Genomic DNA, 104312 nt, shown 5'->3' with positions numbered 1-104312 from the left:
TGAACCTGTGATCGTACTTAAAGATACATATTAAGTGTCTTTGTCATTGGTGCCTCTAATGCTGGCAGTGCCTTTTTCTCCTTCAAATTCTGAAGGATTTAGGTTAGCCTGGCCCATTAAGGTGAAGGGCTGAGAACAAAATCAGAAAAGTTAGAGCCTAGCTAAAGGGTCTTTTTCTATATATACGTAGCTTCTCAAAATGGATGCGTATCTTTCCCTTTTTCCCTCTTTTTCTTATTAATACATTCTTTGCAAAGTGGTCACGCGTGGAACACATTAATAATAAAATAAATCGTAATTACTATGGCAAAAGAATAATTGAGAGGCTCTATATTTTGAATGATGATTTGGCTAGATTTATGTGTTTAGTTTTGCATATAATATTTATATATCATTCTCTCTCTCTCTCTCTCTCCTATATAATTTAGGGTCCATTTGGTTGGAGATTTTAGGATGAATAGAAAATGAGGGAGAAAAAAGTGGAGAGAAAATTATTTTTATAGATGTTTGGTTGGAGAGAAGGGGAGAATGAAATATTGGCGAGGCTTACGTATTTTCTTCTCAGACTCACTAAAATGTTTTCTTCTCAAATTGAAGAGAAAGCTGAAGAGAAAACCATTACAAAAAATTCGAACCAAAAAGCCCCCTGAACTTCAAACCACAAGAGAGCCCTTGTGCAATTGTTTTTTTCCCTTTGGTTTTCTGTTACTCATTTGTTTCATTTTTTTTAATTTATTGTTAATTTCTTTTGGTTTTCTACTTTTTCTTATTTGGTTTTTGTCTTTTTCAGGTACTTCTCACTCTTTCTTTTTAATTTTTTTTTTTCATTTGTTTTGGTTTTCTTTTTTTGGTCCATCTTTTTTTTTTTTTTCCCCTCTCTCTCTCTCTAATTTGGCATGAGAGTAAACTTATATATTTTCCATCCTCTCATTTTTCATCCCAGCCAAACAAAATAGTTTTTCATTCCTCCACTTTTTCATCTCTCCAACCAAACACATATGGGGAAAACTAAATCTTTTCTATCCTTCCATATTTCTATCCTACCACTATTTTTTATCCTCCTACTTTTCCATCTCTCATAACCAAACGAACTCTTAGAGTTCATTGTTCAAGGCCTTCATTTTCCTCTTCCATGCGTGTTGTTTGATTCTTATGGGCTAATCATCATGCAAAGACTACAAATATATAATAATAATGTCCATCGACATTTTCAGTTTTTGTGCTTTTGTTCCTTTATCATGTAATCTCTCTCTCTCTCTCTCTCTCTCTCAAAATTTTTCCATGTCACAATTGGATTGAAAGAGAAAAGGCATGAAGCAATGGCCAAGTAGGTCCATGTTAAGGGAGAGAAAGATTGGGTTTCATTTGCAATCATGTACTTTTATCTTGCAATGGTTCTATCTTCTATGGCACGTGCTAAAAATCCAAATATTTATACTAGTAGACTAAAGTGCTTTGCATGAGTAATAATTATATGCCATGAGTGGCACTTGACACAAGGTCCTTTCTTTCATGGCACGTTAGTAAAACCCTTCTTTCATATAGATCTTAATATCACTCACATTTGGATCCTTGGGTCCTTCACTGAAACCTGTTAGAAACTGGGTTGGTTTACTTTCTTTTTGTGTTGACTCTTTTTGGAAAGAGAATCTTGGTGGCCTGTTTGTCTATGTGTCCCACTAATGAGTCATGGCTTCTCTACAATATAATCTCAATTTATAACCTGCATTGTAGTTATAGTTGTAAACTTGTAATAATTCTATTTTCTGCACTTGGGAAATTCCTATGACTGAAAGTAATAACATTGCTCTCATAAATATTTGTTTGCATCTCTATTGTTATGGCACCTTCTAATGATCCTCTTCTTTCCTCTATTTCTTTTTGTTTGCTCAAATAATGATACGTGGATTGAATAGTGTGGAATAGATAAGAACAAGGGCAGCTCAATCATTAGATCATTTAGGCAATGGCCTAATGCCATAAAATGGAAGGCTGCCCCCTAAAATAGAATATATTATTTCTATTTTTCTTATAGTATTACCAAAAAAATAATAATAATATAAAAAAAATAAGGTCTCTCACTTAGGGGAAAAATATATTCTATTAACTTGTAGTTTTGTCTTGTCTATCTGTCTTACGTGAAATTATATGGTTCTCCTGTCTTATCATGTAAAATTTTAAAATTAAGGACCAAAAATTTAATAAATATAAATTATTTTTAAAATATTATAATTTTTTTCAAATGTTCAACATTTTATGAATACGTTTCACTATGTTTATGGTAGTTTAAGAGTTTAAAAATTTTTAATCATCCTAAAATTTTTCTCTTCTTTTCTCTCAATCAACCAAAAAAAAAAAAAAAAATCAATATTTTCAAGACCAGATCATTATTGAAATACATTGTTCAATAATTGAAGTCCAACATTGCCAAAAGAAACTAACCATCTAAAATATGAAATTTATTTTGATACCAAATGTTTCAATATTTTTAGAATTAAAACTTTTAAGATATGTTCTATAAATATATGAAAATAAACTAATTAGTGTATTAAATTATATAAAAAGGTTGGATTTTTTAAAATTCATGTCTCTCTTATGAAATATTAAGTAAAAATATATTTTATATTTGCTGATGACCCCAAAATGTCTCTAGCTGACCCTTGACTAGGCCTTATTTTTGTGAACCGTGAATTTGAGTGATGTTTGAAAAGAAGTTATTTTAAACTGAATTGAGGCATTCAATTGAAAAGACACCATTTAAAATTTCCAAGTTTCAAAAACTTTTTTTTTTATTTTTATATTTAAAATACTCCACATATGAAAAATCATCATAGAAATGTGACCGCATTAGTATATGTTAATAGGTAAAACTCAAAAAAAATTCTATTATAATTTGAAATTAGAATCCAATTTTGCGTCATGTGTCCAAATTTATGTTGGGATTATACCATAATTATCAACTTAAGTTTGGACCATGTGTCCACTTAAGTTTTTTAATTTTTTTGCCAAGCGAGTTAATGAGTGCAAAATACTAAGAATCTAATATTAATGAACTATAATTAAAAAAAAAAAAAAAAACCCAATCACATATACAATTAACACAACAAAGATTATCACATGTTTTACCTTATTAAAAATTAGAAGAAAAAAAATGATCATAAGTAGTATTAAATTTAGGTAAAAATTTTAATATGTGACTAATTACATTTACTTATAAAAAAATTGACTAATTATTTATATTGTTATGATAAAAATTGTGTTTAATTTTAAATATAACTATATGTATGCATGCATTACATGCTATTTTTTTTTAATAATTTAACTAATTATTTATATTTTTATAATAAAAAGTGTTATTGTCCTTGCAACGAATTTGTTCCTCCTTGCACAAAGCAATTGCGTATCTGCAAGGGAAAAAGAGAACTCAACAGACACTATCTAGAGAGAGGGCTTAAGAGAGCGAGAGAGAAAAATGTAGCAAAATTGTATTTGACTTCCTTGAATATGTTGAGGAGTTTGTAGCTCTATTGATATTGAATTCTCATTATACAACAGTGTATGAAACATATTACACTTGTTAAAAGCATATACTCATATACATCTAAACATTATCAATTGTCACTCAAATCCTTATCATTATTTTGGGTCATGATGGATGGTGAGATTGGCTAGGACTCCTGATTTCTGTTCTTATCTTTATCTCGATAATCTTGTATTGGTTGAGCATTCCCATTGGCAATTGCAAATGAAAAATGTAGGAGAAAAGTACAATCAAGGCACAAAAAGGTGCTGGCAACCGAACTTGTAAAATGTCAGAATTGCAAATTGTTTTGCAATATATTATATTATTTTAGTAGGTAATATATATTATTTTAATGAGTAGAATAGGAAAATAAAAATTGGGATGTTGGGTGTGTTGTAAAATGATATGATATAAGTGATAAAGTAACTTTTTGAGATGGTAAAATAGGATAAGATACAATTTTCCATTGCGAATGCTCTTATCACTGGACTCTTCAAGAGAGCTAAGGTCTGTTTAAATACCGCTTATTACTTAAAACTGAAAACTGAAAACACTGTAGCAAAATAATTTTTAAATGTATGAATAGTGCCATGAGATCCAGTTTTAAAGTTGTTTTTACTGAAAAAAGTATTTGCGGGTCCTCTGAAAGTGCATAGGACCCACTAAAAGAAAGCACCCGTTGAGAAATGTGCAAAACGCACTTTTCAAACTCACACTAATGACCTATTTGGATGAAAGGGGGAAGGAGGGAGAGTGAAAGAGAATAAAGTAGAGTTAGCTAAAAATAAGCTAATTTTGTACTAAATTTACTTTACTCTACTCCCCCTCCCTTCTCCTCAATCCAAACGGACCATAAGTTTTTTACCCAACAAAATTGACAAATATTAAAGGCGAGTACAAAGTAATTAAACTTTTTTTTAATTATCAGAAATATATATATATATATATATATATATTTTTGAAGAATCAGAAAAGTAACTTAAACTTTACTAAAATAGTACTGTATTACTTTTGGTGTGGACCAACAAAGGCTTATGGTGGTGGACCGGTTGTGGTGGGGGGTAGGGCTGTCCACGGGTCGGGTCGGCTCGGGTTTGGGCCTGACTCGAACTCGACCCGACTGGATCGGGTTATAAAAAATTTGACCCGAAACCGACCCAATAATGGATCAGACCCGACGGTTCGGGTCAACAGTTAAACGGGTCGGTTTGGTCGGTTAGGCGGGTTTGGGCCGAAATTGGGCTAAAATTGTGAATTTGCATAATTTTATTTTTAATTCAACTTTTGACAGGCCTTTTGGGCCCAAATTAATGGGCTTATTACTTTTAACAAAGATTTATATCATTTAATCATATATATATATATATATATATATCAAATGGGCCTTTTTTGACCTCCTTTATTTCAAATTGGCCCATTACACAACTTTGAAACCTTTGGGTCTCTAGCCCTTCAGTCCAAATTTAATTTTCTAGCTCACATCTAATGACAAAAAAATACAGTAAGTATATAACAACACAACCTGAGTAATTGCAATTTGCAAGCACATAAAAAACACATGATATTACTTTCTAACCACCTGTTAAAACTTCACAATACAAAGAAAATTTTCCAAAATGCCTATAACATTATAGGACTGGGCAGCAAAAGCACAAGAGGAGGCCCAAAATTTTATAGGCATTAACATGTAAACCCCTATTAAAACTTCTCACAATACAAAGAAAATTTTTCAAAATGCCTATAACATTATAGGACCTGGGCAGCAAAAGCACAAGAGGAGGCCCAAAATTTTATAGGCATTAACATGTAAACCCCCTGTTAAAACTTCACAATACATAACTTACATGTAAACCTGGACAGCCTATTAAACCTACCAAGTTGTGCCAATCACTCATACATGTAAGTTATGTAACACAACTAACACAAGCCAGCAAACAAATTCTGACAAATAATTCAATCACAGCCACACCACAAGTATGGCAACAAACCAGCAAACAAATTTTAACAAATAATTCAATCACAACCACATCACAAGTGTGGTAACAAAAGATAATAAGAGCATCTCTTGCAATATTTCCATAGAGTTAAAGAAGGCAGAAAGTGTGTAAAGCAGTAGCTAGCTATAATTAGTTACAAACTTCCAAAAAATAGCTTTTCTAAAACATTTAAAGAGCAACTACTATATAGAGTTTAGTCCATGACTTATAGAAAAGAAAGCCTATTAAACTTAATAAGTTTTCTTTCCTATAAGCAAGAGTTAATTTATCAATTATCAGTTAGAAAAGCACTGTCCAAAAAAACTTCCAAATTGCATCCAAAAATCTGCCTCCTATACAAAATGTGTGTCCTTCCTCCTACAAGAAAATGGGCAAAAAGATATTTATCAATAAAAAATATAAGGACAAGACCAACAAATACAGAATAGTTATAACAAAAAACAATAGAGAAAGCAGAACCAAACTCAATATAAGGGCAGAAACTTACCCAGTTTTTGATTAGTCATCAATGTTGATTGAGATACCTTTGCTTGAGCTTGAACTTCCACCACCTCTTGCTGCTTGACGTATAACTAGAAAAGAGAAAGAAATGAAGACTATTAGATTAAATTTCATTTGCATAAGACACATTTAATAACACTTAATAGACAAAGTTTGGAAGTTAACATATTACCTAAATCATGCAATTCATCTTCCAAGACCTCTACCTCATCTTTTGATTTGCGAAAAGAAATTGGAACCAAGGCTTGAAGCCAGTCTTGTGCACAAACCAGATTTTGAACCATAAGTGGGGAGAGTGAACTCCGAAATGGATCAAGTATGCGTCCTCCGGTACTAAACGCTGACTCAGATGCAACAGTAGAAACAGGTACAGCCAGCACATCCCTAGCTAATTTGGACAGCACTTGATATCTATCTGAATTGGCCTTCCACCACCCTAATATCTCAAATTTCACATCCCCTCTTCTACTTTCACAATTTTCAGCCAAATATTTGTCAATCTCATTGCTACACCCTATGGACTGCTCAGCCTCCAAAAACCGTTCAAACCTAGAATTAACCATCACATATGGATCACTACAACCTATTGACTCACCTTCTATGTGTGTCCTCTCCCTCTCACTTGCTACTTGTACATTTGATGAATCAACACGAGAATAAAAATCATACAACTTGACCAAGGCACCCCTCACCAAATCAACCATCACATCAGCCACTTCATTTCCATAAATTTCAGAAAAACAGAACTTCAAAAACCTCAACTTCTTTCTTGGATCAAGAATCACAGCCACATACAAGAGATGATTCATTTTATCCCCTTTCCCCCAATACTTATCAAACTTAGATTCCATTTTAGTTGCCATGTTTTTCAAGAGGTGGTTTTGTGATTTACTTAAATTGGAAATATTCTCTTGAATGACAAACATCTCATCAAAAAAGGTGTTGGCAGTAACATACAAAGAACCTGAAAACTTTTTTGTGGCATTGTAAAAAAGCTTCAAAAACCCCACAAATATCCTACAATTTTGAAAATCAATACTACTAGGAGATCCCATACCACCACTATTCTCCTTGTTCATAAAGTATGAAGAATAACTATCATCCTCAAAGTCCATACGTATGAACACTTTTTCAAATTTTTGTGCGGTTTCTAACATGAGATAGGTAGAGTTCCACCTAGTTGGTACATCTAGACAAAGAAGAGACTTAGACTCAATACCTAATCTCTCCACAAAACCCACAAAAGTTTGATGCCTATTTGGTGAGGACTTCACATACCTCACAGCTTCACGCACCTTTGCAATGGATGCATCAATTTCTCTCATACCATCCCCCACAATCAAATTTAGGATATGTGCACAACACCTCATGTGTAAGAACTCATGTTCTAAAACAGTCCCCTCCCAATCTTTAGTTACATTCTCCAAAAACTTAATAGTGGCACCATTTGAGCTAGCATTGTCCACTGTTAAAGTGAATATGCCATTAATACCCCACTCACGCAAACACAACTCAATCTTTCTACCTATAGTCTCTCCCTTATGGTCATCAACTTGACAAAAATTCAAAATTCTCTTATGTAACTTCCAATCATCATCAATAAAATGACTTGTAAGGGACATATAACACAGATTTTGAATACTCGTCCATGTGTCCGTAGTAAGACACACCCTACGACCCTTCAAAGCCCCCCTTAGTTTCTCTCTCTCAACACCATAAATGCTAATCACATCCCTAGCTATAGTTTGACGAGATGGGATATCCCTAATTCGCAACTTAGGTTGTAAGGTTGTTGCATATCTTTGAAACCCAGACCCTTCAACAAACCTAAAAGGCAACTCATCTATTATAACCATTTCAGCAAGTGCCTTTCTAGAAGCCTCAACATTAAAGGCTGTCGGTACAAGCTGAAACCCTTCCTCCCCATCCATTTTAGGTTCAAACATTAAGGTTTGTTGCCCACTAAGTATCTTTCTATTAGGGTTTTTAACACAGATTGGTGTATGATTCAACAAATTAGCAGTACCATGCCCCTTACTATCAGCTAGATAAGTTTTTTGACAGTAATTACAAACAGCCTTAAAATGACCATCACCAATATCTACTTTTTCAAAATGGTTCCAGGCAATAGACTTTTTCCTATTAGTACAGACATTGCCTTTACCTTTAGGTGGAAGTGGGGGAACCTCACCATGGGCAGTAGGTACAGCTTGGGCAGCTTGGGCAACAGGTTCAGTTGTTGTGGCAGTAGGTGTTGCTTGGGAAGGGGATGCATCACTTGAGGGTTCCATAACCTATAAACATCAAATTTATAGATTAGCAAACAACCATAAAAGTAACACACAAACAATAACAAGAAGTTAAAAGAGAAAGAAAGGATACCTCAAAGAACTCTCAGCTATCAGGGATTTAACCTTGAAAAGGAAGCAAAAAGCCTAGGATTTCAACTCCTGTATAAAATTAACATTTCAAAATTTTAAGTTAAGAAAGCAAAATGAATCAAACCAAACGAGTAATAAAATACAATCACATAAGAAAATAAGAATGTGGATTTCATCTTTTTAAAATAGAGGCTCATCTTCTTCTTTTTATACAGTGAAGATGCAAGTACATTGATCATAGAAAACGAAACAAAACAAAGAATAAAACAGGCAGATAAGAAAATAAAAATGTGTTTGGATTTCATCTTGTTAAAATAGGGGTTCATATTCTTTTTTTACAATGAAGATATAAGTATATTGATCATTAAAAAAAAAAACAAACAAGGAATAAAATAGGGCAAATACAAATCACACTCAGAGCACTACCATAATGAGTCAAAGCAAGAAAATGATAAACCCAGGGAGCACTAACAAATCACACACAGAGCACTAACAAAATGATAAACCCAGATTGGGCAAAAAAAGAGGAAATAACACATATTTGCCGAATGAAAATAACACTCAGTAGCAGATCACAACATTAAAGAACGCATATTTGTACAAGGTGAAATGAAAATTAGATTCCTTATGCATTTAACAATCTAATTGCAAACAAGAGTTTCAATGCAATTAAGTAGCAGATCACAACATTAACAAATAAAATAAAATAAAGCTTAGCAATTTCTAGCATCAATGAAGAACGGATTATACCATACAAACTACAAAGGACTGAAAATCATCAAGCTTTCCAAAATTTTATTTGCCGAATCACAAACACAAAATATAGAAAAATACAGATCACAACATTAACAAATAAAATAAAATAAAGCTTAGCAATTTCTAGCATCAATGAAGAACGGATTATACCATACAAACTACAAAGGACTGAAAATCATCAAGCTTTCCTCTTTATTTGCCGAATCACAAACACAAAATACAGAAAAAGAGGGATGAAATAGGAAGGAAGAAACTTTACCTGATCTGAGACTAGGAAGCCGAGTCTGAGAGGCTGAGTGTTAAGGAGTAAAGGGATTTGTTTGTTTCAAAATAAAAATAAGAGATTTTGAAATCACTAGAGACTAGAGAGACTAGAGAGCAGAGAGAACGTAGAACACTCGGGAAAAGTCCAATTTATAAGAGAGAGATATGAGGGAAAATCTGATTTTGATTTTGATTTTGAGAAGTGTAGCCAAGTTGAGTCTGGAAACCCTAAACTATGATTCATGAACAGAGGCATGGGAAAGATCAAATCTGAGTTTGATTTGAAGGGTAGCCGACTAGCCATTTGGGGCTGGACCGGCTGGTAGAGAGAGATAGAGAGAGAGAGAGAGAGTGAAGCCTGAAGAGAACTAGAGGAAAGTGAAGATGGAAGAGAGTTAGTGAGAAGGCCGAAGACTAGAGAAGAGTGAAGAGACTTGGAGAGTGAGAGAGAGAAGGCCGGACTCTGAAGTAGTGAAGTGTTAGTGAAGAATGAAGGGATTTTAGATTTTTAGTTCCAATTTTAGGCTTTTAGTTTTAGGCTTTTGAGACTTTACAGAGAGAGAGAGAAGGCCGGACTGAAGAATGAACTCAATGAAGGGAAAGTTTAGGTTTTTAGAGTTTTAGTTCCAATTTTAGGCTTTTGAGTTGAGACTTATTAGAGTTTAGTTTGAATTTTTTAGCCGTTCTGAAGACTTAGTTACTTTGGGCAGCTGGGGTGATTTGATGTTTACTTTTTGAGTGGAAAGATTTTTGAGTGGAAAGAAATTTGTGGTGCACAGCCAGCACAGGTGCCGTGTGGTTCTCAATGTGGCAGAAACAAGTCCAACAACAGTGTCCAGTCTTGTCTCAGTCCACTGACTCCTCAGCTCAGTTCACGTGATGCCCTTGGATCAGATTTTTTTTTTTTTCTTTTAAAACTTCGGTCGGGTCGGTTTGTACGGGTTTTTAAACCCTTAACCCGCAACCCGAACCGAATATTCGGGTTTTCTGAGAGAGGGAACCGAACCCGACCTGCCAAGAGCTTCAGGCCGACCCGTTGGGCTTCGGGTCGGTCGGATTCGGGCGGTTTGAACGGGTCCTGAACCCGTTGGACAGCCCTAGTGGGGGGGATGCGAAAGGTTTATTCATTTTATTTATATAACAAAAATAAATAAATAAAAGACGTAAACTTAGCATAAAAAAAAAAAAAAAAAGACGTAGAATCATGGTTGAATTAAATAATTGAACACGTGTCACGTTTTTATATATAGCGTGGGTTAGGGAGAGGGTTATAGAAGACTATAAAAGGATTCTATTGTTCTCTGGGTTCTCTTCCTCCACAAGCAAACCCTCACTCCACTCGCTCGGATCATTGCAACGTAGGTAGTAGAGAATAGAGGCAGGGTTGCAATGGCTTGGCGTGGGTAGGTTTCGGATTGTGTTTATTTGATTGATTCAACATCGCTTCAAAACTCATAACTCCTCTTCCCTTCTCTCATTCTCACTTTCACTCTCACTCTCACTCTCACTCGTTTTTTTTTTTGGGTCCAATATATGAATTTTGAATTCTTATTTTTCTGTAGAATCTTTAAAATTTTCTCGACAATCGCTTCTGGTAAGAACAATCTCACGGAGGAGAAGATGGATTTCGAAGAGGATGATGAAGAAGGTGAAGAGGTAATGGTTTTTTTTTTTTTTTTTTTTTTTTTTTTCACCTTAAATTTTAAGCCCAAACTCAGAGGCTGAGACTAAAGAATTTATCATTTGTAGCCAAAATCTGCTTTTTAGTGTATTGTAGTAAGATTGATCATATATTCACATTTAAATTATAAGGCAAAACACTTTTTTGAGGGCCGGTTACATGTTTATCTTGCTAACCTACACTAGCAAGCTTACAATTACCTACACTGGCAAGCTTATATAAGATGATTGCATGATTGGTGATTGATCTTATTGCAGAGCGGTCTCCGTGCTTAGTTTAGAATTGCATTATCCTACTGAAAAATGTATAAATAAATTAATAAAAACTGGAACTGCATATCTCCACTTCAAACTGGAATTTCCTGTGCCTTGAATCTTAAGTTCTTCGGGTTTTCCGTTGAACAATTATCTGACCATAAATAAATATGTGGCTGTACAGTTCTATTATGCTTCTTGTATCATTAACTACTAAACTTATTTTCAGGGGCATCGCCAAACCTTTGCTGGTGCTATTCCAGGAAAGATGGTGCAGTGCCTAAAAACTGTCAGAACAGCACATTTTTATCAAATTAATAATAACTTATTATATAATTTATATTTATAAGTTATATCAATTGAATAAAAAAATATTAAATAAATAAGAATAGTAACACACTTAGGAGTAGGGCTGGGGCCTAGGAGTAAGTGTGAAACTAAGAAAAACAATACTCCAGTAATAAAATTTTGCTTTTGAAGTGTATGGTTTTTTAAATATGCACGCTGTCACTCTCTTGGAATTAGAGTAAAATGTAAAGGATTTCTTAGACTTGCAAATGTGTAGTGCATTTATCAAAATACTTGATCGGATATAGAGAAAAACTAAAAAAACATAAATACAAATCCAACATAGAGAAAAACTAAGGATCATGTTTAAACTTATTACAATTGGTTTAACAAAAAATTTAAAGTTAGGGTTTTCAAATTTTTATTGTAGGGGTCAAAAAAAATTATATATTATTATTATTATTATTTTTTTTTTTTAAGGACCAGGTCAGGGGGTTCATTTGAACCCCCTAGGTTGGTCTTGGAGCTGCCCTTGAGAACAGCTAAACTTATGGGAACAGCTATCCCTCTTGTACAAATTGGTGGTGTCGACAAGGTAAATAGATGGCTAATTGGTTTGATTAATCTCAGATCTGAGTTATATTGTTTTTTGGAAGAATGAAGATATATAAAAAGAATGTAATCTACATATTGATAGCATGCTGGTGTATTCCTGCCCTGCACGCTGATTGTTTTAATATCTCCAATTTAATAATGGGTTCTGCTTTATTGGCATCTCATCATGCACAAAGTGCATATGAGTTTTGGAGGAAAGGGTTCGAGTTGCAGAGTTAGTAGCATGTTGTAATTATTTCTCAAAAAAAAAAAAAAAAAAAGGGGGGTTCCGCTTTATTTTCAACTCTAGCAGAAATTGTTTGATTAGAAATTTTATTTTTGTAATAATTGATTTTTTCTTTGGTTTCTATGCAGTTTGATTTTATGCAAATTGATTAAATTTCTCCTTTAGAATTAAGCAAGCTTTTTGGTTGCAGGTTTTGGCCTTACCACTTCCACATTTACCATTTTTCCAGGATTCCACAGTCCAGTTCAAGTTAAGGTATGGCAGGCTTCTTAATTAAGAATAAGTTGCTCTTTGAATCCTTGTTTTAGTTTCCTGGTATATCTCATATTCTAGTGAGGTCCATTTTCTAAGCTGCTGTTGTTGCAAGTTCATAAAACTTGATTGTACATCATCTGAAGCTTATAATAGATGTTTTCTCTGACTTGTATATAATTGTATCAAATTTTTCGATAGAAAAGGGACTTACAAGTTGGAACTGTTGGTTCTCTAATGCATTTAATTCCATACATGCAGGATCCTAAATTATTAGCAGCTTTGCAAGAAAGCTATGCACGGCATGCCCCATATGTTGGAGCTTTTCTTGTTAAAGATGAGCCAGGGACTGATCCTAGTTTAGTATCTGGTTCTGAAGCAGAGAAAAACATATATGATTTAAAAGGAAAAGAGTTATTGAATTGTCTTTATGAAGTTGGTATACATGCTAAGGTAACTTGTTGGTTGGAATTTTTAGAAGGTTAGATTTATTCACCTGAAATATATGTATTAGAAAAACCTATATCCGTGATTATTCTGTTTAAAATTTATTTTAATGTACCAGATTTTAGGTATCCGAGGAGACTGAGTGGCCCTTGATGCACTTGGACAACTTCGAATCATGGAGATGGTGAGTACGAAGGAACGATAGTCACTACAAATTTCTATGTTGATGCCTCAGACGCTTTTACAGAAATTTTAATGAGCTGATGAAAACATTTCAAGTCTTGGATGAAGTCACCCTGTCATCCATATGATTATTATTTTTTTAATATATAGTTATATCCTTAAGCTTTTCTTTCTGTTTTTGTTTTTGTTGGTATAATATCTGAATATTTTCTGAACTTCTCCAAAAAAAGAGGGGGGGGGGGGGGGAATGGTGCCTACCAATCACCTCAAGTGGGAGCCTTGTGTACTATGTATGACCTTTTATGTGAATGTGTTCTGAACTGAATAATATATTATCTTTTGTACAGGTTGACAAGGAACCTCTTACTGTAAAAGTTGGTCATCTCAAGGCAAGCTGTCTATATTATGTATTTTTTCCCAATGGAATGATCATTTGTAGGGGTTAAAAGTTTAATTCACATTTTTATCTTTCATTTTAGTGGAATATATTCTATATTGCAGGATAAACCATATAACAAGGATGATGATGATGTCATAAAGGCAACATCATTTGAGGTTAAATCTACCCTAAGAGATGTTCTCAATACTCGTTCCTTTTTGAAAGGCATTTATACTCAGGTTTTTTCCTTATTTTCTGGTTTGGCTCTAAGGGTCCTTTTTTACGTTGTATGCTTATAAGCTTCACCATTGATCTTTTCCTTTAATGACTGTAAGAAAGGTTGTATTTATTATCAATTTGTACTGTTTATCATAGTTCCATACAGTTGTATTGTTACATTTTGCTCCTATGGCTTCTCTTCTTCTTTTCCATCCAAATGCTGCTATTTTTGGCTCCTAGGCTATGGTGCCTTTTGCTTTATTCCCTCAGTGGCTTTAAAATTCCAAAATTTTGATCAAATCCAACCTTTGTAATAACTCTATTGCCAGTCTACATATAAAGGAAGAAGGAAGAAATGGAAGAGGAAGGGGAAAATGTAGGTAAAGTATGGGTAAGTTTGGTGGAGGGTTAATGTTTTATTTACTAAAATGATAAAATCGCATTGGCAATCCTGGATTTGATTAAAAAATGAAAAAGGACAAAATCATCTCTCTCACCCTCTCTGATAAAATAGTTGAAAACTGTAACCTCCATTAAATATGATAATTCAAATTTTTTCTATCTAATATAATCTTTAATGCTTAAACTATTTCCTATAGCGCTTCTCTATTTTAGCATCTAGAAAAAAGCACTTGTGGAGGCTGTAAGTGACTTTAACCAAGTGAGGATATAATCATCCTCCCTCCTCAGTGCAGTCTAACAATGTTGCATTTCAAGTATACAATCCTGAAAGCCACAAAACTCATCTACTTTCATCAGCTTGCATAACAATGTAGCTAATAAGTAATGACAAAAACCAACAAATATATCTTCTACAGTGCTAGTTGTCCTTCTTTAAGTAATCACTTCCTCGATTGATATTTTGGTTGAACTTTCTATGCTTCTTAAGACCTGCTGATTATGTTCTCATGGTCTTTTACCCTAACATAAAAGGAGGTGGAGGATGAGGTTGAGATTTCAATCCCTTCCGGTGAAGGGCTCTTATATATATAGAGAGAGAGTTGCATGACACTACCAATTATGTCCACTTTGCAGCAGAGTCTACCATTTATGCTCTGTCAAAGAACATGTAATGAAAGACTAATAGTATCCTCATTTGCTAGAGCTTAAGGATTAAAAAAGAAGATATGGGGCCTACCACCTACCTAGTTTGTATAAAGCAACTTTATTATAATAATTGTACATATCAATTATATTTGCTTTTGACCTATCAAAAAAGAAAAAGAAAAAAGACTATATTTGCTTTTGCTATCAATGTAACAACCTTTAAATTTGTTTGTTTGTTTTTGTTTTTTTGTTTTTGTGTGTGTGTGTGTGTGTGTGTGTGTGTTAAGTAATGGAATTTTTTCCCAAATCATTAAAAAGAGACACCCAAGTATACAAGAAGGATACATCTGGGGACCAAAATCAATCAAATACACAAATCATTAAGAACTGTTTTTGCTCCTGATTCCCGATTTTGGTTGCTTTTAGGGGTTTTTACAGGACCAAATTGGTGCTCGATGCCTGGTTGAACCAATTCAATTGGCCAGTCCGGTCTGGTTTTTAAACTATGCAAAATACTAGCATCCATCAAATCAAAATATTAAGTTTTTTATTTTGATGTATTTGTATTGACTTTATTCCATGCCAAATTTACATTTAATTATGTTATTTTGATGCATTTTCTGGGGGGATTACGTGTACTTTAGTTATGGTATTTGAGCCCTAGTCAAAGATAGTTTAAACTGTTGAGGGTAGGGTTGCGACCTGCTTGCAACCTGTCCTCTACAAAGCTTGCCCGCGAAGCTGCCCCCTGTCTTAAGAAAGGGGGAGTTTAGTTTGATGTTGCAACTTACTTGATAACAAGATTCTGGCTCCTTATTCTTACATGTAGCCAGCTCATTTGTTACCAACACACACCCTTCCACTCTATACCAATAATCTCCAGAAACTAGAGAAAAACCCTAGAAGAGAAGATTGAGAGTGATTGTGAGAGCTTATTTACTGTGCTCATCCTTTCTAGAGAGAGAACCCATAGCTTTTCTCTTCTTTCACTCTCACCATGTTTACATCTTTGAGAGGAGATTCTTACCTTCAGTGCCTCTATCATATATAAGTGTTAGGGTGTTGTTGGTAGTTGGGAATCTTTGGAGGTGCAAGCCACAAATCCAAGTTTCACTTAGTGGCTAGTGGTGGGATGCTCAACTGGGATTGCTCTTTAGAAGAAAGGGCTTGGTGAAGTTGGATGTTAGCAGGAGTTTGGAGGGCTCAAGTACTTAGGGAGATTCAGGCTTGGAGGGTCTACTTCAAACTTGTACTACATCTGTTCTATAGTGGATTTCCAACCGGTAGAGTTGGCAGAGAGGTTTTTCATCGGGGGCTCTAGTTTCCGCTTTGATAACATGTCACAGTGTTATCTGAGGTTTGCACCTTTCATTTTCCGCACTATATATTGCTTTATTGCTTTATATTGTTTATTTTCATCCTTGGATTGTGAAATTGGTTAATGACTTATATTGGGCCTTATTGTTAGTTAGGAGTAAAAGTGATTAAGCCCTAAAATTGGGTTTATAGGGGTCTATATATTTGCTAGGTTGAGTTAGCATTAGTTTCAATAAGCCTTTAATTCTGTTGTAGAAGCTGAATGATTTGCTTTCTGCTTTTAACTCAATCAGTTCCATATTGAATTGATTATTGCTTCTAAATAACTGAAGTAAAATAAAGCTCTGATTTTATTGGCTCCATTTGTGGGCCATCTGTCATGATCTTCAAAGGCTAATACTTGTATGATGGAGAAAGATCCCCCTCTCCCCTTCTTTTTCTTTGTTTTGGCCAAGAATGTGCTGTGTCTTAGTAATATTTTTGCAACGACTGATGTAGCCTGATACTGTTATATGTAAACATCTTTGCATATTGATATAATTTGTCACTGCAGTTTATAGTCAATTCTATCACATTGCTTTGATAATTTGGATGTCCTAACTTCTCCCTTTTCTGTTCAAAATCTGCAGTATATTGATAATTCTGAGTTTCCAAGGTTAGCGGATCTTGGAGCTGTGATATCTGGTGCGAAAAATTTACAGTGCCAGCAAGTGCTTGAAGAGCTAGATGTATGTTGAAATTGACACATTTTAGTTTTAGTTACTGATCTTGAAGTGTCTGGTCTTAAAACATAGTATATTTTGGAAACATTCCCAAACAGGTGTTTGTACATTGCAGAAGATGTGAACATCCAGCCTTTTGCTTTCTAGCATCCATAAAACATGTGCTTTTAAATCCTTGAATTTGATATTGCTTCATCCAAACTTCTTTTGTAACTCTATGTTATTTGCTCATTCAGGCGTATAAATGTTTAAAACTTACGCTTGAATTATTGAAGAAATCTATGGAAATCAGCAAGATTCAGGTACTTAATTCCATTTTTTATTAATTGCTAATGTATATTAGAATCAATTGAAAAAGAAATCAAAGAAAAGATTAGTGGTGAGCAGTGCCGCTAATTGTTGAATGAACAATTTAAGGTCATAAAGAAGGTATTTTGCCCCGCTATCATATGTCTATACATGTACGTGTATTTATCTTAGTTCTTATTTTAGTCACATTGCCGCATCTTTAGAGATTTTTAATTTTCTCCTTTTGAATCTTGGTCCACCTTCTAATTTTCCTGGCTTGTCTTGATGCCGGAATTGGTTTTGGAGACAGATGCCAGAACAGCACTTTCTGGTTAGTTCTTTTTTTCTATTTTTTGGAGTAGTAAGCAGTTTGTTTACCAATCCAAAAGGAACACTTGTTAACTTAGACAGAATGTCCACTGGGAACTGAAAGCTATATGTTCAAGGCTTGGCATGGTTAGTTCCGTTAGGAAGTCTTTGTAGAAAATGAAGGTCGTACTTTGTTCTAGTCAGATGATTTTAACTCCTTATCTGAATCAGGAGCTATATCTGTGCAATATTTTAATGAGAAGTGCTATGTTGATCAATTTTGTAATTGTTTATTTCATCATTTTGGATAGCAGCAAAATTTAGGGAGAGGCTTGAAGGAAACAGGGATCAGATCCCACTTCATGTTTTGCAACTTATAAACAAAGAGCTTTCAAAGCTGCAGCAGTTTGAAGCCAGTTCAATTGAATTTAATGAAACTCATAACTATCTAGATTGGTTGACTGCTCTTCCCTGGGGAATTTATTGGTTTGTTGACTTGCTAAAATTAGTTGTCATTTAACTTTTAATGAATAATAATCCTTAAAATGCTTTTGAGATTTCAAAGTTTCCTAACGTTTTTTGTACTGCCTTCTAAAACAGATTTTATTATAATATGAGAATAAATGTTAATTCTATTTTTCATTACCAAATGCAGTGATGAGAACTTTGATGTCTTTCGGGTAAAAAAAATTCTTGATGAAGACCATTATGGCTTAGCTGATGTGAAGGAAAGAATATTGGAATTCATAGCTGTTGGAAAACACAGAGGAATTACACGAGGTTGGTATAGATTTCTTCTCTTATGATTGTTTCTAGAACTTACCTCTCTAAAAAATGATTGTTTCTAGATCTTAATGTAAGAGTTTTAAGTGTCTCCCTATTGCCGCCAATGAGTTATATAGCTCAAATGGCACTTTCTCCTCGCAAATAATGGTTTTTGTGTCCTTTTTATAACCTCATATATTCAGCAAACATATGATACTTCATACTTCTCATAATGTAATGGTCATTTTCAAAATAATACAAAATGTTTGTGGTGGGATTACTTTCTCGGCTTTTGTTTGTGGTTCAAGCATGGTTTTAAAAACCGGACTGGACCAAGCAGTTCGACTAGGAACGAGACACTAATCCAGCTCGGTAAATTACATAAAAAAGCAAGAATAACTGGAAACCGCCAATTCAACCGGGAACTGGGACGGCTCAACTGGTTATGATCTGGTTCCCTTAAAACATCAACTCTACAACATTTTGGCCAAAATGGTGGCGTTTTCTGCGTCGTTTGGGTCAATAAATCGGTGCCCTCTCTCTCTATCTCTTCTCTGTAAGCTGCAACTAATTAAGGGCAACCAAAAAATGTGTTCTCAAGGCTGATTGGCATGGGAATTGGGACTAAATGCATGACAGCCATGGTGAGAGAGTAAATGAGAAAATTGAAGACAAACCAACAGGTGAGGATAAAAATAAATGAAGTTTTAAAAAATTATTGGCATGGGAATTGGAACTAAACATATGGCAGCCATTTTGGCTTTGGTTTTGGCCTCTTCTTTTTATATTGATTGGTAAAGAAATACAAACCTATAATATATTTATTAAAAAAAAACCATTTGTATATTAACTTTTAACTTTTAAGTCACTAGCATCTAATTTAACACCATTTTATTTTAGAATTAATATCTGCAATAAAAACATATCAATCATATTAAGTTGAAGGGAACTCCAATTAAATTATTTAATTTTAATTATGTTGTAAAATGATAAAAGAAATAAATGTCATCGTATTGTTATTATTTTTGTAATATTAATTTCTTACCCATTTTATATAAGCTATGAAATGTCATTTAAAATTGTTTATATTTGTTTGGATATATTTAATAAATAATATGATGAGCCACTACTTATTTTTATAATTTTAAAATTATTAATTAAATTATTTATGATGTCACCGGTTTGACTACTGATCCAACTAGGGTTGGACCAAAGAACTGAGAACCACTCCCTTTTTCAGTTCGTGCACAAGTCCGGTTTTTAAAACCATGGGTTCGAGGGTGACTTATTGTGTGAATAGAGCCAAGAAAAAAAAGAAGAAAGAAATTACCTTGTTTTGATGTGTTAGGTCAATCCTAGGCATAAGATGTTCTTTTCATAAGGCTCATTGCTTTGTCATTCCTGCTCCATTTCTTAAGTATCAATTACACTACATTCTACAGATTGGCTGGTAGCTTTCCTTTATTTTCAGATACTGATGTGTAATTTTGCACTTCGTCATTTTAAGGTTGTGACTGTGTGTTGCATATTTCTGTAAATTGAAGTAGTATATCAAAACTGATATTTTTTTCTAATGCATCATAGGAAAAATATTATGTTTCTCTGGCCCACCTGGGTTAGGCAAAAAAAGCTTAGTTTGTTCAATTGCACGTGCCTTGAATCGTAAGTTTTTCTGGATCACTGTTGGAGGATTAACTAATATTGCCGAAATCAAGGTAATTAAACATTTTATTTATACTGAGACAAAAATAAATATGTGGCTGTACTGTGCTATTATGCTTGTTGTATCATTAACTCCTAAACTTATTTTCAGGGGCATTTCCGAATCAATGTTAGCTCTATGCCAGGAAAGATGGTGCAGTGCCTAAAAACTGTGGGAACAGCTAACCCTCTTGTTTTAATTGATGGGGTCGACAAGGTAAATTGATGGGCAATTGGCTTGATTAATCTCAGATCAAAGCTATTTTGTTTTCAGGCTTCCTTTTATAGTACAGTATGACTAGTTTTTGACATGTTTGTTGGCACATGGATGGTCTATTATGATAACAATCGGATTCTTCTTTTATTTTTATGAAAGTCTGTTTGCAACAATATATTTTTTGCCCCCTTCGATAAATAATGGAATGGTTTTAATCTACAAATTTCTTTGTTTATGGCAGTTGGGAAGACAGCATGCTCGTGATCTAACAAGTGCAGTGTTGGATCTTCTTGATCCTGAGCAAAATGCTAAATTCGTAGATAACTTTTTCTTTTTTCCAATTGACCTATCAAAGGTTAGTCATTGTGGTGATGTGGAGACTATAGAGGTTGTATTTCTGCAAGACTTGTCTTCTAACTAGATGTTCTTTGTTATTTTACTAAATTGGTACTATCGTTCTTAAATGGACGTGGATGCACGAGTATGTGGTGGCTGTATTATTGAAGTTTCTGATTTTGTTTTTCTCTACCTTAGTGTGAAATGAAGAGCGTGTCTTATACAGCATGCACAACATCGTAGCTTTATACAATTTACAATGTGCATGCGACAAATGAATTGAGTGAGGAGTAGATGAGTGAACTTGTAAATTTGTGACATGTTAAGGAGTGACCTGCTCTTTGTTGTACATTTGTTATATGTGTAACAAGAGGACCCCATGAAGGGGAATGCGGGGTCACTTAGTGTTGTTAAAAGCGCGCTTAAGTGTAGAGCGCAGAGCCCTTGGGGCTTTTTCCCTCTAAAGTGAAGCGCCCTCATAAAAGTGCGCTTTAAGCGCGCTTTTTTGAGGTTTTTGTAATTTTTTTTTTTTTAAGTCCTGATTTGATTTTTAGCCATTAGATCTAAATATGTTTTATATAAGCCATTGATTTAATATATAAAAACTAATACTGTGGTGTGCTACCACACACTTAAGCTTATTTCTTTAGATATTTTTGAACTTTTAACCACAACCACACAAACAAACACTAAATCAGACACTCACAAAAATAACATTACTTAACATTCTAGTATTTTTTTAGCCTTTGCCTTCTTGGTTCTATACTCCTATTTTGATTCAACCATATTTTGTAATCATGGCCATCAAATATCATGGTTGCATATATTTTGTAAAGCACAATAGAATTATATAAATGTTATATAAAATGTTTTATTGTAATTTATATGATTAATTGATCACTTGATTGTTGTATTGATCATTAATAGTTTTTTTATTTTATTATATTTTTTTTTAAATGTGTGCTTCAGATCGATTAGGCGTGTGCTTGCGCTTTGCGCCTAGGCTCCAGGAGGCCTTTGTGCTTAAGTGCGCTCAGTGCTTTTAACAACATTGGGGTCAGAACTTCGAATTCCCCTTTCATCTTCCGTTGGGGCCAAATTTTACTAATCCAAAACAAGACATTTTCTTCTTGAGCTTACCATAATGTTTTCTTCCCATATTGGGGGGAAAACTGAAGAAAAAATCATTACAAAAAAGCCCCCTTGGCATAGTTCAATCCACCCTATGCAATATATCTTTTCTTTTTCTTTTTTTTTTTGTCTTTTTTTTTTTTACTCATTTGTTTCATTTTTTTCCTTTAATTTGTTACTTTAATTTTATTTTTATCTAATAAGGACATGAGAGTAAATTTATTTTTTTACAAATTACATTTTTCATCCTCTCATTTTTTTTTTCAATTAAATAAAAGAGTTTTTTTATCCTTCCACTTTTCCATTCTTCTAATCAAACATATATGGAGAAAACTAAATTTTATCTATTCTCTCACTTTTTCATCTTCTTCAATCAAATGGATCCTTAGAGTTCATCATTGTTCAAGGCCTTCATTTTCCTCTACCATGCGTGTCATTTGATCCTTATGGGCTAATCATCATCGAAAGACTACAAATATATAATAGTAATGTCCAACATTTTGAGATTTTGTGCTTTTGTCCCTTTATCATGTAATCTCTATCTCAAAAATCTTCCCTGTCACAATTGGATTGAAAGAGAAAAAGCATGAAGCAATTGCCAAGTAGGTCCATGTTACAGGAGAGAAAGATCGGGTTTCATTTGCAATCATTTACTTTTATCATTTATAAAAATAAAGGCAGAGACACTTGCAATGGTTCTGTCTTCTGTGGCACGTGCTAAAAATTTAATCTTTGTACTAGTAGACTAAATTTCTTTGCATGAGTACTAATTATATGCCATGAGTGGCACTTGACAAGTTCCTTTCTTTCATATAGATGTTCTTAGTATCACTCACATTTGGATCCTTGGGTCCTTCACTGAAACCTGTTAGAAAGTGGGTTGGTTACTTTCTTTTGGTGTTGACTTTTTTGGAAAGAGAATCTTTGTGGCTTGTGTTTGTATGTGTCACACTAATGGAGACTAGACCTGGAAGGATAAGTGTTGTGAAAATAAACCTATTTATGCAATATTAAAAGAAAGAAGAAAAATAGACATAAAGAATTATGTGGTTCGGCAATATGCCTACGTCCACAAGTAGCGATAGAGGAAATTCCATTATAAAACAAGAAGATTACAAATTTACAATAGTAGCATAGAAGCACTCTCACAAATCCCAAGCCCCAAATACACCCTTGACTCTCTCACACAAATAGTAGAGCACCCTATTGTATTTTCACTAGTCTTTTAGTACCACTCTTTCTCACACAATTACACTGCTTACTAAATAAAAGAGAACCTATGCATATATATATATATACTAGTATAGGTCACTACTACAAATCATAAACCAAGTAGGACTTGATTTTCTAGTGTATGTCATACACAACCAAAGTAAAGTTCTATTACTACTAGGATTATGCAAACCTACTTTGACCAAATACATGCTACGGACTTAACAAATTTGCACCTTGGCTTGAATTTGGTCAAGCCCCATGAGCTGACACCTTTGTCGACACCACCATAGCCCCTTAAGACTATCACAAACTACAAACACCAATCAAGTCCAAGCAATGCTTGAACTTGTCCGTTGGAACTGGATTCATCGTCATATCACCTACATTCTCCAATGTGTGAACATTCTCAAGAAAAGTTTCTTTTGTAACAATTAACTCCCTTATCTTGTGGAACCTCACAAAATGATAAACTAGATGTTTTGCCAAATAAATGACACTATGACTATCACAATGCAATTGAACTCTACCTTAGTTCAAACCAAGCTCTTTGACTATCCCTTTCAACCACGGCGCTTCCTTTGCAACTTCATTTGCAGCAATGTATTCAGTTTTAGTAATAAACATGGCTATTACAAATTATTATCTAGATCTCCAATAGACAGGCCGCATGACAATGTGAGAATATAACTTGTAGTCGGCTTACACCCTGTTACCTTGCAAACAAGATTCCATGTTTCAAAGAACCTTTCAAGTATTTGAATATCCACTTCACTACATTCCAGTGCTCTATATTAGGGTTCACCATGTACCTGTTGAAATTACTCACTGCAAACGCCAAATCCAGCTTAGTGCAAACCATTGCATATATCAAATACCCAATAGCACTTGCATCTAGGATCTTTAACATGTCTTAAAGTTTCATTTCAAACTCATTGTGCAGCAAAAACTTTTGTCTGTCAACCTCACACATGCTCTTAGCAGCAATTAACATATCATCTTTCTTTCTGAACACCTACTTACAACCTATCGATTTCTTTCCCTTTGGATGTTTTGACAACTTTAAGTCTTGTTCTTATTCAAGGATTTCATATCCTTCACCATAGCTTCCTTCCACTTGTCCCTTTCAGAGCTATCAATTGCTTCATGAAATGTGGAAGGACCATTGTTACTGATTAGTAAACAATAAGAAGTAAGATCCTCGAAACCATACCTGACTGGTGGTCTTTTGTTGTGTTTAGGTCTATCTGATATTGTATTGTGATGTTCTTAATCACAAATGTAAGGTTCCTTTTTGAGCTGAGACACCACTTCATCTAGCTCTACTTGTATGACTAATTTACCGCTGTCACTACTACTTCCTACTACCTGAGATTCCTCTTCCTTTCTGAAAGCTTTTATCATTGATTTTTCTACAAATACCGCATATATGCTTATCACCACTTTTTTTGCAACTAGATTCCAAAGCTTGTACCCTTTCGCCCCTTTCTAAAACCCAAGAAAGATGTCTTGTAAAAATTGACCCATCGGCCAAGTCAATTTCTATGGATTAGATCCCAAAGCTTGTAATTTTTTTTTTGTCTTGTCTAGAATGAAGAGGATTCTTTCTCAATTCATTATTGGTTATTGTTTTTTACCTATCAAATGATAAGGTATAATTCAATAGTTATAATGGGGTTAGGATATTTGAAAATGTCTCAATTGAAACACTAAGAAGTATTAGTTGAGAAAAAAGACTATTGGCAATGTAATCAAAATTTATCATCTTAATAAATTATAAATAAATAAATAATTGTTTTTTTTTCTAAAATATTAAATGTTAATAGTACTATTAAAAAAACGCATTATCAATTATATTACATAAAGCTTGTAAGAAGATTCGGTAACTATGTAATTATAATGGGCTTAATTAAGAGAATGAAAAATAAGTAAATGATGGGACAAAATTATCATTTGCTTGACAAAAGTTATCATTTGCAAGGGCCGAAGTGTGGAAGCTATGGCCTATGGGGCAGAGAGAATGCCCAAACCGTAGGAATGATGACATTGTGAGGTCTGTGAGGTAAGGACAGTAGGTACCGAGGGAGTGGAGACTGGAGAGTGAAGCCCAGAGCTGTGTGCTGGCAGGCCTACCAGGTGAAAGACAATTTTTCTTTTTCTTTTTTTTGGTGGGGTCCATGCAATTTTAGCTTCTTGCAATATCCATATGCCTAAAATATTATAACAAGTTAATACAAAAAATATTCGAGTACGGTAAAAATCGAATAATAATATTACTATTGAAAATTGATAATATATTGATTTTTACAAATTTACAATTGAAATTTGTTTATATTGTAACTTATTTTAACATACTAATATTTGGTCAACCATATACAAACTATAACTTATTAGATGTTCTTGGATTAGGGGGATTTTAGCATTTTACCCTTATTTTTTAAAAAATTTAGCAATATGTCCCTGTTTTGAAACTATTTAGGTTTATGCTCCTGTGTTGAAACTTGATTGGTTTAAAATCGAGTTATGCCAAATGAAACTTAGAAAAAAAAAAAAAAATTTGCATGGAACTCGAGTTCCATACCTATAGCTGCGTTTAGGTCATCCTATAGTGGCATTTTAAATGGAACTCGAGCTCCACGAACTTGAGTTCCATGCAAGTTTTTTTATTTATTTTTTATTTTTTTAATTTAATTTTGATTGCCCCATACCTATAGTTGTGTTTAGGTCATCCTATAGTGGCGTTTTAAATGGAACTCGAGCTACACAAACTTGAGTTCCATGCAATTTTTATTTTTATTTTTTTATTTTATTTTATTTTTTTTAAGTTTGATCGCGCCATACCTATAGCTGCGTTTAGGGAGTCCTATAGTGGAGTTTTAAATGGAACTCGAGCTCTATGAACTCGAGTTCCATGTTTTTTTTTTTTTTTTTTTTTTAAGTTTGATCGCCCCATACTCGATTTTCTACGAATTGAGTTTTACATTGAAATTTGATCTTGAGAAAATCGAGTTTCAAAACAAGGGCACGGACTTAAAAAATTTCAAAATAGGGACATATTGCTAAATTTAAAAAAAAATAAAGGTAAAATGCTAGAATCCCCCTTGGATCATTGCATACCCTGCCTTCAACCTCACATAATTTTCCTTCGATTAATCCTCTTGGAGTACTATATCCATTACCATTCCACTGCCATATGTGTGTACTTTAATGGTATAACACATACACCAGTGATTTCTATTTTCACATTGCCAGAATATATAGCCATTGATGTACCTTGCACTAACATGGATCTCATTGTTGCTAGCATAAGCAACTCCATCCATGTCATCGATAAACAAGCTCACAGCCTCCATATGAAATCTGTGGCAGAAATCAAAGTTTGCTTATTGTATTCAGACACAATTTCATTGTTGAATCGAACTCCACCAGGAGTGTTCCCAGCATTTTTGGTGACAACATATTCAATGCATGGATTCCACGCATGGCGATTGGCTACAACAAAAACTACTTAAACTACTTATATATATGACACTCCATATTAAAGTTTAAAATTTTATATTATAAATTAACGAATTAGTTCAATTTGCAAATTGCATTGCCAATTGCAAATTTTACCAAATAAGTAAAACAATTTTCCCAAATAGGTAAAACAATTTTATCTAGAATTGATAAATCAAAGGGTAAAAGGCAAAACTTACCCTCTAAGTTTCTTCAGATTTCATTTCAGTTCTCTAATTTTGCTTTTATTCATTTCAGTCTTCTAACTTTCAAGTTTATTCAATTAAGGCTTTTCCATCAACTTTGGTTATATGTTGTGGTTAATTTTTCAATTTTATAAATTTCTCTTCAAATTTTAAAAAAAAAAAAAATTCAATTAATGATTGAAAATATTTTCCAGATTTATTTATTTATTTATTTATTTTAATAAAAGTTAACGGAAATGCCTTAATTGAATAAATCTGAAACTTAGAGGACTAAAATGAACAAAACCAAAGTTAAAGGACTAAAATGAAATCTGAAGAAAGTTAGAGGGTCAGTTTTACATTTTAACCTAAAACAAACCATCCTATACTTTTCAATCTCAAGGTTTGGCGTGCACACACAAAAATTCCTCTTCTTAATTAACTATGTAATAAAATCATGTATTTTTTAATAAATTAAATGAATAATTTACTTAATTATATGATAACCAAAATGATGTCAACATAACTTATATATTTTTGATTAAATTGATTAAATTATTTCGTACGGGGTATTCTGTCAATGTCCCCGTTTTAAATAAAATAAATCCCTATATTATATATATATATATATATATATATTTTTTTTTTTAAAAAAAAAAAAAAAAAAAATTAGGGGGCCAATCCTACAGACAAATGCAGCAGCCTATTTCTAACAAATTCTCCCTCTCTTTAGCCTCTCTGCTATCTTTGTGGGACCCACTCTTCTGTAATTCGCTCGTCTTCTACCTATTGTAAATGAGCTGACACCCTTTCCTACTCTTCACACTCCATTCCTCTCCTCGCTCATAAAATTAAAAAAAAAAAAAAAAAAAAAAAAAAAAAAAAAAAAAACAAAAACAAAACCTCTCACTAAAAAAAAACCTCTCTACCTCCATTCCTCACTCAAAAGCTCAATGGAGGCATGGGTTGGAGTGGGTTAGTTGATTTATTTGAGCATTACTCTTCTTCCATATTCTCTTTTCTCTCTCTCTCTAACCCGTTTTCTTATCTGTTTTAGGGCTTTTGAAACGTTTTCGACATTGAAGAGCTCCAGGAGGGAGGAGAGGTGTATTGATGGGGAAAAAAGCCAAAGAAGAAATGAGCTTCAGCAAAGCCAAACAGAGAGGAATGGTGTGGGTTTGAGCGATGCACAAGTACAACCTAGAAAGCATGGGTGTGGCTCTAGGACCGCCGCACCCACACCGGACACTCGGCGACATGCCGATTCGCACTCGACACAACGATTCACGTTCTTATATATATATATATATATATATATATATCATAGGGATCCCATGGAGGATCGTAGTCACAATTGTGCTCATGATACTTGGCATATTTATTACAAAAACCACAGTATAGGATAGGTTCATAAACTGCCTGCTGTAGAACTAATTGTCTGGGCTCAATGTAATCAATCCTTTTAGTATGGAGGGCTTCGGAGTATGGCCTGGTGGTGCTGAGATTCTGCCAGTATTTCCAACAAAATGGTAATTCTACCATAGCTCACTGGTGACCTCTATAATCTCATTATTGAAGTAACCTCTCTAGCAATTTGCAAGAGCTTTGGGATCTTCATTATGGAGATAAGAAACAAATTTTGGGTAAGAAACAAAGACAGGAAAAAGAAGATAACTGGGAAGTAAATGATTAGCTTAAACAGGTAATCACAAGATAATGAACAGAACGAATGAACGGGAGGCTCAGCCTACCACCAAAAGAAAGAACAGTAAACACTGACTAAGATGAAGTAGTAGATGAAGAATGCAACATATGGGAGTGGAAGTGCTATCAGAAAATAGATGTAAAACAAAATAATGTTTGTTAGAGATAACATACTTCAAAGTAATGTATAATCACAAAATAATGGATAACTATGGCGGTATAACCTGCCAACTTGATTGTATTTCAAAATAATTACAGTAACTTACAAACACTTACTATCGGCCACAAACTTGGCTCTGATACCAAAGGGGGTAAGCTACTAACAAAGGGTGCCGTATATATACATATATATTTTCTCGATTTGTGCCAATTCGGGCCGATTCGTGCCAACTCCGGCCGAGTCGCGTTGGTTTGAGCCAATTCAGGTTGAGTAGCGCTAGTTCAGCGTCGATTTAAACTGAGTCGCGCCGATAAAATCACATATTTTTTAATAGATTAAATGAATAATTTACTTAATTATATGATGACCTAAATGATGTCAACATAACTTATATATTTCTGATTAAATTATTTCGTACCATTTCTTGGCTATTCTCTCGATGTCCAAGTATTTATTTGAAGACTTTATGTGTAATCCACGTTTTAACAAAAATAAATCCCTATATTATATAATTTTTTTTTAATTAGGGGGCCATTGCAATAGACAAACGCAGCAGCCCATTTCTAACAAATTCTCTCTCTCTGCAGTCTCTCTTCGCTATCTTTGTGGGACGCACTCTTCTGAAATTCGCTCATCTTCTACCTATTGTAATTGAGTTGAGACCCTTTCCTACTCTTCACACTCCATTCCTCTCCTCACTCATAAAATTATTAAAAAAAAAAAAGAATCTCACCCAAAAAACACCTCTCTCCCTCCATTCCTCACTCAGAAGCTCATCGAAGGCATGGGTTGGAGTGGGTTAGTTGATTTATTTGAGCATTACTCTTCTTCCATATTCTCTTTTTTCTATCTCTCTCTCTCACTCTAACATGTTTTCTTATTTGTTTTAGGACTTTTGAAACGTTTTCGACGTTGAAGAGCTCCAGGTGGGAGGAGAGGTGTAATGATGGTGAAAAAAGCAAAACAAGAAATGAGCTTCAGCAAAGCCAAATAGAGAGGAATGGTGTGTGTTCGAGTGATGCAAAAGTACAACCTAGAAAGCATGAGTGTGGCTCCAGGGCCGTTGCACCCACACCGGACACTCGGCGACAGGCTGATTCGCACTCGGCAAATTGATTCGCTTTTTTTTTTTTTTTTTTTTTTTTTTTTTTTTTTTCATTTCAAGATTTGCACTCATTCGGGCTGTTTTGTGCTGATTCCGGCCGAGTTGCATTGGATTGGGCCAATTTAGGCCGAGTCGCACTAGTTCAGCGTCGATTTAGGCCAAGTCGCGTTGATAAAAACACATATTTTTTAATAGATTAAATGAATAATTTACTTAACTATATGATGACCTAAATGATGTCAACATAACTTATATATTTCTGATTAAATTATTTCATACCCTTTCTTGGCTATTCTCTTGATGTCCAAGTATTTATCTGAAGACTTTATGTGTAATCCCTGTTTTAACAAAAATAAATCCTTATATTATATACTTTTTTTTTTAATTAGGGGGCCACTGCTACACACAAACGCAGCAGCTCATTTCTAAGAAATTCTCTCTCTCTCTTTAGTCTCTCTCCGCTATCTTTGTGGAACCCACTCTTCTGAAATTCGCTCGTCTTCTTCCTATTGAAATTGAGCTGACACCCTTTCCTACTCTTCACACTCCATTCCTCTCCTCACTCATAAAATTAAAAAAAAAAAAAACATAAACAGAACCTCTCACTAAAAAAAAACCTCTCTCCCTCCATTCCTCACTCAAAAGCTCACTGGAGGCATGGGTTAGAGTGGGTTAATTGATTTATTAGAGCATTACTCTTCTTCTATATTCTCTTTTCTCTCTCTCTCTCTCTCTTTCTCACTCTAACCTGTTTTCTTATCTGTTTTTTAGGGCTTTTGAAACGTTTTCGACATTGAAGAGCTCCAGGAGGGAGGAGAGGTGTATTGATGTTGAAAAAAGCCAAACAAGAAATTAGCTTCAGCATAGCCAAACAGAGAGGAATGGTGTGGGATCGAGCGATGCTAAGTACAACCTAGAAAGCATGGGTGTGGCTTTAGGGCCGCTGCACCCACACCGGACACTCAGCAACACGTTGATTCGCACTCGACACACTGATTCACATTCTTTTTTTTTCGTTTCCCAATTTGTGCGAATTCGGGACGTTTCATGCCAATTCCGATTGAGGCACGTTGGTTTGGTCCAATTCAGGCCGAGTCGCACCAATTCAGCGTCGATTTAGGCCGAGTCGTGCTGATAAAATCACATATTTTTTAATAGATTAAATGAATAATTTACTTAATTATGTGATGACCTAAATGATGTCTACATAACTTATATATTTCTGATTAAATTATTCCATACCCTTTCTTGGCTATTCTCTTAATGTCCAAGTATTTATCTGGAGACTTTATGTGTAATCCCCGTTTTAACAACAATAAATCCCTATATTATATACTTTTTATTTTATTTTATTTTATTTTTATAATTAGGGGGCCACTGCTACACACAAATGCAGCAGCCCATTTTTAAGAAATTCTCTCTCTCTTCAGTCTCTATCCGCTATCTTTGTGGGACCCACTCTTTTGAAATTCGCTCGTCTTCTACCTATTGTAATTGAGCTGACACCCTTTCCTACTCTTCACACTCCATTCCTCTCCTCGCTCATAATTTTTTTTTTTTTTTTTTAAAAAGAACCTCTCACTCAAAATAAACCTCTCTTCCTCCATTCCTCACTCAAAAGCTCATTGGAGGAATGGGTTGGAGTGGGTTAATTGATTTATTAGAGCATTACTCTTCATCCATATTCTCTTTTCTCTCTCTCTCTCTCACTCTAACCTGTTTTCTTATCTGTTTTAGGGCTTTTGAAACGTTTTCGACATTGAAGAGCTCCAGGAGGGAGGAGAGGTGTATTGATGTTGAAAAAAACCAAACAAGAAATTAGCTTCAGCAAAGCCAAACAGAGAGGAATGGTGTGGGATCGAGCGATGCACATGTACAACCTAGAAAGCATGGGTGTGGCTCTAGGGCCGCTGCACCCACACCGGACACTCAGCGACATGTCGATTCACACTCGACACACTGATTCACATTCTTTTTTTTCGTTTCCCAATTTGTGCGAATTCGGGCCATTTCGTGCCAATTCCGGTTGAGTTGCGTTGGTTTAGTCCAATTCAGGCCGAGTCGCGCCAGTTCAGCGTTAATTTAGGCCAAGTCACGCTGGTAAAATCACATATTTTGTAATAGATTAAATGAATAATTTACTTAATTATGTGATGACCTAAATGATGTCAACAAAACTTATATATTTCTGATTAAATTATTTCATACCCTTTCTTGGCTATTCTCTCGTTGTCCAAGTATTTATCTGAAGACTTTATGTGTAATCCACGTTTTAACAAAAATAAATCCCTATATTATATACTTTTTTTTTTATTAAGGGGCCACTCCTACAGACAAACGCAGCAGCCCATTTCTAATAAATTCTCTCTCTCTTCAGTCTCTATTCACTATCTTTGTAGGACCCATTCTTTTGAAATTCGCTCATCTTCTATCTATAGTAATTGAGCTGACACCCTTTCCTAGACTTCACACTCCATTCCTCTCCTCACTCGTAAAATTAAAAAAAAAAAAAAAAAAAAAAAAAAAAAACCTCACTAAAAAAAAAAAACACTCTCCGTCCATTCCTCACTTAAAAGCTCATTGGAGGCATGGGTTGGAGTGGGTTAGTGGATTTATTTGAGCATTACTCTTTTTCCATATTCTCTTCTTTCTCTCTCTCTCTCTCTAACTAGTTTTCTTATCTGTTTTAGGGCTTTTGAAACGTTTACGACATTAAAGAACTCCAGAAGGGAGGAGAGGTGTATTGATGGTGAAAAATGTCAAACAAGAAATGAGCTTCAGCAAAGCCAAATAGAGAGGAATGGTGTGGGTTCGGGCGATGCACAAGTACAACCTAGAAAGCATGGGTGTGGCTCCAGGGTTGCCGCACCCACACCGGACACTCGGCGACACGTTGATTCGCACTCGACACACTGATTCACGTTCTATTTTTTTTTTTTTTTAATTTTTTTTTCCATTTCCCAATTTGTGCCAATTCGGGCTGTTTTGTGCCAATTCCGGCTGAGTCGTGTTCGTTTGGTCCAATTCTTGCCGAGTCGCACCTGTTCAGAATCGATTTAGGTCGAGTCGCGCTGATAAAATCACATATTTTTTAATAGATTAAATGAATAATTTACTTAATTATTTGATGACCTAAATGATGTCAACATAACTTATATATTTATGATTAAATTATTTCATACCCTTTCTTGGCTATTCTCTTGATGTCCAAGTATTTATTTGAAGACTTTATGTGTAATCCCCATTTTAACAAAAATAAATCCCTAAATTATATGCCTTTTTTTTTTTTAATTAGGGGGCCTGCTACACACAAATGCAGCAGCCCATTTCTAAGAAATTCTCTCTCTCTTCAGTCTCTCTCTGCTATCTTTGTGGGACCACTCTTCTGAAATTCGCTCGTCTTCTTCCTATTGTAATTGAGCTGACACCATTTCCTACTCTTCACACTCCATTCCTCTCCTCACTCATAAAATGAACCAAAAAAAAAAAAAAAACTCTCTCCCTCCATTGCTCACTCAAAAGCTCATCAGTGGCATGGGTTGGAGTGGGTTAGTTGATTTATTTGGGCATTACTCTTCTTCCATATTCTCTCTCTCTCTCTCTCTCTAACCTGTTTTCTTATCTATTTTAGGGCTTTTGAAACGTTTTTGACATTGAAGAGCTCCATGTGGGAGGAGAGGTGTATTGATGGGGAATAAAGCCAAACAAGAAATGAGCTTCAGCAAAGCCAAATGTAGAGGAATGGTGTGGGTTTGAGCGTTGCATAAGTACAACCTTGAAAGCATGGGTGTAGCTCCAGGGCCGCCGCACCCACACCGGACAGTTGGCGACACGCCGATTTGCACTCAACACTTCGATTCACGTTCTTTTTTTTTTTTTTTTTCCCGTTCCATTTGACCTCCCACCTGATGCAATGCCAATTAACCTCCCAGCTGATCAACCTTCGGATTCAAGGTATCAAAGAAATTAGGGATCTTTTGGAACTAGGTATCAATAAAAGATATATTGCATTTTGAATTTAGTAGGGTTGAACTTTAATTTTTTTTGTTGTTGTTGTTGTTGTTGGTGTTGTAGAAAGTTGTGTTCTAACCTGAATATGTTTTTATACTATATGGAATTCTTTCTTTTTTGGGGTCAATATCTGGCTTTGATTACGAGAAAGCTTTGCAATCCCCTACTGCTAGCACACCTGGAAAGTTTTAAGGATACCTTTACTTTTATAGTGAATAATGTGAAAAGGTTCAATATGAAGGACCAAAAAATTTGATAGTAACTATGGGAGGTTTTGCAAGTCCCACGTATTTTTTTATGTTTACCTGTTAAATTGCACTTTGTGACTCTTTCTACTGTGGTTAAATACCTTTGAAGGTAGATTCATCTTTGATTCACTTTGTTTAATCGTTGCAAACCTTTTGCAATCTCTTCCCAGGATCTGGCAGATACCAAGACGATCTAGGAAAGTGAAGCAACTAAGACTATTGAGAAAGTTGTGGTGGACACATCAAACCTAGCTGATTTTGTTGGAAGACCGATTTTTCCTCCTGAGCGCTTCTACAATCAGACTCCAGTTGGAGTAGTTATGGGTCTTGCATGGACTGCCACGAGGGGGTCCATCCTATACATAGAGACTAATGCAATTGAGGAAGTAGAGGGGAAAGGGGATCTCATTCTCATAGGCCAACTTGGAGATGTTATGAAAGAAAGTGCTTAGATCACTCATGCAGTTGCAAGATCAATATTGCTTAATATAGATCCTGATAATCATTATTTTGCAAATACCAAGCTTCATCTTCATGTTCCTGCAGGCGCCACCCCTAAGGATGGGCCTAGTGCTGGTTGCACCATGATCACATCCTTTCTGTCCCTTGCCATGAGGAAGCTTGTCAAGGAGGATCTAGCAATAACTAGGGAAGTTACTTAAGGGGAAAGATTCTTTCAATTGGTGGGGTAAGATAAAGAAACCACTGCATACATATCATTTCATTTGTCGTTAACTTTCTATCATCCTAAATAAATTCTTTACTCATAAAACTTTTGTTGTTTTAATTACATAATGGTGCATTTCCTTCGCAGTCTCTTAACATTTTACCCAAATGGGAGGGATGTTTATTCTTAAGTTTTAGTCTAGTTGTTTAATTGCATGTATATATTTGGCATAAATCTGATATTCAACGCAAGCATGAATTTTTATTTTTGTGGCTTTCCCAACTTTTCTGAAATCAAATTCAAAGAAAATAATTATTACTTTAAATCATTAAATGGAGTCTTGTGGGTCCACTGGATTTCTGATCATTCTGTGATCCATTACTAGTTGACATGCTGCAGTGTTGTGCACATTTTGGTTAATCTCAACTCATGAAAATTTCATTCCTTGTGGGCTAATCAGGTTATGGCAGCCAGAAGGAATGGAGTAAAGACCATAATACTCCCATTGGCTAACAAGAGGGATTTTGATGAACTGCCACCAAATATGAAAAAAGGCCTTGATGTTCACTTTGTTGATGACTACAGTCAGATATTGGAGCTAGTTTTTAGGGATGACTAGAAGACAGGAAAATGAGTTCGATAGGAATGTCTTTTTGACTAGATGGCCTGGATTAGTATAAGTTTTGTAGATGTAAATTTCAGCTTGTTCAGGCTCTTTTTTGACATCTCTTTTACATCTATTTCAGTAAGGCCTGGATTAGTATAAGTTTTGCAGATGTAAATTTCAGTTTGTTCAGCTCTTTTTTTGACATCTCTTTAACATCTATTTACTTCTTTTCATTCGTGTACATTGGAATCACCCATTTGAAAGAAGTATAATTTTAAAGTGACATTTGTGGCAGCTGAAAAAGAAATAAATTATTGACACTGATTTTTTTTTTTTTTGGAATCAAACTTACACTCCCCCTTTTTTTTTTTTTTTGGGAACATAGCTTGAATGAAAAACATTAGACACCAACTGATGATAAAACATCTGAAGTACTTCTAATTGTTGAACTAGGGGGAATACAACCCCTTTAGCCCAAGTCATCTAGTCCTATTTTGGTGGGGGGACCTCTTTCATTGAGGTTCTTTGTTCCAAGTTAATCCACTCTGAACATTTCTATGTGTAACAATGATTTCACTAGAACTTTCTACTATTCACTTACCAAATATGTTGGTATTTGTTGTCTTTTGTCCAGAATTTTTGTCTTTAGGTCCTGGAAATCCCAACACAAATGAGCTACCATATCATCTGGATTAGTATAATTGTTGCAGATGTAAATTTCAGCTTGTTCAGGCTCCCTTTTTGACATCTCTTTTAACATCTATTTCAGTTTTGGATTGATTCTTTAGCAATCGCTCATCCCTCTTTCTTTGAACCTTGTCGATGATCCTACTTAAAGATACATATTGAGTGTCTTCGTCATTGGTGCTTCTGATGCTGGTGGTACCTTTTTCTCCTTCAAATTCTGAAGGTTTTGGGGTAAGCCTGGCCCATTAAGGTGAAGGGTTGAGAACGAAATCAGAAAAGTTAGCCCAGCCGAAGGGTCATTTTCTATATATAGGTAGCTTCTAAAAATGGATGCATTTTTTTTCCTTTTTCTTTTTCTTATTAATACATTTCTTGCAAAGTGGTCAGTTCACGCGTGGAACTCATTAAAAAAAAAAAAAAAAACTTTTAGTTTTTATTTTAAAATTTTTTATTTTATTTTATTTTTATTTTTATACAAGATAAAAATTCTATTTTAACCTAATTTAAGTGTATATGCATGTAAAGCTCTCTTCTGAAAACTTGAACCCTAACCCTTGCCCCTCATACCCGACAATCATTAAAAAAGAAAATCTTAATTACTATAGCAAAAGAATTTTTGAGAGGCTTTCTAATATTTTGAATGAAGATTTGGCTAGATTTGTGTGTTATTTTCGCATTTACTATTTATATATCACTCTTCCTCTCCTATAACTTAGGGTCCGTTTTGGTTGGGGAGAGATTTTAGGATGAATGAAAAATAGGGAGAAAAATGTGGAGAGAAAATTAATTTTATGAGTATTTGGTTGAAGAGAAGAGGATAATGGAATTGGTGGGGTTTGGGTATTTTCTTTTCAGTCCCACCAAAATGTTTTTTTTTTCCCGAATTGGAGAGAAAATTGAAGAGAAAACCATCACAAAAAATTTGGATCAAGAAGCCCCCTATGCATAGTTGAAACTTAAAACCATGTGAGAGGCCCTATGCAATGTTTCTTTCTTTTTTTTCTCTCTCTCTCTCTCTCTCTTTTTTTTTTTTTTTTTTTTTTTGTCTTTTTCATGTACTTTTAATTCATTTTTTTTCTTCCATTTGTTTTGGTTTCCTTTTTTTGGTTCATTAGTTTTTGTTTCTCTCTAATTTGTTACTTTTATTTTATTTTTATCTAATAAAGGCATGAGAGTAAATTTATTGTTGTGCAAATTGCATTTTTTACCCTTTCATTTTTTTTTTCAACCAAACAAAAGAGTTTGTCATCCATCCACTTTTCCATCCTTTCAACCAAACACATATGAGGGAAAACTAAATCTCTTCTAACCTACCGTTTTTTATTCTTCCACTTTTCCACCTCTCTCAATAAAAATGATTGATAGGGGAATTTTTGTCCATAAAGGTCATCAGCACTTTTTGGTTCATTAGGGTAGATGTCACTCCCAATGGGACCCACAGGCCAAGGACCTGATGGGATAGGTTCCCTACTCAAGGTCGCCAACATCCCAATGGTTCAGTAGCTTGAAGACTTGTCGGGGAGCTAGTGTGCGTGTCCGACGGGTGAGGCACACTTAGCCCTTTGCTCATATACTGACGGGTGGGAGATCATCCCAACGGGAAAGTGGGTATACTGACAGATGGAGGACCATCCTAACAGGTCCATCGACGATTAAACCTAATGGGTCCCACAAGCCCTTACGTGTTCTCTACTCATGTGTCCCTACACGAAAATAACTTACACACCATGTCCAAAGACCCTACTACATGCTCATATCTTCCCCATATGGGAAGAGAAGCCCTAAGATTTTGGAGCCTTAACTTCAAATATTCTCTACAAGAAAAGCCCCTACTTTCAAACACATTCTTGTTCCACCATTGCAGTTGCTGTTGGTAGTTCTTGATTCAATCTTGTGTTGTTTGGTTCCCGTTTGGGTTAGTGGAATCCTAAGCTAGCTTTATGACCTCTCTGCACCCAGGGTCTTGAAGCCACATTGATTCAAAGCGAAAATGAGGCTTCTTTCTCTGCTTCCTTTGCTCATTTGTCGAGTATAGCACCAAAGCACAGTGGTTCGATGCTGCCATGAACTTGTGTTGTACCCTTGCACCCTAAAACATACTTCTCCGTTTTAGGTTGGCCACCATTCTATCTAGTCTAATAAGTGTTCTCTAGTATCCATACCTACCATTGCACCACGTGTGGTTCTACCCTCTGAAGCCCAGGTTTTAAAGATTACAGGCATCAAGAGCATTTTGAAAGGCCAGCATTTGGTCAGCGCTTCTTTCTGCCCACCCACACTTCTCTTCAATATGGGTTATTTTGTTAAAGTCACCGAACACTATCCAGGGTAAGCTCAGCTGTAAGTTGAGACGTTCAAGGAATTTCCAAGATATATGCATCTTTTGTGTATCTAGGTGACCATAGAACCTAGTCGCTCTCCATCTTATGTTTGACATGATATCTGTGACGACCACATCAATTAGGGAATTTTGAGTATGTCTATCCATACATTAGTACCCTCCTTCCATAATAGAGGGAGACCTTTGCTTTTGCCATCATTCAGCACTATGATTCCTTGTGTGTAGTTTAGTTATTTTGAAGTCTAGACACAACTAGAATCTTGGCTTTTGTTTCCACAAGGAAGATCAAATGGGGAAATTCAGCCCTAACCAACTTGGTGAGAGTTAGAATTGACCACAGAATCCTAAGCCCCCAACAGTTCCAAGATATAATACTCATTGAGATGGGTGGGGCTGCATTGCAGCCATCGCCATACTGCCTTCCATATTGAAAATTTTCTTCTCATCCTACCTTTCCACCTTTTTTCCTTTCTTACGTTTCGTTGAGATGAAGTTTGGATCCAATTCTTGTAATGGAGTTGGGCCAGTTCTTTATTTAACCTTTAGAGCTGATTGAAGTTGTTGTTGGGCTTTTGTTTTCTCTTGTCTAGGTGATACGCTTCCAATACCTAGTCATTGGCCCAAGAGGTTCATCAATCCATCCTAAATCAGTATCATAAATCATGGCTGTGGGCCCATCACTATGGTCCCAGGAGGTGTATTGACTTTTTTTGTTTCTAAGGCTTTTTGCGACATATTGATATCGCTTGCTTCTATCTCCTTCATCTTCTCACTTATCTCCATCAGTCGATGTACTTCTTCCTCCACCAAGTCACTTATCTTACCTAAGTTCGAGGAGAGGGGATCCTCAGATTTGACATTGTCTTCTTTTAGCTTGGTACAAGTGACATAGCCATCTGTAGGATCAGGTTCACTGCTCAACGCTAGTCTTTCTGCAAGTCCTAAGTCATTTTGCTCGGTCAAGGTCCCAGGATGGGTCACTGTCACATCAGGCCTGATGGTTTCACCAACCACGCGATTCACGTGTGGTTTACTAATCCTATCTTCCATGTGCGAGTGTTCCTTCCCTTACTGCATCCAGTGATTTTGCTTGAACTCCGATGGACGACTAGGGTGGTCAAAGTTGTTGTTACCATGGTGGTCAGAGTTGTTAAGTACTTGCTTGCCTGGTTCGCCTCTAAGCCACGCCCCATATTGATAGGCAACTTCTCCTTTGCCTCCATTTGGTAAACCACTCTCCTTGCATTCTTTCCCTCCATGGCCAAGCTTTCCACAGATATAACAAAAGTTGGGTAGTCTCTTATACTTGAAGAAAACCCATCGGTGGTCGTCATTTTCAAATCTAATATTTTTTCCTCTGACGATCTTCTTTGTTACGTTAGTAATCTTTACCTTGACCGCAGGTATCTCCCCCATTGGACTCCTTTATCAGGAACATTAACATCCAAGACTTCACCCAGATTACTTCCTATTCGCCACCCAGTTTCTTTCGTTTTGCTTTTGAAAGGTAAATTGAATATCTGGACCTAGAAAGGAGACCATAAGAGTTTGATATCTTTTGGCGACGCCTCACCTTCAAAGTCCTAAAGACCAGGTTCTTTTCATAGCTCTAGGGACACATGTCAAGAACTTTCTACTTATCCCTTTTGTCCTTTAATTCGACTAGGAATAAGTCTTCTACATAAATGCAGCTGCGTTTCACAATGATCTAGCTGCGTTTATGTGAGAAGGGCTATAGCCGCGTTTTAAAAACGTGGCTATAGACCCATTTATGAGATATATATATATATATATATATATTTTTTTTTTTTTAAATATGTCCTAAAGCCATCTTTTCTACAAAATGCAGCTATAAGTCCTGAACCTATGGGTGTGGAAAAACGCGGCTATAGGGCTAAATAATCGCAGCTATACAACAATCTAGAGCCGCATTTTTAGAAATGCAGCTCTAGGTCCCCGCAGGGGCTATAGCCTCACCGTATAAGCCGTGTTTGGAAACGCGACTAAAAAATGCAGCTATAGCCTATAGTTGCGTTTTTATGGGCTATAGCTGCGTTTTTCAAATGTAGCTATAGCCCTCTTTTTTTGTAGTGCTACAAACTACTTGCAAGGAGCAAAAACCAACTTGCTTCCACGTTCAGAGAACGAGAAGCACTATTATATTTTTCTTTGGGTCCTCCACAAATTCACCCTCACTCCACTCTTAAAAAGGCTCAGATCATTACAACGTAATAGAGAATAGAGGCAGGTTGCAATGGCTTGGTGGGGATAGGTTGACGATTGCATTTATTTTATCCAACATCGGTTCATAACTCATAACTCCTCTTCCCTTCTCTCACTTTCACTCTCTCACTTTCACACTTTTTTTTTTCTCGGAAATTACAACTTATTTACCTGTGGTTTGGCCGAAATTTAAGTTGCCTACTTATGGTTTGAAATTTGATACTTTATCCGCTTGAGGTTTGATCAAAATTTAAATTTCCTACCTATGGTTTGAAATTCCATAATAAAAGAAGAAAGTGCTCCTCTAAATCCTTTTTGATCTTGTATTTTTGGAGGAGAAAGACATAAAAGTAGTGCAAAATTACATATTTAGCCATGTTTTTAACAGATATATGTTATAGAGCTCTAACTGAATTGACCTCAAGTGAGTAAAGTATCAAATTTCAAACGAAATGCAAGAAACTTAAATTTGGGGTAAAGCACAAGTGAATAAGTTATAATTTGCCCTTTTCATTTTTTATTTTTCGATTTATAAATTTTGATTTCTTATTTTTCTATAGTATTTTTAAAATTTTCTCGACAATCGCTTCTAGTAAGAAGAATCTCACGGAGGAAAAAATAGATTTCGAAGAGGAAACGGGAGATAAGGTTTTGAATGATGAGGTAGAGCTTGTTGATGAAGAAGAGGACAGTGAAGATGATGATGGAGATGATGACAAAGTTGAAGGAGACGAGGAAGAGGATGATGAAGAAGGTGAAGAGGTAATGGATTTTTTTTCACCTTAATTTTTAAGCTCAAAGTTGTGGGCTCAGAGGCTGAGACTATTTGTAGCCAAAGTCGGCAGTTTATGCTTAGGTGATAAATTTGTATTTTGTACATTTTCTTAGCGAAAAGACTAGTGCTAAATTTCAAGTAGTACTTTAACTATTAGTTTTAATCAAGTATTTTAAATTGTGCTTCAAGTTGGTTCCTTCTTAGTTTGATGGTCACATTAGTATTTTTAGGAATGGTGTCATTCAAGTGTGCTCAAGCAAATCGGTAGGTCCAAGTGGGAGACTTGAATTTAGTTCCGGATTTGTTTCTTTTAGCAATGTGGGGGTAAAAGTCCCAGGCCATTTAGTGTATTGTAGAAAGATTGATTATAGATTCACATTTAAATTATAAGGCAAACACATTTATAAGGGTCGGTTACATGTTTATCATGCTAACCTAGGTCAAAATCTTAAGACAGATAAAACGCTTACAATTGCCTACACTAGCAAGCTTATATAAGATGATTGCATGATTGGTGATTGAGTTTTTTGCAGACTGGTTTCCGTGCATAGTTTGGAATGCATTATCCTACTGAAAAATATATCCCTTAAAACACTTAAGAGCCCGCAACTATGATTTTGACTTTGTCCTCGACAGAGTGAAGCAAAAGCTAACGGGGTGGTAGGCTAACCTCCTGTCATTGGCTGAGAGAACAGTACTCATACAAGCCACATCCTCCACCATCCCAGCGTATGTTATGCAAAATGCCTACCTGCCTAACAAGATTCTTGAAGGTATCAATAGAGTAATAGGAACTTCCTTTGAGGATCCACTGATATAGGGTCAAAAAAATGCATTGGGTAAACTGGAGAAAAGTGACCATGCCTAAAGATTTAGGGGGACTGAGCCTCCAAATGGCTAAAGGTAGGGACACGGCCTTGCTCGCCAAACTCAACTGGAGATTTCATGCAGAAAATGATACTCTTTGGGTTAGGGTCCTCAAGAAGAAATACTGCACCAGCCAAAGAATTAATTTCAAGTACGGGGCCAGGTTGCCCTCCTCTCCCACTAGGAAAGGGTTAAAAAGAGGAAAAGATATTTTTAACAGGGAAGTGAAGTGGATTCCGGGTTAGGGAAGCAACCTGAATTTCTAGTCTGATTGTTGGACTAACCTGGGTCCTATTAGGCATGTCATCCACAGACCCATTCCTCAGGAATTTCTAGATCTTAAGGTAAAGGATTTTACTACACCTTTTGGTTGGGACTGGTCTATTATTCCCTTTGAGTTTCCGCCGAATGTCAAAGCTGAAATCCAAGGAGTCCCTACTCCTATCTTTGCGGGGGGTGGTGACAAACTGGCTTGGAAGCCATCCTCTAAAGGTGCCTTCAACATGAAGAGTGCATATTTGCTAGCTATAAATTCTTCGCAGGCCCTCCCTTTCCCTGAAAGTTGGATTTGGAAGCTTCACATTCTCCCTAGAATCCAAGCTTTTGTTTGGAAGTGTACGCAAGAAAGTATCAAGTCAAGGATTGCCTTGCTGGTAGAGACATAATGATGGACACCGCCTGCCCTTTGTGCCACAGGGAGTTGAAACGATTTCTCATGCGCTTCGGGACTGCTTTATGATCAAAGTCATTTGGTCCCAACTGGGTATTCATGCTTTAAATACCACCTTCTTTACCCAAAACATCAGAGAATGACTCATTGTTAATGGCAACCACTTGAAAAGTCAGCCAAATAAAAGCCCACCATGGAACATCCTATTTCTCTTTCCCATTTGGTTAATCTGGAGACAATGAAACCAGATTGTCTTCAAAAAACTGAAATCCTTTGTTAGAGCATCCACATTAGTGAAGCTACTTTTTTAGCTATTTGGCATCACAAAATGCTACTTCATCTATTTTACCTTTTCACTTTACAAAACATTCTCCATGTGGTTCTATTTTTTTACCTATTCATTTAAATATTATTTTTTTACTATTTCTTTCACACCTCACTTTATTTGTCTCTCCCTCTCTCGTCTGAAATTCTGAAGAACGACAAGCAAACCCAAAAAGCCACCTCATTGCGACCCACAGCCACCTCCATTGTCCACAGGCCACCATTACCACAATCCAAATCCACCAAATTTGCAACAAAATTATCACAAAAACCAACCAAAATCACACATAAAAACAACCAAAATTCAACAAACCCACAAATTTAACAACCTACTACCACCACCACCACAAACCCACCTCAACAACCACCACCCACAACTCTAATTTATAAAATAAAAAAAAAAAAAAAAAAAAAAACACCACCACCTGCCTTGGGTCGTTGGCGGCTTGTGGCTTGTGTCGGTAATAGCTTGGGGCTTGGGTCAATGGCGGCTTGGTGGGCAGGGCTGATGAGTGACGAGGAGTTAGAGGAAGAAAGAAATAAAAAATGAAGGGGGAGAAGAGAAGGGCTGGATTCGGGGAAGAAGAAAGGTGAACTAAAAAGAAAAAATAGAGAAAAAATGGCTAGAGGAAGGAAAAAAAAAATGAAAGGGAGAAGTGTTGGGTTTGGGTTCAGTGAAGAAGAAAGAGAGAGAATATATTAATTTAATAAAAGAAGAGAGAGAAACCAATTAAAACATATATATATATATATATATTTATATATTTTGCCTTTGAATTACAGTACTGCACAACCATCTTTGGCTGTGCACTGTAGCTAAGAAGCCAAATTTTTTTACTATAACTCCACCATTTTAGCTCTACATTTATGATTGGTGGTGCTAAAAAATAGCAATATGGCTTTTTAGCACTAGCAATACTAATGCTCCTATTGAGTATTTGTTCAAGAACATAATCCTATTTGGTCAGTATCTTTTATTTTTAGTATATTTGATCTTTTTAGAATATTTCTATTGGATAAAAACTCTAACCGTCTAACAATGAACAAAAGAGAATAAAAAACAGTCAAAAGAAAGTAAAACCCAAAAAAAAGAAAGAAAAGCATTTGATAAAGTTTAAAGATGCAAGCACAATTTTATATTTATTTCGGTTACTAATTCTTTTGTGGAGTAATACTTATTAAATAAAACATAAGAGCATGTTATGAATATTATAATATATTACTTCATAATCTTTGTATATTTCTCATTTTTAACAATCTTATGTGTAAAATTTTGACAATTTATCATTAGAAATGTTTAAACTACATTTTTTCTTTTTTATTTGAACATGTTAATATTTGATCTAAAATTTTTCCGTGCTTTTTTTTTTTTTTTTTAATATTAATTGGGAATCTTTGGGTTATGGTATAAGAATTATGGATTTTAACTAAATTTCTTAGATCAAATGATAAAGTTTAGGGATATAATTTTTTTTAATGTACTAAATTCATATTTTATAAATTTTATTTTTTAATTTAGATAAAGAGTTGCATATTTTGGGGAACTTATTCAATTCCAAGTGCGTTAACAATTTCAGTTAATTTATAATGGCTTTTTTTTTTTTTAATATGTTCCATAAGTTTTTTTTTCTATGCTTTGTAAATAATAATAATAATTGTACATGACATTTATTTCCTTCATTTTAATAACTGTTAATAAAAAACCAATATCATACTCAGTACATTTTTTGTGCATCGCACGGGTTAGAGACTAGTCTATATCTCTATATATACTAACTTGTGACCTCATGCATATGCATGGATATACTTAAAAGATATATATTAAAATGCATAGTATAATTCTTACATATATAATTTAAATATTATTTATGGTTATTCATTTTTTTTAACTTTTTAAAAAGTCTTGTAAGAATATTATTGGTAGAAACTATAAATTGTCCATTTTTTTTTTATAAAATTTTTATGTTCATTAGTTTTAGACTCTTTGGTTTTTGTATGCAATAACTTACTTGGATGGATATTTATGATGTGGTTCCACATTTGACTCCAAAATTAAGAAATAAAACTTTTTCTAAAATAAATAATTTAGGACACATGACACAAAATTAGACTTCAATTGTAGAATTTAATTGGATTTTCTCTAAGCTTTACATATATATATATATATATATATATATATATATAAAATAATAGGTGAAGCTGAGAGAAACTTAAATTAGAATTCCAAATTAAAGTTTCGATTTTGTGCCATGTGTCTACATCTATGTGAGAACCATATCATAATTATCCTTCTAATTGTTTAATTAGAATCTGAAATTGAAGTTTAATTTTACTCGATGCGGCTAAAAATATGTGTGCCCATTCTCATTAAACTACTTCTGTAGGTCGGTTTGGATTCAGTTTATTATTAAAAACTGAAAATTGAAAACTGAAAGTACTGTAACAAAATAATTTTTAAATGTGTGAATAGTGTCGTGGAGTCCAGTTTTAAAGAAAAATTTGTTGAAATCCGTACTTGCGGATCCCATGAACAATGCATGGGACCCACACACAAAACGCAGCCGTCAACACAAATGCAAACGCATTTGTATCCAAACTAACACTATATGTGCGTTTGGTTAAGATTAAAAATTAAAATTATTTCACTATTCAGCTTATTTTTGTTACTATTCATGGGTTTCAATGCACTTTTGGCACTATTCATGGGCTCCACTGTACTATTTCAACTAACTTTTACTTTTATCTACCGTACTTTCAGCAATAATTTTTTAGTTTTAGCAAAATAAGTGGTATCCATACACACCCTATGTATCGAGTCAAGTGAGTTACTGTGCAAATTAAGTTTTTTCTTGATTTTGTTGTCAAACGTGAAACCCAAAGAGGCTATTTTTAATACCCAATGAAATCACTGGTTTCACAAGAGACGGGAGGGAGACAGTTGTAAGGCACAGTGAAGGAGAGATTGAGGACCACTACCATGTCAGACCATCTCCCACCTTTAACCCAGCCTCTTGCCACCAATATATACTGCCTGAACCACCACTGATACAGGTACCTTTAAAGAATAAAAATTGGTATCAAATATGATTTAGATTTTGTTATTTTTGGTTGATTTTTATTAATTTAGGTATTTGGGTTATTGGTTTTGATTAAGGTTGAATGATGAAGAAAGAAAAGGTATGATCAAAGACGTTTAAAACCCATTTAGCTTAGGGTTGATTGCCATTGAAGGTATTGCCAAGAAACAAGGAATTTTCTTTGCTTAAACGTGGTTCGGTTGTCATCCTATGTGATGTTCTTTTCTTCTTCTGAATTGTATTTAGTTTTTTTTTTTTATTTATTTATTTTTTATCATTTTTTTAATTCCTTTTGATTTTGGTGTCATTTTTTTTCTTCAAATTTTCATATCTATTGGTTTGGGTGTCAATGTTAACTTTCTAATTTAATGAATACTCCAAACTAGGTTGAGTATTGCATGCCAACTATTTGATTTGTATTGCCATTTTCTTATTATAATAATGATTGTTGTTTGGAATGTAAAATTGTATTTTTTTATTTTTCTATTTGTCTACGGGGGACAAGAATGAGGCACTCCATACATATAGAAGAACTCTTGCAAATGTCTATTTCTACCCTCTTGTGTACATGCAGATTTTGTGTTTGGCAGCCAATTGCCAACTTAAAGCATCCATATTATTAAAATATAGAGAGTAGCAACACTGATGTGAAACAACGAAACAAGTTGGCTGCATTGGATTTTGTTCATTGTTTTCTTAAAAAATTATGAAGTGTTATTATATACGGTTATTAATTGTTTAGCTTAGTTTTTGTATTTTACTTTTTGCATTTAATTCCTAAACCACATTCCTCTCCCAAAAAAAAAAAAAAAAAAAAAAAAAAAATCTAAACCACATATTGTTAATTCAATTACATCCCCCCTCAAAAAAAAAAAAAAAAAAAAAAATTACATAAGTTGGATACATCTCATGGAATATTGGATCATGCTCCACTTATTTATTTGGGTGAATTAAAGTGTCCTCTACATGTTTGACTAAATGCTTGGTCATTAGGTCTTGCTAAAGATGTATTGATTTCATAGTGCTTATAGCCTCCAGTCCCACAATTGTTTTTCCAAATTAACTTTCTTACTTGGTCATGTTATGGGCATAGTTCAATTAAGTCAGATCTTATGAAATATGAGGTTGAAGTCTCAATTATTTATCAAGTTCTCTAATGTTATATATGCTGATAGTTGTTTCCCTTATGTTAACTTTTTTGTGATAAAGTGACCAACTCAATTTGACATGTCAAAATCAGATAACAATTTCCATATTTTTTTTAAAATTTTATTATCTATTACTATCATTTTTTTTCTTGGTAAGTTAGTCACACACTCAAAGGGGATTCAAACCCTCAACCTCACCCACCTCCCATACTTATATGGGAATTGGAGGTACCATTTGGTCCAACGGCCATTGGCAATTTCAAGAAAAATTAAATTCATCAGATCATCTGTTGGTTAAAATTAGACCCAAAAACAATGACCAACTACCCAATAAGAATATAGTTAGTACATAAGGTTGGCAGGAAAAGGCAAAGGTGTAGTCAAGTTAAATTTGTAAGGAATGCAACGAAAGGAAAATCTTACAATTTCTTAAAAATTTGGCATGAAAATTATTTCAAATAGCATAAAATCTTAAAAATCATATTTTGTCACTGAATTGCATTCCAACTTACTCTTAAAAGTTGTAAAGAACAAGAACGTGTAGCTCTCTCCCAGAATCAGCAATATCTATAATTGCCTAGTTTTGAAGCCTAAAAAGAGGTTCAAGAACAACTTCACTCACCAAGGTTGCCAAAACACTGTCATTAAATCATCGTTAACCCTGGCCAAATGAAAAATACAACTTCCATTTTCTTTTTCTGCTCCAAAAGTACCCCTATAGCTATAACATAACCATGAGTGTCTAATATAGACACGACACTTACCCACCTCTATTATTGAACAAAACTTTCTACAAGTATGATCAACTAGGGCATATTTAATGGATGTTATGGAACAAAAACTTTAGAAGTATAATAATTAGAGGCCCTACAATGTAACTAACATTCTTCAAAGCAAGAAAGGACTGACTAACATTTTATGAACTAGCCCTGAACTTATCAAACAAGATTTGAAGTAGTCTCTATGCCCAACAAGGTTTTAAAAGATTAGCTAGGAGTACATTCAATTATACTAGATCACTCAACCAGCCAAGTTATTAACAATTACTGCTCCCAAATCATCATTTTCTTAACATCAACATTTACAAAGTAAATGGTTTACCTTTAGTTAAGATACTAGACCAATATTCTTATGGAGATGATGTATAAAATTTATGTTGAGAAAAGAAAAGAACCTCACCATCTACTGTAAGAGGAAGAGCACTTGTTAATCATACATAATCGAGTTTGTTTGTTTGTTTTTTTTTTTTTTTTTTTGGGTGTAATAACAGTAGCAGTAATAATAATCATAACTAAAATAATGATACAAAATATGTTGATAAACATGTAATTATGTAAATGTTGTTGAATCTAAGCATTCAAGTTTTTCTTATAATGGAGAAAGGTGAAATACATAATGGTTTCAACCTAAAATTCTCCACTGTATAATTGATCTCTCAATGAATTATAACATTGCCACTATTTACACAAAAAATAGTTTCAAATACCCATAAGCGGTTACCTATCTTGTTTTGGTTGTCTGCTAAGTAGCAACAAAAAATTTCTAATAATGTTCATATCAATATGCATTTAGCATCCTTTTCTCTTTTTCTCTCTTTTTGGGGGGTGTAGGGGGGTAAGAGAGGATCAAATTCGAGATTGAAAAGTAGAAAGGCTTAGTAACTGCCAAATTCAAGACAAGTTTGATAAATTCCAACTCAATTTGACATGTCAAAATCAGATAACAATTTCCATAATTTTTTAAATTTTATTATCTATTACTATCATTTTTTTTCTTGGTAAGTTAGTCACACACCCAAAGGGGATTCAAACCTCAACCTCACCCACCACCCATACTTATATGAGAATTGGAGGTGCCATTTGGTCCAAAGGCCATTGGCAATTTCAAGAAAAATTAAATTCATCAGATCATCTATTGGTTAAAATCAGACCCAAAAACAGTGACCAACTACCTAACAAGAAAATAGTTAGTACACAAGGTTGGCAAGAAAAGGCAAAGGTGTAGTCAAGTTAAATTTGTAAGGAATGCAACAAAAGGAAAATCTTACAATTTCTTAAAAATTTGGCATGAAAATTATTTCAAATAGCATAAAATCTTAAAAATCATATTTTGTCACTGAATTGCATTCCAACTTACTCTTAAAAGTTGTAAAGAACAAAAATGTGTAGCTCTCTCCTAGAGTTAGCAATATCAATAATTGCCTAGTTTTACAGCTTAAAAAGAGGATCAAGAATAGCTTCACTCACTGACCAAGGTTGCCAAAACATTGTCAATTAAATCATCATTACCCCTGGCTGAATGAAAAATACAACTTCCATTTTCTTTTTCTGCTCCAAAAGTACCCCTACAACTATAACATAACCATGAGTTTATAATATAGACACGACACTTACCCACCTCTATTAATGTTTTTGCAAAATTTTTCATTATTTTAAATTTTTAGTAATTTAGATTGTTCTTAATTATTGAATTGAGGTTTTCACTTAAATTTGATTTCAATTATTGTTTTGGATAGTTTTTGTGGGGCCAAAGAATTTGACAACCCCGGCCCACTTTATGATAAGCTCAAGGCCCACGCCGAGGAGGAAAAATGCCAGAGGACGAATGAAGAAAGCCCAAATAGCCCAAAAACATCGCGGAGGACAACCCTGTTCTCGGCCAACCCAGATCTTAGAAGGGAAAAACAGCACGCCATCAACGATAACCTCTCAGAGCGCCCTAAGAAAAGGGACAAGTATCGTAGGACAGCCGTGGGAGCATGGTGTAGGAACAGTTCAAGGAGAAACTGTCACCTCCGCATTAAATGTCCTCAACTAACGTTCTGGCCGCATTAATGAGGAAATGACCCCTGAACAGTGCGGTCTTGGATGCTGCAACTCATAGAAGGTTTGGGAAAGTGGCTGATGGGACAAACACTCAAGTAGTGACTTGCATAATCAACAAATGTAGGGCCAAGATTGATTGGGAAGGGATATATAATGCGAGAAACCCCCCAGGAAAAAGAGAGAAAAAGGAGAATACGGGAGCAATTCGTAGGATCTTGTAAACCTTTGTAACCTAGCACCGAAGAAAGAAGAAGAACACTAAGTCCCTCGAATGAAATGCCCAAGGACGGACTTTCATACTTTATTCTATGTCCTTATTATTCTATCCATTCACAACTGTGTCTAGTTGTTGTAATCATCACCTAAGACCTAGTTCTTGAACTTACTCTCTATAAATTTATTGTATTGGGCTAGTCAGGCTTGAGTCCACTCATCCAATAGAAGAAGTGCTCAAACCAAGTCCCTACAATTGGTGCCATCTGTGGGAAGAACTTGTGTGTTAGTAAGGGCAACAATCAAGCATGGTAGGATCAGGCTCTCATCAAGCAAGCCCCCATCACCCCGAATCGGTTAGATCCCAACAATAGGGTAACTTTCCTAACCCTAAGCGTGATCGAAATGAAGAGAATGGAAGGTTTTGAGAGGGAAGTGTATACACCACTCAAACCAGCAAAAGTTATTCTCGTTTGGGCAGTCACGTGCTCCAGAGACAAAATAACAACTGGGCCATGCAACTAGAAGAAACTAGGAGTCATGTATCCTAGAAACAGAACGATAAGCAGGCCATGCAGTGAGAGATAGACGATTTGAAGAGAAAGCTGCTCCATGCACAACGAAGGCGATCTCATTCTAGGCCTAACATACCCTCTGATGATGAAAGTGACGATGACTATAGGCAAAGATCGAGAACTCCCCCAAGCGAGACTTTTTCTCACGAAGAAGAGCACTATCGGAGGCGTAAATGTTGAAGCCCATCTCCCAGGGGCTTGGGAAATGATGCCATGAGCAGGGTACTGGATCAACTCTCCAAGTCACCTTTCACACACCACATAGAAGGGGCTACACTTCCTCGACGATTCCAACAGCCAACCTTCATCATTTACAACGGCAAAACAGATTCCGTGGAGCATGTGAGCCAGTTCAACCAAAGGATGGCTGTTCATTCTAAAAACAAGGCGTTGATATGCAAAGTCTTCCCAGCTAACTTGGGACCAGTGGCGATGAGGTGGTTCAATTGGTTAAAGACGAATTCCATAGATTCTTATAGGCAGCTAACCTAAGCTTTTGGCTCCCGTTTCGTTACAAACAGCAGAGCTCCTCGACCTTTGAGTGCTTTATTGTTGTTATCCATGCATGATGAAGAAACTCTAAAGGCCTACTCGGACAGATATTGGGAGACGTATAATGAAATGGACGACAATTTTGACGATGTCACCATCAACACCTTCAAAAATATTCTCCTAGCCGAGCACGGCTTGAGGAAGTCTCTGACTGGCAAGCCTGCCACCAGTATGCGCCAACTGATGGATCGGATCAATAAGTATAAACGAGTGGAGGAAGACCAGTTGCAAGGTAAAGAAAAAGAGAAGGTTATACCTTAGGAGAGGAGGGATTTCAAGTCGGACCGATATAACAGCAACCGCCCGAGGAGAGATTTCATAGGGCAATCTGGAGTAACCAACACACAGACTATCAATACTGTATTCTGAGAACCAGTACATCAGATGTTGGAGAAAATTAAGAACGAGCCATACTTTAAGTGGCCGAATAAGATGGCGAGAGAGTCCACGAGGCGCAATCAGAACTTTTATTGCCAATACCACCAGGACCACGGGCATACCATGGAGAACTGCAGGAACCTCTGGAACTATCTGGATTAGCTGGTCCGAAAAGGAAAGCTGAAACACCTTTTGTATCATCCCAGTAGTCACCAAGGCCAGACCCATCAGGAACCCCAAAGAGATACTGCCCTAAGGCCACCCGTAGGGATGATCAATGTAATCTTGGCCGCGCCAGGAAGAACAAACATGCGCCTTTCACGAGTGTTATCTGTGGCTCGGCGGCCTGCCGAGGAGTCCCAACTAGAGCCGAAGAGGGCTAAAATGAATTTTCATCCAATCTTGAGTTTTTCAGAAGAAGACAAGATCGGAACCATCCAACCCCACGACGATGCGCTGTTGATCACTCTTAGAATCGGGGACTACGATGTGAAAAGAGTAATAGTGGATGGTGGCAGTGGGGCCGAGGTTATGTACCTCGACCTCTACAAGGGGCTGGGGTTAAAATCGAAAGACTTGATGCCCTATAACTCCCCTCTGATGAGTTTCGACGGGAAGCTTGTCATTCCAAAGGGCATGATTAGGTTACCCATCCAGACCGGCCCAGAGATAGTGGAGGTGAACTTTATCGTGGTAGACACCTACTCTCCCTATACAGCCATCGTCGGTAGGCCCTAACTCCATACCTTAGGGGCTGTTGCCTCTCTTTGCATCGGAAGGTGAAATTCCCATCGGGGGACTAGGTTCTCGAAATCCGTGGTTGCCAACCCACAGTAAGGCAGTGTGTGGTGGCTGCCATCTCACATTGGCTCGATGTAGAGTCCTCGGCCTTCGTTGAAAAAGACTTATAGCAATCAAGGGCCCCGGTGACGCCTCCTGATACAGATGCCGAGGAGGTGAAATGCAAAGATCTAGAGGAGGTGGTTATTGGAGATGACCCGGAGAAGTTCTTTCGGGTAGGGGCTCAGCTGCCTCTTCAGGAGAAGGAGGAATTGATTGAATTTCTCAAAAGAAATATTGACGTATTTGCATGGGACACCTGCGATGCTCTCGGGATTGATCCAGCCTTCATCTGTCATCATCTTAATTTCAACCCATCCATCACTCCCAAGAAGTAGTCACCCTGTCGTCCATCAAGAGAGCATGCCGATGTGATTAGGGACGAAGTGGCGAAGTTTAAGCGTGCAGGGGCTACCAAAGAGGTTTTTTTACCTTGAATGGTTGGCCAACACCGTGGTAGTCAAGAAGAAAAGTGGAAAATGACAGGTTTGTGTGGACTTCACGGACTTAAATAAAGCATGCCCAAAAGACCCGTTCCCTATGCCTCAGATAGACCAGCTGGTGGATGTAACGGCAGGCCATCCTCGGATGCGCTTCTTAGATGCCTTTCAAGGCTATCACCAAGTACCATTAGCCTTGGAGGACCAGGAGAAGACAGGCTTCGTGACACCTACTGGGAACTACCACTACAAGGTAATGTCGTTCGGTCTGAAAAACGCAGGGTCCACTTATTAGAGGATGATGACAAGAATGTTCGAGCCGCAATTGGGCAAGAGCATCGAAATCTATGTTGATGATATGGTGGTGAAAAGTAAAGAGGTGTCTGAGCATCTAGGAGACCTCGGCAACACCTTTGATGTTTTAAGAAAGCACAAGCTATGCCTAAATGCTTCCAAATGCTCATTTGACGTGGGATCAGGCAAATTTTTAAGCTACATGGTTACTCATAGGGGAATTGACGTTAACCTTGACCAGATCAAGGCTATTAATGATTTAAAACCACCGCAGAACGCCAAGGAGGTCTAAAAGCTTACTGGAATGATTGCAGCCCTGAATCGATTCATTTCCAGGTCTGCAGATAGATGTAGACCGTTCTATCTCTTAATCAACAAGTGGAAATGATTTAAGTGGTCTGAGGACTGTATTGTGGCCTTCCAGTAACTCAAGGAATACTTGTTTCGGCCACCTATCATGTCCAGTCCTGAGACCGATGAAGTCCTATACGTGTACATTGTTGTGGCCCCTCATGCTGTGAGCTCGGTGCTAATACGGGATGACAATGGCCTTCAAAAGCCAGTCTATTACGTGAGCAAGTCACTGCATGAAGCCGAGGTCAGATACTTACCCCTAGAAAAAGCCATACTGGCTGTGGTCCATGCTACACGAAAGCTTCCCCATTATTTCTAAGCCCACACAGTGGTTGTTCTAACCTAACTACCCTTGAAGTCCGTACTTTGGACCGCTGATTACACTGGAAGGATTGCCATATGAAGCACAATTCTTGGAGTTTTTAACATCAAGTACATGCCTCGGACCTCCATAAAGGGCCAGGTCCTAGCTAACTTGGTGGCCGAATTTGTTGAACCACTAGTAGAAATAACAGCAGAGGAGCGCAACATGGATGGAGTAATCTCTAAGCCGGGACCCCCATGTTGGAAGGTGTACATTGATAGGGCAGCCAATCAAATGGGATTCGGAGTGGGGCTAGTCCTGATATCCCTTGAGAAGACTACCATAAAGAAATCCCTAAGACTTGGGTTCTCGGCCACGTATAATGAAGCCGAATATGAGGCCTTGTTGCAAGGAATGGCCATGGTGCAGAATATAGGAGGAAAGGCAATAGAGGTGTTCTCGGACTCGAGACTAGTAGTGGGCTAGGTAAAGGGAGAATTAGAGGCTAGGGATGCGAGGATGCAAGAGTACTTAAGCCAGGTCAAATGCTTGCAGTCAGACTTCGATCTTTTCAACCTATCACATATCTCCAAAAGTGGAAATACTCATGCAGATTCATTGGCCACGCTTGCTACCTCCTTGGCAGGGAGTCTGCCTCGAACTATTCTTGTCGAGCATTTGGACAGAGCAAATGAGGTTGCAAAAAGCATGGTTCATATCCATGAAGTTAGAACGGGTCCTAACTGGATGGACCCTATAGTGAGGTTCCTCAAAGATGATATCCTGCCCGAGGAAAAGTCAAAGGCTGAAAAAATACGAAGAAAAACTCCTCGGTTCTGGTTGTATGAGGACCACAAACTGTACAAGCGTTCCTATTTTGGGCCATATTTACTGTGCATTCATGTTGAGGCATCATAATTACTGCTTGAAGAGCTGCACGAAAGGATCTGTTGGAGTCACACAGGAGGAAGATCTCTGTCGCACCGAGCCATTACCTAGGGATACTGGTGGCCAGGGATACAGAAGGAGGCCCTAGAATATGCTAAGAAATGTGACCAGTGCCAAAGGTTTGTCTCAAATATTCATCAATCAGAAGGGGTCCTCAACCCTTTGTCCAGTCCATGGCCATTCACCCAGTGGAGCCTGGATATTATAGGCCCTTTCCCCAAGGCAACAGGAAATAGGAGATATCTGTTGGTCGGCATAGATTACTTCACCAAATGGGTCAAAACTGAGCCATTGGCAAACATTAGAGATGTGGATGCTAAAAAATTCATCTGGAGAAACATTGTTATAGATTCGGGGTCCATCGTACCCTCATTTCAGATAATGGACTCCAATTTGAAAGCAAAACCTTCAAAAGATACTGCTGCGAATTGGGGATCACTAATAGGTACTCAACTCCAGCTTATCCTCAAGGAAATGGACAGGCCAAGGCTGTCAACAAGGTCATAGTCAATGGGCTTAAGAAGAGACTGGATAACGCCAAGGGAAGATGGGTAGAAGAGCTGCCGTACGTCTTATGGACTTATCGGACTACACCACGGCGGTCAACAGGGGAAACACCTTTTGTCATGACTTATGGGGCTAAGGCTATTATCCTTCTAGAGGCAAGCTTCCCAACACTGAGGACGAACTCCTTCACCCCAGACAGTAATGACGAACTACTGGGGAAGAACCTAGATCTGATCGATGAATGAAGAGAAAAGACAGTGATCCAACTGGCCTATTACCACCAGAAGCTCAAGCAAGGATATGATGCCAATGTGAAGCTTAGACCGCTAGCACCAGGGGACTTAGTGTTGAGAAAAGTTGTGGGTGCTGCCAAGAAGCCATCCTGGGGAAAGCTTGGACCCAATTGGGAAGGACCATACCGAATTACTTCAGTGGCGGGAAAAGGTGCATACTACTTAGAAGACTTAGATGAAAAAGCTGTACCTAGTCCATGGAATGTAAATAACCTGAGAAGGTATTATTATTAATAAAAACATTTCTCTAATTCAAATTTTAAGTCTATTATGGTTATATGTCTTGTATTTCAGCAACCATCTAAGTATTAGACAAAACTAAGGTCTTGCATGGTTCTCGGACTCAAACTTATGGGGAAACTAGTTATTTCAAGAAAAATCTAAGTACTAGACTGAACCAAGGTCTTGCATGGTCCTTGGACTCAAGCCTATGGGGAAATTAGCTACTTCAAGAAAAATCTAAGTACTAGATAGAATCAAGGTCTTGCTTGGTCCTCGGACTCAAGTCTATGGGGAAACTAACTACTTCAAGAAAAATCTAAGTATTAGACAGAACCAAGGTCATGCATGGTCCTCGGACTCAAACCTATGGGGAAACTAGCTACTTCAAGAAAAATCTAAGTACTAGGTAGAATTTAAAGGTCTAATTTCAAACATGATATGTACATAACCATTCTTGCCCATTAGGATAACCAATTCATGAGACATAAGGTTCACAGTAATAATAATAGCAGTAATAACAATAAACACATAATGTAAAAAAAAAAAAAAAAAAAAAAAAAAACAACAACAACTAATACCAAAGTTGGCTGGGTTGCCTATTTCTTCAACTTTATTTTGACCCCTTCCTTGGGGAGCAGGAATGACCTCAAGACCCTTGGAGCCATCATCCGGGGGAACGGTCTGGAGGGGCTGAACCGAGAGAGTTGGCTCCTCGACAGGAGAGGCTTGAGCATTGGCTATAGACTCTGTAGCCTCCTGGGGCGCTTCAGGATTCAGATCTCTATGTGTTTCTACCGCCCCAAGAAGCTCACCCTCCTCGGCTGGCTTATTAGGAGCGGTTATGGCCAGAGTAGCCTCAGGCCGAGCAGTCTCAGCCTTCTCAAGAGCACTCTCAGCCTCGAAACTGGCAGGGGTAGTTTCAAGGATGGCCGAAGGGTAGTATACATTCTCCACTTTCAACAGATCGGATGAAAACTCAACCCCAGCTTGTTTGAGGGCTTCATTCCAAACTTGGGAGTAGTAGAGCCTGCATACTCCAAGAACTTGAGCCTTGAGAGTAGCTTAGGTCTCAGCCACTCCCAAGTCATAGGCCTCTTCCTCGGCTTTCTCCTTAGAGCTCCCGGCCTCCGTCCTAACGAATTCCGCCTATGCCTTAGCCCTCAAGGTTTCATCCCTGGCCTATTCCGTGACGCTTTTGGCCTCCTCTGCCTCGGACAGTTTCTTCTTTAAATCATTGATCTACTCCTTGGCAATCTTCAACTGGTCCTCGGCTTCGAGTAAGCGCCTCGTCTGGTCCTCGGCTTGTTTTTAAGCGCTAGCTAAGCCTGCTTCAGCGCTATCTCGGGCCCTCGTCATCTCCTTCAGCTTCTCCCTCGCTTTCAAGAGATCGGCCTCGGAGTTTTTGAGGGTCCGTGTAGCGTCCAAGCACTTGTCACACTCAAGCTCTAGGGACCTACTCTGCTTCTTAACGTTCTCTTCTAGCCTATAGGTGGCCTGGACAGCCTGCCAATTGAAATAAGGACACGGTAAGTTGAAAATCAAGGAACAAAAATCAATGGAGTCACAAGTGTTAGAACCCTTACCATGCCCACATACCTCTTAATGCTGAGGAAGACCTCCTACCTCCTCAAATTCCCCAACTCAGCCATATTAGTGGGGAACAACAGGGACCTTTCCAGTGCGTCGACCACATAAGTGCCTTCACCCCCTCGGAAGTCCCTAAAGGAGGAGTTGTACATCAATGGCTCCTTGTGGAGTATTGGGGCAGGAAGCCAGGCCTGGGGCGCGGATTGAGCGGCGACCTCTTTTTCCTGGCCATGGTGCCCAATCTTTAATTGCTTTGAAGCTCAGGGGGCTTCATCTTCCCCCCAAGAGGAGCGAGATTTCCCCCCATCCATGGGTTCCTTGTCTTTGGAAGTCCTCTTCCTTTTTGGATCGGCGGGCTCGGGTTGAGGAGGCAGAGTCGATTGGGGGGGAGGAGGAGGTCTGGATTGAGGAGATGAGGGATGCGATTATGTGGAAGATGACCTGGTCTGAGCAGGCTGAGGCTGAGGTGGAGGAGGAGGAAGTTTGGATTGTGGCTTCCCCGGTTGGCCCTCAATTAGATCGAGCAGGCTGGTTGAAGGTTTTCTCTTAAAACCCATTTCAGATTGAGGAGAAGTCCTTGCTGATAGTAGATCTGCTTCAATCAAATTGAGGTCGCCCAAGTCACCAAAGGGATCCTCGAATAGACTAACTGGGTCAAATACACTAAATTCGTCCTCGGACAGACCCAAATCATCCTCGGCCTCTGCTGCTTGGTGAGATGAAGAAGGGCCTGCCAACAGGATGCCTTCTGGGACAGGAGATCCTTCGGGGAGCAAAAACCCGTGTTCTGCTACGGTCATTTTGTGAAGCCGAGGATCGTTGCCTCTGATCACGTGCTTCGGAGCGGGGAACGATTTCTGGATGGGATCGTACCCTAGGATCTTGTGAGCGGCCCTGACTTGGTTGTCAACTTCATTTACAAAGACCTCCACCTTAAGAATGGTTTCCAAATCTGCCCGGTTGACCAGGTGAAAGTGTCGTTCGAAGGCGTGTGAATTTGTAAAGAGAAAACATATTCATATTAGCAACCGAACAATGTAGATTACGATAGCACAAAAGATTAGCCCTCTCCTACTCTCGATACCCCACCTAGTTCCCCCTCCTCTATTGGGCAATAAAGGCCATCGTGCCACTCCCCAGACACAATGAGGAAGTCCTTATTCAACCCCTTGCTGGACTCAGGGAGGCACTGAATAAGCCGAACCTTATCATCCCTCGTCTTCATGTAATAGGATTTACCCCTTAGGTGTTGGAGGTTGTAGCACCAGTTTACATCATGATGAGTTAACCTTAACCCCATTTTCTCGTTTAAGACATCCACATAACCCAGGATCCTAAATACATTGGCAGTGCACTGGGTGGGAGCTAATCGGAAATGCCTAAGATAATCCCTTATCACCGGTCCCATAGGGATTCTCTTACCACCTTCTATGAAGGCGATTATGGGAATCACTACTTCACCCTCTTGCCTCCTAAAGTGCCACTCCCCTTCTTCACAGTACCTCAAACCTACATTACGGGGTATCCTATAATCAGCGATGAATTTTTCCATCCCTTCTTCAAACTTAACCAACTTCTTTAACTTACCCATCTGTAGAAATGGCTAAAAGACTCAGGGAAGGACGAAAGAAAGAGAGGAGTTAGAGAGAAAAGAAAACTTACAGAAATGAGGAAAAGCTCCTCGGACTGGTTTTTCATGCTGAAAAGAGACGTGAGTTTGGCTGGAGATTTGACTGAACTCAGGATATGTGCACAAGAACTCTTGAGTGCAAAAGTAAGGAGGCAAATCTGTTCAAATGGGTATTTATACCTCCAATTAAAAGTAACTTGCAGGTTTTCCCGCCCATAAAGTTAAAAAAATCTCCACCGTTAGATTACCATCACACCGTTGAACGTGGGAAGCACATAGCCGCCAGAATTTAATGAGGACGTGCTCTGTATACCAAGGCGCCAGGAACGTGCCTTAGACAAGTGAAAAGGCTCTGGCGCTGATGGAGGACAAGACTTGACAAGCCATGATAAAGGCCCGAGGACACCAAAATCCTCTTCTCTGTCCGAGGAGCCGGACAGCAGAATTTTGAGGGGCTATTGTGGGGCCAAAGAATTTGACAACCCTAGCCCACTTTATGATAAGCACAAGGCCCATGCCGAGGAGGAAAAAATGCTAGAGGACGAATGAAGAAAGCCCAAATAGCTCAGAAACATTGCCGAGGACAACCCTGTTCTCGGCTACCCGAGATCTTAGAAGGGAAGAACAGCACGCCATCAACGATAACCTCTCAAAGCGCCCGAAGAAAAGGGACAAGTACCGTAGAACAGCCGTGGGAGCATGGTGTAGGAACAGTTCAAAGAGAAACTGTCACCTCCGCATTAAATGCCCTCAACTAACGTTTTGGCCACATTAATGAGGAAATGACTCCTGAACAGTGCGGTCTTTGTTGCTGCAACTCACAGAAGGTTTGAGAAGGTGGCTGATGGGACAAACACTCAAGTAGTGACCTGCATGATCAACAAATGTAGGGCCAAGATCGACTGGGAAGGGATATATAATGCCAGAAACCCCCTAGGAAAAAGAGAGAAAAAGGAGAATACGAGAGCAATTCGTAGGATCTTGTAAACCTTTGTAACCTAGCACCGAAGAAAGAATAAGAATACTAAGTCCCTCGGATGAAATGCCCAAGGACGAACTTTCATACTTTATTCTATGTCCTTCTTATTCAATCCATTCACAACTGTGTCTGGTTGTTGTAATCCTCACCTAAGACCTAGTTCTTGAACTTACTCTCTATAAATTTATTGTATTGGGCTAGTCGGGCTTGAGTCCACTCATCCAATAGAAGAAGTGCTCGAACCAAGTCCTTACAGTTTTTAATTATTAAATTTAAGGTTTTTCTATTTAAATATATATTGGTGATTAATTGAGCCTTAAAGCTTAATATATATATGTTATTTTTCTTCTTCAAAATACTAAGTATTTTAAAACACACACGGGAAGAGGGGAGAATATCTTAAAGAAACTGATAGTAATGTATATCCAAAAGGGTCTAACTCTTGGATACATAATACAGACTTTATAATACTTCAAAGTAATATATATGCATTTTATAATACCTTAGTTTCACATAATATACATTCATTATATTACTTAAAAGTATAATATTCATTTATTTTTATTATCTATTCTATTATCAAATTTTAAGTAGATTAATAAAAAAAATATATTTATATATGAATTTTGATTAAGCCGTGCATCACATGGGCATAATACTAGTTATTTATATTTTCCTTGTAACAAATTTGTTCCTCCTTGCACAAAGCAATTGCATATCTGCAAGGGAAAAGAAGAACTCAACAGACACTATCTAGAGAGAGGGCTTAAAGAGAGAGAGTGAGAAAAATGGAGCAAAATTGTATTTGACTTCCTCGAATATGTTGAGGAGTTTGTACCTCTATTGATATTGAATTCTCATATTATACAACAGAGTATGAAACATATTACACTTGTTATAAGTATATACTCATATACATCTAAACATTATCAATTGTCACTCAAATCCTTATCATTATTTTGGGTCATGATTGACGGTAAGATTGGCTAGGACTCTTGATTTATGTTCTTATCTTTATCTCGATAATCTTGATGTTGGTTATCATTGGATTTTTCAAGAGAGCTAAGTTTTTTGCCCAACAAAATTGACAAATATTAAAGGGGAGTATAAAGTAATTTAACTTTTAAAAAAAAAAAATTATCAGAAAAGCAAATTTTTTTTTTTTTTTGGAAAAGTTTTTTTTTTTTTTTGGAAAAGGGCCTCAATATCATTTATTAACTCAAATTAGAATCCAGGTACAAGGCTTCAGCAGCTGGTGGAGGATCTTCCTCCATCCAAACAAGCTCATTTGCTACTAGTCTAGCATGTTTAGCCAAAACGTGAGCCACGTTATTTGCACTACGTCGCACACAGCTCACCATTACTGAGTTAAGACCAGCTAACAGACACCAAATATCCTCATAGATCAGACCAAGCTGAGAATAAGTCTCCTGCTGAACCTGAGCAATAGTCTTCATCACAGCAGCATTATCTCCCTCAATAATCAGGTCCGTAAAGCCAATATCTACTGCTACCTCAAGGGCCTTGCGACATGCTAATGCCTCCACCTCTTCACTAACACTAATAGCTCCTCCCTTTGCCGAAATAGCCACCATCACTTGTCCTTTATCATTACGGATAACTGCTCCATAACCCGAACCATTGCCACCTTCAAATATAGCCCCATCAAAGTTCAGTTTGTACTGCAAACACGGCGGAGGCTGCCATGCCTGAGTGACTACACCTGGGCTAGACCCGGTTACAACAAGATGGTCCATAGCATCACAGTACTCTTTAAGATAGTCCATCGCACGCTGGTTTAACCGAGAAGGATGATGAAGGACACCCCCACGTGATACAGCATTTCTTTGTTGCCAAATCTGCCAGCATATAACCCAAAAAAGATCAACTTCTTCTGCCGTTTTCTTCACCATTAACTCCTCTACCAGATGCCTAAAATCATGAAAACCGTCCCACATTTTTGGAAACAAACAACACTCCCTGCCCAGACATCTTGTGCAACCCCACAACCCCATAGAGCATGTAATACTGTCTCCTCATCTCTCTAACAAAAAATGCAAGTTGCATTCTCAATTACTCGTCTACGAAGTAGATTATCAGTGTTGGCAATGCATTCTGACCAGCTCTCCAAGCAAAAACTTTTATTTTGTTTGGAACATTGGCTTTCCATATCTTACTCCGAATTGGGTTTGACACCCTCTGTGACGAACACTCCCCAGTCCTCCAACTCCAGTTGCTTAGCCATGTGATAGCCCGACTTCACCAAATATTTACCATTCATAGTATGGATCTATACAATCAAATCCTGCACCAGTCTCCTACTCAAAGGGATTTTTACTAATAGTATTACTTTTCGTGTGGACCAACAAAGGCTTGTGGTGGTGGACCGTAAATAAAAAATGACGCAAACTTAGCATAAAATAAAAAAAGACGTAGAATTAGGGTTGAATTAAATAATCGAACACGTGTGACGTTTTTATATTTATATATAGTGGGGTAGGGAGAGACTATAAAAGGATTCTATTGTTCTCTGGGTTCTCTTCCTCCACAAGCAAACCCTCACTCCTCTCGCTCGGATCATTGCAACGTAGGTAGTAGAGAATAGAGGCAGGGTTGCAATGGCTTGGCGTGGGTAGGTTTCGGATTGTGTTTATTTGATTGATTCAACATCGCTTCAAAACTCATAACTCCTCTTCCCTTCTCTCATTCTCACTTTCACTCTCACTCTCACTCTCACTCGTTTTTTTTTTTGGGTCCAATATATGAATTTTGAATTCTTATTTTTCTGTAGAATCTTTAAAATTTTCTCGACAATCGCTTCTGGTAAGAACAATCTCCCGGAGGAGAAGATGGATTTTGAAGAGGGAACGGGAGATAGGGTTTTGAATGATGAGGTAGAGCTTGGTGATGAAGAAGGTGAAGAGGTAATGGATTTATTTTTTTTTTCACCTTAAATTTTAAGCCCAAACTCAGAGGCTGAGGCTAAAGAATTTATCATTTGTAGCCAAAATCTGCGGTTTAGTGTATTGTAGAAAGATTGATTATAGATTCACATTTATGAGGGCCGGTTAAATGTTTATCTTGCTAACCTACACTAGTAAGCTTACAATTACCTACACTGGCAAGCTTATATAAGATGATTGCATGATTGGTGATTGATCTTATATTGCAGAGCGGTCTTCGTGCTTAGTTCAGAATGCATTATCCTACTGAAAAATGTATAAATAAATTAATAAAAACTGGAACTGCATATCTCCACCTAAAACTGGAATTTCCTGTGCCTTGAATCTTTAAGTTCTTCCGGTTTTCCGTTGAACAATTATCTGACCGTGCTGACATCAAGAATAAATATGTGGCTGTACAGTTCTATTAGGCTTCTTGTATGAACTACTAAACTTATTTTCAGGGGCATCGCCAAACCTTTGCTGGTGCTATTCCAGGAAAGATGGTGCAGTGCCTAAAAACTGTCAGAACAGCCAGTGGCGTCTCCAGAATTTTTATTTAAGGGGGTCAATAATGGCGAAGTCATGAATTTATCGGCGGGGTAGGCGTGAGTAAAAAATAAAATGGTTTTTTTTTTTTTTTTTTTTTTATTATATGTAACTTTCACATTATATACAACACAACTATATTGTACAATAATTTTAAAAAACTAATTATACATTTTTATCAAATTGATATATCTTATAAATATAAATAATATAATTATATTATTTATATTTATAAGATATATCAATTGAATAAAAAAATATTAAATAAATAAGAATAGTAAGACACTTAGGAGTAGGGCTGGGGCCTAGGAGTAAGTGTGAAACTAAGAAAAATAATACTCCAGTAATAAAATTTTGCTTTTGAAGTGTATAGTTTTTTAAATATGCACGTTGTCACTCTCTTGGAATTAGAGTAAAATGTAAAAGATTTCTTAGACTTGCAAATGTGTAGTGCATTTATCAAAATACTTGATCGGACATAGAGAAAAACTAAAAAAGCATAAATACAAATCCAACATAGAGAAAAACTGAGGGTCATGTTTAAACTTATTGTAATTTGTTTAACAAAAAATTTAAAGTTAGGGTGTTCAAATTTTTATTGTAGGGGTCAAAAAAAATTATATATAATTTTTTTTTTTTTAGGACCAGGTCAGGGGTTTCATTTGAACCCCCTGGGTTGGTCTTGGAGCCGCCCCTGAGAACAGCTAACCCTCTAAAACTTATGGGAACAGCTATCCCTCTTGTACAAATTGGTGGTGTCGACTAGGTAAATAGATGGCTAATTGGTTTGATTAATCTCAGATCTGAGTTATATTGTTTTCTGGAAGAATGAAGATATATAAAGAAGGTAATCTACATATTGATAGCATGCTGGTGTATTCCTGCCCTGCACGCTGATTGTTTTAATATCTCCAATTTAATAATGGGTTCTGCTTTATTGGCATCTCATCATGCCCAAAGTGCATGGGAGTCTTGGTGGAAATGGTTCGAGTTGCAGGGTTAGCAAGGGTTCTGCTTTATTTTCAACTCTAGCAGAAATTGTATGATTAGAAATTTTATTTTTGTATCATTGATTTTTTCTTTGGTTTCTAGGCAGTTTGATTTTATGCAAATTGATTTAATTTCTCCTTTAGAATTAAGCAAGCTATTTTGTTGCAGGTTTTGGCCTTACCACTTCCACATTTACCATTTTTCCCAGGATTCCATAGGCCAGTTCAAGTTAAGGTATGTCAGGCTTCTCTATTAAGAATAAGTTGCTCTTTGAATCCTTGTTTTAGTTTCCTGGTATATCTCGTATTCTAGTGAGGTCCATTTTCTAAGCTGCTGTTGTTGCAATGTTCATAAAACTTGATTGTACATCATCTGAAGCTTATAATAGATGTTTTCTCTGACTTGTATATAATTGTATCAAATTTTTCGATAGAAAAGGGACTTATAAGTTGGAACTGTTGGTTCTCTAATGCATTTAATACCATACATGCAGGATCCTAAATTATTAGCAGCTTTGCAAGAAAGCTATGCACTGCATGCCCCATTTGTTGGGGCTTTTCTTGTTAAAGATGAGCCAGGGACTGATCCTAGTTTAGTATCTGGTTCTAAAGCAGAGAAAAACATATATGATTTAAAAGGAAAAGAGTTATTGAATCGTCTTTATGAAGTTGGTATACATGCTAAGGTAACTTGTTGGTTGGAATTTTTAGAAGGTTAGATTTATTCACCTGAAATATATGTATTAGAAAAACCTATATCTGTGATTATTCTGTTTAAAATTTATTTTAATGTACCAGATTTTAGGTATCCGAGGAGACCGAGTGGTCCTTGTCGCACTTGGACGACTTCGAATCACGGAGATGGTGAGTACGAAGGAACAATAGTCACTACAATTTTCTATGTTGATGGCTCAGACGCTTATACAGAAATTTTAATGAGCTCATGAAAACATTTCAAGTCTTGGATGAAGTCACCCTGTCATCCATATGATTATTATTTTTTTAATATATAATTATATCCTTAAGCTTTTCTTTCTGTTTTTGTTTTTGTTGGTATGATATGGAAGGGTGCCTACCAATCACCTCAAGTGGGAGCCTTGTGCACAATGTACGACCTTTTATGTGAATGTGTTATGAACTGAATAATATATTATCTTTTGTACAGGTTGACAAGGAACCTCTTATTGTAAAAGTTGGTCATCTCAAGGCAAGCTGTCTATATTATGTATTATTTCCCAATGGAATGATCATTTGTAGGGGTTAAAAATTTAATTCACATTTTTATCTTTCATTTTAGTGGAATATATTCTATATTGCAGGATAAACCATATAACAAGGATGATGATGTCATAAAGGCAACATCATTTGAGGTTAAATCTACCCTAAGAGATGTTCTCAATACTCGTCCCTATTTGATACGCATTTGTACTAAGGTTTGTTCCTTATTTTCTGGTTTGGCTTTAAGGGTCCTTTTTTATGTTGTATGCTTATAAGCTTCACCATTGATCTTTTCCTTTAATGACTGTAAGAAAGGTTGTATTTATTATCAATTTGTACTATTTATCGTAGTTCCATACAGTTGCATTGTTACATTTTGCTTCCATGGCTTCTCTTCTTCTTTTCCATCCAAATGCTGCTATTTTTTTTTCTTTTTGGGCTCCAAGGCTATGGTGCCTTTTGCTTTATTCCCTCAGTGGCTTTATAAATTCCAAAATTTTGATCAAATCCAACCTTTGTAATAACTCTATTGCCAGTCTACATATAAAGGAAGAAGGAAGAAATGGAAGAGGATGGGGAAAATGTAGGTAAAGTATGGGTAAGTTTGGTGGAAGGTTAATGATTTTATTTACTAAAATGATAAAATTGCGTTGGCAATCCTGGATTGATTAAAAAAAGAAAAAGGACAAAATCATCTCTCTCACCCTCTTTGATAAAATAGTTGAAATATGATAATCCAAAATTTTTCTATCTAATATAATCTTTAATACTTAAACGATTTCATATAGCGCTTCTCTATTTTAGCATCTAGAAAAAAGCACTTGTGGAGGCTGTACGTGACTTTAACCAAGTGAGGATAGATAATCATCCTCCCTCCTCAATGCAGTCTGACAGTGTTGCATTTCAAGTATACAATCCCGAAAGCCACAAAACTCAATCTACTTTCATCAACTTGCATAACAATGTAGCTAATAAGTAATGACACAAACCAACAAATATATCTTCTACAGTGCTAGTTGTCCTACTTTAAGTAATCACTTCCTCGATTGATATTTTGGTTGAAATTTCTATGCTTCTTAAGACCTGCTGATTATGTTCTCATGGTCTTTTACCCTAACATAAAAGGAGGTGGAGGATGAGGTTGAGATTTCAATCCCTTCCGGTGAACGGCTCATATATATATATAGAGAGAGAGTTGCATGACAGTACCAATTATGTCCACTTTGCAGCAGAATCTACCCTTTATGCTCTGTCAAAGAACATGTTAATTAAAGACTAATTGTATCCTCATTTGCTAGAGCTTAAGGTTTTAAAAAGAAGATATGGGGCCTACCACCTACCTAGTTTGTATAAAGCAACTTTATTATAATAATTATACATATCAATTATATTTGCTTTTGACCTATCAAAAAAAGAAAAAAAAGACTATATTTGCTTTTGCTATCAATGTAACAACCTTTAAATTTGTTTTGTTTTGGGTTTTTTTTTTTTTTTTTTTTTTTTTTTTGTGTGTGTGTGTGTGTTAAGTAATGGAATTTTTTTTCAAATCATTAAAAAGAGACACCCAAGTATACAAGAAGGATACATTTGGGGACCAAAATCAATCAAATACACAAATCATTAAGAACTGTTTTTGCTCTTGAGTCCCGATTTTGGCTGCTTTTAGGGGTTTTTACAGGACCAGATTGGTGCTCAATGCCTGGTTGAACCGATTCAATTGGCTAGTCTGGTCCGGTTTTTAAACCATGCAAATATACAAGCATCCATCAAATCATAAATGTTAAGTTGTTTATTTTGATGCATTTGTATTGGCTTTATTCCGTGCCAAATTTATATTTAATTATGTTATTTTGATGCATTTTCTGGGGGGGTTATGTGTACTTTAGTTATGGTATTTGAGCCCTAGTCAAAGATTGTTGAAGCTGTTGAGGGTGGGGTTGTGAACTGCTTGCAACCTGTCCGCTATAAAGCTTGCCCGCAAAGCTGCCTCATGTCTCAAGAAAGGGGGAGTTTAGTTTGATGTTGCGAGTTACTTGATAACAAGATTCTAGCTCCTTATTCTTACATGTAGCCAGCTCATTTGGTACCAACACACACCCTTCCACTCTATACCAATAATGTCCAGAAACTAGAGAAAAACCCTAGAAGAGAAGATTGAGAGTAATTGTGAGAGCTTATTTATTGTGCTCATCCTTTCTAGAGAGAGAAAACCCATTGTTTAGTGAGAGAACCCATAGCTTTTCTCCTCTTTCACTCTCACCATGTTTAAATCTTTGAGAGGAGATTCTTACCTTCAGTACCGCTATCATATATAAGTGTCAGGGAGTTATTGGTAGTTGGGAATCTTTGGAGGTTCAAGCCACAAATCCAAGTTTCACTTGGTGGCTAGTGGTGGGTTGATCAATTGGGATTGCTCTTTAGAAGAAAGGACTTGGTGAAGTTGGATGTCAGGAGCTTGGAGGGTTTAAGTACATAGGGAGATTTAGGCTTGGAGGGTCTACTTCGAACTTGTACTACATCTGTTCTATAGTGGATTTCCAACCGGTAGGGTTGGCAGAGAGGTTTTTCATCGGGGGCTCTAGTTTCCTCTTTGATAACATGTCTCAGTATTATCTGATGTTTGCACCTTTCATTTTCCACACTATATATTGCTTTATTGCTCTATATTGTTTATTGTCATCCATGGATTGTGAAATTGGTTAATGACTTATATTGGACCTTATTGTTAGTTAGGAGTAAAAGTGATTAAGCCCTAAAATTGGGTTTATAGGGGTCTATATATTTGCTAGGTTGTGTTAGCATTAGTTTCAATAAGCCTTTAAATCTATTGTAGAAGTTGAATGATTTGCTTTCTGCTTTTAACTCAATCAATTCCATATTGAATTGGTAATTGCTTCTAAATAACTGAAGTAAAATAAAGCTCTTATTTTTTTGGCTCCATTTGTGGGTCATTTGTCATGATCTTCAAAAGCTAATACTTGTATGATGGAGAAAGATCCCCCTCCCCCCTTTTTTTTCTTTGTTTTGGCCAAGAATGTGCTGTGTCTTAGTAATATTTTTGCAACAATGACTGATGTAGCCTAATACTGTTATATGTAAACATCTTTGCATATTGATATAATTTGTCACTGCAGTTTTTATTCAATTCTATCACATTGCTTTGATAATTTGGATGTCCTAACTTCTCCCTTTTCTCTTCAAAATCTGCAGTATATTGATAATTCTGAGTTTCCAAGGTTAGCTGATCTTGGAGCTGTGATATCTGGTGCGAAAAATTTACAGTGCCAGCAAGTGCTTGAAGAGCTAGATGTATGTTGAAATTGACACATTTTAGTTTTAGTTACTGATCTTGAAGAGTTTGGTCTTAAAACGGAGTATATTTTGGAAACATTCCCAAACAGGTGTTTGTACATTGCAAAAGATGTGAACATCCAAAACCTTTTGCTTTCTAGCATCCATAAAACATGCGCTTTTAAATCCTTGAATTTGAGATTGCTTCATCCAAACTGCTTTTGTAACTCTATGTTATTTGCTTATTCAGGTGTATAAACGTTTAAAACTTACACTTGAATTATTGAAGAAATCTATGGAAATCAGCAAGATTCGGGTACTTAATTCCATTTTTTATGAATTGCTAATGTATATTAGAATCAATTGCAAAAGAAATTAAAGAAAAGATTAGTGGTGAGCAGCGCCGCTAATTGTTGAATGAACAATTTAAGACCATAAAGAAGGTATTTTGCCCCACTATCATATGTCTATACATATACCTGTATGTATCTTAGTTCTTATTTTAGTCACATTGCCGCATCTTTAGAGATTATTAATTTGCTCTGTTTGAACCTTGGTCCACCTTCTAATTTTCCTGGCTTGTCTTGATGCAGGAACTGGTTTTGGAGACAGATGCCAAAACAGCACTTTCTGGTTAGTTCTGTTTTTCTATTCTTTGGAGTAGTAAGCAGTTTGTTTACCAATCCAAAAGGAATATATGTTAACTTAGATAGAATGTCCACTGGGAACTGAAAACTATATATTCAAGGCTTGGCATGGTTAGTTCTGTTAGGAAGTATTTGTAGAAAATGAAGGTCGTACTTTGTTCTAGTCGGATGATTTTAACTCCTTATCTGAATCAGGAGCTATATCTGTGCAATATTTTAATGAGAAGTGCTATGTTGATCAATTTTGTAATTGTTTTTTTCATCATTTTGAATAGCAGCAAAATTTAGGGAGAGGCTTGAAGGAAACAGGGATCAGATCCCACTTCATGTTTTGCAAGTTATAAACGAAGAGCTTTCAAAGCTGCAGCAGTTTGAAGCCAGTTCAATTGAATTTAATGAAACTCATAACTATCTAGATTGGTTGACTGCTCTTCCCTGGGGAATTTATAGGTTTGTTGACTTGCTAAAATTAGTTGTCATTTAACTTTTAATGAGTAATAATCCTTGAAATGCTTTTGAGATTTCAAAGTTTCCTAACGTTTTTTGTATTGCCTTCTAAAACAGATTTTATTATAATATGAGAATAAATATTAATTCTATTTTTCATTACCAAATGCAGTGATGAGAACTTTGATGTCTTTCGGGCAAAAAAAATTCTTGATGAAGACCATTATGGTTTAGCCGATGTGAAGGAAAGAATATTGGAATTCATAGCTGTTGGAAAACACAGAGGAACTACACGAGGTTGGTATAGATTTCTTCTCTTATGATTGTTTCTAGAACTTACCTATCTAAAAAATGATTGTTTCTAGATCTTAATGTAAGAGTTTTAAGTGTCTCCCTATTGCTGCCAATGAGTTATATAGCTCAAATGGCACGCAAATAATGGTTTTTGTGTCCTTTTTATGACCTCATATATTTAGCAAACATATGATACTTCATACTTCTCATAATGTAATGGTCATTTTCAAAATCATACAAAATGTTAGTGATGGTATTACTTTCTCGTCTTTTATTTGTGGTTCAAGCATGGTTTTAAAAACCAGACTAGACTAAGCGGTTCGACCAGGAACGAGATGCTAATCCAGCTCAGTAAATTACATAAAAAAGCAAGAATAACCGGAAACCGGGATGGCTCAGTCCGTTATGATCCAGTTCCCTTAAAACATCAACACTACACCATTTTGGCCAAAACAGTGGCGTTTTCTACGTCGTTTGGGTCATTAAATCGGTGCCCTCTCTCTCTATCTCTTCTCTGATCTCTTTGAAACTAAGGCCTAAGCCTCTGTAATGGCATGGTTTAGTACCAACTGCCTTGTAAGTTGAGAGAGAGAGAGAGGGTTGTAAGTTTTTGTTTTTGTTTTTTTTTTTTTTGGGGGGGGGGGGGGGGGGTGTGGGGGGAGAACTTGTAAGCTGCAACTAATTAAGGGCAACCAAAAAACGTGTTCTCAAGGCTGATTGGCATGGGAATTGGGACTAAATGCATGACAGCCATGGTGAGAGAGTAAATGAGAAAATTGGAGACAAACCAACAGGTGAGAATAAAAATAATTGAAGGCAATTAAACATGTGAGAGAGAAAATAAATGAAGTTTAAAAAATTATTGGCATGGGAATTGGAACTAAACATATGGCAGCCATTTGGCTTTGGTTTTGGCCTTTTCTTTTTATTTATATCGATTGGTAAAAAAAATACAAACATATGATATTTTTATTAAAATACAAAAATCATTTGTATATTAACTTTTAACTTTTTAGTCACTAGCATCTAATTTAACACCATTTTATTTTAGAATTAATATCTACAAGAAAAACATATCAATCATGTTAAGTTGAAGGGGACTCCAATTAAATTATTTAATTTTAATTACGTTGTAAAATGATAAAAGAAATAAATGTCATCTAATTGTTATTATTTTTGTAATATTAATTTCTTACCCATTTTATATAAGCTATGAAAAGTCATTTAAAATTGTTTATATTTGTTCGGATATATTTAATAAATAATATGATGAGCCACTACTTATTTTTATAATTTTAAAATTATTAATTAAATTATTTATGATGTAACTGGTTTGACTACTGGTCCAACCAGGGTTGGACCCTATGAAGCACGGGTGTGTTTCCGGATTCGGGTGCGGGTGCGGGACTCGGCAATTTTTGAAAAAGTAGAGTGCGGGTGCGGTGATTAAAAAATTATTAAAAATATTTTTATTTATATTTTCTATATATTTTTACTATTAAAATATTCTTAAAAAACACATTATATGTCCTTGATTCACAAAACAAAGAAAGAAGGCAAGAAACACAAAACAAAAAAGAAAACACAAAAGAAGCAACAAATATTCAAAATAAAATTGAGGAAGGACAGATTTAGGATGTTTGGGCCTCTTTCAAAGCCGATTTCAGCTGTTCCAGCATGATTTGAGGCCGATTTCGGCCTATTTCGGTCAGTTTTGGCCACCGGCCGATACGATTCGATTCGGCTGATACGACCTGATTCGGGCTGAATCGGCCCGGTTCGGTGGGAATCAGCCCAAATCGGAGCCGAGTCGGCACAATCCATAAAAAAAAAAAAAAAAAAAAAAAAAAAAAAAAAACACCAACACGCAGACAGTGGCGTCGCTGCGTCAGATGCGGGTGCGGCACCCATTTTTCCACATCCGTGCATCATAGGTTGGACCAAAGAACTGAGAACCACTCCCTTCTTTGGTTCATGCACAAGTCCGGTTTTTAAAACCATGGGTTCAAGGGTGATTTATTGTGTGAATAGAGCCAAGAAAAAAAAAATAGAAATTACCTTGTTTTGATGTGTTAGGTCAATCCTAGGCATAAGATGTTCTTTTCATAAGGCTCATTGCTTTGTCATTCCCACTCCATTTCTTAAGTATCAATTACACTACATTCTACAGATTGGCTGGTAGCTTTCCTTCATTTTCAGATACTGATGTGTAATTTTGCACTTAGTCGTTTTAGGTTGTGAGTGTGTGTTGCATATTTCTGTAAATCGAAGTAGTATATCAAAACTGATATTATTTCTAATGCATCATAGGAGAAATATTATGTTTCTCTGGCCCACCTGGGTTAGGCAAAAAAAACTTAGTTCGTTCAATTGCACGTGCCTTGAATCGTAAGTTTTTCCGGATCTCTGTTGGAGGATTAACTAACATTGCCGAAATCAAGGTAATTAAACATTTTATTTATACTGAGACAAAAATAAATATGTGGCTGTACTGTGCTATTATGCTTGTATCATTAACTCCTAAACTTATTTTTAGGGGCATTTCCGAATCAATGTTAGTTCTATGCCAGGAAAGATGGTGCAGTGCCTAAAAACCGTGGGAACAGCTAACCCTCTTGTTTTAATTGATGGGGTCGACAAGGTAAATTGATGGGCAATTGGCTTGATTAATCTCAGATCAGAGCTATTTTGTTTTCAGGCTTCCTTTTATAGTACAGTATGACTAGTTTTTGACATGTTTGTTAGCACATGGATGGTCTATTATGATAACAATCGGATTCTTCTTTTATTTTTATGAAAGTCTGTTTGCAACAATATATTTTTTTCCCCTTTGATAAATAATGGAATGGTTTTAATCTTCAAATTTCTTTGTTTATGGCAGTTGGGTAGACAGCATGCTCGTGATCTAACAAGTGCAGTGTTGGATCTTCTTGATCTTGAGCAAAATGCTAAATTCGTAGATGACTATTTCTTTTTTCCAATTGACCTATCAAAGGTTAGTCATTGTGGTGATGTGGAGACATTAGAGGTTGTATTTCTGCAAGACTTGTCTTCTAACTAGATGTTCTTTGTTATTTTACTAAATTGGTACTATCCTTCTTACATGAACTTGGACGCACGAGTATGTGGTGGCTGTATTATTGAAGTTTCTGATTTTGTTTTTCTCTACCTAAGTGTGAAATGAAGAGCGTGTCTTATACAGCATGCACAACATTGTAGCTTTATACAATTTATAATGTGCATGCAACAAAGGAATTGAGTGAGGAGTAGATGAGTGAACTTGTAAATTTGTGACATTTTAAGGAGTGACCCTCTCTTTGTTGTACATTTGTTATTTGTGTAACAAGAGGACCTCATGAAGGGGAGGTGGAAGGTCACTACTTTGAATTCCCCTTCCATCTTCCGTTGGGGCCAAATTTTACTAATCCAGAACAAAGTGTTTGACAATAGGCATATGTTGAAACGTGTCTTGTACTACATTTGTTCTTGGCAGGGTATCTCATACATTTTAGAGTGTCCTTTCTTAGCCAAAATAGATTGTGCTGTTAGTCATAATACCTACCTGTATATTTTGAGTTTACTTATCATTTAGATGATGTTGGGGCTGCTGAACATCTTCTTACCTGGTCTAACATTGCAGGTTCTGTTTGTGTGCACAGCAGATGTTGTGGACAATATACCCAAAGATTTCTTGTACAGGATGGAGCTCATTTCTATTGCTGGATATGTTACTGATGAGAAAATGCACATTGCGAGAGACTATTTGGAGAAGAGCACATGTGAAGCATGTGGAATCAAACCCGAAGAGGTGTGTGATCTCTCTCTTTCACTCTGCCCCGCATGCATGCATGTATTCTCATTGGAAAAAATGGAATAGGTATTGGATGTTTGTGTAACTTTCAAATAATAATAATAATAATTATTATTATTATTATAACGATGGAGCACATATGTTTTATTTTATTTTTTATTCTTATTTTTTTCATTAAAAGAGAATATCTTATTTTTTTTCCAGGTTGAAGTGACCGATGCAGCTCTTCTTTGTTTGATTGAAAAATACTGCCATGAAGCAGGAGTTCAAAATCTCCAGAAGCACATAGAAAAGATTTATCACAAGGTTTGTTAAACGCTTCACTTTCTATTATTATTACAAAGTGGGGAACTTTATAATAGTGAGATGACCCTTAAGTGATGATGGCCCATAACAACGTAGGACACATGATTTAAAGACCATGTTTCAATTATTTGTTTTTAAATATCAAACTGGAATGAGCAATATAGCCATAGTGAATCATACTAGCTTGTGTAATTCGAATTCCCCTTCCCCTTCTGTTGCTTAAGCTTTAAGCTTGTGTGGTGCAATTGCATGAGATGCTTGAAATCATACTGGTTCATTTAAATGTATATAGATTGTCTAAAGCTTAAAACTTTCTTCTATGGACTTACAGATAGCTCTCCAATTTGGTAGACAAGGAGTGTCATATGAACCTGCAATAGTTGACAAACCTGGGGAAGCTCTAGTGCGATCTACTGGTGAATCGAGTAAAAAAGTAGGGTTGCACTCTACTTTTTTTTTTTTTTTTTTTTTTTTTTTTTTTTTTTTTTTTTTTTTTTAAATGTAAAAAATGGTGTTCTGACCTGAATCTGTTTTTATCCCATATGGAATAATTTTTTTCCTTTTTGTTTTTGGCTCAATATTTGGAACTCATTACAAGAGAGCTTTGCAAACCCCCTACCTGGGAGACCTAGAAAGTTTTAAGGATATCTGAACTCATATGGTGAATGGTTTTGCAAGTTCGATGTATTTTTTATGTTTACTTGTTAAACTGCACTTTGCGACTCTTTCTACTGTGGTTAAATACCTTTAAGGCTAGATTCATCTTTGATTCACATTGTTCAATCTTTGCAAACCTTTTGCAATCTCTTCCCAGGATGTGGCAAATACCAAGACAATCCAGGAAAGTGAAGCAACTGAGACTATTGAGAAAGTTGTCGTTGACATATCAAACCTAGTTGATTTTGTTGGAGATCCTGTTTTCAATGCTGAGCGCATCTATGATTGGACTCCAGTTGGAGTAGCTATGGGTCTTGCTTGGACTGCCATGGGGGGATCCACCCTGTACATAAAGGCCACTCAAATTGAGCAAGGAGAGGGGAAAGGGACTCTCAGTCTTCCAGGTCAACTTGGAGATGTTATGAAAGGAAGTGCTCAACTCGCTCACATAGTTGCAAGATCAATGTTGTTTAAGAAAGAGCCTGATAACCGTTATTTTGCAAATTCCAAGCTTTATCTTCACGTTCCTAAGAGGGCCACCCCTATGGATGAGCCTAGTGCTGGTTGCACCATGATCACATCCTTGTTGTCCCTTGCCATGAAGAAGCTTGTCAAGAAGGATCTAGCAATCACGGGGGAATTTACTCTATTGGGGAAGATTCTACCAATTGGTTGGGTAAGATAAAGAAACCATTGCATACATATTATTTCATTTGTCGTTAACATTCTGCCATCCTAAATAAATTCTTTACTCACAAAACCTTTTTTGTTTTAATTACATAATGATTCATTTCCTTAGCGGTCTCTTAACATTTTACCCAATGGGAGGGATGTTTATTCTTAAGTTTTAGTCTTTTTTTTTTTTATTTCATGTATATATTTTAGCATAAATCTGATGTTCATGGCAAGCATGAATTTTTGCTTTTGTGGCTTTCCCAACTTTTCTGAATTCAAATTCAAAGAAAATAGCTATTTAAATCATTGAATGGAGACCAGTGGGTCCTCTGGATTTCTGATCATTTTGTGATCCATTACTGGTTGACATGCTGCAATGGTGTGCACATTTTGGTTCATCTCAACTCACGAAACTGTCATTCCTTGTGTACAAAATCAGGTTAAGGAGAAAACTATAGCAGCCAGAAGGAATGGAGTAAAGACCATCATATTCCCTTCGGCTAACAAGAGGGATTTTGATGAACTTGCAATAAATGTGAAAGAAGGCCTTGATGTTCACTTTGTAGATGACTACAATCAGATATTCGATATAGCTTTTGGTGATGACCAGGAGACAGGAAAATAAGCTTTCCATGCCCACCAGCTTATGACTCCCTTTTTTCAAGATTTTGGGCGAGTTCTTTTCGTGACCCAAGCTAAGAACTTCCAAGTTAATCCACTCTGAATATTTCTTTGTGTAACAATGATTTCACAAGAACTTTCTACTATATACTTGCCAAATTTGTTGGTATATGTTGTCTTTTGTCCAGAATTTTTGTCTTTTTAAGTCCTGGAAATCCCCCAACACAAATGAGCTACTGTGTCATCTGGATTAGTTTCAATGTTGCAGATGTAAATTTCAGCTTGTTCTGGTTCCTTTTTTGACATCTCTTTAACATCTATTTTAGTTTTGGATTCTTTCTTTGAACCTCGTCAATGATCGTACTTAAAGTTACATATTGAGTGTCTTTGTCATTGGTGCTTCTGATGCGTAGTGCCTTTTTCTCCTTCAAATTCTGAAGTTTTAGGGATAGCCTGGCCCATTGAGTTGAAGGGCTGAGAACGAAATCAGAAAAGTTGTGCATAGGTAGCTCCTCAAGTTGGATGCATTTTTTTCCCCTTTTTCTTTTTCTTATTAATACATTCTTTGCAAAGTGGTCACGTGTGGAACTCATTAATAATAATAAAACAATCTTAATTACCATAGTTTACCAAAAAAAAAAAATCTTAATTACCATAGCAAAAGAATTATTGAGAGGCTCTTTGATATTTGAATGATAATCTGGCTAGATTTGTGTGTTTATTTTTTCATTTACTATTTATATATTGCTCTCCCCTTTTATAACTTATGGTTCATTTGGTTGGGGAGATTTTAGGATGGATGGAAAATGGGTTAGAAAAAAATAGAGAAAAAATTGATTTTATGAGTATTTTCTCCTTGAGCTTACCACAATGTTTTCTTCCCATATTGGGTGGAAAACTGAAGAAAAAATCATTACAAAAAAGCCCCCTTGGCATAGTTCAATCCACCCTATGCAATGTTTCTTTTCTTTTTCTTTTTTTCTTTTTTGTTTCATTTTTTCCCTTTCGCATTCTACTTTTCTTCTTAGGTTTTTCTTTCTTAGGTACTTGTTATTTTTATTTTTTTCCATTTGTTTTGGTTTTCTTTTTTTTGGTTCATACTTTTTTTTCCCTTTAATTTGTTACTTTAATTTTATTTTTATCTAATAAGGACATGAGAGTAAATTTATTTTTTTACAAATTACATTTTTCATCCTCTTATTTTTCTTTTCAATTAAATATAACAGTTTTTCATCCTTCCACTTTTCTATTCCTCTAATCAAACATATATGAGAAAAATTAAATCTTATCTATCCTCTTACTTTTTCATCTTCTTCGATGAAATGGATCCTTAGAGTTCATCATTGTTCAAGGGCTTCATTTTTCTCTACCATGCATGTTATTTGATCCTTATGGGCTAATCATCATCGAAAGACTACAAATATATAATAGTAATGTCCATCAACATTTTGAGTTTTTGTGCTTTTGTCCCTTTATCATGTAATCTCTATCTCAAAAATTTTCCCTGTCACAATTGGATTGAAAGAGAAAAAGCATGAAGCAATTGCCAAGTAGGTCCATGTAACGGGAGAGAAGGATCGGGTTTCATTTCATTTGCAATCATTTACTTTTATCATTTATAAAAATAAAGGCAGAGACACTTGCAATGGTTCTATATTCTGTGGCACGTGCTAAAAATCCAAATCTTTGTACTAGTAGACTGAATTTCTTTGCATGAGTACTAATTATAAGCCATGAGTGGCACTTGACAAGTTCCGTTCCTTCACATAGATGTTCTTAGTATCACTCACATTTGGATCCTTGGGTCCTTCACTGAAACCTGTTAGAAAGTGGGTTGGTTACTTTCTTTTGGTGTTGACTTTTTTGGAAAGAGAATCTTGGTGGCTTGTGATTGTATGTGTCACACTAATGGAGAGTAGACCTGGAAGGGTAAGTGTTGTAAAAATAAACCTATTTACGCAATATTAAAGAAGAGAGAAGAAAAATAGACACAAAGAATTATGTGGTTTGGCAATAAGCCTACGTCCAATAGAGGAAATTTCACCATAAAACAAGAAGACTACAATCAGGGGCGGTTTGATGCATATGGGGCCTAAATCAAAAACTGATTATCTTGTTTTAGATGCAAAATTACTTCTAATTAACATGAACAATGTAAAATTTTTTCTTATTTTAGAAATTTTATAGACATAAAAAATTTGGCAAAACTTTTCATACTTGTTGATGTGGCAAATTAATAATGGTAAGTAAAAGAGTAATGTTAATGGTGGACATAGATGACAACTATTAAAAGTTTGCTAACTCAGCTATTTTGAAAAATGTTATGAATTTTTTTGTGGATTGCTCTCTATTTATTTTTATGAAGTGCAACATTCACAATATTTTTCACAACAAATGCTAGGTGTTAAGTTGCTTCTTGTTTTCTATTTGAACCCACCAATACAATTATTTTTTTGACATCAATAACAAGTTATAACAACCTGCTACTTAGGATTTGTTGTAAAAGTGTTGTGAAAAATATTGTGGATGTAGCATTTCTCTCTCTTTTTTGTTTGTTTTCATTTGATAAAAAAATATTATTTTATTTATTGATTACAAATAACCAAATTAGTTAAAATTTAAGGGGCTTTTTTTTTACTTGGGGCCTTAGGCAACCGCATCAACTGCATCTAGCATTCAGCCAGCACTGATTACAATAGTAGCATAGAAGCACTCTCACAAGTCCCAAGCCCCAAGCCCCAAATACACCATTGACTCTCTCACACAAATAGTAGAGCACCCTATTGTATTTGCACTAGTCTTTTAGTACCACTCTTTCTCACACAATTACACTGCTTACTAAATAAAAGAGAACCTATGCATATATATACTAGTATAGGTCCGCTACTACAAATCCTAAACCAAGTAGGACTTGGTTTTCTAGTGTATGTCATAAACAACCAAAGTAAAGTTCTATTACTACTAGGACTATGCAAACCTACTTTGACCAAATACATGCTACTGACTTAACAAATTTGCACCTTCGCTTGAACTTGGTCAAGCCTCATGAGCTGACACCTTTGTCGACACCACCATAGCCCTTTAAGACTATCACAAACTACAAACACCAATCAAGTCCAAGCAATACTTGAACTTGTCCATTGGAACTGGCTTCATCGTCATATCACCTACATTCTCCAAAGTGTGTACATTCTCAAGAAAAATTTCTTTTGTAACAATTAACTCCCTTATCTTGTGGAACCTCACAGCAAGATAAACCAGATGTTTTGCCAAATAAATGACATTGTGACTATCACAATGCAATTGAACTCTACCTTGGTTCAAACCAAGCTCTTTGATTATCCCTTTCAACCACGGTGCTTCCTTTGCAACTTCATTTGCAGCAATGTATTCAGCTTCGGTGGTAGACATGGCTATTACAGATTATAATCTGGATCTCCAACAGATAGGCCGCATGATAATGTGAGAATATAACTTGTAGTCAGCTTACACCCTGTTGCCCTGCAAACAAGATTCCATGTTTCAAAGAACCTTTCAAGTATTTGAATATCCAATTCGCTACATTCCAGTGCTCTATATTAGGGTTCACCATATACCTGTTGATATTACTCACTGCAAAAGCCAAATCTAGCTTAGTGCAAACCATTGCATACATCAAATACCCAATAGCACTTGCATCTAGGACCTTTAACATGTCTTAAAGTTTCATTTCAAACTCATTGCGCAGCAAAAACTTTTGTCTGTCAACCTCACACATGCTCTTAGCAGCAATTAACATATCATCTTTCTTTCTGGACACCTACTTACAACCTATCGATTTCTTTCCTTTTGGATGTTTTGACAACTTTAAGTCTTGTTCTTATTCAAGGATTTCATATCCTTCACCATAGCTGCCTTCCACTTGTCCCTTTTAGAGCTATCAATTGCTTCATGAAATGTGGAAGGACCACTGTTACTAATTAGTAAACAATAAGAAACAAGATCCTCAAAACCATACTTGACTGGTGGTCTTTTGTTGTGTTTAGGTCTATCTGATATTGTATTGTGATGTTCTTAATCACAAATGTAAGGTTCCTTTTTGAGCTGAGACTCCACTTCATCTAGCTCCACTTGCATGACTAATTTACCACTGTCACTACTACTTCCTACTACCTGAGATTCCTCTTCCTTTCTGAAAGCTTTTATCATTGACTTTTCAACAAAGATAGCATATCTGCTTATCACAACTTTTTTTGCAACTAGATCCCAAAGCTTGTACCCCTTTGCCCCTTTCTAAAACCCAAGAAAGATGTCTTGTAAAAATTGACCCATCGGCCAGGTCAATTTCTATGGATTAGATCCCAAAGCTTGTAAAATTTTTTTGTCTTGTCTAGAATGAAGAGGGTTCTTTTTCAATTCATTATCGGTTATTGTTTTTTTGTTTTTTATTTTTTACCTATCAAATGATAAGGTATAATTCAATAGTTATAATGGGGTTAGGATATTTGAAAATATCTCAATTGAAACACTAAGAAGTATTAGTTGAGAAATAAGACTATTGGCAATGTAATCAAAATTTATCATCTTAATAAATTATAAATAAATAAATAATTGTGTTTTTTTAAAAAAAAATATTAAAAGTTAATAGTACTATAAAAAAAACGTATTATCAATTATATAACATAAAGCTTTTAAGAAGATTCAACAACTATGTAATTATAACGGGCTTAATTAAGAGAATGAAAAATAAGTAAATGATGGGACAAAATTATCATCTGCTTGACAAAAGTTATCATTTGCAAGGGCCGAAGTGTGGAAGCTATGGCCTATGGCCTATGGGGCAGAGAGAATGCCCAAACCGTAGGAATGATTACATTGTGAGGTCTGTGAGGTAAGGACAGCAGGTAACGAGGGAATGGAGGGTGAAGCCCAGAGCTGTGTGCTGGCAGGCCTACTAGGTGAAAGACAATTTTTTTTTTTTTTTTTTTTTTTTTTATGGGGTCCATGCAATTTTAGCTTCTTGCGTTATCCATTTGCCTAAAATATTATAACAAGTTAATACAAAAATTATTCGAGTGTAGTAAAAATCGAATAATAATATTACTATTGAAAATTGATAATATATTGATTTTTACAATTGAAACTTGTTTATATTGTAACTTATTTTAACATACTAATATTTGGTCAACCATATACATAAACTGTAACTTATTAGATGTTCTTGGATCAGCGCATACCCTGCCTTCAACCTCACATAATTAGCAATTCCTTCGATCAATCCTCTTGGAGTACTTTGTCCATTAACATTCCACTGCCATGTGTGTACTTTCATGGTATAACACATACACCAGTGATTTCTATTTTCACATTGCCAGAATATATAGCCATTGATGTACCTTGCACTAACATGGGTCTCATTGTTGCTAGCATAAGCAACTCCATCCATGTCATCGATAAACAAGATAACAGCCTCCATATGAAATCTGTGGCAGAAATCAAAGTTTGCTTACAGTATTTAGACACAATTTCATTGTGGAATCGAACTCCACCAGGAGTGTTCCCAGCGTTTTTGGTGACAACATGTTCAACTGCATGGATTCCATGTATGGCTACAACAAAAACCTTCCATTATTTTCCTCTTCAAATCATTCAACGTCTTCAACTTATTACGTATTATCATGTAGTAGCATTTGATACCCGGCCCTCTAAATGGGAATCCGTCAATCTCTTTAGGATTGACAAGGAGTCCATCGTAGTATACATTTATATCAATATTTTTCAGAGATTATGAACTTATTAGAGTCAAGTGTAATATATTAGTGACATATTTTATCTCTTTCATTTAACATCAATTGCAAAACCTTTTCTATCTACTCAAAGTACAAAAATTACAACTTGTCACCCCACATTTGCATATACTCACCCCCACATTACATTCAAACACACTCAATCATTATCATTTCATACTCAAACAAATAAAAAAACTAAAGACAAAACTCACCCCCATTACAAAATTTTAAATCATTCTAACAAAAATATAAAGGAAAATATCAAACCAAACAACAACAAAAATAGTCATGATAAAAAGCCTAACAATACAAATATATCTACAATAATTTTTTACTTTTTATAAAAGCATATGCATATTACAAACCCCACATTTGCATATACTCACCCATCACATACAAACACACTCAATCATTATCATTTGTTTCTAAAAAAAAAATCATTAATCATACTCAAACCAAAAAAAACTAAACACACAACTCACCCCATTACAAACCTTCAAATCATTCTATGAAAAATATAAAGAAAAATATCAAACCAAACAAAAAAAATATTCATGATATACCCATAAAAAAACCTAAAAAAGAAAAAGTCACTAGAGAGAGTGTTATAAAAACCTTACCTGACATGAGGATGTGTAAATGAGGGGTGAGTTTGATTTGAAGTTTTTGTAATGGGGGTGAGTTTTGTATGGGAGTGAGAGAGGAAGAGAGAGCTGCTGGGTTTTTTGGAGGAGGAAATGGAGAGAGCTGCTGAGTGAGGATGTGTACATTACTTTTTATTACTTTTTATTAATTTTGAAATACATTACTTTTTATTAAAACTAGTATGTAATTCCGTATATATGCACATGTACACTTAAAAATAATCACAATTACAAATATGATTTAAAACCTAATTGGATTTAGACTCTTTGGTTTTTGCACCCAATAATTTACTTACCACAAAATTTTAAAAATTAGATGGAACATATGGCGAAAAATTAAACTCTAATTAAAATTAAATTTAGAATTTAATTGAGTTTAGACTCTTTGATTTTTGCACCTAATAATTTACTTGACACACAAATTTAAAAATAAGATAAAATACGTGATGCAAAATTAGACTCCAATTTAGAATTTAATTAAATTTTCTCTCAACTTTGGCTATTAATATATATATATATATATTAGTACAAATTGCAAAAAATATATTTAATGAGACCACTTTAAAGAAATTATCACGCGCAATGTGCGGATCTATGACCAATTTCCATTAATCATTCGTCCAATCCATATCATTAACTTTCACCTAAACGACGTCATTTAGAAAGTGAAAAATACTAAAACTAACGAAAAGATTTGACAAAACTAGATAAAAATACTAAATTGAAAACCTTAAATTACTAAATTGAAAAAAATGTTGATGTTTGTAGGTAAAATTTATGATTTAACATGAATGATAATATAAATAGAAGATTTGTTCATTCAAATTGAAGTGCAAGAAGAAATATGATTTGGTACTCTCTGTTGTGAGCAAAACTCAAATTCTAGCATGTTAAAATGGATTTTCATACAGTCTAAAGCTATTTGTTCATTCAAACTGACCTCAAAATGGACTTGAACATGCCATACACGAACAAAAATCAATGATATAATGACATTGAAAACCAATCATGCAAAAAAAAAAAAATCATGCAAACATGAACAGGAATTTCCATGCTTGACATGAAAGTAATACATTTTGTATATGTCATGCTACCAAGCGTGTGGATTGATTGCATAAAAAGAATTGAGTGACATGATTAATTATGGCCTTTCTTTGATACGATTCAATATTAATCATGAAAGAATCATTAATCGTCACCAACCAAAGACCAAGATTAGTCTACTAAAAGAGACTCTTTTTGAATTCCTACCATGACTAAAGATTTTAAGAGTTAAGGAAAAACCCCTAACAAGATCTTTTTAAGACTTTGTGGTGTACTAGAATGAATAATTATAATGGAGCCCTTTAAGATTTTATGCATGAACCTTCAAGATGAGAGAGAGAGAGAGAGAGACCCTACTCATGACTCTTTAAGTGCTTGTTGAATAATTTTAAATTTAAAAACACAAACTAGTTAAAAGAGTAATTTACTATTTTTAAAAGAGTTTCTAACTTTAGGCTTTCAAAATTTTATCAAAATCCTAAAAATTAGGACATTATCTTTATCTCACTTTTAAACATTATTTCACTAAACCTAAAATAAAAAAGAGCCTTGTTAGTCTAGTAATACTAATAAATAATTAGATGAAAGAATCAACTTGTTCATTTTTAAAATTTTAGGGACAAAATCAATTTACCAAGCATGATATGAATGAGTTTATGGACTTTTCATGTGGCCACAAATGCTCAAGTAGCTGACATTTTTACTAAAGCTTTGGGTTTTAGTTCTTTCACAAGACTGTCAGAAAAGCTGGGATTGATAGGTATATTTGTGCCAAGACAATTGAAGGGAAATGCTTCACTTCAAGTCACTGATCTCACAGCTCAAGACTTAAGGGGGAGCATTAAAAGTTAAAGAAATGAACAATAGCAGCACGTGTGAAGTGAAGAAGAAAATAACAGAAAGTGGCAGAGGCATTGCACGTGCCAGTGAAAGAAGAAAGAAGAAATCAGTGACAGCGGTCTAGCATTGACTGAGGGAAACAAGTGTCAAGTATTGATTGGTTGTATTGTTGAAAGTTTGTTAGTTAGTTATTTAGGCGGGAAACTTGGCCTCTGTTTTCAATGTGTATATAGTATAGGTGCTAATTATTTTGTAACTTTTTTTTAATATCAGAAGCTTTTGGTAATCAATAAGATTTTCTACTCTCTTCAAGAATCTCTCTTCTTTACACACATGATGCACCATTATTTACTTCTTTTCATTCGTGTACATTGGAATCACCCATTTGAAAGAAGTATAATTTTAAAGTGACATTTGTGGCAGCTGATTAGCTGAAAAAGAAATAAGTTATTGACACTGATTTTTTTTTTCTTTTTTTTTTTGGGAACATAGCTTGAGTGAAAAACATTAGACACCAACTGATGATAAAACATCTGAAGTACTTCTAATTGTTGAACTAGGGGGAATACAACCCCTTTAGCCCAAGTTATCTATCCTATTTTGGTGGGGGGACCTCTTTCATTGAGGTTCTTTGTTCCAAGTTAATCCACTCTGAACATTTCTTTGTGTAACAATGATTTCACAAGTACTTTCTACTATGCACTTAACAAATTTGTTGGTACTTGTTGTCTTTTGTCCAGAATTTTTGTCTTTAGGTCCTGGAAATCCCCAACACAAATGAGCTACTGTGTCATTTGGATTAGCATAAGTGTTGCGGATGTAAATTTCAGCTTAACATCTATTTCAGTTTTGGATTGATTCTTTAGCAACTGCTCATCCCTCTTTCTTTGAACCTCGTCGATGATCGTACTTAAAGATACATATATTGAGTGTCTTTGTCATTGGTGCTTCTGTTGCCGGTAGTGCCTTTCTCTCCTTCAAATTCTGAAGGTTTTGGGTAAGCCTGGCCCATTAAGGTGAAGGGCTGAGAACGAAAACTTAGAGCTAGGGGTGTGCAACCAATCCACCAACCTGCCAAAACCAACCTGACCCAACCCAACCCGTCGGGTTGGATCGGTTTTTAGGGCTTGGTAGGTTGGGTTGGGTTGGGTTACAAAAATTTTTTTGATAGCGGGTTGGGTTGGGTTTGAGTCATAAAATTTCAAACCCGACTTGACCCACCCATATATTTAATATATATTTAAAATATATTATATAATTAATAATTTTTTTTTAAATAGCTAGCTCTTCCTCCTATTCTATATAAAACCAATATTAATATATATTAGTTCATATATTAATAATATATATTAGTTCATATATTAATGTATAACTGAGTCAGAATATTAGTATGATATATTAATATATATTTTGTTTATCAACTCAGGTGACAGGTATGATCTTTTTTTTTTTTGCTCAATTTAATAACAATAGTAATAAAAAAAAGTTGTCCAACTCATGGGTTCAACCCGACCCATGTAATGGGTTGGGTTAGGTTGAATTTTTTTTAAACCACCATAGTGGATTGGGTAAAAAAATCCCCTCAACCCGATCCATGCACATCCTAGTTAGAGCTCAACTGCAGGGTCTTTTTCTATATATAGGTAGCTTCTCAAAATGGATGCTTTTTTTTTTTTTTTCTCTCTCTCTCTTTTTCTTTTTCTTAGAGCACTAGCATCAAGCTTGCTATGTCAAATGCCATTTTACCAAAACTTACTTTATCAATTTTAACACATCATTTTACAATACGCTATACATTAGATCTTCTATTTTATCATTACATCACATTAAAATAAATAAATAAATAAATTGTACCCTAGCAATTTTACATTACAATTCTACTAGTACAATTTGTTATTTAATTTGAAACACCTCATGCTACAATACAATTGTTATTTAATAGAGAATAAAAAATTGTTATTTAACTATACAACATGCTACAATACAATTGAACTGTAGCAATTATGCTAAAAATGCTAAAACTTTTACCATTTGAAACACCTCATGAACCTTGTTTTTTTGGCGTTTGGTGTGTCAAATGCTAAAATTTAGCATTTGACACACCTAATTTTAGTGCTCTAATACATTCTTTGCAAAGTGGTCATGCATGGAACTCATTAATAACTATATATATATATATATCTCTCTCTCTCTTAATTACTATAGCAAAAGAATTATTGAGAGGCTCTCTGATATTTTGATTGAAGATTTGGCTAGATTTGTGTGTTAATTTTTGCATTTACTATTTAAATATCGCTCTCCCTCTCCTATAACTTAGGGTTTGTTTTGATTGGGGAGATTTTAGGAGGGATAAAAATGGGGGAGAAAAAGTGGAGAGATAATTGATTTTTATGAGTATTTGGTTGGAGAGAAGGGGAGGATGGAATTGGTGGTGCCTAGGTATTTTCTCCCTAGGCCCACTAAAATATTTTCTTCTTGAATTGATGATAAAATTGAAGAGAAAACCATTACAAAAAATTCGGACCAAAAAGCCCCCGTGCATAGTTCAAACCATGTGAAAGCCCCTATACAATGTTTCTTTCTTCTTCTTCTTCTTATTTTTTTTTTTTTTTTTTTTTTTGGTGTCTTTTCTCTTACTCATTTCTTTTTTTTTTTTTTCCTTTGGTTTTCTACTTTTCTTCTTAGTTTGTAGTCATTTTTAGGTACTTTTCATTCATTCAAAAAAATAAATAAAAAATAAAAAATTCATTTGTTTTGGTTTCTTTTTTTGGTTCATCAGTTTTTTGTTGCCCTCTAATTTGTTACTTTATTTTATTTTTATCTAACAAAGGCATGAGAATAAATTTATTTTTGTACAAATTGCATTTTTTATCCTCTCATTTTTCTTCTCAACCAAATAAAATATTTTTTCATTTATTTTCTTTTCTATCCTTTAAACCAAACATATATGAGAGAAATTTCTCTCCTTTCACTTTTCTATCTCTCCCAACTAAACAGACAGTTAGAGTTCATCATTGTTCAGGGCCTTCATTTTCCACTTTCATGCGTGTTATTTGATTTTTAAGGGCTAATCATCAATCAAAGACTACAAATATATAATAATAATGTCCATCAACATTTTCAGTTTTTGTGCTTTTGTCCCTTTATCATGTAATCTCTCTCTCTCAAAAAATATCCCTGTCACAATTGGATTGAAAGAGAAAAAGCATGAAGCAATGGCCAAGTAGGGCCATGTGAGAGAGATTGGGGTTTCATTTGCAATCAAGTACTTTTATCATTTAAAAAACGAAAAGCAGAGAGACTTGCAATGGTTCTATCTTCTATGGCACGTGCTAAAAATCCAAATCTTTGTACTAGTAGACTAAAGTGCTTTGCATGAGTAATAATTATAAGCCATGAGTGGCACTTGACAAGTTCCTTTCTTTCATATAGATCTTCCTAATATCACTCACATTTGGATTCTTGGGCCCTTCACTGAAACCTGTTAGAAAGTGGGTTGGTTTACTTTCTTTTTGTGTTGACTCTTTTTGGAAAGAGAATCTTGGTGGCTTGTGTGTGTATGTGTCCCACTAATGAGTCATGGCTTCTCTACAATATAGTCTCATTTTATAACCTGCATTGTAGTTATAGTTGTAAACAGTAAACTTGTAATAATTCTATTTTCTGCACTTAGGAAATTCCCATGACTGAAAGTAAAAACATTGCTCTCATAAATATTTGTTTGCATCTCAATTGTTATGGCACCTTCTAATGATCCTCTTCTTTCCTCTATTTCCTTTTGTTTGCTCAAACAATGATACGTGGATTGAATAGTGTGGAATACATAAGAACAAAAGCGGCTGAATCATTAGATCATTTAGGCAATGGCCTAATGCCCTAAAATGGAAGGTTGCCCCCTAAAATAGAATATATTATTTCTATTTTTCTTATAGTATTACAAAAATAATAATAACATAAAAAATTTAGTTCTCTCACTTAGGGGGAAAATATTCTATTAACTTGTAGTTTGTCTTGTCTATTTGTCTTACGTGAAATTATATGGTTCTCCTATCTTATCATGTAAAATTTTAAAATTAAGGACCAAAAATTTAATAAATATAAATTATTTTTAAAATGTTATAATTTTTTCAAATGTTCAACATTTTATGAATACGTTTCACTATGTTTGCAAAAGTTTAAGAGTTTAAAATTTTTTAATCATCCAAAAATTTTACTCTTCTTTTCTCTCTCTATCAAAAAAAACATATCAATATTTTCAAGACCGGATCATTATTGAAATACATTGTTCAATCATTGAAGTCCAACGTTGCCAAAAGAAACTAACCATCTAAAATATGAAATTTATTTTGATACTAAATGTTTCAATATTTTTAGAATTAAAAGTTTTAAAATATGTTCATAAATATATGAAAATAAACTAATTAATGTATTAAATTATATAAAAAGGTTGGATTTTTTAAAATTCATGTCTATCTTATAAAATATTAAGTAAAAACATATTTTATATTTGCTTCTCGCCCCAAAATGTCTCTAGTCGACCCTTGACTAGGCCCTATTTTTGTGAACCATGAATTTGAGCGATGTTTGAAAAGAAGTTATTTTAAACTGAATTGAGGCATTCAATTGAAAAGACGCCATTTAAATTTCCAAGTTTTAAAAACTTTTTATTTATATTTAAAATACTCCACATATGAAAAATCATCATAGAAATGTGACCGCATTTTGCACAAAAGGTATTTAATATGCAAATAACGTGGTTAGTATTTCATGATTTTGGCATGGTTATAGTAGTATTAGTATTTTTTTTAAAAAAAAAAAATCAATTGAAGCTAAAGTTGTTATAAAAACAAGTATCAAATTGATAGTTTTTTACAAAGATGTGTTTAATAAGTACCACTATTGGGATATTGGAAGAAACTAAAAATTCTTTATAAAAGTCCTTATTGATATTTTTCTACTAGAAAAATAATATGTCTCTCTAGCCCACCAATGGTGGGCAAAATGAGCATAGGTTGTTCAATTGCCCATGCCTTGAATCACAAGCTATTTTGGATTTCTGTTGGAGTATTATCCGATGTTGATGAAATCAGGGTAATTAAACATTTATTTACAGTTTACACTAACACAAAATTTAAGCGTACAATGAAATTATGATTCTTGTATATGAACTCCTAAACTTATTTTCAGGGGCATCGCGTGCTATGCTAAAGAAAATGATGCAGTGCCTAAAAAATGTGGAACACGTAACCCTCTTGTTTAGATTGATGAGGTTGACAGGGTCAATATATGGCTAGTTTGCTTATTTACTCTCAAATCTAAGTAATTTTGTTTTATTTTGTTTTCCGACTTCCTTTTATAGGACAGTATGACTAGGTTTTTACTTGTTTGTTAGCACATGAATGGTGTATTAGATAGCAATCAAATTCATTTTGTTTTTTCTTTAAAAAAATACGTTAGCAACAGTATACTCCCTCTCTCTCTAAATAATGAAATGGTTTGAATCTTCAAATATGATGTTTTTTATGACAGTTGGGAAGGGGGCATGCTGGTGATTTGGTAAGTGCAATGTTGGAGCTTTTGATCTGAGCAAAATGTTAATTTCCTAGACCACAATCTTAATGTTTCAATCGACCTATTAAAGGTTAGTTATGTTGATGTGTAGACATTTGAGGTTGTATTTCTGCAAGAATTTTATTATAATTAGGTTTTCTATGTTATAATACTAGATTGGTACTATCCTTCTGTTGAGGGCCATTTGTGAGAATCCAGGTGGAAAGAAAGAAAGCCCAATAACAAGGGCAACAAAGAATTGACAAAGCAGACAGCAAAACCATTAGGCCCAAGCAGTAGGAATAATGGATCACAGGCCCAAGAAATAAACAAATGGGTCTTGAAGAGGCAAGTGGGCTCGAAGAAGCCCGGAAAGAGAGAAATAGCATCCCATGGGCAGTGTATGAGATAGAAAAGCGAGAAAGGGCCGCCACAAGCCCAAAGTAATGCAAACTAAGAAAGTAAGAGGTTTATGACAGACCCATAAACCCCAAGGATGAGAATAAGGTTATTGGATCAGGGAAGCCCAATGAAGTTAGTAAAAAGCCCATGGGAATGTAGAATTAGCAAAAGGGCCGAGGAAGCCCAAAGAAAGCAAACAGGCCAAGGATGCCCAAGGGAAAGCCAAAAGGGACATAGGAGCTCATAAATAAAAGCAAACCAGTGGCCATGCCAAGCCACTGAGAGAAAGAATAAATGGCTGGCCTAAAAGAGGCCCAATAGGATTAAGTTATTACAGCAGGAATAACAGAACGACATTGCAAGAAATAAGGGAAACCAAGGAATGGGCCAAAGAAATGTAAGACTCATCATCAAATAAAGCCCAGCTCTTGAGAGGAGCGGGAAAACAAAAAGCAACCCACATAAGAGGTCAAAAAACACGGATGGCGAGCCTCTAAACCATGGCAGACGAATGGGCAGCAGGCAAGTTTTGGACACATATGGAATAAAGGCACGCGCAAGGCCCAAGCACCACCAGCCTATACTCAGCCAATACAGAGCATGGTGAGGTCGGGGGGTCAGAGAATCAGAGGGCATGGTTTGGTGGTGGGGAGAGGGGAAAAATCTATTTTGAAGGTTCCGGCCCAGGCTCTTTCAGGGAGGCGTCTTGTTGGGATGGCTTACTACCCAAAAGAGGCAAGCTGAGTTGGAACCATTAGGTGCATGCCATGAGGGATAGGGAGAGAGAAATAACCCAGACCGTAGCAAGAAAGGGTGTCACGGCAGACTAGCAAACAAAATACTCTTCCTTGTCTGGCGATGGGAGGGCGACACATAGCGGAACAGTGATGGTCGGCCAGTACACCCAAACCAGACAAAGGGAATTAAGGGTTAAAACAGTAAAATCGGGTCACGACAGGCACTATAAAAGGAGGGTCTTGCCGTGAACAGAGAGAAGGGGGGGAACAACGGGAACTTTGATTAAGAAATAGAAAACTTAAAAGAAATAGCAAAGAAAACGAGTGAAAGAAAGAAACAGTGTGAAAATTAGAACGGTAGGCATGTACCGGTAAATTGATCCCTTCTCTCCCTCATAAAATTCGGCCCTCTGTAAAAAACTCAAGAGTATTTACGCAGAAAAACCACTCAGATTCGTTTCCCTCAGGGTGGTTAACCTCTATGGCAGGACTCTTTCCTGAGAGATTGACTGCTTTGAGGAGGAACGTTCTTCCCTTTGTGGCTCTGCTCCTGCGGATTGGATTTCTGGTCGATTTCCTCTAATATTTCGACTAACCCATGCGTATTAACATTTGATGTCCTCTGTTATTTCTTTTTCTCTCCTGCAAAAAGAAAATAATTGGTATTGTTGTTGTAATTGATTTTAAGGGCTATTTGGTCAATTCCCCATTAAGTGGCTAGATATTTTCTATTTATTTTATTGTTATTATGTCTGTCTGCCACAATTTGTCTGAAACAGTTTCGCCTGCCGTGAACATGTCCTTGACAAACTTGGCCTAGTTTGCACACAAGCCGGACCAACTTAAGCTGAAGCTAGGCCGGTCCCAACTCTCTTATCCAGAAAACTTGGACTTAGTGCAGCAGGAAGCAGCCCAACACCACTAGCACAGCCCACCCCTTTACACCTTCTTAATGGACTTGGATGTAAGAGTTTATGGTGGCAGTATTATCAAAGTGTCCAAATTTGTTATTCTCTACCTTATTGTGAAATGAAGAGCGTGTGACAATAGGCCCTCGTGAAGGGGAGGTCACTACTTCGAATTCTCCTTCCCTCTTTCATTGGGACCATTTGGAGAAGAGCACACATGAAGCGTGTGGAATCAAACCTAAAGTCGAAAATAATGGAGCAAGTACTGGATGTTTGTGCAACTTACAAATAATAATGGAGCATGCCCAAAGCCGTGTTAAATGAGTACCACTATTGGGATATTGGAAGAAACTAATAATTCTTTATAAAAGACTTTCCACAAATTGCGTTAATTTGTTCTTGTTTAAGAATTAGAACATAATTTGAAAAGATTAGAATTAGAAAATATTAGAGTTCAATACCTTTTAGTAATCATACTCAAAAAAAAAAAAAAAAAAAAAAAAAAAAAAAAAAAAAAACCTTTTAGTATTAGTTAATGATAGGTTTAAATTATAGATTGTAACCTCTTATTAATTGCTTTAAGTTTTTTTTCATTTCAGTTCTGTAATTTCCATTAATCATTTGTCCAATCCATATCATTAACTTCCACCAAAACCACGTCATTGAGAAAGTGAAAAGTACTTAAACTAATGAAAAGATTTGATGAATCTAGATGAAAATACTAAATTGAAAACCTTAAATTACTAAAAGAGAGTCTTTTTGAATTCCTGAATGATAAATTGATAATATAAATAGAAGATTTGTTCATTTGAATTAAAGTGCAAGAAGAAATGTGATTTGGTACTCTCTGTTCTGAGCAAAACTCAAATTCTAGCATGTTAAAATGGATTTTCATACAGTCTTAAGTTTTTGTTCATTCAAACTGACCTCAAAATGAACTTGAATATGTCACACACGAACAAGAATCAATGATATAACGACAGTGAAAACCAATCATGCAAAGATAAACAGGAATTCCCATGCTTGACATGAAAGTAATACATTTTGTTTATGTCATGCTACCACGCGTGTGGATTGATTGCATAAACAGAATTGAGTGACATGATTAATTATGGCCTTTCATTGATATGATTCAATATTCATCATGAAAGAATCATTAATTGTCACCAATCAAAGACCAAGAGTAGTCTACTACAAGAGACTCTTTTTGAATTCCTACCATGACTAAAGATTTGAAGAGTAAGGAAAAGTCCCTAAGAAAGATCTTTTTAAGACTTTGTGGTGTACTAGGATGACCAATTATAATTGGAGCCCATTAAGATTTAATGCATGACCCTTCAAGATGTGTGTGTGAGAGAAGCATCCAGATTTTCTTGGAGAAAAAACCCTACTCGTGTTTCATGAATGGTCCATATTTAAGGATAATCAATAGAGAATAGAGAAATTACTAAGTGATTAACTTCCAAATTCCATTGACCCTACAAAGATATCATCTTTGGCTTACCTTAAAATATTTATAGGGGAAAACCCACGTGAGTTTTCATGTAATTAATAACTTGAATAATTCAAAATGACACAATGACAATCCAATTGCACACCCTTAAAGACTTAAAGAACCACCCAATAGATGAATGAGATTGAGAGATTAGGGGGGCCATGTTAGGTCATATTTCCACCAAAAAATTGAAAGAGAATGTCGGTCATTGCAAGTCCAATTCAAAGACCATTTTTTTTCTTACTTGTAGCTGTTAGGACATATGTGATTCACATGTTAGGAACATATATCACTATTTTATGTAATTGGCTAATCCTTTGACAAAACGCACTTTACTTGTATTTGGGTAGATCTAGGATGTGTTTAATGCTTCAAGAAACAAGGTTTCAAGTTCAAGTGTTAAAACCATGCAAGTCTATCCAAGAATCAAGTGTGAAAGTGTTGCTCATTAAATCTCGACAGCTAGCTCAACAACTAGCATCTATTGAGGCTTAGAGAGTTGTCTGAATCTCGTGGCTCGACAACTACTCGATAGATAACAGATTTTTCAGTTCTGTTTTCATCCAATCCGTGGGTATATGTTTGGGCTTTCTTTTCTTACAACCCTAAATATATATATATAAGGATTATTTTAAGGACTGTCAAAGGTGACACAAGTTACACACGTGTGAAGCAAAGTTTTGTTCATGCAAATTGTGACCAGAGATAGAATTTGCCCTAGTTCATATCTCTCTTGAAGAAGCTGCTGTGTTTGTACACCGTAGGGTTTTGTAACCAAGGAGCTTCTTGATTTTCATCGTGTGATGAACTGAAAAACTTTGCAGCCAACATCCTTCTCTAGTTGGTGATTGAAGTCGCGTACTGGGATCTGCGCAATTAGTCATGTATTGGGAGACGTGCATTGAAAGGAGAGATTGTCACTGCAGAACAAGTCCAATTGGGTATTGGGATAAGGGTTCAACTGTAGGTTAGTATAAGGTACTGGAATTCCTTTACTTGTAACAACTTGTTTTGATAATAGTGGATTTTCAGGAGTGGTGACCTTGAGAGATTGTCACTACAGAACAAGTCTCATTGGGTATTGGGGTAAAGGTTCAACTATAGGTTGGTATAAGGTATTGAGATTCCTTTACTTGTAACCGCTTGTTTTGATAATAGTGGATTCTCAGGAGTGGTGACCTTGAAATCATCCAGTGGGGTTTTTGCTGTGTAGGTTTTCCCCATTCGAAAACAAATCACCGTGTCAATTTAATTTCCGCTACATACTTAGTTTAATTGGTGATTTGTTTGTGCTACCACGCATCTTACATGTTAATTTGACTAATTAATAAATTTGGCTAATTAATTAATTAATTTATCACAAGGGGTCAATATATTTTTGACCTATTAGTAGCCATCACTATCAAAGTATCTAAGCTTGTGATTGCTTTAATTAAGAGAATGATGATTTGATGACGTGCAATTAGTACTCAAAAGAGGATAATTTTATTTCTCTATTTTATTTTCCTTTCCAATGAAATGAATGCAAAGTATGAAATGAGAGTAGCAATGTGTAACTTTTTTTTCTTTACATTCTGAAATGGTAGTCGCCTAACTACCATTATCCACTTAGCAGCTTTAGCAGCCAACCCATGCATGCTCCAAATCCCACGTGAGACTTTTGACTAAGTAACATGATCCACATCATAATAGAAAATGAACAATCCAGTTAAAATCTTGTACTATAATATATGTATTTGTCTTTATTATCATTTGAGAATTTTTTTTTTTTTTTAAAGGATAATTTATAATTTTAGGCTTTTTGAAATTTGGGATGAATTCAATTTTGAGCCTATAAATTTAAAAAGTTTGAACTTGGTTCTTGAAATTTATAAAAGGTAACAATTTTCCTGGAATTTTTCAATTTCGGTCCCTTAAATTTAGGTTTCGTTTGATTTTAATTAATCTCTTTAATATGTGATTGATTCAATTTAGTTTAAAAAAAAGAGGTGCCTTAGTGTCCATTAGTCATATAATACTAATAACAACATGTTCATCTTTAAAATGTTGTGGACCAAATCAATTTACCAAGCATGATACGAATGAGTTTATGGATATTCGGTTTTTTTTTTTTTTGTCTCATTTAGTCTATTCCAGTCCATTTTAGTCTATTTAATTCACTTTGATATTTTAGTCAATTTCAATTCATTTTGTGAGTTTTAAATAGCGACAATTTCATGAGTTTCTTTATCTATGATATGATGTGATAAATCTTGCACACAAAAAAAAGAAAAAAAAAATTGTCTTGTCTAGAATGACGAGGATTCTTTTTCAATTCATTATCAGTTTTTGTTTTTGCTTATTGTTTTTTTTACCTACCACATGATGAAGTATAATTCAATAGTTACAATGGGGTTAGGATATTTGAAGATGCCTCAATTGAAACACCAAGAAGTATTAGTTGAGAAATAAAATTATTGTCGATGTAATCAAAATTTATTATTTTAATAAATTATAAATAAACAAACAAATAATTGGGTCTTTTTTTCTAAAATATTAAAAGTTAATAGTACTATAAAAACATGTATTATCAATTGTATTACAAAAAGCTTGTAAGGAGATTTGGTAACTTTGTAATTATAATGGGCTTAATTAAGAGAATGAAAAATAAGTAAATGATTGGAACAAAATTATCATTTGCTTACTACCAGGAGTGGTTGGTCTAGTGGTCATGGGCTCATTTCTTAGGGATTGGGAGGTGGAGGCCCCAAGTTCAAATTCCACAATGGGAAGTGCCTAGGAAATTACTCCATATTTTTGCAGGCCCGGGCTTATTAGGTAAAGTGTCACTATGATCACACCCAGGTGAAAGACACCAACTCAGGTCACCCCCCCTCTACCCATTTCTTGTTCATAAAAAAAAAAATTATCATTTGTTTGAGTAAATGGATGGGAATGGTTGCTCATCTAACAATCGCACATACAACAAAATCATCCAAGGGTTACTACAACAGGTCTTGACAATTTGTGATTTCAATGGTCATTGATGTCTATATCTATATTTACAAATTTGATTTTTTTTTCCGGCTAAATGAAAAAAGGGAGTTTCTAGTGTGGACTTATCAACCCCACGCCACGTGACAGTAATGGGTAATACTACGTATATTACTAGGGCCTTGCTGAGGCTATTGCTCGAACCACTCACCATGTAAAGCAATTTGAGGACTCTTACCATCAAGCTATACCCCGCGGTGGTCATTTACAAATTTGATTTATGTAGATGGAAATTGGGTATTGGTATTTGCATTCACATACTTAAGGAGATCTTGGCATGTCAAGCTTTCTGATGCTAAATACTACCACATTTGTTTAATTTGATCAGGCTGCAATGCTCTTTGAATCTATTAGGGGATGAAAAGAGATCATGGCATGCCAGGCTTTTTGATGCTAAATATCATATTTGTTGTGATCGGGCTACATTGCTTTTTGAATCTATTAGGAGATGAAAGTTATTCACTAGCTACTAATGTAGAAGAGGTTAGTGACTACTAAACAAATTTTAAAATGTGAAACCTAATTTTCTAGTGCACAGGTTTAATTAATTTTCCATGAATTTTGTTTTGCAGAAGAAGTCTTGAAAGGCTTGCCTTTTCTGTAAGTGTCAGGAAATTTGTTCTTACTACATTGTATCTTGGAACTAAAACTGAAATTTGTATTCCACACTCTTGTTTCCATTAATTCTCTTCTTCTTCTTTTTTCTTTTTCTTTTTTTCTTTTTTTCTTTTTTTTTCTTTTTTTTATCTTTAATGGCTGAAAGAAAGATGGCTTGTACAAGGTTGTATTATGGAGGATGTTGATTCAGATCTAAGATAACATATTTTTGGGTAAAGGATTTGAAATAACAGTTACATCCCACATGAATAAGTACATAAGCTGCACTAAATCTATTGGAAACAACTAGACCGGATCTTAATTGGAGTTATAGTAGAAAAAAATTACAAAAATTTTAAAGCCCTAGCCTTGGAGTATTTTAATTTTATTCCTAATTTTATTTACAAGTTTAAGCCAAAATGGTTGCCTAATGAGCTGAAGGTCACAGGCAAAGATGCAAGAAGCTAGATCTAAGCAGGCATGCATGGATCTAAAGATGAACATGAATCTAAGCATGGAACATCCAAACATAGCATCACAAGATAAGGGATCTAAGAAAAGGAAAACACAAAAGCATGTAAAAAGGCCAAACAAGCTCTATGCCAAACTCTTTATTGAAATTGAGTGTTTGGATGTGAACCTTGTCCCCAAAAAAAAAAAAAAAAAAAAAAAAGATCCACACCCTACCCAATACACAAAACATAGCATCAAGGCATAAACAATTTATTAAGGCTAAAAAGCACTCAAGCATAGCATGTAATCAAACATCAAACATGTTGCAATGAAATTATCTTAAATAAAGACAAGCAAAAGGTGGATTTGAATATGATTAAAAGACCTTGGAAACTGTTTGAATGCTTCCAAATAACTTTCCAAAAGGGTTGAGGGGCCTCTCCATAATTTTTGAAAAGTTAAAAGGCTTTATAGAAATTTAAGAAAGATTTGGGGTCAAAATATGAATATAGGAAAGTTCCGGTCAAAATGAAATTTTGGGAAAAATCTAGGCTCAAAAAATGAATATGGGAAAGTTTCGGGTCAAAATGAAAATATGAAAAAGTATATGACATAGTATGTAAATATGAGAAAATGATGTGCCACAAAGAAAATATGAGAAAGTATGGATTTAAATGCAATATAGAAAATATGATGGCCTTTTATTAATTAAAGAAAAACATGCATGGACCCTTTTTAATTAAAAGTGGGCTGAAAGTTAATAAAGAAGTGAAATGGATTTTATTTCAAAATGGTGGGCTGAACCTAATTACCTTAAAAAAGGATGGGTTAGCCTAAATATTAAAGAAGGGCTCGAGGGGCTAGGCCTAAAACGTAGATTTCGGACCTGGGCTAAGCTCTAGGTGCTGAAGTGCTCGGGCTTAAGGCTGCTGAACTAAGTCCCAAAGGGTTTGGGCTCCAAAATGGCTTGTGAGATGGCCCTAGGGCCACTCACGGGCCGAAGTGTGGAAGCTATGGGGTGGAGAGAATGCCCAAACCATGGGATTGAAGCCAAGAGGTGTGTGCTGGCAGGCCTACCAAGTGAAAGACAAAATCTGTAATGTGGGGTAGATCCAATGGCAATACAATTCCAAAATGCAATTCCAGCTCCTTAAATTAAAATTGGACACTTTCCATAAAATTTCAAGACAATTTGACAAATTCATCAAGAGATATATATCATTGGACCAGTTAAAATAAATGTGGAACTTTCATATCCAATTAAAAATAGTGACAAGCATTTCTTGACAAATCTAACTAATTTCCTATATAACATGGTAGTTTTGAGCACAAAATTAATTTTTGTCTAAACTTGGATTTATCAGAGCAATCTTGAAAACCCTGGTAACTCATCAAATATGATCTTTAATATACGTCGGAAAAACAATGGTCAGTTTAAGAAATAAAGTACATATTTTTTTATAGTAAACTCTAAATGATAATTCAAACAATTCAAACCAGGTTTTTGCCCTTAAATGTTTAGAATGAAGGGAATTTTGCAATCTTTATTAGCAATTCTCTTATAATGATCAATGGCATTATTAAGTGGGGAAAAATATAATTTTTTTGAACTTGAAAAAAAAATAGAAATATATGAATTGAGTGAAACTCAAAAAGAAAAAAAAAATGCAACAATTCATAATCAAATGAGTCATGAATCGTCCATCAAAATTTGAAATGTTTATGTAGTAAGAGTAGAGGTTGATCGACTAAGTATTCAACTTTCTTATTAGAGTCCCCTATAGGAAACGTACCGAGCATTAAATCTATACATAAAGAAAGTCGTGTGCAATGAAAGATGCAAGCATGACTTGGGGAGGGAATTTTGATTTTCTATTGTTTTCTATAGAGTGATTGAAATTTTCTCGAGAATGATGAAACTCAGGAAGTAGGAGATAGGTATCGAAGGTGAAATAAGAAATGAAGTGGCGGCTCTAGGATTTTTTTTTTTTTTTTTTAGAGGCGTCATTGGATCAATAAGAAATATAAACTATATAAAATCTAAAACAAAAGAGAACTTGAATATAACATCACAAAAAAAAAATTCAAGCACTTGAAGTTTTATGGTTGCCTTTTAGGAGATTTCATATTTTGAAATCGTTGCATGATAACTTTATTATCAATCCTATCAGACATATTTTTCAATGTATACAGCCACACAATCATTCATCCTATTGATCTCCCATTTGTTATTACAAATTTGTCTATAGTACTAGCAAAAGAAAAGAAGATAAACTATAAAGTTCATTTAACATATTTTTTTTTCCTAATACAATGAACACACTAATTATTGTTACTAAAATTACATCTTATAAATCATCTAGTGTTTTTCAATAAACCGTATTAATTAATATTGCTTAAAATACCTTAATTTATTAATTTATATCTTTTACTCTTTGCAATTCTTTTATTGAATTCACAAGACATTTTTGAGCAATTATTTTGTATATTTTTACAATTCTTTAATTTAATTTATTAATTTATGTCCCACGGCCCCACTGAGTAAGTGACTAAATTGTGTAATTGTTTCATACTTTCATTGTCCTTTTAGTGTTAATGCTCCCCCTGACAAATCCACTCAAAAACTTCATATCAAAACACTTAGACAATCAAACAATAAACACAAGCATAGAAATTGATGGTCACAAACTCAAAAGTGAAAAAGAAAAAACTTAAAACTCAAAAGCTTTTTATCAAAACACTATAACTAGTTAATTACACTAGTACACACACGGTAAAAGAGTGAGAGAAAGAGAGATGAAATTAAAATACCAAATTAAATGAGAATTGAGATTGCTTGAGAGATCAAGCGATAGCGGTGGTGGATCAGGGACACACTAGCATTAGGCGATGCAACCTTACTAGGTTAGATTAGGCAATGCGGTGGCAAATTGTGGGTGATGCAGAGACTAGGTTGGATTTTTAAGTCTTTGTGATCTTTGGTTTTGGAGAATGAAGTAGGGCAGGAGTACGTTTTGCTATCTTAGGTTTGGTTTGGCTTTCTTTTATGATTTTTTTTTTTTTTTGATTGATTATGGGTTTTTTTTTTTTTTTCTTTTTGGTTTCTTGAAGATTTAAGACCAACAAATTTTTTGTTGGACTTGTATAGAAGCTAAATTCAACTGGGCTTAAGTTCAGGGTGTGCAAATTTTTATTGTAGGGGTAGATTTAAAAAAATATATATTATATATAAAAGTTTCATTTTTCCAAGTCAGGGGGTTCATTTGAACCCCTACCTTCAATGTAGTGCCACCCTAAAAGAAATGGGTTTTTGAACCAAGAATTGGGAAGCATGGACGCACCAATTTGGTCAGCACACCAACATAAAACTCGTTGGGACGCGTTGTGCGGACTGGACGCGGTTGTAGGTGTGTCCCCTGACAATTTTTTTTTCCCGACACAGTTCAACTAGTTTTAGGTTCGAGTCTCAGGCAATCCATTCGAATATCTAAATTATATGTATGTAAATCTGATTTTTTTTAAAAAAAAAAAAATTAATGAATGAAATGAGTTAAAAAAATTAAGTTCTTAAATTAGTACCTATATATACTTTTAATCTTTTTTAAAAAAACATTAGGGGGCCATTGCCTCCAAGTCCATTAATGGATCCATCCATGCTTGATGCTGCTACAAACAAACGTTGTTAGCCAGTTTTTAACGAATTCTCTCTCCACCCTCCACTATTTTCGTGGGCCCCATTTTTCTAAATTTCGCTCACTTTTAGCTATTCTCATTGAAAAATACACTCGCTTACCTCCTCTTCATAATTCACTCTCACTCCATTCCTCACTAAAAAAAGCTTAGATTAATGTAATAGAGGCAAGTTGACATGGGTTGTAGTGGGCAAGTTGTTGATTGCATTTATTTTATCATAAATCCTCTTCCCTTCTATTTTCTCTCTCTCTCACTCTCTCTTGTTTTTCCAATTTCTGAATTTTGATTTCTTATTTGTTTTTGTAGAGTGTGTGAAATTTTCTCAAGAATGGTGAAACCAAGGGAGGAGATAGGTATGGAAGGTAAAATAAGAAATGGGGTTCTGAACCAAGAATTGAGAAGCATAGGTATGCCATTTTGGTCAGCGCACCCATGTTAGGCTTGTTTGGACGCGCGTCCCCTAACGAATTTTTTTTTTTTTTTTTTTTATGTGTTTCGACTAGTTCCAGGTTCGAGTCTTGGGAAATCGATTTGAATATCTAAATTATATGTATGTAAATCCCTAGTAGACTTAAAGTAGATCACACTAGCTTAAATATCCTTTGTAAGAGAGTTGAGTAACCAAGCCAAAACCATGCTATTACACTTACACCATGCTATATAACTTGGTGATCAATCAAGTTTGAAGAATCAAAGAAATTCAATCAAATCTTGAAGAATCCTAGAGAAGGTTGAAATTGAATTGACTGAGAAATCAAGGAAGATTTCGTGCAAATTCAACTCAAAGAGTATTGAAACTAAATTGACTGAGAAATCAAGAAAGATTTCGTACAAATTCAGCTCAGAGAAAACAAAATTCTGACCTAAAATCAAAGAAATTCTGATTAGGAATCAAAAGAAAGATTAAAAGGAAAGCAAGAGTTGAAATTGGGATAACAGCAATGAAAAACTGAACTTGCTGAGCCAGTTAGCTCTGATACCATGTCAAAGATTCAAGCTTTGGCTATGGAGGTCATAACTTTGAGAGAGAGAGAGAGAGAGAGAGAGAGAGAGAGAGAGAGAGAGAGAGAGAAATTGTGTATGTAAAATGCTTGAATGAATATAATTACACTAAGCTCTGAATTTATATATACTAATAGAGCGGGAAAAAGCTAACAAACCCTCTAACTAACTAACAATCAATTAAGAAACAATCATCAATTAACACCTATCACTATTAACCAACTAATTAAATACACAACTAAACTACAAGCAGCTTTACAAGTATTTACACTAAACGACTGTAGTTTATGCAGCACTTGATTCTACAATTTAGGTCTCTGTCTTCACCTTGTACATTACTTTTTCAAGCTATAGGTCACCTTCACAGCACAACACAACTCCTCATATTTCAAAATAAATCTTTTTGTAACAGTATACTCCCCTCCCTCTATAAATAATGTAATGATTTTAATCTTCAAATTTGTTCTGTTTTATAGCAATTGGTAAAAGGGCATTTTGGTGATCTTGTAGGTGCTATGTTGGAACTTCTTGATCCTGTGCAAAATGCTAAATTCTTAGACCACTATATTGATGTCCCAATTGACCTTTCAAAGGTTAGTCATTGTGGTGATGTGCTAACATTTGAGGTTGTATTTCTTCAAGAATTTTATGTTGAGTTTACTTATCATTTAGATGATTTTGGGGCTGCTAAGCATCTTCTTACCTTGTTTCACATTGCAGGTTTTGTTTGTGCGCATAGCAAATGTTGTGGATAATATATCTAAACCCCTGTTGGACAGAATGGAGGTTATGGATATTGCTGGTTATACGACTGGTGAGAAATTTCCATTGCTAGAAACTATTTAGAGAAGGACATATGTAAAGCGTATGGAATTAAACCTGAAAAGGTGTTTGATATCTCTCTCACTCTATTGTGTGTGCATGTAATTTCATTGACAATAATGGAATAGGCATTTGTTTATGTAACTCGTAAATTATAATCTATTTGACCGATGCAACTCTTCTTGTTTTGATAGAGAATTACTGTTGAGAAGCAGGAGTTTGGAATCTCTTGAAGCAATTAGAAAAGATTTATCGTAAGGTTTATTTAACTCACTTTTATATTTTGATTACAAAGTGGGGAACTATATAATAGTGAGGTTACTATTAAGAGATGATGGCCCATAACAAGATGTTATGAATAAATGATTTAAAAACCATGTTTTACTTAGTTTGTTTATAAATATCAAATTGGGATGAGCAATATAGATATAATTAATCATAATGGTTTATAGTTGTGTAATTCATACCCCCTTTCTCTTTGTATTGCTTTTTGTGTAGGGAGCAATTGCATGGGATGTTGGACGCAGCTTAAATTCCTACTGGTTTGCTTAAATGTATAAAGATTATTTGAAGTTTACAACTTTTTGCTATGGACTACCAAATAATTCTCCAACTTCTTAATCAACCC

At 35.5% G+C, this 104312-nt stretch overlaps 2 protein-coding genes and 1 pseudogene across 11 annotated transcripts; 2 read left to right on the top strand and 1 right to left on the bottom strand.

Moving 5' to 3' along the window:
* Positions 1-5661: 5661 nt before the first annotated feature.
* Positions 5662-9983, bottom strand: LOC126716733 (zinc finger BED domain-containing protein RICESLEEPER 2-like). The gene is made up of 5 exons (XM_050417694.1): positions 9418-9983; positions 8404-8471; positions 6194-8315; positions 6008-6092; positions 5662-5877 (listed from the first exon to the last, which is right to left on the bottom strand). The coding sequence occupies exons 3-4, from the start codon at positions 8310-8312 to the stop codon at positions 6019-6021; spliced, it is 2193 nt and encodes a 730-aa protein (XP_050273651.1). The 5' UTR covers positions 8313-8315; positions 8404-8471; positions 9418-9983; the 3' UTR covers positions 5662-5877; positions 6008-6018.
* Positions 9984-10720: 737 nt separating this feature from the next.
* On the top strand, positions 10721-77042 carry LOC126716732 (lon protease homolog, mitochondrial-like). 10 transcript variants are annotated; one of them, XM_050417681.1, is made up of 21 exons: positions 10721-10825; positions 10985-11078; positions 12126-12240; positions 64899-64964; positions 65224-65415; positions 65528-65593; positions 65895-65936; positions 66049-66162; positions 69158-69256; positions 69489-69554; positions 69832-69871; positions 70161-70335; positions 70505-70629; positions 72937-73067; positions 73163-73267; positions 73508-73621; positions 74267-74434; positions 74642-74743; positions 75075-75176; positions 75558-76076; positions 76515-77042. In XM_050417681.1, the coding sequence occupies exons 2-21, from the start codon at positions 11059-11061 to the stop codon at positions 76698-76700; spliced, it is 2547 nt and encodes an 848-aa protein (XP_050273638.1). In that variant the 5' UTR covers positions 10721-10825; positions 10985-11058; the 3' UTR covers positions 76701-77042. The 10 variants fall into 10 exon arrangements, with proteins under 10 accessions (XP_050273638.1, XP_050273646.1, XP_050273649.1 ...); XM_050417689.1 differs by lacking the exons at positions 10721-10825; positions 12126-12240; positions 64899-64964; ... (1 more) ...; positions 65528-65593; positions 65895-65936 and adding exons at positions 12677-12741; positions 13000-13191; positions 13304-13369; positions 13716-13757; XM_050417692.1 differs by lacking the exons at positions 10721-10825; positions 12126-12240; positions 64899-64964; ... (3 more) ...; positions 66049-66162; positions 69158-69256 and adding exons at positions 12677-12741; positions 13000-13191; positions 13304-13369; ... (1 more) ...; positions 13870-13986; positions 16960-17058 and having other exon boundaries at positions 70164-70335.
* Positions 77043-90193: 13151 nt separating this feature from the next.
* On the top strand, positions 90194-104236 carry LOC126716549 (lon protease homolog, mitochondrial-like; annotated as a pseudogene).
* The last annotated feature ends 76 nt before the right edge of the window (positions 104237-104312 follow it).

This window comes from Quercus robur, chromosome 3 (assembly GCF_932294415.1).
Source record: "Quercus robur chromosome 3, dhQueRobu3.1, whole genome shotgun sequence".
Classification (NCBI taxonomy): Eukaryota; Viridiplantae; Streptophyta; class Magnoliopsida; order Fagales; family Fagaceae; genus Quercus; species Quercus robur.
This window is presented reverse-complemented; position numbering and strand designations above follow the sequence as displayed.

Coding starts and splice junctions, on each gene's coding strand:
- LOC126716732 (XM_050417681.1), top strand. CDS start 11,059: ATGATGAAGAAGGTGAAGAG. Junction 66,163..69,157: donor TGATACGCATTTGTACTAAG/GTTTGTTCCTTA, acceptor CAAAATCTGCAG/TATATTGATAATTCTGAGTT. Junction 75,177..75,557: donor CTGGTGAATCGAGTAAAAAA/GTAGGGTTGCAC, acceptor ATCTCTTCCCAG/GATGTGGCAAATACCAAGAC.
- LOC126716733 (XM_050417694.1), bottom strand. CDS start 8,312: ATGGAACCCTCAAGTGATGCATCCCCTTCCCAAGCAACACCTACTGCC. Junction 6,093..6,193: donor AGATGAATTGCATGATTTAG/GTAATATGTTAA, acceptor TCTCTTTTCTAG/TTATACGTCAAGCAGCAAGA.